General features: G+C 40.9%; 1 protein-coding gene across 3 annotated transcripts; it reads right to left on the bottom strand.

The window, feature by feature from the left end:
- Nucleotides 1–2091: 2091 nt before the first annotated feature.
- On the bottom strand, nt 2092–107030 carry PLEKHG1 (pleckstrin homology and RhoGEF domain containing G1). Of its 3 annotated transcripts, none has more exons than XM_053382166.1 (19): nt 106747–107030; nt 77504–77578; nt 42910–43448; nt 31796–31896; nt 28055–28124; nt 23147–23193; nt 22523–22673; nt 20935–21066; nt 18928–19110; nt 18679–18774; nt 16560–16646; nt 15949–15982; nt 14598–14693; nt 14044–14082; nt 13565–13587; nt 9175–9360; nt 8072–8188; nt 5790–7479; nt 2092–5057 (listed from the first exon to the last, which is right to left on the bottom strand). In XM_053382166.1, exons 2-19 carry the CDS (start codon nt 77550–77552, stop codon nt 4006–4008), a joined length of 4692 nt encoding a protein of 1563 aa, XP_053238141.1. In that variant the 5' UTR covers nt 77553–77578; nt 106747–107030; the 3' UTR covers nt 2092–4005. The 3 variants fall into 3 exon arrangements, with proteins under 3 accessions (XP_053238141.1, XP_053238139.1, XP_053238140.1); XM_053382164.1 differs by lacking the exon at nt 106747–107030 and adding an exon at nt 106497–106620; XM_053382165.1 differs by lacking the exons at nt 77504–77578; nt 106747–107030 and adding an exon at nt 48629–48853.
- Between the last annotated feature and the right edge of the window lie 16672 nt (nt 107031–123702).

Raw genomic sequence — 123702 nt, 5'->3', positions numbered from 1 at the left:
AATAGGATACCCAGAGTTTTGAAGAAGCCCTTTGGCAAGGAGCGGAAATGGTTCTTTCTTAATAAAAGCTCACAAAAGCATCTGCCCATGTTTCTACAGCTTTTATTGGTGCCTCAGTGCCAGTGGTCCCAAGTCAGGGGTGCATCTTGTCATCCCAAACCACAGTGTCCTACTGCTACATGGATACTATGTTCATTTTTCTACTCTGGGAGAACCTGTGCTACTCCTAGCCTATGAACCAGAGTGATGATATAACACTACACTAGGTCTTCAGGACCCCAGGGATTGCTAATACAGTATCTGGTGTCTGAACAAATGAACAACAAATCACAGCTCTCACTTCACTTATTGACTAAAAATACTGAGGGCCAGAAGCAACCTACTAAGCTGGCTCATTTCACAGCAATTGCTTAGAAGGATACCTGTATATTTTGCTTCATATTTCATCCCCCTCTTCCTGGAGGGCTAAAGATTTACCCTTTCCCCCCAAATAAAAGCTCACAAATCCAGGCCCTCTGCCCAGGGTGCCAATGAAGGCCTTCACAGGCACCATGGCACCCACAGGCTTTAGCTGGTTGACCCCCGTAATACATTATACTAGAACACACGCTTTGTTTTGGATCTGTATCTTATATTAATATATTCACCAATGCTGGCCCTTCCCAGCTGATTCAGTGAATGATAAAAGCCAAGCAAAGGAGGCAGTGGCAAAAGTTGCAAAGGGGTGAATCGCCTTGGTACACTGCACAGTGTGAAACATTTAATTAACAAAACAGACTACATTTTCTTTTTCAATTTTGCTGCAAATAGTATTTATTTCCCCCCATGGCAGCTATTACTTACATATTTTCAGGTTTGGCATGCTTTAAACTCAGCTTTTAAGCATAACAAAATGAGAAAAAGCTTTACTGAAGAATATTCTACATGTACATACATTTTTTACATCTTCCTTTAAAAAAGACTCCTTACATGAAAAAAGTGCAATGTAGAGGTTGTCTCTAACCAGTAGAATAAAATGCTAACAAATGATTTGCAGAAATTAGGAAATACGCAGTGTGAATCCATCCAGAATGACTTCATTGTGAACCCTGTCCAGTAGAATCATGCTGACACTATCAACAAATAGTACAGAAATACATTAAAACCAGAGTATTTTACAAACAATGTTACATGGTTAAAAATTATAAACCTTTCAAATGTTCTTTACAAAAAGTTGCAAAAGAGAGGTATGACTCTTCAAAAGAAAAGAGAAATCCACCTTTAAACTAAAAAAAATGTGATGAGTGCTATGACCTATCTAATTTGCAGCACATGTCATATTGACTCTTCTGCTGCATCCTTAATTCTCTGGCTCTATTGTTCCAGTTTTAGTAATGGCTGCCATTTCCCTACTGTGCCCTCACATTACACTTTTGTGCTACCCACTGCCATGAATGAAGTAATGTGCTCAGGAGAGTTCAGACGGTAAAATGGACCCACTAACCTACAATGTGGGTGGTGGTCTTGAAGAAGACCCTCAAATGAACTCGCCTTTTGTGTACCAAGAAACAGCTGCTTTTGATTCCATTCACATTTGTATTGTCCTGAGGCTGCAGAAAATTTATATATTTCATTTGCTCTGCTCATTTGAGAAGGCTGTGCAACAAAGTGAATTTAACCTTCTGTGTTACAATATGAAGGAATATATAGTAGTGTCTTCAGGAAAAAAAGATGCATGGTATTTCCAACTGTTCATTTACCAAGTTCAAACCAGGTTAACAATGGCATTCTTTTGCTATTTTGGCTACATAAGTTTTGCATGAGGAACTGTAGTATTTATAAAATCTAGATCTGCTCTTTTGTTGGGAGTACTTTTCTTTCTAACTGGTATTTTTGGAAAAATGGCAACTGAAGATGTTAGACAGCGTAAGTCAAGCTCCCTACAAAGCATGAACTAGATACAAGGTTGGCAGCTCATTTGAGAATTGAAAACCAGTATTGCCCTTGTTTTTATGGAAACGTTTTCCAGGGCTCAACTACTTGTGAATTCAGCTGTTTGCTTTTCTGCCAGCAAAGCAAAAAGTACCCCAAACATATTATTGCTTGTTCCTAACAAAGCTATGTGTTCTATTGAGCATATATCTCATTATTTTATCAGATTAACAAAATTCCTCTGTCGTTACAAAGGAACCTAAATGTGCCTATTGTTAATGCACTCAAATTAATTTCTTTTACTATTATTTACATTATTTTACATTTTTATTAAATAAAAATTGAAGTTTGCTAATTTAATATATACTTGCATTAGTCATAATCTATTTTACTAGACATAGCTTGAATTGCAGTCAGCTCTTCTATGTAACTGGGACAGCCTGGTATAAGAAATTTTGAGATCGTGGTAAACCAGAAATAAAATCCCAACATTCTTGAAGTAGTATTTCAAAAATTAAAAAGCATTTGTTGCATGAAGTTCAGATAAATTCAGAAACCACAAAGCTTTCAATATCTATTTTTGTAGAATGGAATATACACTCATCACTTGTGGGATTTTGTCAAAAAATGCCTGTAAAAGCAACTTGTTGACATTCTAAAATGTATGAGGGCTACTGTGCCTTGTGCTAGAGCAAAGTGGAGTGCTTTTAAGTGGAAAAGAGAGAACTCCCATCCTTGGCAAAATGCATTTCAATTTCATTTATATCACTGTTATATGTCCTTCATCTGAAAACTGGTTAAACATTGTGTGTTTGTACACCGTATTTTTTTTCAAGTAAAAACACTACTGCTTCCAAGTTAAAGCTATGCAAAAAATAAGACGACAGAATACACAGCAGCATAAACAGTAAGAGTCAACTCTGTTCAGGTATTTGGTACCTGCTCGTACTAAATCTGTGAAGGGATTATTGAGAATGTACAGACATGGGTGCCTTTCATGTTCTCCCAGCCCATGTGTGATAAGCATCAGTCTAGAAGGTTGGGCTATGTGAGCATGGATGTGCAAGTGAACAGCTCCTGCCCCAGGAACAGCTATCAATCAGCTCTGTGGAGGGAGCCATACCTGCATACAGATGGACCTATTCAGATGGATGCCAAGACATGGCCAGCATGTGTGTCGGTATTTAGATGGCAATAACGGCTTGTGCTATCTCAGTGTTCCTTCGTATGTTTGGCATTTATGGGTACTAAACATCTGATTAGGGCTGCTTACTACTTTCATGTGATAAAAGGGAGACAAAAAGGAATGTAGTGTATTGAAATAAAAGGATACCAACTTAAACAAATGGGGGAGGGGGATTCCTTTAAGCTAAATGGGCCTGAACTATCTCTAGTTGTTCTCAGTAATGTATAGGTTTGAATTACTAGTGTCAGGAAATTGTTTCCAAAACAGGGAGTTCCAGCTCCCCTGCAGGCTTGAATTGGAGAAAGGTGCTTTGCTGCTTGATCCCACAGATTCCATTTTGGTCTGTACAACAAGTGCACATTTTATTTATCAAACCTACTTGGAAAAGTGGGCTGCGGAAACGTAAGGAGGGAATCTTAAAGCTATTGGAGTTATGTGACAATACAACAATAAGCTTCAGTCCAATCACAGTATTTCATACCTCACTTGATGAAAATATATGTGCAGTCCTTTAAGCAAGTAAACCTGAGAGTACTCTTTCTTTATCTTTCAATGATATTTCACTGCACATTTCACATAATATGCCAGTCCGCCCCCCCTGCTTTTCAGCATTAATGCCATTCCTAGAACAAAATCAGAATTCTGGCCTACATGACTGGCTCTCATAAAATCATTTCCATGATTTCAGCATAGGGGACACTGTTAAGAATGGATGCAAGGAAAAGCTAGCCAGAAATCTGCCTGCAACGTAAAGCCAGTCAATAACTTGACAGTGCAAAACTAGTCACTTTAAATTTCTCACTACATAACAGTTAAAATATACACACTACAATGTACACTACCAGTACAGGCAGCCCTATTATAACTTTGTTAGCATTAAGGCATAATGTTAGGAATAAAAAAAGAAATCAAGCAAAGCTGCTTGAGCTAAGACACTGAAATTTTTCCCTTAAGGACTGGACAATGTTCTGCTGATTAGGAGATGGTACCCTCCATAGGTAATCATTCAATTTATCTGAATCACTACATGTGGCCAGGAAAGAGTCTGGTGCCTTAGCAGGAGCCAGGGGCGTATTTTTGTCACTACAGGTTTCTGAAGCAGCGCAATGTACATTTATGTTTGGATCCGAGAGTTTTGTTTGGTTGTAGAAACTCTCTAAATCAGAGCCCTCATCTTCAGATTTTATTTCAACATAGTCGTCGTCATCCCCTTCTCCATCATCAGTGTCTTTGAAGTTAGAAAAATAGTTCTGGGTAGCAATTTGTGCATTTGAGAGCAAGTTTCTGTTTACTCTAAGAATTTTTTGAGAATCCTGCAGAATCATTTCGGAGCAATTCTCGAGGCTCTGCTTTGCTCCATCACATGCTGCAAGTCCTGGGGTGGTGCCTGGCACAGATTCTTTATAGTGTTCAGAGAGAAAGTTCCTGTCTGAATGCAGCTGCTTCTTGTCCGTTTCATGTGGATAATTTATTGAATCCCCAGACTTGCTGGCCACAATAGAGGAAGATGATTGTGACCTGCTATACATCTGTGACTTTGCATTGTTTTCCCGTCTTCCTAAAGAGTTAAAAACCTGACTGTGGTGCAAGTTCTCTTTGTTAGGCTGACTTATAATTGCGCTCCACCTTTGTGCAGGAATGTGCGGGCGAAGAGGAGTCTGAAGGGAAGGCACTGAGCAGGCCGCCGGCAACTGTCTCTGCTTTGCACTCATTTCTGAAGGGGAGCTTCTGGCCTTCAGGTGTGGGACTCCCGACCAGGGAGAGAAATCTGAGAGTTCCACATTACTGTATGTTGAGTGCAACCAGTCCTCTGCTCTGAAGCATTCCGCAGCTAACTGAGATGTTGACACTGGTGAGGAATACCTTATGTTTGATGGGTCTTGAGAACTGGTCTTTTGGGGTGAGGTTTCCCGAAAAACAATCTGATCGTAGAGCTGGGAATATTCAGCAATTCTGGCACCTAAAGAAAAGTGTGACAGAGGACACAATGGTCAAAACAAAGTTGCATCCATATTATAAAAAGGCTGTAACATGGGAGTTAAATTTATAGCATAGTAAGGACGCATCTTTTTAATAAGTCCTGTTCATTCTAATAGGTCCTACTGACAAGTAAGCATGCATAGGATTGTAGCCTTAGCTATATTTCCCATTTAGAGCCTTATTTGGATGTTATTACTACTATACATGGCGTTTCGAATCCCCCGCGATGGGGTGAGCTCCCATTGCTCGGTCCCTGCTCCTGCTAACCTAGCAATTCGAAAGCACAGTGCAAGTAGATAAGTAGGTACCACTCTAGCGGGAAGGTAAACGGCATTTCTGTGCACTGCTCTGGTTCGCCAGAAGCGGCTTAGTCATGCTGGCCACATGACCCGGAAGTTGTACGCCAGCTCCCTCGGCCAGTAAAGCGAAATGAGTGCTGCAACACCAGAGTCGTCCACGAGTGGACCTAATGGTCGGGGTCCCCTTTACCTTTACCCTTTACTACTATACAATCAAGATCACGGAGAGTGTGGGGTTGTATGTGCTGGCTGCCGCCATGCCCACACTTACACTGTCCACAAACTAGGGGTTTCTCTGTAAAGGGGGACATGCATGGGCTGCTAAGCTACATGTGTACACCTCCTCCAAAGGTACAGACATTCAAAGTATTCAATGTGAGAATGGTTTTAAAACAACAACATTGTCAGCATACCAATGGCAGGGCCTCCTTGTTTCTTCTCTTCCAAAATGGCTGCTAAGTCCTTGTGCCTTGATTTATGTTGCCGGCTCAGAAGTTGCTCTTGCTCTGGGCTTTTTACTTTCAAAAGCTGGTTTGCCTTCTTAATTTTTTGGCTGTACTGTCTTGCCATTGTGAAGACCCGGTTCTTTGTTTTATCCACAGCATCCAGTTCATTGTCAGTACTTTCTGCATTTGCACTGCACAGAATACTACTGGCAGTTTCATAAAGACTATCGACAAAAGCTCTCTCATTGGAGAGGGAAGATCTGTTGAGACTCATCAAGGAATTTGCTCTGCATGGTGTTTCCTTACATAGCGATGCTTCCTCCTCGAATCTGAGGTTGGCTTCACTCAACCTGGCAACTTTGTTGGGCAAATCTTTTGGGAAAACAGGTGTTTCCGGCAGTGAGAGAGGGGGGAGTGAATATCCCACATCTTTATTTAACTCACAAGTAGTTCTAGTAGGAGTGTTGTTGTCTATGTCATCTTTGCAGACAGGAAAAGCTGCAAGGACGTGGTCTCTCGTCTTTTCCTCATTCTTCTTGATGTAATTCTCCAAGTCATTCCAGATTTCATCCACTTCCTCAGATAACTTGTCCGCAGCAGATTTGTGAGAGTGTGAATCAGAGTTTGATGAGCTATCCACTAAGCTCAAATAATCATGATCTAATGGAACACAATGATAGGGATTTTCATCTTCACTGAAATGGAGGCTTTCTTCAGAAACAAATTGCCGCAGGTGGTCACAGCATGCAAAATCTGTTTCCAGACCCAGAAAACTCCTCTTTTTGGAACACTTAAGGCGATCACATTTGAAATTTGTCAGTGATTGCTCTGGGAGGACTATGGTATCATAGATATTTTCCTCACTGATCCTTAGATCATGAGAGCTTACAGGTGGAGTTCCTCTCCTGGGAGTAGTTTCATTTCTGCTGGTAGAAACAGAGGTCCTGCTTTGAGGTGCCTGTCTTTTATTGAAAGCAATGTCTTGGTCTTGAGCCTCATAGAGCGAGTCTCTAGCTGACCCTTGTGGAGCACGGTCAGACGCTTCCCTACGAGTGAGACCCATTAGTTTCAAATCTTCAAAACTTATATTGTCATAGACATGATCTATGTCATCAATAGTCAGTTCTTCTGAAGATTCCAGGTACACCTGCAGATTGTCCATGTCACTCCTGGAACTTTTTATTTCATTCCAAGTAGCATTCTGACCAAGGTCATTTTTTCTGTATCTTGAACCAGACGGAGAAGTTTTACTTTCCCCAGCACTGCTGGCCCGCCTCACAATTCTGTGAGAGTTAGAGTTAGAAATGTCCCTTTGATGAGCTAGCCCTACGTGCCAGCTGCAAGGGCGGCCTGAAGGCTCTCTCTCTTCACAGTCAATGGAAACCAAGTTGGATGTAGATTCTGATGGTACAAACATCTGATAATCATCTTCGTCCTCTGTGTTCTCTTGCGGGGGGCGTCTGCTTGGGAACAGGGCTTGCCGAATCTGGTGGTCTGTCCAGATGTTTCTCACCGCATCTGTTCTGCCCAAAATATTCGCCATAAATGAGCTGTTTTGTGGTGCAAACTGCCGAGATGGATGACCACCTCCACCGCAGGAAAATGAAAGCTTTGCGTTGACCTGGGAAGGTGCTTCATTTGCAGGCTCCTTTGCATTCTATGAAGTTTTGAAACAGAGCACACTATTAGTCTATGATCTAACTAACATGCAGAATCGTAAGTTGAGAGTCTCATTTCCTTGAGGGAAACTGGCTGGGTGCTACATTTTGGTGCTGGACAGAACCAAGACAAAAAGTGGGTGCGGACACCTCTTTTCCTTCTCTTTCTGTCTTTAATCCTCCCCCCTTCATCATCCATTCATCTCTCACACAAACCCCATGCACAAACACATACTCCATTCATCAACCATCCATTCTGCCTCTCATGTACCCTAGCCATTCACAAGCATTTGTCTGCAGGCCCCTCCAGATGGTTTAGAACACCCAAGAGCCTCTGGGTTCTGTAGGCTACAATCTTGAACAGACACACAAATGAGTAAGTCCCTTTGAACACAGTCAGTGGGATTTACTCTCAGGAAACCAGGGATAGCGGTGCACTGCATTATTTTCCTGGCTTTTTAAAAGCAAAATTTGAATGCTCCTCTCCTTAAAACCTCCTTTGAAATGCCTGCAAAAGAAGATATTTTATTTCATACCACTGAATACATTAAGTTGACAAATTATACAACCACTTTTCCATAAAGACTGTACCTGAATTTCACATTTACTGAGATTAACACTTCTTCGTTTCTCAAAATTTTCAGCAACTTGACTGTTTAACCTTTTGCGGCCTCCCTTTGGTTTCTGCTGGGAATTTTGTTGTGTGGTCTGCAGAAAACAGAAGGGTTACAGTATGACACATAATCCTCCACACAGAAAGGCCTTCACTCAAAGCCAAGTCTCAGAAATGTCAAATGTTCAACAAGATACTGCATTATTACAGTGGAAAGGACTCTCTGGTGGGGCCTCCTAAGCTGACAAGAGGTCAGCAAAAGGCAGTGCGCTAACACAAAATGTTTTTGACAAAGGACATATATTTTGCTTGTTGCAGGGTAGATGGTGGGCTCCAGGAAGAGTATTCTGGAAGACATTGCTTTCTGATTGATATGGTAGCTGTGATGCCATCACCCTGAAAGCATGAGGCTTCTACGTTTCACGAAGTTTTGGGTGGTGGCATTTTCCTCTCAAATAAATGTACAACTGCTAGGAACATATGCAAGTCTTGTTACAAGCTCAGAAAGGCTGCCTGAGCACAGACAGGGGAAAAAAGAATGGCCCTTGGCATCTAGAAATTTCCACAAAAAATGTAACGGATTATTGCTATTTTTCAAAATAATATTATTATTTTAAAATAATCGTGTAAAATATTTTGTACAAATATACACAAGTGGTGTATATTGTGTATAAATATACATATGCAATATTTTTTTTCAGTATGAGGAAGGCAGTGCAAAGGGAAGATGATGTCCCCTTTTCTCTCCCAGCATGAAAATTAATATACTCTCTCTCTCTCTTTCAGTGTATGCATTTCTAAATGTGTTTATCTAAACAAGTGATTTAAAAATGCTTTTTAAATAACAACAACAACAACAGAAAACTGTATCACAAAATTTGGGGAAATGAAAATCCAAATAATAATTACCGGTACATTCCGATTCACACACTTCCAATCTGGGAAGTGTGGATCAGGTAGGTTCGCATTGGAATTAACAGAAATAAATCCTTCAAGCACCAGTAATTCTCATCCTTTATGTACCCATATCTGACACACACCCTACTATTCATCTTTCCATTTCACAAAGAAAGTTGGCTACCTGTTCAGTCTCTTCCTCATCGTCAGCATCAGTCTGATCCATAACACCAGTGAGGGCGTTATCCTCTTGGTCGCTACTATAGGCCACTTCATTGGATTCCAGTCCTTTGTGATTCAGTGAAAACTTTTTCCTAGGACTGAGGAGGGCTTCAGCCTGAGATAGCAGGGTTCCTTCAATACTGATCCGCTTGAAAGGAAAATATATATTTATATGAAGCACCGGGTGCCATCCTTCTCATTTTAAAACTATAGCTAGATCAGCAGCTATTCTGATGTGGGTGTGTAGCACATTCACATATATATATATACATACACATATGCATCTACATAAAAATGCAAATATATGCATATATAAATGTGCACATACAAGCCACACATCATGTATTTGGTCTCTTTAAATAATCTCTCACATAGCTTTTATTTCTCAGTAGTAGACACACACCACCTTCTGTATGTGACTTAATATCAGAACACAGAGCAGTAAAAGGGAAGTGAAATGACCACGAGTTTAGTGCAGAAGTGGGGATATTGCTGCCTTCCAGAAGTTGTTGGGCTCCTGTTCCCATCAGCCACAGCCAATGGTCAAGAATGCTGGGAGCTGTAGTCCAGCAACATCTGGAGAACCATAGGTGGCCAATTTCTGGCTTAGAGGGAATCAAGAGAGTATGTGGTAGGCAGCACTACTTAGTCTCTTTGGTCTCTTTCCCCACCCTTTGTTATGTTCCAAAACTGCCCTACCATGACACCCAAAGGGCAGCAGAGCTGAGATACCATTGAGGGGGGCAAAACGGGAGACAGTCATGTTTGACGCATGGCACCTAATTGATCAAGTGATTGCATAGCTCTATTCATTTCAGTCCCCTTCATGGATCACTGCCTTGCCGTGGCGAAGGGGCTTGAATAACTCAGAGAAGCTATGAACTATGCCGAGCACTATGAACAGGTCATAGTGGAGAGTTTTGACCAAACGTGATCCACCTGGAGGAGGAACCGGCAAGACACTCCAGTATCCCTGCCAAGAAAACTCCATGGACAAAGACAACAGGCATATAAAAGTTATGACGCTGGAAGATGAGCTCCTCAGGTCGGAAGGCGTCCAACTGCTACTGGGGAAGAGCGGAGGACAAGTAGATCCAGAGCTGATGAAGCGGCTGGGCCAAAGCCGAAAGGACGCTCAGATGCGGATATGCATGGAAGCGAAAGGAAAGTCCAATGCTGTAAAGAAAAATATTGCATAGGAACCTGGAATGTAAGAACCATGAATCTGGGTAAGTTGGATGTGGTCAAAAATGAGATGGCAAGAATAAATATTGACATCCTGGGAATCAGTGAACTGAAATGGACGGGAATGGGCAAATTCAGTTCGGATGACTATCATATCTACTACTGTGGGCAAGAAACCCGTAAAAGAAATGGAGTGGCCCTCATAGTCAACAAAAGAATGGCGAAAGCTGTACTGGGATGCAATCTCAAAAATGATAGAATGATCTCGATACGAATCCAAGGCAGACCTTTTAACATCACAGTAATCCAAGTTTATGCACCAACTACTGGTGCTGAAGAAACTGAAATTGACCAATTCTATGAAGACTTACAAGACCTTATAGAAGTGACACCAAAGAAGGATGTTCTTCTCATTATAGGGGATTGGAATGCTAAAGTAGGGAATAAAGAGATAAAAGGAACAACTGGCAAGTTTGGTCTTGGAGATCAAAACGAAGCAGGGCAAAGGCTAATAGAGTTCTGTCAAGAGAACAAGCTGGTCATCACAAACACGCTTTTCCAACAACACAAGAGACGACTCTACACATGGACATCACCAGATGGGCAACATCGAAATCAGATTGATTATATTCTCTGCAGCCAAAGATGGAGAAGCTCTATACAGTCAGCAAAAACAAGACCTGGAGCTGACTGTGGCTCAGATCATCAGCTTCTTATAGCAAAATTCAAGCTTAAACTGAAGAAAGTAGGAAAAACCACTGGGCCGGTAAGATACAATCTAAACCAAATCCCTTATGAATACGCAGTGGAAGTGAGGAACAGGTTTAAGGATTTAGATTTGCTGGACAGAGTGCCTGAAGAACTATGGGTGGAGGCTCGCAACATTATACAGGAGGCAGCAACTAAAACCATCCCAATGAAAAAGAAATGCAAGAAAGCAAAGTGGCTGTCCAACGAGGCCTTACAAATAGCGGGGGAGAGAAGGCAAGCAAAATGCGAGGGAGATAGTGAAAGATACAGGAAATTGAATGCAGATTTCCAAAGAATAGCAAGGAGAGACGAGAAGGCCTTCTTAAACGAGCAATGCAAAGAAATAGAGGAAAACAACAGAATGGGAAGAACCAGAGATCTGCTCAAGAAAATTGGAAATGTGAAAGGAACATTTCGTACAAAGATTACCATAATAAAGGACAAAAGTGGTAAGGACCTAACAGAAGCAGAAGACATCAAGAAGAGGTGGCAAGAATACACAGAGGAATTATACCAGAAAGATATGGATGTCTCGTATACCCCAGGTAGTGTGATTGCTGACCTTGAGCCAGACATCCTGGAGAGTGAAGTCAAATGGGGCTTAGAAAGCACTGCAAATAACAAGGCCAGTGGAAGTGATGGTATTCCAGCTGAACTATTTAAAATTTTAAAAGATGATGCTGTTAAGGTGCTACACTCAATATGCCAGCAAGTTTGGAAAACTCAGCAGTGGCCAGAGGATTGGAGAAGATCAGTCTACATCCCAATCCCAAAGAAGGGCAGTGCCAAAGAATGCTCCAACTACCGCACAATTGCACTCATTTCACACGCTAGCAAGGTTATGCTTAAAATTCTACAAGGAAGGCTCAAGCAGTATGTGGACCGAGAACTCCCAGAAGTGCAAGCTGGATTTAGAAGAGGCAGAGGAACCAGAGACCAAATTGCAAACATGCGCTGGATTATGGAGAAAGCTAGAGAGTTCCAGAAAGACATCTACTTCTGCTTCATTGACTATGCAAAAGCCTTTGACTGTGTCGGCCACAGCAAACTATGGCAAGTTCTTAAAGAAATGGGAGTGCCTGATCACCTCATCTGTCTCCTGAGAAATCTCTATGTGGGACAAGAAGCTACAGTTAGAACTGGATATGGAACAACTGATTGGTTCAAAATTGGGAAAGGAGTACGACAAGGCTGTATAATGTCTCCCTGCTTATTTAACTTATATGCAGAATTCATCATGCGAAAGGCTGGGCTGGATGAATCCGAAGCCGGAATTAAGATTGCCGGAAGAAATATCAACAACCTCAGATATGCAGATGACACAACCTTGATGGCAGAAAGTGAGGAGGAATTAAAGAACCTTTTATTGAGGGTGAAAGAGGAGAGCGCAAAATATGGTCTGAAGCTCAACATCAAAAAACCGAAGATCATGGCCACTGGTCCCATCACCTCCTGGCAAATAGAAGGGGAAGAAATGGAGGCAGTGAGAGATTTTACTTTCTTGGGCTCCATGATCACTGCAGATGGTGACAGCAGTCACGAAATTAAAAGACGCCTGCTTCTTGGGAGAAAAGCAATGACAAACCTAGACAGCATCTTAAAAAGTAGAGACATCACCTTGCCAACAAAGGTCCGTATAGTTAAAGCTATGGTTTTCCCAGTAGTGATGTATGGAAGTGAGAGCTGGACCATAAAGAAGGCTGATCGCCAAAGAATTGATGCTTTTGAATTATGGTGCTGGAGGAGACTCTTGAGAGTCCCATGGACTGCAAGAAGATCAAACGTATCCATTCTTAAGGAAATCAGCCCTGAGTGCTCACTGGAAGGACAGATCGTGAAGCTGAGGCTCCAATACTTTGGCCACCTCATGAGAAGAGAAGACTCCCTGGAAAAGACCCTGATGTTGGGAAAGATGCAGGGCACAAGGAGAAGGGGACGACAGAGGATGAGATGGTTGGATGGTGTTCTTGAAGCTACCAGCATGAGTTTGATCAAACTGCGGGAGGCAGTGGAGGACAGAAGTGCCTGGCGTGCTCTGGTCCATGGGGTCACAAAGAGTCGGACACGACTAAACGACTAAACAACAACAACAACAATTCATTTCAGTGGTGACTGCACAGGAGATCTTCCAGGTGGATTGTTTGCATGTTATGTCTTGGAAAGGTGGGGGAATATTCAGATTTCCTGGCTCAGGTATAAAATGCTGTATGCCAACCCTGAGCTTATTGTTTGCACAACTGGAGGTAAAGAAGGGTAAGACCATGACAGCCACTAGGTGGCAGGCATGGATAACAATCGTAAGTGGAAAAAGGAAAACAAACTGTTCTGAAGTTATAAGAAGTATTCAGTACTTCAAATCTAACTTTTTAAAAAATCACTTTCAAGCTACTGGGGGTGGGGAGAATGATATGGCTTACCTTTTTCGTGTCTGGGTCCATTTCTGAAATTATTAGTGGGAAACAAAAAACAAAACAATCCTAAGTATCAGTAAAAAAATTATGTTCCACATTTGTGGAAAAGAAGTTTAAGTCTAAAACACCTGTTGACTTTAAAATGGAAATTATAAACCAAAGTACTGCGTTTAACATGGGCCCCATCAATAGATAAGGCAAGCATGCTTGAACATTTTTGTAATAAATTTCTCCCATGTGAAAAACTCGCCCTGCATTCAAAACTGAAAGGTTTGCCTGCTGGTTTTTGAAGGTTGCTATTTTTGTGTGTCAGATATTTAACAAATCTGACATTTCTTCCCTGACAAGAGTTTGAACATGACTCCTTCCCAGGACAACAGGGTTTGTTTGTTTTATTTACATAGACTTAATCGAACACTTAAAGGTGCCATATGATTTGTAATACTTAATGCATAATATCACATACAGGACACATTGTAACTCACCACTTGGCTTTATGATTTTATGGGCTCTGGACGAAGGTTCTGCGGGAAGAACACATGTGCTTTTGTTTAAAATGTTTATGCTGTCTCCTGATTTAAAATATAATATAAAAAAGTATCCTAAATAAACCCAACTACAACCAACAGCAGCCAAAAGAGAAACAGTAACACCCCAGAAAAACTTAGTGGACTGCCCTGGACTTCGGTTTTACACCAAATTATATGTGTTAAGTCAGTGCCAGGCAAAGAAGTTCTCAAAACAGGGCTTACACCAGGGGTGGAGAACATGTGGCCTCCAGATGTTGTTGAACTTCAACTCCCATCAGCTCCAGCCAGCATGGCCAATGGTCAGGAATGATGGGTGTTGTAGTTTGCTAACATCTGGAGGACCGCAGTTTCCCTACCTCTTCCATAGGGCTTGGTGCTGCTCTTGAAAAGGTACAGCACAACTCACCACATTTCTGATGGTGGGGGACCAGGAAGTACAATGACCTTTTTGGATGACTTGACTGTAAAAGAATGTTCCTATAGGAAACCACAACAAAATATTTTATTACCTGACTTCCTTCTCACCCTCTGTGGGGCGATTCCTTCTTTAGAATTACTCGATGCTTTCATTTCTCCTTCTGGGCTATAATGGAATCCTGGGTGATCTATAAAGAAATTAGAGAAACAATATGTGAGTATGACTTCATACATCAGGTGAGCTTTTGGAGAAGACTTTAAGATTGCAGCATTACATTTCTCAAGGCTTCGTCACAAACAAAACCTAGAATAGGACAATGTAGGGAGAAGCAGGCTTGGTTTTAAAGGCTGGAGCAGGCATAGGCAAACTTGGCTCTCCAGATGTTTTGGGACTACAACTCCCATCACCCCTGGCTAACAGGACCAGTGGTCAGGGATGATGGGAATTGCAGTCCAAAAACACCTGGAGGGCCGAGATTGCCTATGCCGGGGCTGGAGCCACCTATGAACAATTTGAGAATGCCCCCTCATTGTTCCCAAGGATACTTTTCAGTTTTATTTCATATTAGTGAAGGGCTTTGAGAGAGATGCTTGGGAAATGTCTTGGGTAGCAACATACAAGCTATGTAAATGTCTTTCACTCCACACACAATTTTGGAGACGACATTCTGCATGCATAATAGCAGTCCCTTGGAAGGGCGATATTAAAAATGAATTGAAAAGACAGCATAGTTCATCATTAATTATTGAATGTGCTCTTATTAAGAATCTCAAAACACAAGGTGATGTACGAGCTGGCAAAACTTTCATAAGCAGAAAACTTTGATCCTGTTTGTGGTTGCCAATCTTTTATTTAAGGGAAATAGAGAGTCACACTGAACAACACTGTTGCCAAAACCAGTTGTTGTTTAGTCATCTCAGTCGTGATCGACTCTCCGTGACCTCATGAACCAGAGCATGCCTTGGAAACTCTCACTTCCTTCTCAAAGCTTCTCCTTTTTTATGTCCATGGGGTTCTCTTGGCAAAATACTGGAGTGGTTTCCCAGTTCCTTCTCCAGGTGGATCACATTTAGTCTAAACTCTTGGCTATGACCTGTCTGTCTTGGGTGCCCTGCACGGCATAACTCATAGCTTCTCTGAGTTATTCAAGCCCCTTCGTCATGACAAGGCAGTGATCCATGTTAGAGATTTGAGTTTAGACACTGTGACACATGGAAGTTTGAGTTTGTGGCTAGTGTATCTACCTTACTGAAACAAATTGTACAAGAGGGAAAGTATCGAAAAGTCTCACCCACGTTCTTATTCAAAAGCTCTGAGCCAGAACCAGAAAACATTGTGACAGCTAAGATTAATGCATCCAGTTGTCTATTACGTATTTTCCCGAGTTTTTTAATTAACAAAAATTAAAATGCAAGTGAATAGTTATATGCAAATATACTTACAGATAGCATCCATTTCAAGAATTGCTTGCTTGGCCTGAAAAAATAAAAACAAATATTGTGCATAAACTATATAAACTTGCTTAACACCTCAGGTCAGCAATAGTCCCCCAGACTCTGGGTCCTTGGCTGGTGCACCACCACACCAAACCTTCTAAAACCTGAAAGGCAAAATTGGTTTCAAAACTGCCCTGATTCAAGTGAACTTGGTGGAATGCAATTCATGTGCTGTTATCATGATGTGGCTACCCAGATGCATCTATCACAGAAGACAAAAATACACATATTTTATTTTTAACATATCCACACTCTTAAAAAGGCACCAAGCAAAAAAGTTCCTTTTCTAACCAGGCCTTTGGTTGATTTACTAGACATCCTATGCCTTTTTAACAACAACAACAACAACAACAACAACAACAACAACAACAATAATAAAATGTGTGGGGGTGTTATTGGGTTGTTGTTTCTATTTTGATTATATATTTTGTGGTTTTGTATTTTGATTTTGCTCTGTGAACTGCCCTTAGACCTCCGTATATAGGGCAGTATATAAATTCAATCAATCAATCAATAGAAATACAAACAAACAAATAAGGCAGTTGTTAATATTTTACCTTAGCTGGGATTTTGGCAGGGTGGTTTTCAAGAATTAATCTCTTCAAGTGAAGAATCCAAAGGCGCTTATCTTGCTGTGATTTGGCCTGTTACAAGTTGCAAGAATGCAATGAGTTATAGCTAGACATGAAGGAGTGACGGTAGGTAGCACCAGACAATAAATTTAGCATAGTCAAGGGTTGAGCGTGAAGGAGGCTCTGACTTCCAGTGGATGGGACAGGGGAGAGATGGGGAATCTGTTGCCATCCCCATCATCTCTAGCCATGCTGCCTGAGAGTTCAGCAACATCTGAGAGAGTCATGCCTTGGCTCCACTACATCCTTCTATGGCCATCAGAATAAAATGCTTTTAGTATATTTCTGAATATTATTCTATGTCTGGTAGCTGACAACAATTTATAAAACCAAATTTAATTATTTAACACAATTGGCAACTAACATGAAAATGGTGAGACAGCAAAGCTGAACACCACAGGCTGTAATAGTGCCTTGTGTGTCTGCATGCCCTAGTTCCTTGTCTTTCTCCCTCTATGAGGTTATCATGCTGCTCCTGTGCAGATTAGTGGTTTGGGCAGGATAAGAATTACTTCTGCATAACCAGTATAACATGCTGTGTGGTGCAGGGCAGGCTGGGTTGCTTGTTCCTGAAGAGATCTGCTAGAATGGGAAGCAGGCACTGTTTCTATATATATCTGTATCTATTCACCCACAAAACTCATCCCATTAGTCATTTTATTTTCCAAGTCACAGTAATGTTCATTGACCTCACTATACTTTTCTAATAATAATAATAATAATAATAATAATAATAATAATAATAAATTTTATTTATATTCCGCCCTCCCCAGCCGAAGCCAGGCTCAGGGCGGCTAACAACACTAAAATAGTGCAACAATATAAAAACATTATAAAAATTAATTAAAATCAGAATTGATGGCAACCATAAACTAAAGTTTTGTAAAGATTGCCAAAGGAGGGAGTCAGGCTGCGCCCTGACCAAAGGCCTGGTGGAACAGCTCTGTCTTGCAGGCCCTGCGGAAAGATGTCAAGTCCTGCAGGGCCCTTGTCTCTTGTGACAGAGCGTTCCACCAGGTTGGAGCCACAGCCGAAAAAGCCCTGCCTCTAGTTGAGGCCAGCCTAACGTCTCTGTGGCCTGGGACCTTCAGGATGTTTTTATTTGAAGACCGTAAGTTCCTCTGTGTGGCATACCAGGAGAGGCGGTCCCGTAGGTACGAGGGTCCTAGGCCGTATAGGGCTTTGAAGGTTAAAACCAGCACCTTAAACCTGATCCTGTACTCCACCGGGAGGCAGTGCAGCTGGTATAGCACCGGATGAATGTGATCTCGCAGCGAAGACCCCATAAGGAGTCTCGCTGCGGCATTCTGCACCCGCTGGAGTTTCTGGGTCAGTCTCAAGGGCAGCCCCACGTAGAGCGAGTTACAATAATCCAGTCTGGAGGTGACCGTCGCGTGCCAATTCTAAAATTGACCTGTGGTTTCCTCCTCCAAGAATTAACCAAGATCAGAATTGAGGCATACTGTTCAAAATTCAGTGAAATAAAGGGTTTCCAAAATATTATTATCAGTTTCAGGCACACATGCATTTTCCAAATCCCTACTTGTCTAATTCTCAAAGTGCAAAGATGAAACAGAAGCTGAGGGCCAAACTAGATGTGCACTTAAGTAGGTAGAATGCAGTTACATCTTTTGTTTTTTCCTTCATTAATTGCAGGGGATAGGGAGTCCAAATCATAACATGGAGCCAACTGGATGGAAGATTATAAATGCATTCCTCTCTCCCAACCTTAGGAAAAATTCCCCATTGGTGCAACATTTTTAAGTGCATGTCCAATTTGCCCCTTAGGGTATTAAAAGCAGTTCCCGTTCCCACTGCATGAGTGCATTAATTTGGGATTGTATTGCTCTCCAAAAGGAAGGGGGGCAATTGGATAGAATGAGCTCATAGGAAATAGGGCCTGGTTTTCCTGCACCAACCTGGAAGTGGAATACTATCTACGTGGTACAAACTTTAGTTACAATACACAGGATACAAATCAAGAAAATTATTTCCTTAATAACATGTTTCAGAATGCATTCAGTATGTTATGGCTTTTGAATACCTGAACAGTATGTTGCATCTTGGGATTTTTGTAATGGAAGACACTAAAGCTCAGAGGCTCCTTTGGTATGACTTCCACTAGCATGAGATTGCCACACTGCAACAGAGAGAAAGGCTTGTCAGAGGAAGATCTTGTGCACAGAATGGGTATTTATATTTTGGACATTTTGAAATAGACCATTTCCTCTCCTTTGCAGCCCTTGGGCTGCTTGTTCCCTTAGCCTCCTCCTGCAAGCACAAACAGACCTACCAAGATATGAGCTTTGTAGGTGAAAGTCTCTTCCCTCTTCTTCGTAATGAGCAGCAGCTTGTCAAAGAGGAACAGAGTGCGCTCATTTTTGGCTCTCTGGATGCGGAATGTTCCTTCCAAAACCAACTCGCCGTAACTAGCAAGATCCGGTCCCTTCCAGTTAGTGAGTAAGCTTTGTATCTCCTGAAAAAAGGGAGGAGGGTGGGATAATGAAGCAAGCACATCAAAAACACAACGTTGGGAAATATCACATGGCAAGTGCTGTGTAATGAAGCCACTATCATGTTCCTCTTCTCTAGTCAACAGTGTGAAAAAGCATTGCTTCTACCTCAGGGATGACTAACCAAGGGCCACATTCTCTGTTGACCTACCTTCCAAGGGCCACACCCTAGCAGTGGGCATGGCCAAAGTGGGCATAACCATTTCACATTTGCTCTCCCTCATACAAGCATACGCACCACCACACATACAGGAAGAGCTCAGGGCAGCAGAAATGGCAGCAGGACCACCACAGGAATTGTGATGCAAAACTGGTCCTTAGACCAGGAGGCAGGCCTCCATGTGGTTTCAGAACCCTAATGCAGTTTATGACCATTTGCATGGATGTGTGTGGATCAGGTCCCCAGGCAGAGAGTTTCCCTCTCCTGTTCTACATGAACAGAAATACTACAGCTGTCTCACGGTACGTTGCGGCATACAGGCATTTGTCATATGATAGGCAAACAGAAATCTGTTTCTAAATGTCAGAGTTGGCAGATGTGTATTTTATGACACACAGCCAATTTGCACTGCACTGTTGTTTGATTATCTTACATGGTCCCCTAGAGATGATGTATGAGAGAAGGTTGGCACAAGGAGAGAGTTCTTAGCAAGCCATAAGGTTGGACATTAAGAGGGATAGATGGGCCATTATATGGAAAAGAATGGGAAGAAGGGGAGGGTATTTTATAATGGTGCAAGATGTGAGAAACAACTTATGTGATCAAAGGGTCTTTGAAGTACACAAGAAGTGGAAAGTACTAGCTACTTTTCCAGGCAGCCTGCAATTGTATACTTCCTGTTAACCTACTGTAAGTTTGCATATGGTTGCTCTTTGAATTCACATTAGTCCTTGCAGTATCTTTAGTTACATTATCAATGCACGCTGTATGCCTGAAACTCACAAAGCTTAACCACAGCAACTTAAATTATATTCATTAGAGTCTCAGATATCATAGAAGCTCACCCAAATTAAGAGTTGCATTGCTTATGTGAATGTTAACCTACTGTAAGTTTGCATATGGTTGCTCTTTGAATTCACATTAGTCCTTGCAGTATCTTTAGTTACATTATCAATGCACGCTGTATGCCTGAAACTCACAAAGCTTAACCACAGCAACTTAAATTATATTCATTAGAGTCTCAGATATCATAGAAGCTCACCCAAATTAAGAGTTGCATTGCTTATGTGAATGGATTCACCCATAGGATTTCTTCAAATAAGCAGAAGTCCAATATGATGTCTGAACCAATCCACAACTTGGAAATATGCATTTGTGAGATGTTTTGGGCAGTCATAAGCCATGTGAACAAGTTTTTAAGACTACAAATGAATCACTGACTGCAAAGAAACTGGGTGGGTGTACAAGCAAAACTTCATCTTCTGACAGAGAAGGAAGATTTACATTTGGGTTCTGATCTCTCCAAAGAAAGCTTGTAAGCACAATTGTGTCTTTTGTACATTCCACAGACACAGATTTCAGAAGAACCTCTCAAGCACACTTTGAAGGGACTTTCACATGTGACAGATAACACATCTCCCAATATTAATTGGGAGTTCCCATGGTTGAGTGTGATGCTTTAAAATATAGGAAGATCAAATTCAACATATGTTAAAAGATGTTGTTATTGTTAGCATGCACAGGAAAGCAAAACCATAGCCATTTAGAATGCTGGTGCCCAATCTATATAAACCAAAAACCAAATAGAAAGATAAAAACTACTAACATGGAAAACTTGTCAACCCACCTGCAGCCTGACAGCATGTTCATGTTTCCTCTTCATGTCGTTAATATGCCACGCCACTCTCTGCATCGTATCTATGGCTTCTAAAACCACATCATAACCTTCAGTGTCCTTGTCAAGGTGGTTTTCTATCTCCTAGTAAATAAGCCAATGAAGAGGGAACTATTTACAACTCATAGAGGTCTGCAAAAATGTTTTGATGGTAAACTATGGTTAATAATCTGACACTTAGCCCCTCCCAACTGCAGCTCACTTCTTTTGTCTCTACAGCAGAGTTCCCTGGTCTATAAAATATGCAGCACAGAACCCCTTACCCTGCATGCGAGAGATTTTCCTTCAGCCCCATTTTCCCACTGATAGCCACCTCCATTGTATATGTCTCTTTTCCCTTTTTCCAAACCCCTCTTGATTCCAGGATCCTGATAATGTAAAGGCACTGTGTTATACTGGGATGGAGACAGAAAAGTTGGATGAGACTGGCATATCCTCTGCTAACAGCAAGCACATACAATTTGTGACTGATCAAGGCCACCAGGTGGCATATCAGGTGTGTGACATTCTGGCCATTTTTGAAGTCTCCAGCAAGCTGCAAAAAATAGGCGGCTTGCTGAGCCTTTGATGGGCTGCCCTAAATGGCTAGTGGATTGTGTTTGATTTCATGAGCCATAAGTAATATAGGCATCCTTACAGCAACTGCATTACTCTGCTGCGTTATAGTAGCAGCTATCAAAGCAGAATTTATTAGCATTCAATAAGAGAAATGAGTCAGTCATTCAGTATGCTTTCTTGCCTCTACTTTTGGCTACAGAATCTCAGTTTGATAATTACATCCAAGCATTAGACTTAGGCAGACACTACAGATTAAAATTTCTGGACTCTGAAATGTAGTTACGGGTATAATCTCCTAATTGAAAGCACATGATAACCATTAAAAAGAAACCAGATTTCTGAAAATATTGTTAAAATCATGGGAAAGAAAGGAAGAGATATGTACTTTCTCTACCACCATGCATGCATGCAAAAAAAAGGGGGGGGGGCTTAGATGACTTCATACAGGCCCACCCTCCGCACCAGCTGCCCTTGTCTGGAATTGAAACTGCACTTTTAAACACACCAGCTAGTGCAAGAGCCCCAATAAGCACAGTATGTAAAGATGTACAGGACTGCACTGTACTCTTTTTATGAAAATATGTATAGGTCTGTACTGCATGTTTTCCGAAGAAGCTGCAGCATCAGAGAAGAAGCTGTTTGATGAGCACAGGAGGGGAGAAAGATGGAAAAAGGGGCAGGAAGAGTGGGAAATTCTAGATCTGCAGAAGCCTAGCATGTCAGGGTGAAGGCTAGGTTACAGTACTTCTTTCTGGCATATGAGCTTTCATCAGAAAGTTTGTGCTTGCTTGTGTTTTGACTGCAGCACAAAAGCCTAGCTACACATTATATTATTTGCAGGCCTCCTTCAAACTAGGCACTTTAATTTTGAATAAAGAGCAGCTGCAGGGCCCAATGTGAAACACACTGCTGATCTGGACTGCCCCCCATGCCAGGTTCCAGTTGACTATCTGAAGAGGAGGCACTTAAAATGACAACATACGTGCAAAAGAAGGTGATACTTGAGTATCCGCTGAACAGGTTTTAAGAGGTAAGATCCTAAAGGCAGAGAATGTTGTAAAGCTTCTTGTCTCTCTCTGAAAAACTTGGCCAGGGACTTGTTCCTCATGCATTCGGTAAGTACAGCCACTGACCTGTAAAACAAATCAATAAAGCTCTCAGAATTATTATTATTATTATTTTAATCCTATATTATACAGAATTCCACAGCTTTGGATGCATGATAGGTCCTACAAGTGACTGCCTGCTTAGGATCAACTTCAAGCATTATGCATTTCTTGTGCAAGATAAACAGGAGTGTTCTGTGAAGTTTACAAACTTGTGATTGCCATGCATGCACGCCACACAAGTAACAAGTCTTAGCATCCTACTTTCAAAATAACTGATTACCATGCAACATAATTAAAATAAGCATAAAATTACTTGTTTGCATTTTCTAATGGGCAAGGAAGCATTCATCCTCTTTGCCTTACTAATATAATCCACAAAGAGTAAAGCATACCGTTCGGATTAAATGTTAGTCTGAAGCATAATGGTCACATTCTCTATTCACCACCTTTCAAATGAAAAAAGGGAAAGAGCACACACAAAAATAAGGTACTCCTACCTTGGATAATTGGTGCAATACTGTGTATATATGTGGAACTCTTCACTCTGAATATAAGGAAAAGGGGGGAAGCTGATTTAGTATATTGATTTTATTACAGCTCCCTAGAAATTCTGAAACCAACACTTATTTGAAAGCAGTAAAAAAATCGCAACATATTACAAAAAAAAATACAGTGGTACCCCGCAAGACGAACGCCTCAGAAGACGAAAAACTCGCTAGACGAAGGAGTTTTTCGTTTTCTTAGCCACTTCGCAAGACGCATTTCCCTATGGGCTTGCTTCGCAAAACGAAGCTTGCCCCGCAAGCTCCGGGGATAGCGGGGAAGCGCAGCGCGTCTTCCCCGCTGTCCCCGGACCTCTTTTGAAGCAAGGGGCAGCGGGAAGAAGATCGCTTCTCCCCGTTGCCAGCCCCGCTGCCCCTTCCCTTGCTTTAAACAGGTCTGGGGACAGAGGGGAAGGCGCTTCAATGCATTCCTATGGGAAACCGTGCTTCGCAAGAAGAAAAACTCGCAAGAAGAAAAAACTTGTGGAACGAATTAATTTCGTCTTGCGAGGCACCACTGTATTAAAAAAATTACTCTTCCATATTGATAGGCATGTAATTCATTAGCTTTATTCCAGTCTGCATGTGAATTGGATTGGAAACTGATTTTTAAGTAAGTTTTTATTGTTGATGCTTTTATTATTTTTTAAATGAAATAAATGTGTGATCTAAAAAGAAGCAACAAAGCTGACTTGTGCCAAGTTTCCCTGCAGCCATTTCTTATTTGCTACAGGCAAGTATTGGTGCTATACAGAAGCTTATTTGAAAGTGTACATACAATGCCACCATTTGGGGTTTCCCCCCTGTATAATCTTCAGGAATAGGGAACAGGATTTACCATTCTGCACCTAATGCACTTTTCACATAGTTCCAAACACAAGGAGCAGCTCCTGAAGCCTCGAGAACAAAACAAAAAGAACAAAAAGAACAAAACAAAAACAGACTAATTCTGTAATTTCAGCAATTCGTAAGGTCTATTTCATGCAAACCATTTTGCTCTGCACCAACATGGGATGCGGATGGTGCTGTGGTCTAAACCACTGAGCCTCTTGGGCTGAGCCTCTTTTGCTTGCCAATCAGAAGGTCGGCGGTTTGAGTCCCCATGACCGGTTGAGCTCCCGTTGCTCGATCCCTGCTTCTGCCAACCTAGCAGTTCGAAAGCACATCAAACTTCAAGTAGATAAATAGGTACCGCTCCAGCGGGAAGGTAAACAGCATCTCCGTGCGCTGGTCTGATTTTGCCGGAAGTGGCTTAGTCATGTTGGCCACATGACCCAGAAAAACTGTCTGCGGACAAACGCTGGCTCCCTCGGGCTATAAAGCGATATGAGCGCCGTAACCCCAGAGTCATCTGCAACTGGACTTAACTGTCAGGGGTTCTTTACCTTTACCTTTACCTTCAACATACATTCACATGCAAGTTGTAACATGCAAATAAGATGACTGCAGTTACAGCTAGCCCATTGTCATCGTCACAGCTAAGGGAAAGGGCTGTCATAAATGCAATTTGCTTTACTCAGGAGCCTCCAGTTCACACCTTGTTTTGTTTAGGGCAGCAGATGCTTGAAGATGGTCACCTGTTGCTCAGTCTTGTCTTGATTAGGGGATGGTGATAAGGATTTCTGTAGTGTTTCACAGTTTGTGATAAGGTACATGATAAGTGTGTGGTAAAACATAAGCTATCTGCCTTTTTTCCTTTTAGGATTAGTAAAAACTCCTTATCCTGCTTAAAATGCAATCCAGTGACAATCCACCCAATAATTATGGCAGATTACAGCTGAGCCTCTGCTGATATTTTATCTTTTATTTAAGATGGGAAGATTTACAGCTATCTTCACTGGCATGAGACACAATAAGCTTGCATCACAGCCTATGTCATGCACATGCTTTTAAAAACAACTCCAGCTATAGCGGAAACCTTCACCTACAAATAAGTAGTAATCAAGTGAAACCACAATCTGCAACAGAGACGTTACAGTCTGTAATTCACTGGTGAAATCCAGTCACATTCTAGTTATCACATGTAATGGGGCAGGGGCTACCAATGGCTTCTCAAATGCAGAATTCAATATTAAAATTATACCCAAACTGTAAATAAGAATTTAAAAAGAAAGTATGAAAAAGCAGAAAATAGCAGTCTAGCTTACAATAACTGTGCTTAGATTTCATAGTTATTAAATCATAATGTTATGAGTTGGGGGGAGGATAGGCTGTATGTTGAGACCCTTCTAAGTTCCATCAAACCTGCACTTCTAGTTTGCATTACTATACAGATAATGTATTCCTGAACCTGTAGCAAGATCCTTTGATGTTCAACAAGAGCTCAGCAACATGGCCAGCAGAGAGCCATAAATACTGTAGACCATGAAAGTGTTAACATCATGCAGTACTTAAAACATAGAAATCTGTGTATATTTTATTTTTAGGCATATATATTTCCAGATGATTCTACTGTGTGAAGTTTAACATGACAAATAAAATCTCTCTTGTAAAAAAAATAAAAAAGAGGGGGTGAACGGGAGAGTGGAAGATGTGAAACAGATGCAGTCAGCTCACAACTGCCTTAAACTTTCCCCTTCTGATTACCAGCTGAAAGGACAAAACTGTCCTCTTATTTCTGAATCTAAAAGACATAAAGCCCATGGACCAGAGTCAAAAGTTTGGACATCTGCCTCTCTTAAAGCACAGTACTGTTAGTTCAAATGCCTCAGTCAACCACAGCTGATAAGAAGAATGAAAAAGGATGTTCCAATCACAAAGCCAAGAAAACTAACCATATCCACACTTGAAGAAAATAAGTACAATTCTTCTGAAATGCAATAATGTATTTGTCACTTGAAACCTGAAGCAAAATCCAGACTGAACTGGAAACATTTATGCTGCAGAGCTTCAAGTTTCAAAACTAAATGGCATTTGTCAGTATATTTGCAACACAGTAAGGAGAGCCCTGTCCAAGTCCCACCACCACCCAAGAAAGTAAACTTGGTATAATTCAAGACATAAAGTCTTGAATTATACCAAGACTGAATGCATGGGGGAAAGCAGACAGAGAGGAGAACTTCCAAGTTTCCTAGACTGTCCTTTCTAACCTAACCCGTGCTGACCTTCCTCAGGTGCCAGACTGAAACTCTTAGAGTTGTTGACCTCATTTCCTACTTTCTACTCCTACATCCTCACCAGCTGCATTTCTAAACTATGGCATGACTGAATCAGGTGGAGGAGGCAAGAAGAAAAGAAGTGTTAACTATGTGTTTCACAACTGATGTTGCAACATGGCAGCGTAAAGCAGGACCCCATAAGGACATTAAGTACAGGGTCTAAAATTACGTAGCTGCACCTTGGTCCTGATCAGACCTTGACCTGTTCAGCTTCAGCTAAGGATCACCCTATGTACCTACGGAGCATGTTCAGGAACCATAGAACTCATTTCACCCTAGATGGAATGGAATGCTATTACCATAATATATATATATATATATATATATAAAAGTTAAAGGACCCTAGACAAAGGTGACTATGGGGTTGTGGTACTCATCTCACTTTCAGGCCAAGGGAGCTAGCGTTTGTCCACAGACAGCTTTCTGGATCATGTGGCCAGCATGACTAAACCGCTTCTGGCACAATGGAATACCGTGACGGAAACCAAAGTGCACAGAAACACCATTTACCTTCCCACCAGAACAGTACCTAATTATCTACTTGCAGCGGTGTGCTTTCGAACTGCTAGGTTGGCAGGAGCTGGGAAAGAGTAATGGAAGCTCACTCCATCACAGGGATTCGAACCACTGACCTTCTGATTGGCATGCCCAAGAGACTCAGTGGTTTAGACCACGGCACCACCGACGTCCACAATATAAAACATGAGCAGTCAGGGTAAAAGAATAAATCCTACACCAAATACAAGAAACAGCTGAGAATAGATAGCACCATGTAGAATACTGGTGACTTCATCCACCATTCTCTGAAGCAGAATGTGGTTTCCAGTCCATGTGCCAGGTTGCAAAGCTGGCACATTGGATAATCAGATATGAATTATAGGAGCTGGATAATTACGTGCAGTCTTTGCAAAAAAAAAAGTGTTAACAGAATCACCCAGGCAACTCATTACTCATACCATGGGATACCATATATGCAGTAACAGAAATGTACAAGCAGTCCACATGTCTTGAGAGAAATTCCCACTCACCATTGCCACTTCAAAGGTTGTGGGGAAGAGGGGCATTAGAAATAGTCCTTTATATGGGAACCTAATTTCTTCCTGTTTACTGAAAAAGGTTTCTTATACCAGAGTTTCATAATAAATGTGAGATTATGTCACACACTACAATAATTTGAATTACTAACAAATACGGCATGCAACTATGGATTTTTTTTTAAAAAAAATCCTTTTGACAAATGTGTTCTCAGTCTATTTTATGACAGTTCTAGAGGAAAATATTTAAAATATTAAAGATGATAAATACAGCTTTAGCCCAAAGAGATGAGTCACATTTGCTTTTCTTCCTTTAAATGTAATAATATACAGGAATTTAGCAAAAGCTGTAATGATCTGAGACACAGATGTACAATTGTACAGCTCTTAATCATTTCAATAAGTCTGTCCTGGTAGTGATCTGTGAGGAAAAAGGAAATGGTCTCAAAATGTTTTCATAGTTCTTGATCTGTTCAGAAATATTTAGGGAGGGAAGGAAATAATATATTTTAATGTCCATAAAAAAATATTTCTTTTAACTTTGAAAAACTTTACTACACAGCTAACTCAGTTGCAGACATTTGGGAACTGACTGAATCATCCTGAGTTTTATATTCAAAGAGGCTGTAATATGCTATAGCTCAGATCAATATCACCTTAATATTACTCACCTTAGAAACAAAACATTCTGCTATAGCTACAGGATCATTTTCACAGTTTTCCAAATCTTGCAGAAGTTCACTAGTTGACACAAAGAAAGAAAGAAAGAAAAATTGCATTTTAAAAATAAAAATATGGAGAACCACACACTAATATATACCACCTACAATCAAAATAAGCATTGCACTTGACATAATATTTGAAATAAAGTAGCCTGGTTAATATTATGACTTGCTATAGGGCTAAGTCCTCATTAGTTATTTGGGTTACTAATATTCTAACACTTCCTTTATTCTTACCCTATCAATAAATTATGCAGCATTTGCCTTCGTTTGCCCAACATGCCTTCACCATTTTGCTTGTACTCTTGCCTCTACCACCAGTTCTGTCTTTCATTAAAAGACAGCCAGTTCTTTTCTGTACTGACTACGAGAAAGTGGGAGCATGGAACTTGCACACCTCCGCAGCGGCGGAGGAAGCCGCTGCGGAGCCTGAGGCGGCGCGCCCATGGGGGCAGGGCAAGCCACCCACAGGGGTGGGGTGAGGGTGGGGCACACTGCGGGGCCTCCGGAATCTGCCTGCCTCCTCCCACTCAGCCACACTACAGCTGGGGGGTGGGTAGGCAGCGGGCCAACCATTTGGGCAGCACAGAGCCAGCGGGTGCCCAAGCCACTGCATCTCTCCCAGGAGAGATGTGTGGCTCGGGCGCACTGCAGGCCCCACGGTGAGTGCTGCCTGGCATTTTGTCACCCCCCCTCAGTGGTGACACCCGGGGTGACCCGCACCCACCGCACCCCCTTCCTCCGCCCCTGCACCTCCATAGTGTGGCTCTTTTACAAACATCACCATGCACCTTTCTGCATCTCTGTCGCTCTCTTTCACACAGAGAGAGTATTGTGTAGCTTAAAAAACCTTGAATGGGAGGGGCAACACAAACATGCAGAAGAGCATGAAGAGCAGCACTAGGGAGGCCTTCCATGCACAAGCACAGTGATCCATGCATGTAACACCCATAGTGCTGCTGTATATTATGGGGCCACATGCCTATCTCTCTCTCTCCTATTGAGGAAGGATTCTCTCTCTAGCCACTTTGGTTGCTACTCCCTTCTCAATTATGTACAAAAACCCTTGAATCACAACGAGGAGAAAAAACATAAGTCATTGCACTGCTTACACAACTTAGGAAAGGTGGAAGAGAGACAGCAAAGTATAAAATGGTTTCCTGCACCAGGCCATAGGCTCAAACAACCCTGCCCTGTTGTGCTTATAAACAGGCTCTCACGTGCGAGCTGTTCTTTTAACTTTTGACACGCTGGTAGCCAAATAGATTTTGACATTAATTGTTGCTGTAAGTGGATGCATGCTTATTTTTAAACAAAACTGAGTGGATAATTAGCAGGGTAAGTTTATAAGCTTTACAGCAGATTTAGAGGCACCAAAGATAATCAGGATTGCCACAGTCTCATTAGTCAGCTGTTGGGGAGGAAATATCAAAAGCATCCATCAGTAACTGAACTTACAGTTACAAACCTGATTCTTTGCATTTGACTTAGCAGGCCCTTTGAGATCAGTGAGGTTGTTGCTACGGAGCAGGCATAGGCTTGCAACATCCAGTACAGACTAACACAGTGCGCACAGTTGTGCTTTATCTCCACCCCAACTGTTTTGATTTGACTGTGGAAGAAAGAAGCATATGTCTCTGTCTATCATATTTAGCCTAACCTTCGGCTTGTGATCCTAACCATGGTTACTCAGAAATACATTCCACCAACCCCCAGGTAACTGTGAAAACAACCCAGGTGTTATTGTATGCAGGTTGCATACAATGGGCAAGTTGCTGTATATTGGCTAGGAGATGAATGGCAGATTTATCCCTGTGAGACAGGGAATGGCAAGCATTCACACAGCTACACAGCAGCTTATGACGGGGAGTGCTGCTTTCGGTTGTGAAAATAATGTCAACCAGCAACTCCAGTGAGGAACCTACCTCACAGTATGTTCTTTACAAGAGGAGGAAAATGGGCATTAGCTTAAAAGGTCAGTACAGTTGTGCCAAGGGGCATCTTGGCTAGTTATCCTTGATCATCTCATTTGAGTGGGTTCCTGGCATCCCTTCACACTTTGTTTCATTGGCTATGTTCTCGTTCCCACATTTCTTTATTTTAAGTCATGGCCTATTTAATCCCTGTGCTTGGTGCCCACAGCTCTGTACTTCCTGTTCCTGCTTACAATTACCCTTTCCTGAAAGAGTTGCATAGTATTGGGGAGGGGGGCTGTTTGTAAAAATATCCTTGCATCTCAGTAGGATCAAGACATTACAGAATAGTAAAGGGAGGGAATCCCTCCTTTTCTCCCGGGTCCAGGCAGAATGTTAAATTTTACAAATGAAGAATAGCAAGTGGCTTCAAAGAATTAATAATCCAAAGCTGACTGTCATTTTTCAAATGCCCTGACAAGTCTGTGCTGTGCCTAGTGAACTTCAGGCTGCCAAAAACTGAAAAAGAGAGAGAAATGCAGTAAAAAGTCTAGCAGCCAAAACCACTTAGAGGGCCATTCTTTTACACGTCTTTATCTTTTGATTTAAATTTCATGTTTGTATGCATTGCCTGGCATTACTTAGCAAAGGCTTTTCTTGACAAGAAGCCAATAGGTCAAAGTAGAGAAATCGTTCAGTATTGCATGTCTGCAGAAATGACTACGTAAAATGTTTTTAAAAGGGGCATACATTTAAAAAGAAGGGGCAGAACCCTATGCCGGCCAACTCTTGATGCAAGATAACAGTTATCTATGCCAGCAGCACTTTACACTAAAGCCCATATTAGATCTTTGACCCTGTAGTCCATCACTCTTTAATTACATAAGCTAAATATGAACATGGAGCACTATTGCAATACAAAGCTACATCGTCAGATGTTTAATCTCTGGACTAACATTCATCTGCAAAAGCTAATTAGAGGTAGTTAGAAGGTAATTAGAAAAAAGAAATGGAAGGGTTCTTCTTACCTTCAATGAAAATAAGCAGTGCAGGAAAATGCAAATAAATAAATAAAATAAAACCCCAACAACACCCAAAAGTATGAAGAGGACCTCTCTGACTGAAGCAAAAGCTTCCTGCCTAAAGAACTGGTACAGAAACTCACCAGCAGGTATTGACAGATTGGTCTTCCCTTGCTCAGGGCTGCTGCCTGTAAATTGTTTGGGGCTGCTGCCCAAGTGAGGGAAGGTTGCCTTCAACTGACCTTCATTTATGGGGGTTGGAAGCTGAGAGGACTGTTATGCAGTGGTTCCACTCCTCCTTCCTAGGCCATGTCCAGAAAGTGGTGTTGGAGGATGAGAGTCTGGACCCCTGTAGGGTGCCTCAGGGCTCCATCTTCTCCCTCATGCTTTTCAACATCTATACAAAGCCACTGAGAGATATCTTCAGGGGATTTGGGCTGGGTGTTCACCAGTATGCGGATGATACCCAGCTCTACCTCTCTTTTAAAACATGCCTCAATCCCTACCCATTCATATGCAGGGCTTATTCCAATGGCACTTGTTCCAATGGCAGTTGGGAAGTCCTGTAAATGTCTTGTGCTAGCATTTGTTTTCACAGCACAGATACCTTTGGGGGGACTTTGGCCTGAAGCACCAACCACCCCTATTTTAGTATTACTTTAATATTTAATCTGTTGGGGGGAGTGCACGAATGAACAAAAGCTTGGATTTGTGGTCCCCAGATATGTTTTCATTTAAGTCCAATATTTACTCACCTGTTGAAATGGTAGATATCTTTTATGTTTCCAAACAAAGCTGATCGTTCCTCCATCCCCAAAGAGAGCTTGGATTGGTCAGTGATACAATCAAGGTAATCCTATGAAATAAATGAAAAGGGTTGTCTTAAACATGTCTGCTCTTTTCTTCCTCAGTAAATGGAACTATCTTTAATTGTGGAAGAGGAGTCTGCTCCAGATCAATTTCACTTTATATTACACTAATCCCTTCAGTAGCGCCACACTGAACAGTCCTTCCATTATGGAAAATAACAATACTTATCTGTTCACCAATACCAAAGGAATAAACCCAAAGACTGAATGCTTTGCTGTTCAGACTGTGCATGTTTTTAAAGCTGCAACGTATTCAGATTTCACCCACAGTGACAGCTTAATTATCTCCATTAATTACTCAATAAGGTCAATGACATCTTCCTATATTAAGCAGGGTTTCTTTTAAAAACAACATAAAGTATCATCACTATAGCACATGGACTTCATACAGATAAGAGGAGACCTGGAAAAGTATTACCATATTTCGGAGCTATTGAAAAAGCACTTTTAAAACTCTCAAACACAATGCAATATAAACGTCCTGGTTCCCAGTTTATAAAGAACAAGGTCTCTCTTCTTCTGCAGCCCCCACCTGGTATACTAATGAGAAACTGCATGTGCTCGGGAACATATTGCAGAGAAGATTCATCTGCATGCTATTTAGTTGTGGAGATTACATTTTAGGTCACACAAGCAAGAGAGCTATAAACTAATTGGGGAAGATTTACTTTAAAACAGTGATTTGCAGGTTACCAGACAGGCCCTTCCAGAACTGCAGTACCAAGAGTGGTTTAACCAATGCTTTTTTTCTAAAAAAATGTTTAGGGGTACTCTCATTTTCCTACTCATAATGAAATACTGCTCCTCAATGAGACCAAACTTAGATTCACAAAATGTTTAGGGGTATGCATACCCCTGTGTCCCCCCAGAAAGAAGCACTGGGTTTAACAATCAGTCCCTCTTCACGAGGATCTCTGGGAATGACAACTCTAAGAGAGGAATAAGGGTCTCCTAACTGCTCTCAGGACCCATACCCACTACAGCTCCCATAATTATTTGGGGGGAGCCATGATTGTTTAAAGTGGCATCATATTGTTTTAAATCTATGGTGGTAGTGGGGTTTTAGTGTGGAAACTGACTCCATTGAAAAATACTGCTTCGGGAGACTTTGAGTGCCAAAGCTCTCTCATTGGTGTTAGAACTTGAAGTCGTTCTGATATTATGATAATCAAATACCTGTGTGAACTAGCATTAAAACTACTATTTAACACAACAACAAAAGGCCTAGTGTGCTTCCATAACATTTATAAAGAAACTCTGCAGGAGAAAGGAAAACAATAGACTAAGAGTGAGAACAGCTGGAACCATGTTAACAAAACCCTGACATGATCCTGAGCCTGAGGGTTTAGACAACGTGTGGTGGCATTTTACCAATGGCAACACAACATTCCATAGCACCGAATTCAAGGGATTCTGGGAAATGTCAGCTACACCATGAGGATCTTGTTATATAGTAACTGAATTCCAAAACCCACATGAGAGAATCAGATAAAAACAAAGGGAAAACTTATTTGAGAAAAATCACTGGGCATGTTCACAATAGGTTTACTTTTCTAAATAATTTGATCGTTTAAACAAACAAGCAAAACAAAATATTGTAGCACCAAGAACAGCACATAAAGATGAACATGAGTTCTTAACTAGTTCTGTCCACATATAAGCAGGTTTTGACTTCAGGCACCAAAGAGCATCACCTAACCAAAATGCAATTTTATATCTACACACTGGGGGCTTTACAACAAGGAAGCTCCATGACATTAAACATTCTGGCATACATGATCTACACCTCTACATTCCTTTCCACCCAGCCTCCATTAACTTATGACCTCATCATTAAATCTGTTCTCTTAAAATATGTTTGTGCATTAAGTCATTATAACAATGTCTCGGGGGCTTCCCAAAACTGTGTGTGACCTTTTGTTTTCACTCACAGTCTCCCTCGGAGCAGAGACTTAAGAGGCTTCATGAAGCAGAAAGGATTGCTCCACACACACACACACACTGCAACCTGGGTCAAAAGGGTGGAAAAAATGAGTACAAAACAGGAAAAGCTCATTCCCAGTTGTAATTTCTAACACATATTTATGTTCAATAGAATGAGATGTAACAAACTGAGCCTGCCCTAACAAGAACTACAGACCCACAGTAACCAGCTTTTAAAAAGTGACAAAAACGTATATAGAAACCTTACTACTTTAAAGTGGTTCATAATTTGCTTTTGTAAGAGCAAATGTTGTTTGATGTGAAAAAGAACAAAAGCGGAGGTAGTGAATGAGGTCCATCCAAGTGATGTTTTCCTATCATTTCTGTCCCTTGGCGATGCTGGTGAATGTTAATGTGAGTTAGAGTCCAACAATAGTGGGAGGGCACTACTTTGACTAAACCACACTAAAATATCATGAGAATACAGATACCTATATTGCAATGATACATAATGAAACACACAATATATTGTAATACATAATATCTGTATTGCCAAAGTACCTGATGATTGCTTTATAAGCAGGCTAGTCAAGTTATCTGTTGGATATTTGGCACAACCATCAATAGTTTTGGACAAGTATTTGTAAGTGAAATTACTGAACTAGGCTACCTACATTCTGATTCCTGCCCCCCAGACTTCTGACATCTTGTTAGCCACAAGATAATGTCACCATATAACACTACAAAACAATCTTCAGAGAGCTATAAAAGCTTTACATTGCGCAATAAACACTGGGCAGGAAATGGATTAAAAAAAACTGCATCAAAAGGCTTAATGGAGAGTGTGTTATTTCTTCTAACAGAACTTCAATATCCCCTTTCCTCAGTCTGCAGTTCACATCACACGATACAGAGCTACTCATGAGGCCCTCTGGATGTTTCCCTACCAAACAGCTGATTAGAAGGGTTCCCTGTGCATCTTTCAGGTACGTCTGGGGAACAGGATTAAATAGTACACCTGTGCACAGGTCCACACATCTGTGTGCTTTGCAGAGAGATGCAACTTATACTCTATTGGCAGGGAAAACTTATTTAGCCCAAGGGCCATAGTCCCTTCTGGGCCTTTTCTCTGGCTAGATTCAATTCTAACCCTTCTAACCTCCTTTGGGGTAGGTTTGCAGGTATGGTAGAAGGAAATAGGATCTGCCCATGTGATGCCCACCTGGTAGAAACTCATGGCCCTTAAATGTAAAATGTATGATGATCTCCGCCAACAATTTTTAGACCATCTATGTATTCAAACATGGAAACCAGAGACAGAGGTTATATGCTTCTTATTACAGGGGAGAGACCAGGAGCTCACCAAGACAGTAGCTAAGTTCCTCTATTTGATTTTCTGTTGCCGAAGTACGCTATAGGGTCCTGCCCTTGCTGGAGATCCACAATGGTGAAATAGATTGCTCACCTCTTCTTCCCTTTGGCAAATGACTGTACTGTTGAAATGATGACAAGATCGCACTGGCCTATTTATTTTGAATGTTTGTATGTGATGCCAATAAAGGTTTGATGACGACATTCCCTTCTGGACAACTTGCTGAGGGCCACATGTCAGTGGTAGGCAGGTCCAGGGCAGAGGCAAAAGGTAGAGAATTTAATGTAAATGTTACCTTCGTACAGTAGGCTAGTTTCTACCCACCCACCCCTCTCCATTCTCTATCCAAGTAAGCAAACGGTTCATCAGAGTTCATGGACAAATTCCAGCCAAGCAAAAGCACTTAAGGAGTATATAATGCAGAGGTGGTGAGCAATGTGCATGGAAGGGTCTACAAGTCATAAGCACTTTTTCTGCTGGCAGGGGCTGAAAAAAAGTTGTTGGAAAACTCTTAGCAGGCAGTAGGTTGTGAGGGTTGTGATAAGAGTGTGGCAAGAGAAGGAACAAGTCAATTTTCACATGATCCTGAAGTGTAATACAGCAGATGGAACCAAAACAACAACAACCCAGTCCCCAGAGACGCATCGTTGCATCATGTTATGCCTGGTCATTTAATAGCTCTGTAAACTCAACCTGGAAACAGAAATGTCATTTAGAAATAAACTTGATCTCTCAGTGAGTCTCTGAAGGAAAATGATCAAAGCTATGCAACAAAGATTCTGGGGTTTTTTCTGTTTAAGAATTCTTTGACCCTTTAAGGTCAACCAAAACTACAGCGGCAAACAATGTCACAGCAGCTGCAAGCATATGAAGCCATAATAAAAAGGCTGGAAACTCCCTAATCGCATAGCTGGCAACCGTCATAATGGAATGGTCTATGAATCTTTATTAAAGCTATCAGAGCCAAGTCTTATTGTCTCCCTGAAATTACAGCAAAACATTCACTGTTGTTTCTGGAGAAGAAAAAGGAGACATGTTATCTTTTTTGTTTTATTTATTTTGGGGGGGAAGCATAGGTGTTTTGCCCTTTTTTCTGTGTCTAAGCATCACTAGTTTTGAAATGGGTATTCCTTAGTTTCTTAGATTGTCAAATATGCTCACTGGGTTAGGGACCTCTGTTCTATAGCCAAAGCAGCATGATAAACATAGGAATGTCTGAGTTCATAGGTGTAAGCCCCAGATGTAGGAAAGGTTTGGGCATACACTGTGGGGAAGCATAATATAAGGCATACAGAAAAAGAATCAATGTGAGAAAAGGACTGTGGCTTTCCCATGCTATTTTCTCAGCCATTTAATAGCGAGGACATCAGATCATTTACTATTCATAGCACTGAGAAGAAAGCCTGTTAAAAGATTACTGTGTCTCGCACATCAACAAAGCTGTATCAACAAAGACACTTCAGCCACAGACACAGAATATGGGAATTAACTAGATTATTAACACATTTATCACTTGCTATATAAACAGTGCTTACCTGAATTGAGAAACAGGTTTAGCAAGAGGCAATAGATGGGCAATTTTGATCACTTTCTCAGAAACAGAAACAAAAACAATTCTTTGTTTTTCAATACTTATGCATATATAAAATAGTCCAAGAATGGGCTTGGTTTAAGCATTTTTGGAAGACTATAGATTAAAAGCCTTTCCTGCTCCGTGAAAAAATATGCAGGGTTACAAAAGATCAGGTTTTATTTCTATACAGCTAGCTCTTTCCTCGGTTTCAAATTTAAATAAAGCATGTTATAAGACCAAAAGCAGACCATTTCCTAGTGAGATACTAATGTCAGGAGGCAGGGAACTGAAGCAACACATACTTGCAAATAAAGTGTTCTCCTAGGCTAGTTTTGCTAGAAAAAAACCTTAAAATAATGCTTATCACTACAGATATTTTTGAAATGGTTCTGCAGTCACACCAATATAAATCAGTAGCCATGATCAGGACAGCTTAATCGGGTTCAAATCAAATACACTTGAAATAACCAAACTAACAAATTGAATTTCAATAGGGATAAATGTAAGTTTCTACACATAGGCAGGAAGAACCAGCTGCACAAATATAAGATGGGGTACACCTGGCTTGTCAGTAGTACAGTCATACCTCATGATGCATCTGCTTCAGGCTGCATGTTTTCGTCTCACGTCCTGCAGCAACCCAGAAGTACTGGAATGGGTTACTTCTGGGTTTCACCGTTCGCGCATGCGCAGAAGCGCCAAATTGCACCACACACCTGCGCAGACGTGGCGCTTTGAGTTGTGGGCTTTTCACGTTACGGACGGGCTCTGGGATGGATCCACTGTACATGTGAAAAGGATCTAGGGGTCTTATTTGACCACAAGTTTAAAATGCATCAACAGTGTGTTGCAGCAGCAAACAAAAGCTACTTAATGCTATTCCAGGCTGCAATCGGATCCCAGCCGCAAAACGAGGTACAACTGTATTAATGACCCTTTCAATCATAAAAAGACAGAACAGTACTGAATCGCTTCCACCTACTTTCCAAGGTGATTTAGTAAATTTAAGGAGGTGATGGGAATCCACAAAACCAATTCATCTAGAATACACAACAACCCTTAATGTCACACTTGTCATTGGCCTCATTATTACATGTTACTCTAACAAGAAATATAGCTCTGCATGTTGCAAAACTATGCTATCCCATCTATAAAATCTATTAAGCCATAGTGTACTTCCTACAGAGAAGAAAAACCATGCTTCTTGACCCAGTCCAGACTTCCCTATCCACTTGAAAGGTTCAAAACGTAACCATAACAATGTCAGGTACCTCAGGAATTATATGTGGGGGAAAGGATAAGATCTCTTGAATTTAACCCATGGTGATACTCTTTGGAAAGCATTCCTGCCAAGGTATCCTACTGTGGGTGAACCTCAGTCCATGGCAAGCTGGGGAGCTACACTAGCCAAGAGCAATACATGTTGGAAGTCAGATTTTGTATTTTGCAATGGTAATTCATAAGCAGGTCTCCATGATGTATTCGAGACCCTTCTAGGGACATCCTGCACAGGCTTATCAATAAGAAATCAGTTGTGCAAAATGGCTAGTTGACAATTATACAAGCAGCAACCTGCTTACAATAAGATAAAATAATTAGAACACTACTGCCACCAAACTTACACTCTGTTTATTTATGTTTCTCTAAAGCAGCATCATTTAGTTTTGTTACAGGAATAATTTTTTGTTTGGGGGGGGTGGCTAACTAGTTGTCCTGTATATTGCATTTAACATTCTCTTCCCTTCCTTCCTAATAAAAGAACCAGAGACTTCCAAAAGCTGAAAGAGATTAACTCTCACCCTTTTTATCTATTTTTATTTGCATACACAATAGTGCTTGCTAGTCAGCCAACCAACCGTTTGGTTGAGTGATCCATTCATTGCTAACAAGAGCAGCAAGTACAATAGTGTTAATCTTCTGGGGCAATTCTATAGCTCAATACAGTTAGGAGTGCCAGCAAACTGTCTTTTCCACTCAGCAGGTGTATAAAAAAAGATTAAGGGAGGATCTGTAGAGCATTCATTTGTATTACTGAAGAATTACGTACCAATTTGTGTTGTGGCATCCCACCCAGCTGCTAAAATCAGCTTTGAGCTATTACAGGCAACTTTGAAATATTCTCCAATGGTCAGGATTAAGAAACTGGCATAGTTACTTTTGACTATTGGTGTACATCCGGGGTGTGTTTGTGTGTGACAAAGATCCAGTTTTGCTGAGTTTCTGCCACCCGAGGCAGAAACAGAAAAACACCGAAGATCTGGAATGATGCAGCCATCTCCTTCCCAGTGGTGCTTGACCTGGAGCAAAACTCCAAGCGCATCCTCTGCCCAGACCAGCAACCTATTCACATCAACATAATCACAGCTACAGAAGAAGACTGAGCAGTAACATTTCATTGGAACACAGCTTGTAATGATGTCTAAGAATCATATGCTCATCAATGTTAATCATCACTAACACTTCAAGGGCATACAGCCAATGCAGGATTAAACCCTGTTCTCCTGCCCATTGGCTGACATCACTGTGCGGAAACAACATGGTAGGCCAAGGTTGACTGACAGGCTGGTGTTTCCTCACTCCTTCACTAGCAGGTTATGCCCCAATCAGTCACTGCTACTCTGCATTGCAGAGGGTGTCCTGTGGGGAGTCTGCTATATATAAAGCCCTGCATGAGCAAGGATTACCCTATGAGTATAGCAGGGTCCTTGCTGAAGACCCTCACCCTCTAACATGTGGAAGGTGGCTTGGTTGGGTGGCAGAGACACCTCAGAGTGTCCTGGGGGCCAATGAATACATTCACTCTCTCCCTCATCATAGCACCCCTTTAATGCTTGAATATGGGAGAAATTGCTAACCTGGGGCTCTCCCAAACGTTGTTGGGATCCAGCTCCCATCAGCCCCAGCCAGGATGGTTAGGAACACAGGGAGCTGCCAGAAGCTTCTAAGATTAGCCACCCCTAAGCCATGAGCTCACCAAATTTTGAAACCAGGTTTTGAAACAGTTCAAAATCTCGGTTAAGAATGAATGGGGTTTGTCTTAATTTTTCTAAGCTGTCTTAAAAACAACACCACACAATTCATGGAGCACAGGGCAAATGAAACACCTGAGCCTAGCAGTGCTAGAGGATATACCTATCAATCTGTGTTTGCTTCTCTGTCCTACAGATTTCATACAACCTTGTCAGCAAATATTTTTTAAGGCTCAACTGCCCTCGAAAAACAGTAATGCCTACCTCTGCATATGTTGTAATGGGCCTGTGGCTTCGAAGGGCATAATTATTCAAGTGTGCACCTAGTCTTTCAAGCTGTGTATACGTTCAAAGAGAAAATGTGAGCTGGCAGACAGGATTCCGTGGCCACAATAGCAGTCCTTCCTTTTCCAGGTGATATGAAATACTTTAATCACACCACGGAGAATGCCATCTTACTTCTAATTAGCTACTAGATGATTATACCACTTGTCATACTGCTAAGCATGTTCATGACTGCCTTCCCAGGAGGCCAAAGAAAAGTTAAAGCCTCTAACATTTTAGCTGCTTCTGACAAAGTCAAGCCGATTGCCACAGGGCAGACACTGCCCTGCATTTTTGCTTGCTCTAGAGACTACTTTCTGGGATAAAGCATGCTGCATGGACAAAGTAAATTCCTAAGAACGATAATTGACCCCAAATATGAGGCAGCATACAAAAAAAGGGAGCAGAGTTGTACTCTTTTAGAAAGGCAGAGGGAAGAAAGCCCCAAGACAAGAGGAAGCATGTAGTGAAACCGCCGTTAATACTGGCAACCATGTAAGGCACTACCCACATGCCACATTTACTAAAACTCCTCAGCAGGGGCTCAGCTAACAGCTAGAAAGCAAGAACAGTCAGTGCAATGTTTTTTTCAGACATGGCCTTTTAAAAGCCACGTGGTGTCTTCAACATCAGTAACTGAGGAACGTTTCAAAAATCTCAACACATGTACAAAAGCCTGAGACACTATATTCTTCTCAGTCTCTATCTAAGCATGCTTATTGCTACTCCAATTCTCAACTACTCCTCAAAAATAAGAAGGGGCAGAAAAGGGATACCACTAAAAGGTGTATTTAATTCTCATGGAGATCTGTAATAAACCAGGTCTAAAATTATGACTCTTCCTTTATGCCAAATATGTTCCTACCTTCCATTAGAATCTCAAGAAAATATAGTTTTAGAGTGAATTGAGAGTCACTACTAAGTAGACAGCTAGCGAGAAATGCATCTACCATCACATAAATTAATCTTAGCAGGAAGCACTAAAATTGTGGGAGGAATTGGTGATATCGTTTAGGACACAGAAGGTCACCCATTCAAGCTTCACGTGCCTCTTTCCTTTTGCAGCCTCTCCACTGTTTAAAAAGAGACAGAATGGGGACTGAAAGGTTAAAGTGGGAAGGAGAGAGCAAAGCCAAATTGTGAGCCCTGAAGCATACAGACCCCCTGTAATTCAAACATGTCTAAGCTGCCCTAAGCCTTGATGAACTGCTGCAGGATGTTTTGTCTCCTGCATGCTGCAACACTGCCAGAAGGGCATCAAAACCAGCAGAATTTCCCATAATTTGGATAAAGCTGCGTCTTCCAGCCTCCCTCTCCACTGGCAGAGAAACATTGTACCCCTTCCCAAGGCTACTCGGGAAGGAAATGTAAGATTGCAGCTTAAACCAAATATAGCATTATTTTAAAAAAAGAAATTCTCCAATATCCAGCACTGCAGGTCACCAATGTTATCTCTTAACATGTGCTCATGTTTCCAACTGAAAAACTGGCAGTTATTTTATGCTCTATAAGTTAGTAAACACTGTTTTTACTGTGAAAATAAGAAGATTTGAAAACTGGGTTAGCAGCTGTATTGAAATTTCTAAACCCTATTCAGATCTATGCAGGACAGGTATGTTGGACATAAGAATTGCTTGCTTTAGCAGTTTTATTCATTCTTGTTTAAGAACCTTTAAAATGACTTCCGTATAGATGGTTTTTACTATAAACCAGCAGTTAAAGAACCTAATGCAACTGTGCAGGAAAAGACTTGTTTCTGGGGATTAATTTTTTTTTAAGAAAACATGCCTTTGTATATCAAACCTTGATAATCTTTTTTGCCTTGCTGTCTGCTTTTTTGTGTCATCATCAGACTAGTATTTTCTTTTCCGGATTAGTGATGTACTTAACAGAGAGAATTGCCCGAAGCTACACATTATAAGATTTCCAGATTATGTGTTTGTCTCTATGATTTGTGTCTGCACTGGACAGGAGGCCAAAGAATCATAACTGACAAAGCAATAAATAAAAAATAGTTCACCTAGGAGCATGGATAGGGGAACATTTGGAAGAGCTGGTCACACATTCAAGAATTCCACATTATACCAAAAAGAACATTCAAATTCCACATTTGTTTGATCATAGAGAAAACTGGATGTGATAAGTGTGGTATTAATACTCAGCAGAGGCAGGAAGTTTCCAGTCACTGGTGGCGTTCCATCTCCCTTGGCCACTCAAGGTTTACAATTTCCTTCTGACTGGAGGCCCACTGCTGCACCTAAAAGTAGGAGCACCTTTCACTAGCTCCACATAATGAGGAAAACATGGTGTGTGCGCACATCCCAGCATCTTTGCTGGGGGTGATGATAGAAGAAAACATCTCTGAATACCAAGTACCATTTTAGAGGAACAGTAGAGATTCATAGGAAATTACTGGATACCAGATTCATGAGAGATTCTATGAACATTGGAACAGGAGCAGTTTATAAACCCTGATGACAAAGAGAAATGGGTTGGGGGCAAAACTGTCCAAGAGGTTTTGAAAACATGGTACAGTCAATGCTAGAAAATATCTAGCAAACAATGAATGATTTTGTAAAACCCTACTACAGGAGCTACTACCAGCAATTCATATTGCCTGTCCAGGAAGACGCCTCTACAAATAGAATTATGCTGCTGCCCCAATATCATAACTGACAAGAGCATTTATTCACCCACAGAAAGCTGACTGAGCTGCCCACCACAACATACCAATTCAGTGCAAGACTTGCAATAAAGCCACATGCTCTTGGTATTGTTTGCAAGAGGATTTATTTTGCACATTGTCCATCCCATTAGGGTTTAAGAGTGATCCACTTACCTTCATAATACTTTTTAAATCCTGCACATACGTCCTCTCTGTCTCCAGGATTTCTTGGACCACTCTGTCAACGTACAGGAGCTTTGGGCTTGGAGGCTCAGCGATCAAGGACATGACACAGTTTCTGCTACTTTCCTTAGATTCAGCTCTCCGTGGCATACTTGGCCTTCTCCCAAGACTTCCGTCAGAGGTCTGCTCCTTTGGAGGGTTGTTTTTTTTCAGCTCCTTGCTGGAAAATCGCTGGGCCGGGCTCAGCTCTAGCTTTATGGCCCCTGCTTCCTTATCCTGGTTGAATAAGCCCAGGTGATTGTTTGAAACTAGCGTTGTTCTGCTGCCAAAGGAACAGTGGCTATCCCTGGAGGATGCAGAAGATGAGGTGGAGCTGAAGCTGACAGGACGGTCACTGTCTGACAGTTCCATGGTCTTAATCCCACAGTAGTGGAAGTGTCCGTCTTCTCTGTGCAGGCTCTCCCCTGTTGTCTTGGGGGTCGTGCCTACCATCACAGGAGGCAGCACGGCAAGAGGCAAATGGTAGCCATCTTTAAGGGGAGGAAAAAGAAACAATGCCTTTGTTAAATAAAGCGTCATTATCATTGAGTATCCTCCCCAAAAAGGGAGACGTCCAACCTGCTTACCTTTGACAGCTGTTTGAAATCATCACTCACAGTCCCAATTTGCTATAATAAACCAGCTTCCCTACAGTCTCTCCCTAGACACTTCCTTCAGGCCTATATAAACAGCCATTTGACTGATTACTTGTACTGAGAAATCATACCTTACAGCAGGCATGTCCAAATTCCATTTCACAGGCCGAATGCGGCCCGCTGGTCGGTTAATCAGGCCCCTGTGGCAGTTTATTTCCTGGGGTAAAATCCTAAAAAACCCCTCAAGAACTTCAACCCTAAAATAAAGCTCAACAACTTCAGTCCTAATAAAAACTCAACAACAACTTCAATCCTAAAAAAAGGTTAACAACTTTGGTCAGCCCTCACAGCTCTTCACTTCATCAAATCTGGCCCTCTTTGAAAAAAGTTTGGATACCACTGCCTTATAGGTAAGGGAAGCTTCAATAAGTTAGCAAATAAGCTAGTGAAACATCTGGTGGGCTAGTAACGATTGTAAACTGGTTTGTAAAATTTCCTTGTATGTTTTCCACTGTACTCTTTTCCTCTCTCTTTCCTTCTTGATACTGTATGCAGACAGGAGAGCTTTCAGATTCAAGTTTTATCTTTATATATGGGAATGAGATTATATTCCACCCCTCTTGTTTGGAGAAGGAACACTCAAATTAGTCAGCTGAAGATCTCTTGGCATACTATTTACTGGACATATCTTCTATTTCACATGTGTAAGTAATTGCTTAACCTGTTCACAGCGACATTACAAATTCATTAGGTTTTCATACTTTAATTTAAAAGGGGAGGGAGAAGAATAAGAATATATGTACTTAAATAATAAATCTGTGAAGACTTTAAGGTGCGGACAACACTTTCTCATTTTTTACTGCAACGGAGTAAGCAAAAATCCTGATCCACCATGCTGGAGTGGGTTTGGAGGAATTGGGAAGACACTACCACCGAAATGAAGTGTTTTCAGAGAAGGGATGAGCCAGCACAGGATCTGCCCATATGCCGTCAAGCAACAGAATTGATCTGAGTCCCTTTGCTGCACTAGACTGGGAGCTGGAACAGCAGAACAGTCTCTGTTCTCCACACTCTGCCCTAGCTGGTACTAGCAGTGAAGCTGTGGCTATGATGCTCCATTAAGCCTCACCATCGCACTCTTACACAGCTCTCTCTCTCTCTCTGTGCCCAAGAAATAATACAAATATTATGTTTTTTGTGATTAGAACTAAAATTATTACAAAAATTAGTATATGCAGCTTCAGTGAAAAAGGAGTAATTTTCCTTGGTTTCTGATAAAGAAATATGTATATGTGTTATCAGCATTAAAAACACCCCGAAAACCAGAATAAAAATACACTGCAGATTTAGACTGGCTGGAAACCTGGATAAATAAGATAACTGGGAAAGTCTTCCGTTAATTTATCACAAAGACGTATAACTTAAAATCTGTGACAAAGGACACCTGATTAGCTGCCTTAGCTGAGGCAGAAAGAGTTCCTGTTTCTTTCAATCACTTTGTAGTCCTTCTTCCTTTTTCACTGATACGCTGTCTCACTTACAGATAACCTGAATGAACTAGTAAGTCATGTTTACTTTGTCAACACCACACAGTTCAGTAATATAAACTATAGAAAAAGAAGCAAAGAATCCTCAGGAGGGGCCACATTTAAGGCAATACAAGCAAAAAGGAAGATATTGTGCAATGTGAGATCTTGATCGTTTTTACAACCACTTAGCTTTAATTAAGTTGTAATGTGCTCTGCTCTTAAAAGCCTTCAAGTTAGAGGACCTTGACCCAGGGTTTAGGACAGGAATGGAGAACCTGAGACCTGCAGGTGTTGCTGGACTCCAGGTCTCATCAGCTAGCATGGCAAATGGTCAAGGATGGTGGAAGGTGTACTATATTGCAACATCTGGATAGCCACAGGTTCCCTATCACTGGTTTAAGAGCATGAAAGCTCTGCAGCCAAATTCATGGGATCTGAATATTACAAAGCTGTGTCTGAAAAATTTAAAACTAACAGGTATTGAGGAGATGTCCATCAAACTTGCAGATGACACCAAACTGGGAGGGGTAACCGATGCTGCATTAAAGATGACCTTAACAGATTGGAGAACTGGGTCAAAACTAACAAAATGAATTTCAATAAGGACAAATGTAAGGTTCTACACTTAGGCTGCACAAATATAATGGGGGACACATGGCTTGCCAGTAGTACATGTGAACAGGATCTAGGGGTCTTAGTAGACCACAAGCTTAATATCGCACCAGTGCGGTGCAGCAGTGGGGGAAAGCTATTCTAGGCTGCATCAACAGAAATATTGTGTCCCAATCAAGGGAAGCAATAATACCGCTCTATTTTGCCTTCGTCAGGCCACACCTGGAGTACTGTGTCCAGTTCTGGGCACCACAATTTAAGGATATTGACAAGCTGGAATGTGTGCAGAGCAGGGCAACCAAGATGATAAAGAGGCTGGAAACCAAGCCTGATGAGGAACAGCTGAGGGAATAGGGTGTGTTTAGCCTGGAAAAGAGGAGACTGGGAGAAAATATGATAGCCATCTTTAAATATCTAAAGTGCTGTCACATAGAGGATGGAGCAAGCTCTGGAGGGTAGGTCCTGAATCAATGGATTCAAGTTACAAGAAATGAGATTCCGACTAAACACCAGGAAGAACTTTCTGACAGCAAGAGATGTTCAACAGACTCCAATGAGAGGTGTTGACTCTCCTTCCTAGGAGTTTTTAAGCAGAGGTTGGGTGGCTATTGGTCATGCATGATCCAGTTGAGATCCCTGCATTGCAGGGGGCTGGACAAGATGATTCTCAAGGTCATAGTAGCGAAGGAAACTTGCTTATGCCAGGCCAGACCATTTAGTCAAGTAGCTCAGTGCTGTGATTGGCAGCATCTTTCCAATGCCACAGGCAGAAGTCCATCACCTGCAATCCAACCATTTAACTGGAGATGCTAGGGATTTAGCCTGGGGCCTTCTGCATACTGCAATGGCCCTTTTTTTTGTTCTATCTTAGAGGCCTGTAAGTAGGGGAGACCTGGCCCAAGGAAAGCAGTAAGTGACACTGAAATTTTTAGTTCAGGTGGATATCCAGGTCTGCTGCTGAATGGTAATGCATAGAGGCAACACTTGTTACAAAAAATAAAGTTACGATTATAAATATATGTGGGTCTTTAAGGAGATCTAGAATTCTAATAAACGTTAGACCAAAAGAACAGGATGCTGCATTTTATGATCTATGAGATCTCTTTAAATATGGTAATCCTATGGTATATACCTCTGCAGAAAGCATACTTCAGTGGAAATACCCAAGGTGCTTGACACGTGGTTGTTGCAGAAAATGGCTGTCTGTGTCAAGCAAATTGTCCTACTTTATAAGATTTGGTTAGGCTTAATATTTCATTTCCCCAAATTCTGCCACCCTGCTCCATATCACTGGCTGCCAGTTGTAGAGGCAAGGAAGTATTGGGGTAAATCTGGCAAAATTATACTGGAGTGGAGGTGGGTAACAAGATGACTGCATTTTGGGCAACAGTTTTTTTCAAACATTAAATCCATTTTCACCCTTTTACTGTGCACTGGGGGTGGGGGGTGGGGAAGAATGCCAGCTCTATATGCTTTCATAGATCTACAACTGACAGGGCTTTGGTTTGGTTTGTGCAAGCTAAGCAATGGAAAGAGGGCTAATTGCAGGTTTATCAACACTCACAGATAAATGTGTTTCAGCAACATGATCCCTTTCTTGCCCATACCTTTCCACAAATGTAGTTAAGCTCCCCACCCTGTCTAGCCTACTGCCTGTGAAGGCACATACCGCTGATATGCCAACAAGAGACTTTAAACACAAACAAATGCACAGAGTGAACTAGAGAGACAGTGATACAATATCAGGCTGGGAAATGCACTCACAGGTAACTTTAGTACTAGAAACTGTATGTTGCAATATCAAATATGAAAAAATAAGTTTCCCATGGTTAATAATCTAATATTAACTTACATGAGGTTTTGATATCAAGCATGCCACATTCAGGTTTTTGCCATTCATTATGCATTTTAGGAGATGCTGATGCTTTCGATGGTTATGCTTACAGCAATCACTGAAAAGCGCTCTTATTTCTGACAATTTCAAAGGTCAAAATAATGTAGCTTGATAAATCTAGCAGTGCCACATTTGAAACTTCACACCCATTTGCATTCCTTATACTAATTGCTGAAACTACATGCGAACATCTGCATCCCACATTAAAGCACACGATTCATGCTGTTGCCTCCCTGAAACACTTAATTTTAAAATTATTATCCACATAATCAGCATTACACCATTAAATAATTATCATTCATTGCACATGAAATCAAATGTTAATCTGAGCTATTTCCATTCTTAATAATTTAATTAGGGAGCTTTTAAGCAATTAAGGTCATGCTGCTGCACAACACAAGAGTAAAAAAGGTTGCTTGTAAAAAGTTGTAATCAAATTTTATTTGAAAGGTAAGGACGACATGCTCCAGAGCTTGACCACCTTACAGTGCGCACACACTCACAGGTGCTGTTACTGTCACAGAAACTTCCCACACAGATACGGCACTCTGTCCTGAACATAGATGACCTCAAACACCACTTTGCATAGGCAGCATGGGCAGTTTAGCTGCAATGTAATAAAAAACAAACAAACCACAATCATCTTCAACAGTCTTCTAACAGGGCCACTAAAACTGTATTCATTACAGCATACAAAGCAAATTCAGCACACTACACAAATATTCAACAACCCATTCAAGAATTGCAAAACCTGCAGCCAGTGATGGGCTCCTTTCAAATGCCCCCAAATGCCCATAGGAAACTACAAACTCACCCACCAGTTTGCCTTTTGTTTCCCAAGCTCAAATAAGCTACCTGGCTCTATCACACAGTCTTCTGTCATAGCATACAACATGTTTGAGTCCCCAAGCACTGTTCCAAAGGAAAGTCCTCTGCGACGGTATCTCACCACTGTGGAATGTCTTCAATGCTCCTTACGCAGTAAACGGGCAAGCTCCCCTCTCTCTCCCTTATGCTCCCTCGCACAACTTGCAACCTACCTGTGTAATAGAAGATAAATGCTTTCTCCAACTCCGGCAGTTCCTCCAAATCACCTCGCTTCATCACCAAGGTAAAATGAGATGGTCTCGCTAGCCTATTCAGCTCCTTTGGTAGAAATACTGCCTGAGTCAGCTTTCGGCTATCGAAACCCTAATGCACAAAAGGCTCCACAGGAACCTGATTCACAACTTTCTCATTGCCCACACCAAATGCAGTCGTTGGCATCGCTAAGAGCCTTAAATGAAACATGACATCATTCAATTCAGGAACAGGACAATAGACACCACTGTGGGTAACTTTAAATGCACACTTCACTGAGCAACATGCCACTAACTAGTCTCTTTCGGTGGGGGAGGGAGCAGCTCCCAACATTCTGAGTGCTTTCCTTCAACTAGTGATTAACTCTATACAACACTGAGAAAAATGCAAAGAAAATATGAGCTGGGACAGATAAAATCATAAATGTCCTGTTAGTGCAGGAGAATAATAGTTTTAAAAGTACAGAAATAGGTAAATTGATACCCCTGAATTGCACCAACATGTGAAGACAGTTTTGGCATATTAAAAATGGCTGATGCTGCCCTGAAAATTTAACAGCAATATTTTGGCCTTTAACTTTTTATCTGCCCTCCCCCACCACTGCAAAAAATAGAAATCAAAGATTTTCTTTAAATTAAAAGGATGCATTCTTGCTTAAAAAAAATTAAATATAGGACAGAGAGGAGTTTGCATACACATATACCCGATGAAGCATTTACATTTTTAAAGAATATAAAAACATGAACAGAAAACACTATAAATATTTTTAGTATTTTGTTTTTTTAAAAAAATAATTCAAACTGTAATATGCAGCCATACAACAAAATAACACCAATGCCAGGTAATGGTATCAGTAACGGTATCAGGGCACTTATTATGTCCAGTCCAGTTCTGCACTTCACGTTATACCTGGATCAGGTACTTCTAAAATGTTAGTAATATCAAAACTACCAGGCCACAATTTCACAAATTTTAGTCTGTCTAATAATTGCACCGCATACAGATGGAGCACACATCTTGAATGTAAAAGGTCTCCAAAGATCTCATCAAACCATCATGGGTTGTATAGTTTCTGGTACAGTGGTACCTCAGGTTACAGACGCTTCAGGTTACAGACTCCACTAACCCAGAAATAGTACCTCGGGTTAAGAACTTTGCTTCAGGATGAGAACAGAAATCGCGCAGCAGTGGTGCGGCAGCAGCGGGAGGCCCCATTAGCTAAAGTGGTCTTCAGGTTAAGAACAGTTTCAGGTTAAGAACGGACCTCCAGAATGAATTAAGTACTTAACCTGAGGTACCACTGTACACCTATGGGAGATAGCAGTCAAATCCAACAATGCATATTCTTGCTAGTTAGTAAGTTTTGGAACTAACAACCACAGAGGTGTATTGCGGATAGGCAGAGACTCAGACCATAGAAATATAATTGGCAGAGGGCTCTTTATGAAGTCATTTCCCCTCCTCTCTGGAGTGGGAAGAAACAAAGAAGTATTTCATGTTCCCCCCTTCCTTCCTTTGACCAGCAATGAGGGCAGACATGCCCTCTGCTTGCTCCAGCTCAGGCACATGCCTAAGACTGTTTCTACTGTAAATATAAGTATTTTACCTGCATATAGCCTCTCCTATATATTAAAACCCATCCCACAAAACCAACTATCACATTTAGATTTCATAATATGCTCGACCTTGGTCTGACCCAGCAATGTTTTTTTTTTGTTTTTTTAATGTTTTTCAAGCAAAAGTGCATACTCAAACAGCACTACATACATATTGTCTATGCCTTAAGTACTGAGAGAATGTATGTCATACTGGTTTGTAAATTAAAAACCCTATTATCTTGCCTTAGCTATGTCAGCCCTTGGTGACAAGGCTGCATCCACCTTTGCTGCCTTCTACTTTATTCCCCCCACCCACCAGCAGCTGATTGGGGCCTTCTCTAGTCTCCTATGAGGCTCTCCTCTCTGTCTGAAGGACATAGGGGAGAGTTAGCATTCCTTGCTTCCTGTTCCACAGTAGCAAGATAACTTCCATCATCCAACCCCAGTTTCTACAACACCCCTCCCCAATTCTCCTTCATCCACCTCACCTGTCTGAGCCTGCCAATTCATGCCTGATCCTGATAGAGCCTCATGACTGATGACATCACTTCAGGTTTAGGCGATTGACCTTAAAAACTCTCAAGCTGATACAAGATATGAATCAGAGAAATTGAAAACATTTCAAACAATGCACAATGGTCACATAAGGGACGTTGTCTCAAACTGTTCTGTGGACATCTTTCTGCAAGGTACGTGTCAGGGCTCAGGTGTGCTCATTCAGCAGGTCTAAACCGTGCAAACAACTCTGTCACTATGCTGATCTCCATTACCATGTGGTACACTGTGGACCAGAGGTTTAGCACACTGAGTATCGGTTCATGTAGTTTTGTTTTTACATTAAAAGCTTAACTGGCAGCATGTGGAATTCCCACATAGACATGGTTTATTGCAACATTGAAATAAAGTTTTCTTTTTAATCTACAGTAAAGTTACCTTTACTACTATCCAATGTAACGACCTCTGAAAATTCATAGAATTGCCAGAGCAAGAAATGGAAGATGTGGACATTTACAAAAGGATATCCTATAAAGAGAATATTATTTTGTCCAAATGGAATATCAATTTTGTTTATTGCTGCAAGTCTATTATTATTATTATTATTATTATTATTATTATTATTATTATTATTATTTTAAAAAGCTGTCTGTTTGAAATGTTCAGAAATGTATGGTTCTGAGTGCCCCTTTGCCATAAAAATTAACCATGCTTTCAAAAACATATACATTTCCTAAATGCAAATCAACTATAAATGACCGAGGGGGATATTGTGGTCTCAATTTAATGATTTGCAAGCATTAAGTTTCCTACTTCAGGAATCTTAACAAACCATAAATGAACTGCAGTCAACTCAGGATCTTCTAGAGGACATTCTGACTTCTTCCCCAAAGTGCAGGGCAATGTATTAATAACCCTCTGCAATGCAGTGCAATGATTATTTAAACCTGTACATCATACTGCAGAGATTTCTATATAAAACAAAAGCTTTTATCTTGCTGATACGCTAAAAACACAAGTTTTGTATACACATTGTATATACATTGATTCCAGTTTGCAGAAAATGCTTTCTTTCTTACTTTTAAAAGTTTAATAAGATGTTTGACAGAATACTGTTTGAAAATCCCCACCCACCCAACCTTATAGCCAAAATGATTCCAGTTGTGATCTGCAATTTTTCCACTATATTCCAAAGCACTATGGAGGCAAATACATTATCCTTCTAGTAGTAGACTGACAACATCACTGCTAATTCTAGGAGTGCAATATATTCCCACCAATAAGATCTATTTCTAGTTTGTTCTTTGTCAGTCAGCTTATTTTCTTTCTCAGGATCATAACACAGAAATGCTAGAAAGGTTTATTTACACAATGCTTTTGTTATTTTTGTAAACTCTAAATTATGGTTCTGTTCATCAAAATGGATTTTTCCTCCTCTGCAACTTACAGCGAGAGAGGAAGGGCTCCCTCCAGACTTCCTGAAATAGACTTCCTCACTCACCCCTTGCTCAAAAGCTTCCTTCTGTGGAATTCAGTTTCCCCAAACCACCATCATTGGGTTCCATTTATTACCCTACTATTCTTTGAAGTCTGCACAGCTATCACTTCTGCAGCTGAAGAGATAAGCTTTTTTATTTAAATTTTAAAATTTGTACCAAAGACTAGTTTCTCTCTTCAACAGCTAAACTAGGGGTCAGCAAACTTTTTCAGCAGATGGCCAGTCCACTGTCCCTCAGACCTTGTGGGGCGCTGGACTATATTTTTTGCCCCACAAATAACCCAGAGATGCATTTTAAATAAAAGCACACATTCTACTCATGTAAAAACACGCTGATTGCCGAACCGTCCGTGGGCCGGATTTAGAAGGTGATTAGGCCAGATCCAGCCCCCGGGCCTTAGTTTGCCTACCCATGAGCTAAGCATTTAAATGGCCAGTCACCTAGACTTTGCTATTCTTACTTTCCCATTCAATTAACTGCACTTCGGAGATAACTGTACATGAAGACAAAGCAATTGACTTAGCCTCTTCCAAAGAAGATTACTCCACAACTTTATGACAGTTCAAGTCCAGCTTTAGCCTGCCCCTGAATTCAAAACACAGAGACATGTCTTTCTTCCCACAAGTTATCCTTGCATCAGAGTGAATTCAAAGGCTGGTGTGGGGTGCTCTATTCATGCTGGGCAGGGTAGACAGAACTCTCTTGGCCACCTTGTGCAATGCTTTAGAGACATTCGGAAGCACCAAGGTTGATCCTTGCTGCTTGAATGCTGACGAACTTCATAAGTTTGTATGTGTTAAACTGAGCATCAACTTTCCAGCTAGAAAGCAAAGGTAATGTACAACACATGTGCAGTTGGCATTCATGACTACAGGGGTGTTTTGCAGGCATATGAACAAAAGTGGGGGAGAACCTTGCATTCAACAGCTAACTTCCACCCCTGAGGGTTTTTAGAAAATGGTGATAAATACTAAACCAATTCTGACTTGAGGTGAAGGATCACTAATTGTCTCAAAACAAAGCAAAACCCAGATGAAGTGAAACTAACTCCTTCCCTGAATCCCCTTCTCAGCACATTCTGGAATAATAAAAGGATGTGAAGGGTTTGTGGCAACCACCAGTAATGCCCAGTTTCCAATGACAACCAAAACTGGTTGACTCCTTTGGATTAGTTTGCACTTTTAATTAACAGCTGGGCTTGAAGCCTTGCCTCCAGCCTAATTCCTTACCTTACAAGCTTTTCGACCCACTAGCACTTAGGTCAACTCCATTTTCAAAGTATTCCCCACTCCCCGAGAGAAGATTTGGAAAAGATGTTGACTTGTTATGTTTTTGTAGAATACACCCTCCTTCCACTCACATTACTAATGCTCCTCCAGGTAGTCCAAACACAGATGATGGATGAGCATATGGAAAGAAGGGTAAAGATTTTCCTAATCCTGCACAGATATGGATTTGGAATATGGTAACATTGCTGGAACTTATGTATCTTAGGAAACAGAAAAATTGGACAATTAAATTTCTAGAACAAGGGTCTCAACAAACAATGTTTGAGAATGACAAGTTCCTGGATAATATATATGTTTATAAGTTATTTACAATGCTTTATTAATTGATCAGATAAAATATATTATTTATATATTAGGATACTATTTTTCTAAGGTTTGAAATAAAGTAAGGTACGCCTAGGTATTTGTAGGTGGTGTACTCTGTGCTATGATTTTTTGATCTGCTAAAAATGAAGACGTCACATTTTTTGGAATGATTTGGGGAAATCTAGCTCACCAGTTTATCCTTTGCCCATATAACTAATATCAGCATATTTCACATCAGTGGGGAGCAAAAGCTAGCAAGAGAAAGAATTATCTAGGTATATGCTATAGGGAACACTGGGATTGACTGCTATAGCACTTTCCGTCTTTCTTGCGGGTTTTCCACGGGCATCTGGTTGGCTAATACAGGATAGGAAAGCTAAACTAGATGGACCTTTGCTCTGATCCAGCCAAGCTTCTTACATTATTAGGAATCTAGAGACTAAGAACAGAACACTGACTCCCCAAAGCTTTCTCCCAAGAAAATTGGTGGACTCCTAGTTAAATCAGGGGTGGGGAAACCTCCAACTCATGGGACAAAATTGACCTGCAAGGCAATTTCCTAAAAACACACCCACCAGCTGTCACTGGTGATGCCAACTGATAGGTGGGAAGGCAGCATTTAATCCTGCACTGGCGATGGGCACTGCTTCCAGCAGGGAAAAGGATCATGCAGCCAAGGCAGCCATATTTAATCCTTGCTCATCAGCTGGGAAGTGAGGCTTAAATCCCTTAGCAGAAATGCTGTTTGAGGCAGCACACACTTCTTCTTTAAGTCAATGGGCTGGCAGCAGTGGAGCAAGGAAGAGGAGTCCCCCAACCCCGTCACTGACACTGACTGCCCATTTGGTTAAAGAAGTGCAAGCTGTTTCAAACAGCACTGTGTTAAACAAGTGAATGCCTATAAAATCTACAATGAACTAGTTGTCAAGTTCGAACGGACTTAAATATAACTGTCGTATTTACTGTCTTAGGCATAAAGCAGCTAACTGTGCGAAAATAGTTTAAGGGGCATTGGCGAAGTTGCCATTTTTAAATGCAACTGCCCTAAACGTTCATGAATACATTCAAGTGGCACAGGGCTTTGCTGCATTCTTTGCTGATCTTTCCCTACCCCATGGGTCGGCACAATAAAGGCTTCCACACAAAAGTTTCCAACACAAATGAGTAACAGCAAAACACTGACCACACAGAAAGGTCAAGCTGCTCTCATTACGTGTGCACAGCAGGGCCACAGCATGGTAAGCATCAGAAATTTCCCCGCAGATATAAAACACTACACTTTTTCACTTTACATTGTTGATTCTATTTTTTTTGTAACTGAAGGGTGCATAATTAGGAACTTTCAGAGTATATTCATCTATTAGCATGAGTTACATTCAGGAGCAACAGACACAAAGCTTCCTTCCCCCTTATCTGAGGTAATGGACTATCCTGGATTAACTCAATAAACCAGAAATTTACCTCTGTTTTGCAATTTGTAACTAATTTATGAACTGATCAGTACTGAGGTTCAATCTTGCATTGCAAGCATGTTCTCAAAAGCCTTTCCTTCTTGTCTCAAACTTAACACTGAGAGGGTTAGTGGTGGCACAGAAATGTCATCTGTGATAGTGAAGTCAGAAATGGAGCTTGTAATGAGGGATGACTACTCCACATTTATGCACAAATTTGGGTTTCTGCTACCCTGATGTCCACCTTATATACCGCACCAGTTTTCATGTCAAATAAATGAATAGTTTTGCAAAAAAAAGAGAGGGATTTTTCAATTCATAATATACTGTGTGTTATGTTGATGCTACTCCTTCCAAATGACATTTCTGACCTTTAGCTGCTATGGAAACAAGTCGCCTATATAGGCCTACTCTTTCATTATGCAATGATCCATTTTCAAAAGAAAAAAGGGGGTGTCCCAGGCTATCTGTTTGGCAAAAGACACTGAATGTTGAACACTGTTCGTTCTGTCGTAAAGACTTCTAAATGTAAGCGTGATGAACAGTACAAAAACAATGTATAATTTGCTGTACAATAAGGAGGCAGGAAAAACCCTACCTTTGCACACAGGATGCAAAGTGGGGTAATTCAGGCTACGCACAGCAGGAATCTACCATTTTCAGCTGACTGCAATAGGTAGACTAGACCAGGGGTGTCCAACTTCCAAGAGACTGCGATCTACTGGCAGTGATCTACCCATTTGATTGATTGACCAAAGTTGTTGAGCTTTTTTGGGGGGGACTAGACCATTCCTAATATTTTCAATTACTGTTTAGCCTTGCACAATGGAACATGAAATCAGAATAAAATTGCTTTTAAAAATGCAAAATACCATATCCAGATTGGATCTCACAATATTTATGTTCTTTCTGAGTGAAGTAGTGTGTTCAGGGAGGGGTCAGTACCCTCTCACTTTAAGATTAGAGCAAGGCACCAAAATCTTTTCTTCTTTTTTTAAATTATATTTTATTAGTTTTCCATACATTTATACCACATTAACAATTTGCATTAAACTTTTCGGTTTTTGACTTCCTTCGGCTTCTTTGCCAATCATTCAAATTCTAATTTCTTTAAATACACATTTCCAAATTTTAGTATTGCCTTTATACCTACCCCCCTCTTATATTTTGCTTTTTTACAATATTTCTTATTTCTTATTCTGTTACAGAGCTTCTTTAAATGCCACTAACATTATTCTGTTATCACTTATACATTCCCAGTATTCTGCTAATTTTCTCCAGTCCTCGATGAATTTTTGATCTCGTTGATATCTAATCTTCCCAGTCAGTTTATCAAGTTCTGCATAGTCCATCAGCTTCGTTCTCCATTCCTCCAACGTTGGTATTTGTTCTTGTTTCCATTTCTGGGCCAGTAGTATTCTTGCCGCTGTCACTGCATATTGGAAAATTTTGTAGTCCTTTCTATTTATTTCATTGCCAACAATTCCTAAGTGAAAAGCCTCTGGTTTCTTAACAAATGTATATTTCAACATTTTTTTCAGCTCATTATATATTATCTCCCAGAAGCTTTTCACTTTCTTGCATTCCCACCACATATGAAAAAATGTACCATCTTTTTCTTTACATTTCCAACACTTCTTACATGTTTTGTACATTTTTGCAAGATTTACTGGTGTAATATACCATCTATATATCATTTTCATAACATTTTCCTGTAATGCAGTACATGCAGTAAATTTAATACTTTCATTCCATAGTTTTATCCAATCGTTAAATTGTATATTATGTCCAATATCTCTGGCCCATTTTATCATAACTGATTTAACTTCTTCATCCTTTGTATGCCATTCCAACAATATCTTATACATTTTGGATAGGATTTTATATTCATTATTTATTATTTCTATTTTGGTGCCCAAATAGAAATAATAAATAATGGGCATCAAAATCTTTTCTTAAACTTAGCTGCCAAATGCAGAACATTTAACTGATCAGTTTCTATAAGTAAAGTCCTACAAGAAAGACTCTATGACTTTAAAAATATATAGCAGAGAGCACAGGCACCAGGATACATGAACAAGAATGTGGCACCTCTGGAAAGGACAAATGAAAGCTAAGGGCCTGCTACCAATGGAGGAATGCTGCATTAGGCCACTAGGATCATAGGAGTAAACCAGTCAGTGAAATCAACAGGGACGCAATCACATAAATTGTGAGCAATTTGCGGGAAAGCATAGAACTGAAGCAGCTAAAGAAAATACAGTGGATGCTCGGGTTGCGAACGTGATCCATGCAGGAGGCACGTTCGCAACCTGCAGCGTTCACAACCCGCAGTGCCACGTCTGCGCATGCACGGGTGGCGTTTCAGTGCTTCTGCGCATGCACAAAGAGTGATTTAGCGCTTCTGCACATGCGCCGAAACCCGGAAGTAACCCATTCTGGTACTTCTGGGTTCGGTGTGATGCGCAACCCGAAAACGTGCAACCTGAAGTGTCTGTAACCCGAGGTATGACTGTATAGTTGTGCCACATTATGATCATCATACAAAGACTGCTGGAAGTGGTGTCTTGTGTGACCGTATCATAACACATCGTTCTGGCATGAGGAGTTTTCACACTGGTATCAGCCTCCTTCTAGAAGTAGTAATGCTAATTCTGGTTACATCACTGAAGAAATGAGATAATTGCAACTTCTCAACTTTTAAAAGGAAACAAAAAGCCAGTAACTCTCAGCCTGTGCAGACATTTCATTGCTGAACAATGCGGCACATTCACTGCTGAATGAACCCCAGAGCATGGCGAGTCTCTGGGAGGCCACTAGACTGGTTATTATTGCACTAAGCATAACCCTCTCATAAGAGCTATTAGCTGGCATGCTTGGTGGAAAATCAGTGTTTCTCTGGAAGCAGCTGTTAACCACTACCACCCCACTTCAATTCTCCTTTTTATTTAAAAGGATAAGGAATGACTAGGCTTGGCATACTCCAAGTTTTCCATGCAAATTTTTATCTTTTAGAACTCTCTATGCAAATGATATATACAAAATATCTGGGCCAGAATCCAAAGAGTTACTTACTATGAAATAGTTTTGCCCACCCACTCCCCAACTCATGCCATATAACAAACTGTTCTTTAAAGTACCCTATGTTTCTAAAGCAGTTTGTCATGCCATATACTTAAGCTTAGGAAACACAAATCTAGGGCCAGCTGGATGTTTGGAACTGCTTATACAGTCTCTTTGGGTCCCAGACCTGCCAAAATTCAACTTTTTTGCTTTGGTACTAGGTAAAGGTTATGGTTTTTTTAAAAAATTATAATGCAAGAGTGGTGAGCAGAATGAACATGTGCATTAAGGACAGAATCATTTATACAGCAGACTTCAGCTTTGCATTATTTCCAGCAGCAGTTCACAAGGAGTCTAGCTGTTGTACATTTATTTTTAAAAGAGCTTGCCTCTTTGGCAGTGAAATAAGCCAGCTAAGCAGTGACTGCATATAGACAATGCAGCTACAAAGCCACAGATCAAGTTCAGTAAAGCCTGTAACTGTATCCAATTGTTACATTTAATTATACAAACTAATGAGGGAATACATACATTGTATGTATATTGCTTTAACTGTTCAGCACAACAAATAAACACAAAGTGTGGAGTATCCACAGCAAGAGAGATTTTGACCAGATGTGTATGTAAAAGGTATATATGTAGCAGAGATCATGCTAAAGCAAGAGCCCTCTCTTAATTTTTGAACCTTCTGCCTTGCACTGCAGTCCCACCTGTTCAGGAGGGACCCCATATCCTCTGGAAAGAGTTATTGGGGGGGCGTACAGGGGAGGAAGGGAAAAACCAGGTTGGCAAGCTGCCTTGCACTCACACAAGCCATGGAGACAACTCACTAATTAATTAACAATAGAGTTTGGAATGCAGCATTCAAAATCTTCTTGTAACCTTGCATCTAGCGAGGAATGCTTTGTCTGGAAGCAAAAAATGGCATCCTATTATAGTTGCAAGGATTGTGGAAAGCACCAGACAAAAGGATTATGGCTTAATTTGTAATTCCAGAGCCCTTGGCTTTGGTCAGAATTTATTAGCAGAACAAACTGTCATTGAATGTGTGCTCCATCTGCTTCTTGTTACCTTCATTCATGAGACTGCCATCTAAAAATGATAATTTTAGAGTAATTTTTTCCATATACATACAAAGCTTGATAAAAATTCAAATGTCTCTTTAATATGATTGGTAAAGGACATTAACCCTAATGGGACATTGTAAACGTAAGTAGTTTTGTGATACCAAACTCATTATTACCACCACCAGTGTAAATGCTTTCCCTAAAACCTTAAATGATATAAATTATAAACATCTGCATTTCCTTTACATATGACATCTCCTTTTTATAGGGCACTAAGCGTGCCAAAATGGGGGCAACAAGCAAAGTCATCATTTTGACATTAGCCATTCTGACCTCAAGATGACAGTCAGGATCTAAGACCCTGATGCTGATGCAGAACAAAGTGTGAAAAGGGTTCACCTCTGCCTGTCCTGAGACAACTGCACTGAGAAGTACAGTGGAGGAAAGTATCATGGTGGCAGGCTCAGGGGGGTTTTTGGGGGGGGGCAATTGCCCTTCATTCCTCTTTACCAAGTTCATCAGGTAAAGGAAGAGGAAAATGGACACCTATCCTCACTAAGCAGGAGGTAAGAGGTGGCTTCTCTCTTTTGGAAGGCCGGGCAGATTGAACATGCGTCTCTTGAAATTGACTGAGGGTGGTTGGAGGAGCTGAATGAGGTTTGAATGTTTTTAGCTAAGTTAGTTGAAGGCAAACTGATTTGGAAGGTTGGGAGTTTCAGAAAGCTCAGATCTCTCTCTGACTCGAACTCAAGTTTGTGACCTTGGGCAAGTCACTTGCCATTCAGCCTCAGTAGTCTGCCTTCTGCAGACCAGGTAGTGCAGTAGCAAATGTGGGATCAAAGGGAGCAATTGAATGTTGAGCCCCCACCTCTGCCTTGCACTCAGATTGTAGTCTTGGGCTATTCCATTCAATGCCACAAGCCAAAGAGCAGTGATACCACCCCGAAAATATTTTACATAGCTTTCAACTAAAAGGAATTGTCATTATGAGATGGCTGCATTTATCCCCAAGGATATCTAACTCCTTTGGAAGAAACTTCCAAGATATTATGTGAGGACTGAAATGCTTATTTCTGGACATTTATCAGGTTACTTTCCTAAGCTTTGGTCACCCCAAACCCCTTATCTATTTTCTTAGATTGTTGACTCTATAACACACACACACACACACACACACACACACACACACACAATAAAAGCAAAAGCAAAGCTGCTGCAGTGTGTTTATAACCTTTTTGAATCTATAAATATTACAAGCAATAGGACATTGTTTTCATTTATTTACATCCTAATCCATGCAAGTTAAATGGGACTTGTTTCCAAGGAAGCAAGCCCGGGACTGGAGGCTTTAGGAAATCACAAGAAAGCAGGCTATGAAAAGGCACAAAAGCTGAAGCTCACAAAACACAGTTATATTCATTTTTGAGCAAAATCCCTTCAAACGTGCTTAAGACACACAGTTATAAGAATGCAACACAGTACGTGTAAAGATGCATAAGAGGAGAAAACAGACACAGAGGAGAGTTAACAAGAATCAAAGGAAGTACAAGAAAAGAATTGCTTACCCTACAGATGCTTCCTCTGCAACAAACAAGCTCATTTTTCACAGGGCTGGATGGGTAAGCCTACCCACACTCCATTAAATCAATTGTTCATTCTGCAAATTGGCTTAAGGCTGCTCTTGGGCATTTTATACATAGAGATGCAGCTGCCTAGAAATGCATCTGCAAAGTGAGGCATAAACAAACACCACCACATTCACATACCAATGAGAGAGAGAGAGAGAAAGAGAGCGCACACCCACAGGATCGCTAATGAATTCTCCGAAAGAACCAGCCTAAATGGCTATTCACTGAAAGGTGTTCAACACAAGATTAACAAGTGGCTAAGAGCCACCCTCTGGTTTTGATTTTTAAAGCTGCAGTTTTTTGATACCACTGCTGGCAACCAGCCATCACTGCAGGCCTCAAAAAGTAGTGGAAAGCTTAAAAGGGGGAAAGAGCCTGCCGGGAAAATTCTTCTGAGCCTGCAGCTCTGCAGCACTCTCGTTCTTTACAATAAGGAAGAGCAAGAACCCTCATCCCATCGCCAGTCTTTCAATGCAAACTCTAAAAAGGAAATGTAAGGAGGTCTATGTGACGAATCACTTAGCCCAGCTCTAATATAGTAAATATTATGACCTGAGTATTCTTGCAAGGTTTGAACATGTGGGCTACTCTTAAAAATAAAACCACACACACACACACACACACACACAAATATCAAATATGCTCTCGCCAGCAGCAACATGGGTAAAACAGGGGAAGAGATTGAAGATAATAAAGCTAAAGAAACAGATTTTCTCAGGCATTTCTTCTGACTGTTTCAGGAACTGACGAAGGGGAAGTTCCATAATCAAAGATCAACAGCATCAACCATCAAAGAAATATTTATATTTTACATACATTGCAATTTATGGACAACCACTTGTTTCAGTCTGACATTAACCACAGTCCTTTATATACACAATGTAAATAAGGTATGCTGGGCTAATAAAACGAGTCCCCTTTCCCTTAACAAGGAAAGACACAAACCTAATAAATATATGGTTTTACAATATAAATCACAGTGGAACAGCTTTCCTTTCATATGTTTTACAGTCATGCATTTCATTGCTTAGCTCTGTCTATATTTTAGAATACTCAGCTTTATTCTTCTTGGAAAAATTATCTGTGTAATTTCCCTATTAACTTTTATCTTAACGGCTGTCACACTGAAAGAATTCTGTAGAAGGTTTTAGGAAATGTGAGTTTAGGTTAGTTTCCAACATATTAAATTGCTGTGATTTAATGTTCTATATGTCTTGCGAGTCAAAGAAAAACCAAAAGAAAAAATCCTGTAAAACACTAATGTCTTGTGTATAGATGAAATCTAAAGTTCAGCACTGAGACTTGAAGAAAGTTTCCAAGTTTCAGTAAACTGGTCCTAAGACAAGTTTATTTGAAAGTTCTTTTGCTTGTTACATTTGCTGGAAAAGTGGGGAGATAAATAGTTGACTTTAGGTGGCAAAAAAACAAAGTCAATGGTAACTTTTTAGAGAGTGTTAGACTAAGTCAGCCTTGCCTAGCCTGGTGCTCTCCAAATGTTGCTGGCCATACTGTCTGGGGCTGAGGGAACTTTTAGTCTAAAACATTTTGTTTGATGACTGCTGCCCATGTCACAATCTCAGAATTCCAAATCTGCCCAGGGTGCCCAAAAAACCAGAGAGTATATTTCCACAACCTGGTTTAGTCCATAGGAGCCAACTCCTATGGGCTGAGGTCCCATTGCCCTCCATAAAATATTTGAGGGGGCTGCGCCCCTAAGTTGATGGGCATTGCCATTCAAATGGTGTGTGTGTGTGTGTGTGTGTGTGTGTGCTGCATCTTGTGATCAATTATACCTGGGCCCCCCAATATTTTATTGAAGTTGGCACAACTGTATAGAGAGGAATGTTGTTGTTGTTTAGTCGTGTCCGACTCTTCGTGACCCCCTGGACCAGAGCACGCCAGGCACTCCTGTCTTCCACTGCCTCCCGCAGTTTGGTCAAACTCATGCTGGTAGCTTCAAGAACCCTATCCAACCATCTCGTCCTCTGTCGTCCATTTCTCCTTGTGTCCTCCATCTTTCCCAACATCAGGGTCTTTTCCAGGGAGTCTTCTCTTCTCATGAGGTGGCCAAAGTATTGGAGTCTCAGCTTCACGATCTGTCCTTCCAGTGAGCACTCAGGGCTGATTTCCTTAAGAATGGATAGGTTTGATCTTCCATGGGACTCTCAAGGGTCTCCTCCAGCACCATAATTCAAAAGCATCAATTCTTCGGCGATCAGCCTTCTTTATGGTCCAGCTCTCACTTCCATACATCACTACTTGGAAAACCATAGCTTTAACTATACGGACCTTTGTTGGCAAGGTGATGTCTCTGCTTTTCAAGATGCTGTCTAGGTTTGTCATTGCTTTTCTCCCAAGAAGCAGGCGTCTTTTAATTTCGTGACTGCTGTCACCATCTGCAGTGATCATGGAGCCCAAGAAAGTAAAATCTCTCACTGCCTCCATTTCTTCCCCTTCTATTTGCCAGGAGGTGATGGGACCAGTGGAATAGGATTCTCTAAAATTATACCCTCAAACCTGAGTTTTAACCAAGCTTAGCAAGTGTCACAATAGTGTACTTAAACCAGGAAGAGAAGGGTGGGATGCTATTTTCTATAATCACAAAATAAACCTTTTGTATTCAAACTAAATAAGCCACCAGTGTTTAGGCTAAACATATTTGATAGAATTATTACAAAAGTAACCCAAAGAGAGAGAAATGTTTGGATATTACATTCAGGGCTATTTTGTTGAGAAAGAAAAAAAGTGATGACTTTAGATAAGAATCATGTGGATGTCCCAGCACAATCCTGTGCTGGAATGTTAAGACCATCACATTTTTCTTTCCTCAGTTCTCAAATATATTCAGTAATTATTTTAACCTGAACTTTGTGTGGCCTTAAATGTAAAAAGCAAGCACACAGAACAGCTCTACTCAGTGCTATTTGGGTGGTATAATAAATAGGCATGATACTTGAAAATATCAACTAATTTCAAGCTGAGGTCAGGAGGAAGCTCCTTGGCAAATAAAAATATATTGCATCATTACATGCTACATTGTGATGAAAGATTAATGACAAATCCAGTCCATGAGGGATTGTTGTTTGAGGAGTGACACCAGACAATTAAAAATACTCAATTAAGAGATTAAAATGACTGATCCCATTTTGATTCATACCATAGATTCAGGTTCTTTAGTCTGAACAGGTAGAACACAACACACTGCCATTCAGCTATCACTTTAGCTGATTTAAAACTGGTGTTTACTTATTCTTTCAAATTTTCAATCCATTACCTAAACTGATGGACAAATGTATTATAAGAACGCAACAAAGGCAAATAGTCTACCTTCATACTTTCTTATACTGTTCAGAGTAATCTTTGTCCAATCTTGTGAATGCAAGATGCAATTAGAATTAAAATAAATCAGATGTAAAAGCCATTACCAGCAAAATTCCTCAATGACTTGTCACAGGAGCCTTTCTTAAACCTTGACGTGACCTCAAAAAAGATGCTTGGTCTTGATGACAGCACCATTTCCTTAACACGAGAAGGCTTTTGGGAGCCTTCACAGTGATCCTAAGCGCATGACTATCACCAACAAGGACTACCAACAAAATATAAGTCTTACCGTTACTTGTTGCAGGGGTGGGAACATGTAATTTTCCAGATGTTGATGAACAACTCCCACCAGCTCCTACTCTCGGTCATGTTGGCTGAAGCTGCTGAGAGCTAGTATATAACACCTGGAGGCCCACAAGTTTCCCATCCCTAGACTATTGAATGGCCATGTTCAGCCAGTCATATCTCAGCTCATTCAGATAAGATGTACAGGAACCTCTTGACCCTGTATGCTGCCCACTGATCATGAATGAGTACTAGGCATGATGGCTATGCTGTGCCTCCATGGTTGGAGGTGGTTTGTTTCTGAATGCCAGTTTCTGGAAACCACGCGAGGGGAGAGTGCTCTTGTGCACTGGTTGGCCACTGTGAGAACAGGATGCAGGACAAGATGGACCACTGACCTAATCCAGCAGGCTCTTATGTTCTTAGGGAGTCTTAGATGTACCTTCTTCAGGGTTGTTGTGAGAACAAAATGGGGGAAGGGGCGAACTGTGTTCATCACTTTGAGCTCCTTGGAAGAAAAATGGGGAGGGGGGGTATGTTTTACATAGGACTAAGTAAAATTTCTTCATTGAGGCTTTAGAATATCCATTTAACTTTTAGATATAAGATTTCAAAGGCACTAGGATGCGATGCACAATGTCTGAGTTTTAAAGGAGCCAGAACTCTTGCAATATCTATTACAACTGAAACCAATACCCTAAATGAAAATTTGTAACAATTGTATTTCCCAAGGCTGAAATATAAAGCAGCAAATAATTTTGCTTTTTGGCAGATGGCTAAAATACCTCTAGCTCTGAATCTTTGAACTGGAATTCTAGTTTATTCCATGTATCAAAGTCAGTCCGCCAAACACAATAATTAAATGCCTCCAGAATAAAGGAAACTTGCCAGAATTTGCAAGTTCAATTGAAAAATAAGCATCAACTTGCATAGTCAAGATGCAGCAAGAGAAGTTGAACTTTATACCTCAAGTTATAGATGAAAGCAGATGCTAATATTTTTGTTTGTGCTATCTCCATAGGAACTAAAAGTAACAAAAGATGAAGATTTCCAAAGGACAGTTATCAGGTTTGATTTAGTACCTCCAGTTCTCACGTACTAATACTTCCCTTGAGTCACAAATATTGAAATAACGTGAAAAGAGAAGCAACAAAGACCCATCTTGAAGCCCCCTAGTCATCTCTAATTTGAAATATGACTTCCCTCTTGGGCTGGTCCCAATCTTTTAGATAAAAGTTGGATCATAGCAGTTAATGCCAACTTAAACACAGACACATAGTTATGTCCAGGGGATCTGGACTGAGGGATCTAGCCTTCAATAATACTGGTCTCATGGGGAGAATCCCATTCACCTCCCAGTCTCAGGAAGCTGGCTATGCCTGATCTATGTGTGTTGTTGTTTAGTCATGTCCGATTCTTCGTGACCCCATGGACCAGAGCACGCCAGGCACTCCTGTCTTCCACTGCCTCCCGCAGTTTGGTCAAACTCATGCTGGTAGCTTCGAGAACACTATCCAACCATCTCGTCCTCTGTCGTCCCCTTCTCCTTGTACCCTCCATCTTTCCCAACATCAGGGTCTTTTCCAGGGGGTCTTCTCTTCTCATGAGGTGGCCAAAGTATTGGAGCCTCAGTTTCATGATCTGTCCTTCCAGTGAGCACTCAGGGCTGATTTCCTTAAGAATGGATACGTTTGATCTTCTTGCAGTCCATGGGACTCTCAAGAGTCTCCTCCAGCACCATAATTCAAAAGCATCAATTCTTCTATGTGTATGCAGCTGTTAAGGCACACCTCTGCATTATTTAGGATGAATGCATTGTTGGGCCCAGTATCATATACCCCCCAAAACATTCCTCAGATGAAAATAGGGACATTTCTCACTCCTCTCCCAAACTGTCTCTCCTTGACCCCTCATTTTTTGTCCCTCAACCAGAGCATTTCTACCACCACTACATCAATGGGCCTTGGCACCAACACCCTTCATGATCCTGAAAACCCCTGAACCCTAATTTTATTATATTCATTGGTAGATTTGCCAAAAGAAAAACACAAACCAATAAATAAATTTTAGAAAGGGGCGAGTTTTTTTCTGGGGGTATGCAGCGGTATGCATACCCCTAAATATTTTGTGAATCTAAGTTTTGCCTCATATTTCAATATGAGTAGGGAAATGAGAGTACCCCTAAACATTTTTTAAGAAAAGAAAGCAGTGTGTGTGTGTGTGTGTGTGTGTGTATGTAAAGTCTCTTCCTTTCTTCATGCTCAGGGTGTCCCTGCCCTCTGCCAGCTTCTCAGAGCCGGTGCGTCACAGCCACTACTGCTGCCATCGCTCAGAACAAGCACCAGCTCATTCTCTACCCCGAGCTCAGGGGGGGAAATAGGGACATTTTGGGATCAGATCAGAAGCTGGGATGGCTTTCATACTTCCAGGACTTTCCCTGGAAAATAGGGGCATTTGGAGGGTATGAGTAACATGGCATCAAGGAAAGTTGTCATGTTATTGGCAACCAAATATATGTACCTCCATGCAAATGTGTGCAAAAGAGGATGGGGGGGGGAGAATACAAATCTTAGGTGCTCTCTATATACAGCACCTCCCATACAGTTTTTCTGCTGTAAGACCCAGTTCACACCTTACTGCAAAAAGAGAGCTTCAAATGAATATGAACTAGTTAATACTATGGGTACAGGATCTGACTTCTGCATTATTTTATGATTCTATGTCTTACAGCAACCCAACTGGTATGCCACCATCTAATTTATTTCCCTCATTCTCCCTTAAGTGGGATGAGAACTGAGCTGCAAATATAGTTGGCAGAAAAAGAATTCTGCTCATCCCAATAGTAAACTGCACCAATGGAATACATATTCCTTACACACACAAACCCAAAGCCCAAGTAAAAGGACTACAATTAGCTGTTGTGGTTTTCAAAAAAAGCTAGTAAATTGTAAGTCTTACAATTGTCAATTACTTCAAGAAAACACTGGATATACCTTGAAGCTTTTTTGGGAGGAGGGGGAAATCCAGCGTGGAGATTTTCTGAGGTTCCCACCTCTATGGTTTGCTATACCAGCTTGCCAGTTCACCTTAAATTTGAAAGTTAACGTAATAGCGACTATACCTCCAAGCCTGATTTGCTGAAGAAATAACTGTTTAGTTGTTTGACCAATCTCACAGAAAGAACATATGCTTTTCTATTAATATTTTATTGCTTATAAAACATCAAAGCTGGCTGCCTCCCTACTTTGTCAGCAAGCAACAATTTCCCCCTTTTAAGCTAATTCAAACCACAGGGAGCCAATTAAAAAAAGTGAAGCTTAACACAACTATTTCCTTCTAGTAATCTCTCTAAATTTAGGGTTTATCAGGCCTTATGGGGTCTTCTTTCCAGAGCAATTGGCATTTATTCATTTAACTACCGTGTGTATAGCTAAGGGAATGAAACAAGTTCAAATGTTACCACTTGACTTCAAATTGAGAAAGACAGAATTTATTTAAAACACACTTGAGATTTCTTCTGAACAGTTTTTCTTTTAATACAAGGAAATATGTTACAACATTCCTTCTTCCTTTGTCAAAAAGGGGCTAAATTAGTATTTTGGCGGTCACCGAAGGCTTTTTCCAGTAATATTAAATTTCGCCATGTTACAGGATATGGACACTAAAAGGCTACTGAAGGCTAATGTTGCTGTTATTTTAAAAGAATCCTCAGTTGTTGTTTTTTAAGGCAATTATGTGCTTCAATGAGGTAATACAAAAACAACATTTCCCCATTGTTTTGTTTTCGTTTTTCAGTGAAAAAGAAGTTGGGAAGGGGGAAACAGAAGCATATACAGTCGTACCTTGGAAGTTGAACAGAATACGTTCCGGAAGTCCGTTCGACTTCCAAAACGTTTGAAAACCAAAGCATGGCTTCTGATTGGCTGCAGGAAGCTCCTGCAGGAAGCTCCTGCAGCCAATCGGAAGCCCCGCCGGATGTTTGGCTCCCAAAAATAGTTCGCAAACCAGAACAGTCACTTCAGGGTTTGCAATGTTCAGGAGCCAAAACGTTCGGGAACTAAGCTGTTGGCCTTCCAAGGTACGAATGTATTAAATTCTTAGTAAATCCGGTGAAGTTTCAACTTCTGTTTTTTATTTATCTGATGTTTTTAAAACAAAAAGCACTTTTATCTGTCCTGACCACGCAAAATGAACTCGGTAATCTCAGCAAAGGAATGCAAACACCAGCAATGCACAAGATGAACTGCAAGTCCTGTGTTAAAGCTATCCAAAGCTTCAAAATTTACATGCAATTGCATACTGAAAAACTGCATGCAATTGCAAAATGCATAGAATTATTATTATTATTATTATTTTGCATTATGTGAGGAATGTAGATCTGCCTCTTTGCCGAGACACTTTCATCTGTGCTTTAATTTTAATTTAGTAGTTTGTGCAGAGAAAGGAGATACAATTGAATACACAATAGCAAAGCGCTTTTTGGCCTGAGGGCAGAAGCTTCCATACCCCTGGGCTAAAGGTTAAAAGATTCTGATAAACCTTCCTAAAATAAGCCAATCACAATCAGAGAACAAAGTACTGTGTTGCATGAACACAAATGTTTATTTGAGCAGCTAACAACCCTTTTTATATAATTCTTTTCCATTTTGTTTGCATTACATTTTCGACTCAGAAATAAAGCAGAATGGAAAATAAAGAAACCCTACAAACATATATATAAAACTTGGCAAAGAGGAAAGTGGGACATCCAACAATTTAAAAATTGTTCTCTATGGTAGAATTGACTAGATGTCAAAATAAACTGTTTTTAAAAACACCTTCATGTGGTAGCAATTTTATCCAGCAAAAATCCTTACTTGAAGCAAAGAATTCCAAACAACAGAGCTGCATAACAAATTTCCAAATCACCCATGATGTGCAACAGGTGAAAACACATGAGCTGTGTTATTTAGATTTGTTTAAGGGAACCTATAAAATGCTTAGCCTCCAATAATTTGTTCAATATCAGATCTAGTTGGTTATCTTTAGAATAACAATTGGCAGCTAACTGCAATACAGTGGACGCTCAGGTTGCCAATGTGATCCATGCGGGAGGCACATTCACAACCCACAGCACCACGTCTGTGCACATGTGGGTTGCGATTCGGTGTTTCTGCGCATGCGTGACCGCCGAAACCCGGAAGTAACCCGTTGCGGTACTTCCAGGTTTCAGCACATCCGTAACCTGAAAAAACGCAACCTGAAGTGTCTGTAATCCAAGGTTTGACTGTAATGAAACTCTCAGGGCTGCATCGCGCATTACAAAATTTGTTCGTAGAAGGCTGTTTAATGAAGAGAACAATGCTATTGTTGGTATTTCACAGATTGATGCTCACAGCTTCCCTCCCCATGTCCACAACAAAAACAAACAAGCCATCAGCATATGTAGTAATCAGATTATCACATCATTTACAGACTACTCAGACAATATTTTTTTCAGAGGTGCCTTCTGCCTAGGAATTCTGTAAACATGTGAGGAGAGTCAGAATCTACAACACGTGGAAGCTTTCATCAGTGACAGCTATTTTTAGCCACCTATATACAAATCCAAATTGCTGCTGAGAAGGGTAAACAACATAGTAAATTCATGGCTATTTTTAGAAAAAGGTATTTAGCCCTGCACTTTGACATATGTATCATCTGACATATATTTAGTACCTTTCACTAGCAATAATCCATTCGCCCAACCCGTGTGCTGGCATTGATATCAGCATGTGACACCAGAGTGATTTAAGGATTCATGCCTCCTACCAAAAAACATTATCATCTATAAATGACAGGCAAGCACCCAATACAACTGGTACATAAAACTCCAAATATATTAATGTACTCTAGATTGCAGTAAGTATCTGTGAACAAGCCCCTTTAAAAACTCTTTCCTTATTTAATTTTTATACTGGACAGTTCAGTTGGTTAGAACATGGTGCCAGTAACACCAAGGTCGCAGGTTCGATTCCCATGTGGGACAGCTGCACATTCCTGCATTGCAAAGAACTAGATGATCCTCAGGGTCAATTCCAGCACTACAATTCTTTGATTCTTACAATAAGTACAAAGGGATCTGCTTAGCAGGTGAGAGAGTGGATTTTCATACAGCTATTTAAAATAAAAAATCGTATTATGTTTGAGGCCAAAAATAAAGCAAATCAGGCAACTTCTCTCAATACTTAACCACCAAAAGCACTTCAGTCTAGCACAGGGAGGGATTTTAACTGAGCTCAAGATAAGGAAGGAAGGGTTAACTTTCATGGAAAACTCACGCAAATAGGCTTGTGTCTGAATACATCCCCAACTTCTGAGCACAATTAGCGGCTGTGGAATACTGCTTGTGCCAGACTGCTGGAAAGGCGAAATGGATATCCAGGGGGAGGGAAGAGGGGAAGGAGTATCCTGGAAAAAGGCATGGATGACTGAAACTTTCTACAGGAGACCTCTCCACAATGCAACATTTTGTTATAGATCCCAAATGTGCTTATATATTACACACTATGATTTATGGTGTATGTTGTTTGGGATTTCTAAGAAATATTTCAGAACACTGAATATTTCAGTCCCACCATCCATCCAACAGAGATGATATAATACACACACATTTTGTGTGTGTGTGTGTGTGTGTTATAAAGTCACACACACCTTAAAACTCACAGGCCATTCAAATTTTACAGGCATGATTAAAAGGAGTATTAGATCACAGCTGACTGGAATGCTGAACTCCAGCTGGACACCAGCCAACCGGGACTCATGGTAACCATTGTGTTTTTAAAGATCCATTTTAAAAGAGTCATTAATATTCTCCTCAGGACTTCAAATGCATGGCAAGTAATCCAACTTGGCAACAAACCTATGGAAGATGGTGTTACTTTCTACTTTCAGCCAACTCACTTTCTTGAGCAGATTTGAAGGGTTAAGGCCCAACACTTGCTTTCATGCATCAGGGCATAATCAGCAAGACTTCATGATGTAAACCCAGGTAAATATTTGTTTTGTATTCTATTTATAAATACTTTAATTACAAATTGGTTTAATGTAGGGTGCACCAAACACTATATAATTTTGATATTCCTTCAACTGTAGCACATTCAAAGACAGCTGAACCCCAAAATACCTGCCACAAGGTTTTCACATTCAACTTGTTTATCACAGTCTTTTTTACTTTCACAAATACTCTAAGCGGTGTTGGAAACTGAGATATGAAAGCTAGGAGCTAAATGGCACCTTAAGCATAGGTTATGGGCGCAACACTGGAATGTCTAGGCCCACTTTTTTATAACAAGGATACAAAGCAGAAAATGAATGAACTGCAGCTAAAATCTTATATTCATTTTTCACATGGTCTAGTCCTCATCTGAAGACTGCAAAAAAACCCAAAGCCATGCTTCCCCTGCCCGCCCCACTAATATTCTTAAAAGAGGGTCTCTTCTCCAGTCTTCAGAGAGTGGCTGGAAGTGGGGAGGCAGAAAAAGGTCCTCCTTTTCTTCCACTCTGCAGTTTTAATCTGAAACCTTAGGTGCAGTACTGTGTCCAGAGCTCAGAAATGGCTCTCGCTAATGAAATTCCTTGTCGCAAAACCCGCCTAGAACAATGGGAGTTTCAAACACTGGCTTTAAGATAGCAGCCCAAATGCCTCTTCTTAAGCAATGTATATGGATTAGCTTGAAAAATGACCTCTTTACAATTACCGTATAGTGGGAGTAATTTCTACAAGCAGACCAAAGGAGGGGTAACAGCACCAAAGCCAATACTTTTCAGATTTGAAAAAAATAACAACTTGCAATGCTTATGACTGCCTCATGAGTTGTTCTTCAGTGTAGTTTGTAAATTTATCCAGGGAAGGAACCCTCTCTCCCTGCCCAGTTCCCTCCCAGCTGATCATTTACCTGCCCTGGAAGTAATAGCAACAATAGTAATAAATTTCTGGAGGCCTCTCTCCCTGATATCTGGACTCTGGAAACATTATGACAGTGTTCCAAGAGTGAGAGGCCATTATGCACTCACTTCAACAAAACCAAGTTTTACATCAGCTGTATAAGATGCTCGAGCAGTGTTTCCCAAACTTGGGTCTCCCGCTGTTTCTGAACCACAACTCCCATCATCCCTAGCCAGCAGGACCAGTGGTCATGGATGATGGGAACTGTAGTCCAAAGACAACTGGAGACCCAAGTTTGAACTCTGAGCTTCAACTCTGGACAACCTGGAGGGAAAGAGACGCCCAAATTTAGAGAATAGTTGTTAAATATGTCTGTCTCTCTGCCGGCAACATTCATATTTAAAACTTGACAGATTCTGGCCCGTGTTATTTAACATCTTCTGCATTGAACGGGAAGAATAATTGAAGGTGTTCATTGTCATCTATATGCAGGTGACGTGTAGCACTTTTAAACTTTTCAACCTAATACAAAGGAAGCTGTTGAGGTTCTGAACTGAAACCTGGAGATATTAATGAGCTGGATGAGCACTAAGAAACTGAAGATGAATCCACACAAGACACACATGCTCCTGATCAGGAGGGATATGGCTTTGGGACAAGAATTCTGCCTGGTTTGAATGAGCATGCACACACATAAACACATCTTGAAAAATCAGGTTTGCAGTTTGAAAGTGTTCCTAGACTCAGTTTTCTATCTGGATGACCTGGTGGCAAAAGTGGCCAGTTCCAAGAGAGTCAGACCTGGCTACAATTAAGAAGAAAAAGAGCCTGAGTTAAATCAAGATCAGATTAGTGCAATGTGCTCTAAATGGGGCAACTTTAGAAAAACCTTTAGAAGACACACTTGATCCAGAATGCAGCAGCAAGCTCATCTATAGGACCATGTTACACCTGCAACCTCTATGCCCGCTGCCATTTCTTCCAGACACAACTTTGGCAATTACCTTCAGATAGCTGAATGATTACCCATACCACCCTGCTTGTTCCCTAATATCTGGAGAGGTCCTTTTGTGCCATGTAGCTGTTTTAATGGCTGCATCCATATTGTGGGACATTTTGCTCCATAAAGTGTGGATGTCCCCTCTCAGGCTGTCTTTTGGCAGTAGGGAAAGACATTATCATTTAGATATGCGTTTACTCAAGTATCTGCTATAAATAATCATGGTTTATCAATGCCTTTTATTATATTTTAGGATATTGTTGATTCTGAATTACAGTAAGCCACTCTAGTGGGATAGAATTTCTATGGGGGTATCACAAGAGGACTCTGGTGCACCAAGGAGATCAAAATGGAATATATAAGCCATACCTGAGCTACAATTTTTAACAGCGTGTTATGATCAAAAGTGGAGGAGGGGTTCTCCCCCTCCCAGAGTGACTTAGAAACTTTTTTTGTATTCAGAGGATGGCATGGAGGGTTGTAGTAATATTACTCATGACAAAGGATCCTGCTGAGCAGGGAAGATTAGCTACTCCGGTGGTCCAGAGTGTCCCATTACAACCCACTCAGGGGAGGAAATGGAAATATGTTAGATGCTGTGTGACAACTTAATCTACTACTCCTTACAGTGTACAGACATCTGGCTCAGCCTGTATAGACATAATTCAACAGAAGCAATAGAGAAGGCAGAAGTTATCATCAAACACACACATTTACTATCCTCTGCATTGTCATTTGAATTATTATTAGTTTAAAATGTGACCTCTTAAGTTTTTATCTACACAAGAATTTTATTCTCCATTTGCAGCAATCTCTTTGTGTTATAAATTATCATGAACCAAGCCTTTTTATTTGGATACACACACAAAGGAAGATAAAAAAAGGAATACAGAGTCTGGACAAATTTGTCTCCTACAGCTGTCCAGGAAGAGATGCTAAAAATGATGGTTTATCCAGATGCCCTGCAAAATCTAGGGGAAGCAGGCTTCAAAATAATGTAAAAAACTTATCTGGCTCACCAGGAGAATACAAATGCCTTGTTAGGTTACTACAGCCCACAAACTAGCCAGCTGTGAAGGAAACAGCCTGGTGACAAACCATACCAGGAAAGCAGGTCAGGATTTCCTGCTGTAATAGAGCCTGCTACTCAAAGAGAAGCTAAAACGAGCGTCAAGCTGCAAAAAGGTTTTCTTGTAAAAGCTATGTCATAAATTGATAATAAGTAGCAGCCTAGAATTGGATTTCCATTCCACAGCATTTTCGATTTTGTGCCAACCTTATACTACCCAAATTACCTTGGTAATCAAATTTTCCATAACCTTTGCACTACAGGTGCAAACATACAGCTTTAGCTTCTGAGTGGCAAGTAATTCCTTCCTAAACCCAAGGTTTTTGTATGCAGCCCACAAGCTTCCGTTGAAATGCTGATAAATTCATGGACATTTTAAAAGGCTCTAGCCCTCACAGATTTGAATATATGAAGGTCAAGTTTCTAATATGAGGATTAATGCCAACCAGGATGCTTGTGACATATTTAAACAGATGTTATTTCAGATTGCTCCAATTCTCATTCATACACAAAGTCACCAACAATTTTAAAAAGGAAAATATCACTGAATAGAAACACTGGAACTACGTTAGGAACAATCTGGGCTAACGATCTGCATAACAATCTACTCTTGCAGTTCTAACACACTTCTCTGTTTCACTATGGACTATCATAGTAGTTGTTCAGTAGAGAGTGGGTTTCAAGGCTGTGATTAAGAAACACACAAATAAATTGTTTAATGTATTTGTATCTCTCAATAATGTTTCCATATATTCTTCATGTGTGCACACAAAACAAAACAAAACAAAACAAAATACAACACCATTGCTTTGGTGAAAGAAAATAGACCAGAACATTCATAGGTAATTTTTGTTGACCAAAAGGGCTTGGTGGGAGAGAAGATGAAGAAACTACCTGCCAATTTTTAGTAAAGTAATCACAAGACTCTATTTTCTTTCATTCACTTTTGTTTACATGCGTATGCAGTGGCAGCTGGTAGCATTTTGACATGGTAGAGCTGCAATGCTTAACCTTGCTTTGTTTAAACTTTAGGAATGTGTGCCAGTACACATGTGCTAAGTGCTACTGTCTTCTCCTTGCTAAATAATAATAATAATAATTCACCCTAATGTCCCAAAGCAAGTTACAACATTAAAAGACAATTGGAGCTACACTTCTATGCACAGCTACGTGGGAAGAAGCTGGCTGAGGCTGATGGGACATTGAAACCCCAAAGAAGTTCATTAAATCCTACAACCTGTAGCAGCACACAAGATAAGCAAACCAACGCTGTGGAAAATACTGGCTGCTTTCAGGCTAATCCTTAGCAACTAGTGAAATTACAATATTCAGCAGGCAAGGGAACTAATTGGATATTGATGAGTTTCTGTGCTGAAATATTAAATATCAACACATGTCATTGAAGCAACTTGCATTGCAAGAGAAAGAAGCTTCACTGCTCATTTTTCTAGAGAGTACAAAAAATAGCTTTTAGAGACTCTTCCCTCATCATAACAGCATCCTCTTCTATTTCTGAAGCACTGTCCGGAGTTCTAAGCTATAACTTCACATGAAGGACAAAGTCCACAGGGCAATAAAAATCTGAAACACAATTAATTCCTTGTTTGACTATCTTCAGAAAAGAAAAAGTGATAGCAGCACAGAACCCCAAACAGATGACTGACATTACCAGATAACAATTAGTTAGGTTAATGGGTAACACTTTGTCGGGCTCCTACAAATGTCAATACAGCACATCAATAGCTATAAAACACCCAAGGGAATGGTTAATATCACTCTAAGGCAAACTGCCTTATTGAGGAAAAAGATGGACTGGCTGATCAAGTCATTACTACCAGTCATGGTTAGCAGTAGTAATTCTTCTGAACACTGGTTGTGGAAACCACAGAAGGAAAGAGTGTTCCTTTACTCAGATCCTGCTTGTGGGTTTCCCATAGGCTTCTGGTGGGCCACTGTGAGAACAGGATGCAGGACTAGTTGGGCCATTAGCCTGACCCAGCAGGCTCTTCTTACGTTCTAATTATCTTACCATCCCCCCAAATTAGAAAGCAAAACAACAAACTCCAGATTAATGTGGAAAATGCAGAGCTTAGGCCTTACTTTGCTTTGGCTATTTATTGTGTTCAGTTTTACAAAACATGGATCTGAAGTGAATGTTGAAGTATCACTACTTGATGTATCATCAAGTGACTTTATTACTGTTCAGGCTGCAATCCTGTAGCCACTATAGAAGTCAATAGGACTTACTTCCAAGTTAATACATACAAGATTACGCAGTCAGTTTAATTTTGCTGTGCAAGTGGACTTACACAGTTGTACCTTGGCTGACGAACACCTTGTGACTTGAACATTTTGGCTCCCGAATGCCGCAAACCCAGAAGTGAGTGTTCCGGTTTGCGAACATTCTTTGGAACCCGAACATCCGACACAGCTTCCGCAGTTTCCTTCAGCCAATCGGAAGCCGCGCCTTGGTTTCCGAACGTTTTAGAAGTTGAATGGACTTCTGTAATGGATTCCATTTGACTTCCAAGGTACCACTGTACTTACCAAACATTGGCTATTACACATAAAAACTTACCAAGTCACCAAATACCACACACACACACACCATAAAGTAACACACACCATACAGGAACCTAACATTGTTTGAATCATCTCTCTCACTTTCCCTCACCACAAACTAACTTTTCAGAAATGAAACATTTTTACATAATCATGCTTAAAATAAGCAGGGAAGGAGAGAAACACTACATTTGAGAAGATAGTTTCACCAAAAAAGGATTGATATTATATTTCCTACAATATGTATTCTGAGAAAATGAAAGAACAAGTTTTCTTAAGAGAAAAACAATACCGACCTTCATTCCTGGATAAGGTTTCTTTACCCTCTGGTGTTTTATCTGGCATCTCAGCCGAGACCAATTCAGTGAAACCTGAGGGACATAAAGAAAGAAAACTGTTCTCATACCAAAGCCAGCAGGGGAAAACTTTTCTATAAGTTCAGGATACTGTTACAAGCTAATTCACACACATCCTATAAAACACTTCATCAAAAGGGCAAACAAAGCTAACAAATTAATATATGTGAGCACAAAGAATTCGCTGACCCTATCATGTGTCGTTGAGCTTGAGTAAAGTACCAACAGTTTGCGGAAACATTTCCTTTAAAGCAGGAACCTGAGGCCTCCAGACATTGTCTGACTACAACTCCCATCATCCCTGACCTGTCCCAGCACCAGCTGTTGGCCACATTGGGCACCCACCCAGGGCCTGACCACTTGCCCTGCTGGCTGGGAATGGTGGGAGTTGGAGTCCCAAGAACAACAGGAGCTCCACAGATTAGTCATCCTTGTTTAAGGAATACACAGGCCCATATAATTGAAAAAGGGGTTTTTTGGGGGGGGTGAGTTAACTTAAAAATTCAACTGAGAAGTCCTACTAGTGAACACTAGCCAGTGAATCAAAGATGAATGAAAATATCTGGCAACCCCTTAGGGCAGGCATAGGCAAACTCCAGCCCTCCAGATGTTTGGGACTACAATTCCCACCATCCCTGACCACTGGTCCTGTTGGCTAGGGATGATGGGAATTGTAGTCCCAAACATCAGGAGGACTGGAGTTTGCCTATGCCTGCTTTAGGGCCTTCAAGTCAAAACAGTAAAAGCATTTTTGAAAAATAAAGCACACACCTCTCCATTCTCTGTCCAGCTAAGTAAGTCCCACCAAGTTCAATAGGAATTGTTCTTGTTTGCACAGCATCGACCTCAAGACATCCAGAGGAATGCCAAGCAGAATAATTTAATCCCAGCCATTTCCCCACTATTTGCTTCACTGTGAAAATATATTATAACCTCACTTTATCAGATATCAGGGTGATGTACAAAATAAGGCCCAAAATAGTAATAAGACCATAGATACAACCATAAAACAGAAGCAAATGTCAGTGCATATCCCTCAGGATCAATTTAACATAATTCTCTCTGGCCACACCACTTAACATTTTGGCAACCACGTTCTGCATTAGCTGAAGCTTCTGGATCTATATCAGGATCTGCTGCCCCTGTGGATCCTGTGCCTGAGGTGGTCACCTCACCTTGTCTCATGTGTGGGCCAGCCCTGCTTCTGGGTCATCTTCAAGGGTGGTCCCACTTACAATGCATTGCAACAACCCAATTCAGAACATGGACTGCCATGGCCAGTCTATCCCTGTCTAGGAACCACCTGAAGCTGGTAAAAGGCACTCTGAGCCACCAAGGCCACCTGGTCCTCAAGCAGCATGGCTGGAGCACCTCCAAGTTATGCACCTCCTCTCTCAGAGACAGTGAAACCTGAGACAAAAGAACCACCTGCTCACTGAGTCTCAAACTTAATGGGATTCAACTTCAGCTCTCTGGTCCTCATACCGCCCATACAACTGGAACCCAAACACAGTCAATTTAAGGGGGGAGCAGGGTGCTACACTATTAAAAATTACCTTTCTCTCTGTTCCACTGATAAGATTCCTTCTGTAAGTAGACAGTCACCAGTAAGAGTTTTGCCTCTGGTACAAGGACATAATTGGTGTCTTCAAGCTAATAACGAAACCTCACCCCAGCCCCAACCAACCAGAAATACTTCATAAATTCAATTACTTAAAATGGATTAATATTTGTTTCGTCAACCAAACCGCAGAGGAAGGTTTCTATTTCCACACATTTCTGGGAATAAGCCCTACAGAACAAAATGAGACACATAGCATTGTACGGTAAGTGATCATTTTGGATTTTTAGCTGTAGAATGGGAAAAGCCGAATGAGTATGTTGGGTTTGTGTTTTTTTAACTTAAGTGGCCTATTAAGTATCATGAAACCTTAGAACATCATCTTCACCCTTGCCAACTTCCATGACTAATTTTAGAGAGATGTGAAAACAATGTCAAGTAGCAATTTGCTCAAACTTCAATTAATCTTTCTTTGCTAACAGTACACTACTTGGCCATGAAAGCATCATGTTACAAGAAGCACTCAGTCACAACAGAACTGAAGTGATTTATTAAAAACCTTCTCTGCTTGTATGCTACCACAAGAATGAGCTGTGCTAGTTAATATCGTATTGGCTAGACACACTTTGGGGCTGCATTGTTGCATTACTTTTGCTGGTTATAATGCTAGCACTTCTGTCCTGATTTCTAATGTTCCTTTTGCACTGCAGGTTGTGTAATTGAACTGTGGCTTTTTGAATGATATACTGCTTTGCTGTGCTAAATTTTAAAGGGCAGAAAATATAAATATTAAAACAATAACAGTGGAATGTGAATTGCTTATTTCCCCCCAACTATTGTGGTTCTTAAGCCTAAGGTCCCAAAAGTCTATGGGGGGGGGGACACATGCAAGAGAATGAACTTGAAGATGAATGAGAAATCATTAGAAGTTCAACGCTGATACAGACTTAATTTGCATTTTGTTCACCCAACAATTATGGAAATGGCTTCTACAGGGCCAGCACACCTATGAGGCGGAGTGAAGCAGACGTCTTAGGCAGTGATTTTTTCTAGAAAAATAGGTGCCGTTATTCACCATGAAGTTGTTACAGTAAGTGCCACACTGTATAACAACAGCAAAAAGAGGTGCCTGTACTGCATACCATTGAGTACCCCCTGAAAAAAACTGACAGTGGCAGAATTCCCTGAGATGGCACCACTGCAAGCACCCTGCCTGCCCCACCACAGCTAGAGTCACAATGCAGGCATCAGCACTGATTTCCACTGAATTTTTACGAGATCTTGCCAAAATTTCATGAGACCGTGTCGGAATCTGCCATTAGAGCTGCTTTGTGCCGCTACTACACAACTTAGGGAAGAGAGGCTTTGGTGAAGGCGGCGTGGCACAGGAGCGCCACCATGTCAGGGCAGCACCTCTCATTTCACCTCAAGTGTCAAAATGGGATGCACTGGCCCTGGACTTCTAGGTGTAGTTCAAAGATCACTCAACTAATTCAGTGAACTCTGTTAAACCAAACTACTTCATTCCAAGCACTTCACAGAAATATCAAAACTGTGTTTTCATGATTACATATGCTAAGGCATCATATTCTTAACAACTCTTAACTTGATTTGACTCGATGGACTGGTCCATTACCATGAACACACAAATAATTAGTAGGGACCATGATTAGCATATAATGACGGAGACACTGGTATTTTATACTGAAAGTACTTTGTTATATGGTTCGTTATATTCTCAGTCTAAATGGGATCTGCCCTGTCTAAATATACATCTCTAATATCCCTATATTTTCTTCAGGCTAAACTACCAAATACAATAGCTATTGTGTGTAACACAGGATATGCTTCCCCCTGCCCCCGTCTACTGATAATTGAGAACGGATACATATACAAAGATGAACAAATATCCAAATCAAATCTGAGTTCATCACATCACATGCTGATTTGTAGAGCGGTTATCAACAAGCTGCCTATGAAGTCACATAGCCTTTGTCACTAGAGGGAGTCCTGATCACACAGCATGTTCGGTAAGGCAAAACAAAAGGAATGAAAGGATGAGAAAACTGCCAGAAAAAAAGACTGCAGGCACCTTTGAATGTTTCTACAGATTTCATCGTAAGAAATGTCTAAACAAAACATGCCTGTTGAACACACACTGAGACACACACACACTCCCATCAACCAGCATGGCTAAAAGTCAGGCGGGATGGGAGTTCTTGCCCAGGAACACCTGCAGGGCCACAGGTGAGTGACACCTGCTGCAAGGGCTGCAGAGACAGGGCAAAACAAACCATTACGTAGCAGACAAGTACAATACATCAGTCTTTTGGTAGCTTTTTCTTTTTTTATAAGCAGATAATGGATTCTACAAAACATAATGGGAAGAGTTCTAAACTCTTTCCCCTGGGGGTCACTCTGATCGATAGGAGGAAAAGATATTCCACAACAGATAATGGGTGTAATGAATAAAACAGTTTCCAAGGTAAGTGCATGAAAAATAATTATGTGGGCAGTCCAAATGCATAAGATTTGAATGTTTAGCCAGCCTGACCCATTCCAGTGGCTGTTTCAATTTAAGGTCTCACATTAAATGCAATTGAGCTTACTGAGAGATGCTGATACACGGAAAAACACTCACTCTGAAGACAATTTAAGACCTGCAACACACAAACAACTGAACTTTACACAAGGGCAAAATTTTACAACTATAATTTGTATTGGCAAGGAGAGAACGAGGAAATGGGGTAATGTTTGGCTTGGCATTCCTTATGGTTATGCATGAGCAAAAGTCTATTTAAACCTTGCGAGCAAATCATTGTAACATTGCAATGTGGCAATGCTGCTGACTCATTAATTCTACCTAACAACCTAAGGCAGTTAACACTTTTGTTATCCCAATGAAGTCAGCATAAATAGCCTTTTAATAATCTTCCAAGGTTACTTAATGTGCTACCAAACAATGTATACTCAGTACAACCTATTTTCTTTGAACCAAAGCAGAAAGTTTAATTTCAGTTTGCCAAACTTATAGCATTCAGTCCAGGAGCAGATCTGCAGGTGGAAATATGAAATGCATCCTGGAAGATTATGCTGTGAACAACCCAGAAATTGAAACCAGTAAGTTACTTAGGCCCTCCAGATGTTTTTAGACCCCAATTTCCATCATCCCCCAACCACTGACCATGCTGACTAGAGCAGATGGGGATTGGAGTCCAACAACATTTGGAGGACCAAAACACCCCTACACCCTGCACAATACAGCCTCATATTGTTAAATAAGAAAGTGGAGGTAAAGCTCAATGGTTCAGTTTGATCTCACCACAATTCCCAGCTCTGCCTGTGTCAGTAAGAAGGTATTTCAAGAAACAATGCCCTCAGCTATTCTCTGCGGTATAATTGCGCAGATACTGATAAAATGAAAGCAAATCAAACAAGGCCTGACAGACACAGACTTTTGTTACTGGTGCGCATCCACATTATACAAAGAATAGAATGAGTCATGCCTATTGGGCAAAAAGAGTTTAGGGGATAGATGCCAGAAAGGTCACAGTGCCCTACACCAGCTTATTCAAAATAGTACGAAGACTGCTGTGCACCTTCACTGGCTGGCACATGTCAGCTTTCGAACCAAATCGTTACAAGGAACAGTCCTCTTAGAGGAGAAACACTACAGGTTTCTGGTTAAAAAAAGGACTGAAGAACACATACAAACAGCCAGCTACTTAGAAATGCCAGTTTATTTGCATATACACAAATTCACTTAAACATAAGCATGAGTGCACCTTCGTGAGTACACTGCATGAATACACTGTCTGTCTGGCAGCCAACCACCTGCCCAACCTTTCTTTACCAGATCTGAATATATATTTTAAATGGCAAAGCAGGCAGCATTTTAAGTGGCCAATTTAGAACCAGCTTGTTTTTTCTAAACATTTTAAAGAAAAATAGTGACCCAAAAATTGAGGTTGGACAGCACAGCAAGAGTCAACTGCCAAAAAACATTTTAGGCTGGTATCAACACGGCCAGTTCGAAGCCAGCTCATCAGTACTGAGTACATTTGTCACCTACAGACAATTAGGAAAGGCAACCAGGCACTTTCATGAATCATTTGAAATGGACTGTTGCATTTATGTCTATTAGCCAGTCTTCCTTTAGCGGTAAATTCTAAAGCCCCACATGCTGCAAATTCTGTAAACCCTTCCTCATTACCAAAAAATGATACATTTTTAAAGGACCTGTATTGTACTTAGGCCTTTGCCAGCACATGGGCACTCCAAGATTTTTTTCTTCTCAAGTGCTATACAAAAACACAGGGCAAATGTAGTCTAGTAAAAGTTCTTTGACTGTAATACTTCTAACCATGTCTAACTGAACAAAGCTACATATAATGCAGCAATGGGCTATGAACACATTATGTAATGGAATACTGTATTAATAAACAATCCATGTACTCCTGCCAGCGCACTTCAGGGTAGGTCCCCTTTAAAGATGATGACTCATGTGTACAGCTAAAACTAGGTCATCAGGAACAGCAGTCTTGAGCCAAGGAACCAGTTGGGTGAGGGGAACACCACACATACACAGACACACACTATAACCAAAGAGGTGGGAACACATCATGTTGCCAGGAAGCACAAATAAGGAAAGGCCTCACTTCATTCAGAATTTCTCACAGACTAGTGAATAGCAAAAGAACCCAGTTATATTTCTAGCAACATGCATAATATGAATATAATGTAGTTGTCCATTTCCCGATGTCTTATCTATATTATGATGGTGATGTTTTTACTTGTGCAGACATTTTATAACTTTGCAGGTCTAGAGAGAGAAAAACCATCTGTTGACTCCGCAAGACTTTGCCAGAGCCCAGGCTTCCATCCATACCAACATGCTTTAGAGGGAAGATAGCAAAATAGACTGTCGTAACGTACAGAGTTCAGTCTCCACTGCAACTGTGGCTTGCGGATGCCTTTCTGCTGAATCTGCAGATTGCTAAGAGCCACAGTGATGAACTATAATGTGGAAGGTAGTCATTCAGCCAAAAGCAGTCATTTTCCCAAGCTTATCCTATGTAGAAGTCTTTAATCATCTGCTAAGATAAAAGCAAGAGCCATTTCCTAAACTTGGCAAGCAAAAAAATGTGAACATGCTCATTTCAAACCCATTAAATGCAACAATTATAATATTTCAAATTTTCATTTTTTAAAGGCAAACTAAACAAAGGTTTTGCTATCTTTCAGTTCACATATTAAAATTATTTAACAAATATTTTGCACTCCTTGTGGTACAAGTGAGCTCGGGGGCATATTTTTATAGGCATAACTTGCATATGGAGCATCTACATATGCTTTTCAAAGTTCCCAGTGCAAGGTCATGATGTTGTATTGAAGTTCACATCAAGTTTGATGAAATTCACTAAATACTTCAGAGGGGGCCAATTAGAATATGCAAAGCATGAGACTCTTAATCTCAGGGTCGTGGGTTCAAGCCCCACATTGGGCAAAAGATTCCTGCATTGCAGGGGGTTGGACTAGATGACCCTGATGGTCCCTTCCAACTCTACAATTCGGTGATTCTATATCCCTCCTAAGATGTATAAGAAAATATGGCCCAAGGCCTTTGGTGGCACAATGCAGGCAGAGGCAGAGCTAGCTGCTCCAGCACCCTCAGGGATGGCACTCGGGGTGGATCACCCCAACCGCCCCCACCTTTCTCCGCTACTGAACACAGGTATGAGCATATATCCTGGCCATGGCATTTGTCATTTTCCATGCAACTGTGAATGGTTGTTGTATTTACTATGTGCATGAGCACCAGCTGATTCACAACAGCTGTCAGCTTAGAAATTTGTGGTCACCAATCTTCAAAGTCCAGTTAGGTACCACAGCTCTCTGCTGCAACCATGTCTCTAGAACACTTTGGTGTAGCTTTCCACACAAATGGTCAACAGATGTAACATGTCTCAGGAATAAAACCACTCTTGACTTTTGTACTCTACAGTACTTTCTGCTAAAGAGATTCCTAGTCAGATTAACAACCATCTCTTCTACAGGTCAGAAAATTCCACACACACTCTTCAGAGGTGCAATAGAGGTGAATCATTTACCATGAGATACATGTTTAGAGGATTCTTACAGGTGTTATAGTGCCACAGTCTCCTCTGCCCAGTATTTAATAGCAGTTTTCGAAACCGACACTTAAAATAAGTAAAAAATGAAGTTTGAATTTTCTGTGGAAATTCCACCGTTGCTGGCGCAATCTTAAAAGCAAAACAAAGCCTAAACAAACAACAGCTTTAGCAATAGTGACATTCCTTTGATTAGGCTGAATGCTCAACTCCTTCAAAATAAAAACTATTAGAAAAATATTTATTTTTACAAAGGGTCAAAGGAAAAATATAATTTTTCCAGAGAGAAGCCAGATGTTTAGTTTCTCCTCCTCCAAAAGCGATACTTTTGCTGATAAATAGCATTTAGTCACTGTTTTTAAAAAGGTTCATGTTTCATTTCCTCTACTTTAAAGATCCAGATCACAACATTTAAGCCAAGTATTCCATGCATGTTGAAATCTTTCCATGTACTTTTGTAGGAGAAACAGAGACAAGAAGCATTTTCCTAGTACAAGTATAGATGTTAAGGCATTCAGATATAAAATACTGCTGCTCAAGAAGTCATTATTAATTTCAGTAGCTAGTAGTTCTACCTGGTTGGTACTTGTTTACATCAGCAGCCTAGTATATGCTTTGGTATACTTGTACAGGTTCTAGGTTACCCCACTCATCTCAGTAGAGTAGCAGCTCTGCTTATTCTATTCTAATGAACAACAAAGACCTTGGAAGTGAGGGGGACTTTGTGGGTGCACATCTAAGACCCTGCAAAGGGTTTGGTAAAGATGCCAATAATTGCCTGTGATTTGGAGTTGTGCGTACCCTGTTTTTGTGAAAAGGTGTCCCAGAAAATGCAGCAGAAAAACATTAAGAGAGCTAGAAGATAAACATGAAACTTCTGGGTCTTGTGGGTGCTGAAAGATGATAGATCTTAAAGGGGAAGAGGAAGAGACATTTTCTGCAGAAAAAAAGAATACCTCCTTGGTTCTCCTAAGTCTGTATTTCAATTTGTAGCACACATGCTTTTCAGTGGGCAATGCAATGCAAGTTTAAATCACTTTCAATACATCCATATCTCACAGTGAAGCTTAGCCTATATGGTTTTTATATAAGCTTCAAGAACAGAACAGTATATGATTTTAAAGTCAATCAGTTCTTGTTTAAGCACTTGTGGATCCAGTCACCAATTTGAGGATTTAAAAATGCACACTCAGGTCATATCCACACCAAAGATTTAAAGCACCAAAGAAGCATGGGAACTGTTGTTAAGGAGGCTGGGAATTGTATCTCTCTGAGGGGTAAACTACATTTCCCAGGATTCTTTGGGGGAAGCCATGTACTTTAAATCTCTGGTGTGGCTGTGACCTCACACTCAAAACATGAATGCACAAGAAATATTCAGATCTGCATGACAATTCAAACCACTCCATGAATATTTGTGGATATCCAAAGATGCAGGAAGGCAGCATCATGGAAATGAAAAAAGTTTCACATAACATCCATCCATATATATATATATATATAGAGAGAGAGAGAGAGAGAGAGAGAGAGTGTGTCTAGTAGCACCTTAGAGGCCAACTAAGTTTGTTCTTGGTATGAGCTTTTGTGTGTAGACAATTTATTTATTTTATATCTATATTTCTACTGTGTCAGACCAACTCGGCTACCTACCTGAACCTATCCCTAGATCAGGTGGAGAGTTAGGAGAAAGCGCTGTTAAAAGATTAATCCTGTCCTACAGAAATTTGCTTTTAAAAAGCTTCATACATTTAACTGAACTCAAATGCAAAAAGCACTTCTTAAGGCACACAAAATGCTGCTACTGCTAATAGAGAGCAGGCAGTTACTGACTCAAACTACGAAAAGCAGTTTACACTGTTTCTATACATACATGAAACTGCTACGTTCAAAGGAGGCAGGAAAACTTGTAAGATCCAAAACTTGAAGGAAGTTCATTTTGAAAGCTATATTGTGTACATGAATATAAACACACAATAGGCAAAAATAAAAGTGTACTTGACTCATCACAATGAACACAATGGAATGTTAGATACCCTTATCCAGCTAGATCTCAATTTTGCTGGTTTAACCTGCACTGTTTGGCTGGCACCATAAACAATATTTAGATATAACTTCATGCTTCCCAACAGATGCCACTTTCCATTTGATTATTTTCAGTTAAGGAAGTGCAAAGAAGATTATAAAAATCAATAAAGAACTTATGCAAGTTTACACATAAGGCAAGCAAGTCATGCTCAGTGCACATCTAGACAAATTTACAAATACAGTATCCCTTATGTTGTGGATTAGGCTGCAATCCTTACCCCGCTTTCCAGTGAATAAGTAAGATTTAAGTCTGAGCAGACATTGCTAGAACTCTGCATCAAAGGCTTTTGAAGAAGAAGAGAAGAGAAGAGAAGAGAAGAGAAGAGAAGAGAAGAGAAGAGAAGAGAAGAGAAGAGAAGAGAAGAGGAGTACACTTACTGCACAGAACTACAACTCAAAAATGCAGACTATGCAACTGTAACTTCAGAAGATGCTTTCAGTGATACACACGATACAATATGCAATTTTGTGACTAGCTTGAGGGAAATGGGGATGGGGCTAAGTAATTAATTTATGTCTGTAGCCATATCTGTAACTGTTATAACAAAGCAAACATATGCCTCCATTTCACCTTTGCTATGGTGAGGGGGATACTGAAGACAGTTTCACCAGCATACAGGATACTTAACACAAAACAACAGATGTGCAATAATCACAAATGTCCATTCATTTCCTTTATGTCAGCAAATACAAGCAGTCGCTAATTAAGAATCTCTATCTATTGGATACAAAAGGAAGTTTACACATTTCCCTGGTCATTTTGAAATAGAAAATGTAGACAATAGAAAATGTCACAGGAAGAGAGCAATCTGCTTCCCTGCAACTACCATGTCTTAGCAAAGTTATCTTTTTCCTTAAAACTGTTTTACACTGACTCAAGAAAGAACAACTACAATAAAACACTAACTGCAAAAATGTAAGATTAGAACAGTTAGGAGCTGTACAATTACGTCTTGCCTTCCTAGAACTATGTGGGGTTCCCAGAAGGTCTCCCACACAGACAATGGCAGGATTCCAGATCTGCTTAGCTTTAACAAGGTGACTGCATTGCATGTTCTCAGACCATGGCAAGAGATCCAATTTCAGCTCAGGGGTTGGAATTATAAACTCCTGAAAAGAGCAGGTGGCTGTTGGATGCTGTGGACCATAGTTGGAGGCCTCCTCAGAGAGGCTCCAAGTTCCACTGTGGTTGCTGATCTGCTTCGTGTCCTAAGGTCAAAAAGTGGGTGTTCCAGGAGAATGGCAGGGAGAATTAGGGGATGCTTTGGATCTGCTGAATCCATAGGCCCTTCATCCCCCAAACATGCTTATGGAATAGGCGATGGGGGGCTATGCCAGCCTTGGAGCTGGTGTGGCTATTTTGCTTGCCACTGGAACAAAAAATTAAAATCAACCCAACATTTAAAAGAGGAACCAGCAACAAAAAGGTAAGGGGCTAGAAAAAGCCGCATATAGACAACAATTCTGTCCTGGCCCCAGCAGGGCTTTGGAATTGACAGCCCATTGAGTTAGACTCCTTTCCGTTCCCCAACCTCTGAAGGACTGTTCTATCCAAAACTTCAATAATTTCCCACAGAAATAAAGTGAGACTTAAGGTGTTGGCCTTTCTGTTTGTACTCAGCAGCTGGCTGCGATCCAGATATTTGGCATGTCCTGTGGTCTATTTTGCCTTTTCTTTTTCTTTTAACTAGTATGTCAGGCTATGGCATGTCAAGCTATGCCCTACTACAAAAGCCTATTGAACTAATAGTTTTTTAAAAACAACAACAACAAAAAAACAGTGAGCACTTCAGTTTAGGAATCCAACAGCTTATGAAGTTCTGGCCCATTTTGGGCCAGTGCAGCCAATGGTCTCATTCATACTTTTTTTTTATTATAAAGATATTTATTAGGATTTTCAAAGTTAATACAGCAAGAAAAAGTCAAAAAGTCAAGAATCAAAAAGAAAAAGAAAAAAAGAAAAAAAGATACCAAAAAGTAGAAAAATACAAAAAAGTTAAAAACACATAAAGTTCACAATAGATATTTTTCATTAACATATTTCCCCGACCTCCTCATACCTCCCCTTTTTGTATTCCAGTTCAATTATTGGTTCAGCAAATCCTTATCAAAAATTCTTAACCTAATTCCACACCCTTCCCCCCCCTAACCTTATTTTCCTTTAATTTGGTTCATTTTAAAAAAACTAATTTTACCTTATCCAAACTTAAACATCAATACTTATACATCAATACACATTCTTAAACCATTCTTTCTAAAGTCGACCCAAATTCCCTTCCACGAATTTCCCAAATTTCATACACATTACAAAAACAAAATAAAAACAAAACACATTATAATTATGTACCCTTTGGATTCTCAACCCCCCCCCCCTTTTACCGGTTTCAGTCCCCAACAACTATCCATCAGTCTTAATCTAATATTAGCCTGGAGATCTCACATCCGAGGCTCTTAATTCTCTCTCAATTCCTCTCTGCTGGTTTTTTTGATAGTCCTTAAAATTAGACACCAAATCTTGGAGAAGCTCTGGCCCTTCAGGATCCATGTTTCTTCCCACCAGTCCTCCATGCTTAAAAGTGGAGCCCAAATCTTGTTTCTTACTCCTTTCAAGTCCAAATGTCCCCGAGGCTCCAACCTCCACTTTAAGCAGATTTATAATCCTTAGGTCTTCAGATCTCCACATAAGGAGATCTCTCCTTTTTTCAATCTCCAATTCAGGCCAGATTTTCCACATCAAATTCTTATTTTCCTTCATTGCCATCATGTCAATCCTCAAGTCCTCCTTCATCATCTGGAAAATTACAGCTCCTCCTTCCTTTTCTTCAGGGTCAACATATGTCTCCTTCTCCAAATTCTCAAAGTTGTCAAGTTTCTCTTTCTGTTCAGTTGAATAAACTTCCTGATTTGAATCCTTATCAGGTTCAATGATATTGTTTACAGTTAAGTCCAGAGTTGAAACATTTGTAGCCAAAACATCAATTTGGCCTTGTAACTTCCCCAAGAGAACAAAAACTCTGTCCAATTCAGCCTGAATTCTCTCTCCTCCAGCCATTCTTGTAATGTCCCAAAGCCCCCTCTAGAGGGATTTTGGTTTCTTAATGTTCATTCCAATTCAAATCCAAGAGTCCAGTTAGTTTATATCAGTTCTTCCTTGTTTTCAACAAATTGTAACAAAAATTGTAACAGATATAACCAGCAGAAGCAACAGAAACAAAGTTCTCTTTTTCCGTCTTGACAGCTAATTTGACAGCTGTCAAACTCTTTAGTACCTCATCAACAGGCTCTCTCGTGGAACACTCCCGGGTCCGGGAGGGTGACACTTCAGCTCCCAAAATTAGCTCTTTATCCTCCAGCAAGATTTCTTATACTGCCAAACCGTGAAATTAAAGTCTTTTACCCAAGAAAGAGAAAAGAAGTTCTCTCAACCTTAGTTAGCAGGTCTTTGCTTCAACTTGTTTACAAGACGGGGAGGCAGACTTCCTTTTTACACGTTCCCCGATCGTGCCTAATTCTTAAAAAAAATTTCCTTTACGATACCAATTTCCATAGTACTCACGGGTTGTTACTTTTAGAGTCCAATTGTTCAAAAGAAGAAGTCAGCGCTCTCCGACCATGGCAATGCGGCTTCACTCCACAGGAGAAGCAGTCGACTCTCAGCACCACGCCGCTCACCCCGTCCCCCATTCCGAAGACTTTAAAAAGGCTCCTTCGCAGGTCGGGGGGGCGCAAATGGTGCCCGCCGAGTCACCAGGTTCACAGGCTTCACCGCCTGTGATTTTTAAGGGTCCCCGCATCGCCGCAGCGGCCAGACCCGATCCTGCGGAGCTGATTCCCTCCGGAGCTCAGAGGGAATCCGGCATTAGTCGATGGCGCTAACCCGGAAGTCGCAATGGTCTCATTCATACTGACCTTCTCAGAATATACACACTGTATATACACACCATAGCTAGATTTTTAATAATCCGTTTTCTACTTCTAAACCACTTAGGGAGCCATTTTGGCAAGCAAGTGCTTTACTAATTAGAAGAATGAAATCAGAAAGGCTTAATTGACCACAGTTTCCCATTTCTCCAAACCAGGAATCTATAACCACAGCTTCAGAGCAAACCATGATCTTAAGCCACCGTTTGAAATTTTAAGATTCTAGCTTGTTTCAAAGTTGGTCACCATACATGTAGTCATCTTGTTCAGCAGAAATGGGAAACCACAATTTATTTCTTGTATTATTGAAGTGCACCATGAAGAGAACAGCAAAGGGTTTGGGTGCATGGGCAAAAGGTTTGATGTTTATCTCAGTTTAACAAGCCATGGATACAAGAATCCGATTGCTTCTGTCAGCATCAATTGCTGACAATTGCTTCTATCAGAAGATAGTTGGAATGACCCAACATTAGGAACCCCAAAACTGAGTAGTGTTTGCCGCTGTGGAGCTATGTATTATTTTCCAAAGCAAATATTTACTTGCATAGGCAGTCATGATTTCTTTCTTCCATATTTGGTACAAGAAAAATATAATTTTTAAAACCCACCAGAATTCTAGTTTGGCACGTGTTCTAACAGGATTTTGACTGAATAATTGTGCCTAATATTGTAGCTATACTCATAATTACAATTCAAATTAAAACCACTGAAAGATCTGTAACAACCACAGAGAAAAATCCATTTTACTCAAAACACAACTGATTTTTGATTTACTTCCACAGGAAGAAGCCAGATTTATTTATTTATTTTTAAAAAGGGCAATTTAAGGTTGGTAGTAAATGCTTTGCCACAAGCACTCTTTAACACTTCCAGCTATTTTGGGGGGGGGGTGCTTTTCAGCAGCAAGCTACTGGTTTTCAAGCATATTATTAATTCAGTTATGCAGAGATGCCCATCACTTACCAAAAAACAGGAAAAGCCTATTTTTATATAAATATTTCATTTTGAGAACCCACGTGTCTGTTTTGTCCAATATATGCATTTTAATAAATGCTATACCTAATTTATCGAAGCTTTTACAACTCAGTCAATAGGGATGAGGCAACTAGTGTTGCCCCCGAAATCAACAGAAGAGAAATTTATTATTGCAGGCAACTCTCAGTTTACGTGGGTGTTACATTCTAAGGCATCCACATTTAAGTGAAATCACATATATTCGAAACACTATTGAAAAAGTCTGCAAACACCCTGTTCTGCCCTTGCCCCACCCCTTTTTGTGGCATTTTCAGGCTACTTCCAGGTTTGGCGTGATGCATGTGTGTGCAGTCACACACATATCAGACACCCCTAAAATAGTTGCTGCCTGTACAAGTCTGTGTCTGGTATAAAGTTGTGACATCAATCGGGATGTAGCTTTGAAATGAAGGAGTACTGGATATGGTGAAAGTGTGCAACTCCACTGTCCACTCATATCTGTTAGGAGTGGTCTAAGGCTCCTTAAGGCACAGCGCACGCGCACACACACACTCACCATCAACCCAAACATTATGGGACTCCCTACTAAGTTGTCTGTTAAACCTGAGATTACTAATTTCAAGCTCCACACAGGAATTATATTTAAAGATTATATTTAGCTCTAAAGTGTGGCTGTTAAACACAGGATTCCCCCATGTCTACTGCTCTGGAATTTTGTATAAGGGGTAGTCTATAAATAAAAGTAAGTAAGTAAGTAAGTAAGTAAATAAATAAATAAATGTGGAAAGCACAGTTCCCATCAGCCATAACCATTCCGTAATTAAAATACATTTCCTGACAAAATACAAATATTGGTTTGGATCCAGAGAAGGGCTCCTTTCATTTCTACAAGAAGTTGTGACTCAGTAGAAGCTGCTACTCATGTATGGGGGAAAAGAAGCTGAGTTTTTACCAATTCCCGCTTCCCCAGCAGTCCCCAGCACCACCTCCCATGCTCTTACAAAGGGTCCTTCAATCTTCTGGAGAAGATTTTCAGAGATTTGCAGGGGAATCAGCAAAAACGACTTCCTTGTCCCTTTCTGAGGTCCAGCGCCGAGGGCCTTCTGGCGGTTCCCTCGCTGCGAGAAGCCAAGTTTCAGGGAACCAGGCAGAGGGCCTTCTCAGAAGTGGCACCCGCCCTGTGGAACACCCTCCCACCAGATGTCAAAGAGAAAAATAACTACCAAACTTTTAGAAGACATCTAAAGGCAGCCCTGTTTAGGGAAGCTTTTAAAGTTTAATAGGTTATTGTATTTTAATGTTTTGTTGGAAGCCACCCAGAGTGGCTGGGGGGACCCAGCCAGATGGGCGGGGTATAAATAATATATATTATTATTATTATTATTATTATTATTATTATTATTATTTCTGTGAGCTGAACTTTGCTCATGTGAACTGCGGACCCATAATGCTTAAGGGTACGCAGCAGCAACCTTAGATGGTAAAGTACGGTAAAATACTGTCAAATAATTAGCATAAAAACAACAAGTTGTAAATTTATTTAATTTACACCACACAGTAGTAAAATAAAGTGGTTGGAGAGATGTGGATATTATTAAGTGTATTATTTCTGCAGAACTCCTAGCTAAAAGGTTTCAGAACTTCCTTGAAATGTGTGATTAATTACAATGATAATCCTTCTCATCCAAAGGATAGTACGACTGCACTAATTCTCACCAGATGTAAGTTATGGAAGGCATTAATTTAACTGCTGCGCCACCAAAAATCTGGGAATGAAAATGCTTATAAGTAAGGCTGTAAACATAGTTGAATTCTCACTTTCATTATTAAAACCATTATGACAGACTTAAAAAGAACCCGCAACGCCATCATATATTTTAGTTCTCAACACATTTTTAAGGCATGAGAAGGCCTAATGGCAAATAAGTTACAGCCAGGGTTCGAAATTAGCAGGGTGCCAGACACATTTTGCACCTAAAGATTCTCCATTTGTGAAAAGTCCAAAAGTCTGGGTGCCATTTTTTTGCACCTGGCTGACACTCAAGAATTACTGAAATGAATGTGCTTTGAAGCCTTGAAGTATATGTTAAGGATAGACAATATGATAAGGAATTTAACAATAAAGAGTACAGTGTTTTGAAAACTGAAGTATGATACCAATATTTTTTATTATAAATACAAAATTAAATATGTATTAACAATTTATGGGAGGGGGAAATGTGTCTCTAATGTAAATTGCATATTAATTCATGCTTATCAAAATAGTAAATAAAAAGTGATGACCCCCCCACACACAAATGGTGGCTAGACATTCTGTTTTGGCGCCTACAACCCAGATCCCAGGAGCTACTTGGTTCCTAGCTTTTCTGTCCCAGTTTCTAACACTGGTTACAGCTTCTGCTGAAGAACAGGTTCCAACTGTAAGAACAGCTAATAAGAGGGAAAGAGGCAATTTATGCCCATATGTCTTCCACTGGAATAGCTGTAAGAAGGTCATATGAAGGACAGATTAAGATGGAATGTAGGTGCTCCCCTAGAAATGCTGCTATACAGTGGTACCTCGGGTTACAGACACTTCAGGTTACAGATGCTTCAGGTTACAGACTCCGCTAACCCAGAAATAGTACCTTGGGTTAAGAACTTTGCTTCAGGATGAGAACAGAAATAGTGTGGTGGCGGTGCGGCAGAAGCGGGAGGCCCCATTAGCTAAAGTGGTGCTTCAGGTTAAGAACAGTTTCAGGTTAAGAATGGACCTCCGGAACAAATTAAGTTCTTAATCAGAGGTACCACTGTAATCCAAGAGAGGATTATACATCTACCATCACAACTACACTTAGGCCTGGTTTGGAAGTGACACCAAACAATGGTTTAAGTCACTGCTATGGATATGAGCAGCAACAAGTCTCAGCAGTTCTAAGGATACTGGAAGCGTCTACCTTTAAACTAAAGTTTCTCATTATGTCCAAGCTGGAGGAACTCTGGTAAAAGCTATGCTTTGTTAAAAAGCCAGAAGCTCAAGCCACTGATCCTGGCTTATTTCACAGGTGTGCTGAATGAGGAGTACATGAAGCACATAATACTAAACCATGGCTTAGATTTATATCTGAAAAAGGACCGCTCTATTCAGGGGAAGGAGCTTCTACAAATTTATTTCTGAGCAAACGTGTAGAACAATGGGCTTTAAACAACGGGGTAGTAGGACAAATCTGGCAATGACAACATTGTCTTCTTCTTGTAGGAAAAAAGTGAGCTTTGACAGAAAAACATGTGAGAGCAAGATCTAGGGGTTCTGATATAAAACTATTTGGCAATTGGCATTGACATCTCAAGCTCCTTGACAACTGTGAACCTAACTGAACACAGTTTGAAGATACCTATACAAATGGTGCGTGATATCCTACCAACTAAAGAAGATATATAATTTGGTTACAGATGCTTGTTGAAGACATGGGGAACATGGTGCCAACTTAATTCATCTCTTCCAATAATGCAAAAACATTAAGAAATTTTTGAATATAATCTGGTTCCAATTATGGAATGAAAGATCCCAGAAGACCCTTTGATGAACTATTTGGAGAGGATTGTCAAAAATAAGATATTGAAATACTTTATTAAAATTAGCAATAATATATATAGTCCATTGTGGGAGCTATGTATGCTATTTTTTTTAGCTTTTTTAGTTGGAGAGGCAGAAGAGAGATCTGGAGCTAATGGCAGATCACTATATTTCCAACCCATTAAAACAAAAGAGGTTTCCCCCTTCCTTAATTAGGCAAATCCTCTAATATGCAGTTACTTACCCCATATGGATTTGCATGCATATGTGCAGGTTAAGTCAGTTTGTGGCTCATGGGATTTAATACCGAGGAGAAGGGGGACTCTGGTAAATATGAATTTGATTTGTCCCTGAGCCACAGTGTTTGTCACTTGGCTCTGACTGATTCTAGTACCAAAAAAAAGTAGATCCAAAGCCTGAACATGCCCAACCTAATGCATTGAGATGGTTATTTCCTGCATTTAGCTGTTTCCTAGGGCCACAATATCTACAGGAAGCATCAGTACTTGAACTAGGATCACAAGAGAGATGTAGATATAGAGGTCCTCATTAGTCACAAAGGGCTGCCTTTAAAAGAAAGGCTTCACATGCGTTTTGAACCCCATATACCACATTGCCAAAATAACATAGTTTCTTTCAAAGGCAGCAACTTTTAAGAAACAAGACTCTAGTGTGTCCCCCCCCCAGTCTTCCAAGTCACTTTTCAAGGTAAGGCCCTGGATAAAGAAAAAACGTTTTTAGTAGAACACTAAAAGGTGTGTTCATATACTTGGAGTGGAAACTTTGTGCATCCAGCTGCAATTGATTTCCTGCATGGCAAAATACTGCAGGCATTTTACTAGATGGGAACATTACAAAGGCTTCCTACACATCACTAGGTTTTCAAACCAGTAAGGTATTCCCACATGGCCATTCCTTTGTCAGAATAAACAGCCTCTACTGATCTTTCACCGTATGTGGTTTGCTTCTTCCCAAACCATAAAAAAGTGGTTTCAAAACACCCAATGACATGAAATATTCTCCTCTTTTGAAGGAAACAGTAAATTACAGTATTTAGGTATTTCTTCTTTCCTCTCACCAGAAAGCTATACAACACCTAGCAACAACACATCCTTTCATGCTTCTTTAAAAAAAAGACCTAGCCAAAACCATCAACGCTACAGCAAAAGCAAGCCATGGGAGAATTTCAATGAAACACACTATTAAGACTTTCTGGAGTATTTATACTTCTAATCTCATACATGGGGGGAAAACTCTCTGTACATGTATATAGTGAAGAAGGACAATTCTCCAGGAAAGAAAGAGAGCATAAGGTGAACCCAGCACCAATGGTGCCCATGCCTCTGGGAAGTACACAAGCAAGTTATCTATGCACAGTCCTCCGTCCTTTTTAGCAATAAGCAGGAAAACTTTCTGAGACCTTTAGAAATTCCCTTCTCCAAGGTGCCTCCTTGAATGGAATGGGCCATCTGTGCCTCAGCTTTTCTCTATGAACTTTGCTACCAGTGAGAATGTAGCATACTCACTCACAGTATTTAATTCACATTTACAATTTGGAATTTATAGCTATATACTTTCACAAAAGGCATTAGTCAATCTGAAAGCACAGGAACTGGCGGTGTGTATTATCTGGGAGCTGAAGATCAATACTAGAATTTAAAGTGGAAGAGAAGCCCAATACCAGTGTCTAGATGTCTTTTTTTAAAAAAAGAACTTATAAACAAAAAATAAATTTAAACACAAGAGACAGAGCTGTTTAAAATATAAGTTGGCAAATGGTTATCTGGTAACGTCCAAGTAGTCAATGCAGAACTTTTGGCATCTCATGCTTCACTCGCAAAGTACCAGAGATGTGAAAAAATAAATTCTACTGTTAAACATGTGGCAATTCAAATCTTTTATTTCTTGGCTGCTAGCAATCATGTTACTTCCTAAAGAAAAGGGTGTTCAAAAGGTTCAGCAGCCCAGTTCCCAAGCTGACCCAGAGTTAAAGGCCCCACTGAAAAGAACGGGGCTTACAACAGTGGGATGTGTTCATGACGCCAACAGCAAGTTCAAGTTGAAGCACAAGGCAGAGTTCACACTAACGCATCCTCAATCAAAGGCATATGTTGCACTCCTCCTATTGTGGCAATGAGGGCCAAAACTGTGGACTGTACATTTCATGTTTGCCAAAAGGAATGTACATTTTTTAAAAACTTCATCAGAAGTCATTCAATCCCAGACTGCCATAATTTCCTCCCTTCATGACCTAAAAAGTAATCAAGCCAAGACCTCCCAAAAAACCATCCTTTGTTTTCTGAATCCTAGCCAATTTACAATATCTTCCTGAATCCGAAACCTCTCCTAACAGATGTGATGTCAGTGTATCAAATCAGCATTCCAATCTAGTTTCTGGCTATAGTATACCAATATAAAACTGTTTCAACATTTGGTTTCGATTGAACAATTGAAGCAAGCCTGTAATGAGCTCTGAAGTACAACATCGTCTCCCCGTTTACCAATAAAATATGGATTCACTGAAGCTTTTGTCATGAATTAAAATTGGCAAAAAGGGACATATCCAAAAGATACAGCTACATTCATTTGCAATAAGAATTACTTGAAAACGGCAGCTATTAATGGTATAGCTATCAACGGTTTCCATTAATGACTTTTTCCCTGCAGCAAACCAGAGAAGCATTGCTCAAAAGGCAAAGTATATTGCTTTTGCTTACAACGGGACACTAGGATTTCCCAGGTTAGGGGTGGGTAGAAGCACTTTGTGGTGATTCTACCTTACTTGGGTGGTCATTTCCAGCTTGAAGGCACTTCTGGATCCATTGCTGTTACTTGAAGCTCAGGTGGCACCTTGGTGGCCCAGAGTGCTTTCCATTAGCTTTGGCTGGTGGCCCAGTTGCGCCCCTATCTGGATAGGGATAGCATAACTTCTGTTGTCTATCCTGTGGTAACCTCTAGGTTAGATTACTGCAATGCATTGTATGTGGGGGCTGCCTCTGAAGATGGTTCAGAAACTTCAGCTGGTGTAGAATTCAGTGGCCAGGTTGCGATGATTTGAGCATGTGGTGGCAATCCTGGCCCAATTGCACTGGCTGCCAATTAGTTTCTGGGCCCAATTCAAAGTGCTGTGTTTGATCTATAAAGCCTCAACCTGCTCACAGCTGTAGTACTCCAAGGACTACAACTCTCCATAGGAACCACCTCAAGACCCTGTGATCATCATCCAACACTCTTCTACGTGTGCCTCCTCCACGAGAGGTCTGGAGGGCAGCAACATGAGAGCAGGCTTTCTGTGCTGGTTCTCCACTTGTGGAAGGCTTTTCCAAGGGAGGTCTGCCTGGCATCTTCATTACATATATTTAGGCACCAGGCAAAAAATGTCCTCCGTTGGACCTAGTGGCTGCTTGAGTTTGGACTCACTATAAAAGTCAGCTTCAAAGGTCATGATTCCACAAAAACCATAATTCTTGCCCAATTCCATTTTTGGAAAGCATTCAGGAAACTTCCACAAGGCCCAATAAAACTTAGCAGGTTGTACATACTGAAAACCACTTCTGCATGTAGGGAGATGTCATGCATTTTTAGTTTTATTTAGCACTTTCAGGTCAGGGCTTCTCAGATAAAAGCAGGGTTCCTCCATGCTAAGCAAAAGAAAATAGTAAAGCCAACTTTCTTCCAGCAGTGTCTGGCTGAGATTCTCTGGAAGCATCATTAAAATAAACAGAACCATGTGCAACAGCCATGTATTAAATTACTTTATATATATGTCTTGTTGACTTCAAAGCAGTCTGCACAACAGAAAAATACAATTATGAGTGTAAAGATGCTAGCAATATTGACAGATAACCAACCTATCCATCTCAGAACCTGCGTTTTTCATATGCCTTCAAAGGTAAGTGATCAGAATTAAACTTTTAACTTAATAGTTCTAAAATACTATGTGATTCTCCTGAAGATTCAAAGTTAATCTCCTGCCTGAAGTCAGAGGCTTCAAATGGATATGGCAGGCCTGCAACCTATGTGAGGGTTATGTTCTGGGGATGGCACCTGAAGCCAAAATTGTATACAGTCAAAAGCCATTGGGCTCAATGGAGAGTGGGATTTCCAAAGTCATTTTTCCTGAGACCCTGCCCCCTTTTTATTTTTTATTTTATTGCCATACACATCAAGTTAAATGCACATAAGTTATGGGCTTACTTAGGGTTGCCATACGTCCAGAATTTCCCGGACATATCTGGAATACTGCAGTTGGAAGCAGAAGTTGTAAAAATGACCAGGAAAATCTGGACATATGACAAGCCATGTTGCCAATGTTGTTTTTGGTGCATTTTCTTAGCGATAGTTCAAAAACTTCTCTCTTTTTTGTGAATTTGCAACTTTTCTGTCCAGATTTTCACGGTTTGAAATATGGCAACCCTCTCTTACTGCATACACATTCAGAAAAGGTGCGTGGTGTGGCCTTCCAAGGACTGTACCACCAGAATCTGAATTGTGGAATCACTTGTGCTTGACTATTTCATCACATAAATAGCAAGCAATGTACAGTAAACTAACACATCTGAAGAAGGTAAACTAGAACTTGTTTCCTAGTATGCTACTTTTGCAAGGAATATTCATTCATATATTCCCAATCATACTCCGATGTGGCATCAATCCAGATGGATTGTACAGTTTTCCTTTCCCGACTGTATCAAAATCAGGCCACAGGGACAATACACATAACCACGTTTTAGGGTTATATTTGGCTTATCGTGCTTCTTTGGTGAATTATGATTAAAGGAGCCATCCTATCATTAAATCAGCATTCACGCTTAAGGTAGTGCACCATGACAGCTGCCTCGCTGCCTTCACATTTCAAATCTCAGCTGGCAACAAGGGAGTTACTCAAAATAAACTCAGACTGTGGTTGTATGAATTGGCTCCTAAAATTAAGACAAAGATTAAATTTTCCATGCAGACTTCCAGCTTTCAAAATCTGTTTAGACATCCATAAGAACAAATATTTGTGCTATGTGTAGATGCTGGTGTAGTATATGAATATATATAATTCAAACACAGAGAGACACATACAATGTAAAAAAATATTCTAGTACTTCTTTACCAGTCAAGCTAACTGAACATATGGTGCCATATTAATTTAGGACTACTGGGTGTCAGGGGAAAAAATTAAAATGTAAATTGTAAAGTTTAAAGGCAGCCCTATACTTCGCCTTTCCAAACACAATTACTTATATATCCCATAGCTGCTATTTCCAGATTTAGCTTTACTACAAGCAAACAGGATTCCATTATAAATTTAGCTAGAGGCCAGGACCACAAGCATTTGTGGAAATTTGAACCACAAGCCTTAATCAGTAAAGGCTGTTCACTCTGAAAAAGGAAGGAAGGCATTAGATGAAGACTTCTTCTACCACTGCTATTTTATTCTAAAATGTTATATTTTCAATTATTATTTTGATCACATTTATAAATATATATTTCTATTCATTAATATTATAAAAACTGAGCAAAACAGCATTCATGGGAAGAGCTGAGTAGAGCAGCTAGGCCTCTATTGCTACTGAAAGACATCAGTTTGAATCTTAACTTTCATTAATGGAACAGAGTTCATAGCTGAGGAATGGGGCATTCTTGCTTCCAATTCCAATTTGCCTCTGTAGTGCCTTGTGTTTTCACCAAAAAATAATCCTGGGATTGGGAGAGTGCTGGGAATGGAACGGAAGCTGCAGGCAGAGGGATAACTGTGAGTAGTCAATGGAAAAGCAACTAGCACTCCAATCCTTTGCAAATATTGAGTTGAGCTGGTGTCCGTCTGTCTCAGGAAACAATGGAGGACTGCACCTTTGAGGGTGAAGTCACAGCGCCTGTGGTGGCTGTCGAGTCCAACATGGGAGAGACATGTTTTGTTGCAGCTGAGGCAGATGAAGGTGTCTGGTTGTGCTGATGCAGGTGTACCACGGCGTTTCTTCTTTCTGGCTTCCTCCCAGTGGTCATTCCTCTTCTGGTCACTGCTGTCTCCAGGCACTGAGGTCATCTGCCCCCCATTTGGTGGCGTTAATGTTGCCAGCCTTCATGTCACATTTGGCGACATCTTTGTAACAAACAGTTGGTCTGCCAACAGGCCTGGTACCTGAAGCCAGATCCCCATAGAGTACTGTTGATGGTTTTAGTCTAACACTATTTTAACTGAGCTTTATTTTATTTCTTGGTTCTACTTTTTACCCTCTATAGTTTCAACTATAGGTAAAGGTAAAGGTACCCCTGCCCGTACGGGCCAGTCTTGACAGACTCTAGGGTTGTGCGCTCATCTCACTCTATAGGCCGGGAGCCAGCGCTGTCCACAGACACTTCCGGGTCACGTGGCCAGCGTGACGAAGCTACCCTGGCGAGGCAGAGCCGCACACGGAAACGCCGTTTACCTTCCCGCTAGTAAGCGGTCCCTATTTATCTACTTGCACCCCGGGGTGCTTTCGAACTGCTAGGTTGGCAGGCGCTGGGACCGAGCAACGGGAGCGCACCCCACCGCGGGGATTCGAACCGCCGACCATGCGATCGGCAAGTCCTAGGAGCTGAGGTTTTACCCACAGCGCCACCCGCGTTCAACTATACTTTTTGTTAAATGGCAGAATAGAAATGCTGTAAATAATACCTCTGGTACCTCTGGTTACAAACTTAATATATTCCGGACATCCACTCTTAACCTGAAGCACCACTTTATCTAATGGGGCCTCCTGCTGCCGCTGCGCCGCTGGCACACAATTTCTGTTCTCATCCTGAGGTAAAGTTCTTAACCCAAGGTACTACTTCCGGGTTCGTGGAGTCTGTAACCCAAAGTGTTTGTAACCCGAGATACCACTGCATTCAAAATGAGCTGAAACCCAGGAATGAGGGTTTATTGGTCTCCAGTTCCACATTTTACAACTTCTGCTTCACAGATAGGATTATTTACTATGCAATCCTGTACATGTCTATTTGGAAGTAAACTCCATTGAACTTAATGGGGCTTACTCCCAGGTTAGTGAGTTTAGGATTACAGCTTTAGCCTCCAACAAAAGCACCTCAGCCAACTAAACTGAAATCTGTTGGCATCACTCCATCATCACCTCGATTCTTTAGTCTTTCCAGCTTCTGACTGTTGGGCTTAGAGTTTACATTTTTTTTCTACAAATGTATGTATACTTTGTCATCTCATATGTATCTATATGACTGTGTTAAGTGCCTCAACTGTCATCCAACAGACGTTCTGATTGTGCTGTTTGTATACAAGACCATCACTAGGAATTATTTATACCATTTTGCTATGAGGAGTGAGTGGGAAGAGACAATGTTATCCATTGGCTACAGTCAGTAGCCTGAGAGACTTAGATTATAATCACACCTTTGCTATGAGCTCACTAGGAGATAGCATGAAAAGTATCATGTGTCACACAATAGCCTTGAATGTTAATGCAAGGAAACCAGATGTCATGCCTCTGACATAATATCCAAAGGGTAAATTACTTTTGTTCTATGTGATTCAGAAAAATATTTTTAGAAAAACGCAGCTTAAAAGGACATATCTAACACTTGACAATTAATAGCATTTTTCCAAATTGCTCATCATCTTCTTAGTACCACTTAGAAGAATAGAATTTTTTCAGATAAAAACAAGCCATATAAGTTAATCTAGTTCAGATATCAAAGCCAAACCATTATTGTTCATCATAAAGAAACTTTGTACCTGTGTACTCTCCTCCTCCCAACTTCCCCCTGTACACTCCAATTCTGTCTGTCATTTCCTGATTCACATAACTATAGTTTGCTGTTGTGTCTGAAACAAGCAAACTATGGTTACTGCAGTCCACAGCGGAACTCTAAATCATAACTGGAATCCCAGATCAAGCTGTACTTTGCTGCTATATCTTATTTTCAGTTTGGTATGGGCAACCAGTAGCCCTCCAGGTGTTGCTAGACTATGATTATGAGCCAACACTGAGATAGCGGTTTGTCTAAGGCTGCAGAGTGAGTTCATAAGGTGACATTTGTACCAAGGGTCAACCACCTTCCTGCTTGCCCACTTAAATACTGACCTGCACTTGCTCAGCACAATAGCACATCATCTCCACACTAAGATGCATAGCTGTCATGCATGTAGGCACCATGTCTCACACAATGCCTTGCATGTACCGCCCCTCCTATAAGCATTCACCAGAAGGACAAAAGGTGGGTGTGTTCATGACTCCCATTTTCCATGCTTCAGCATGGCATCCCAAATCACCTGTAGCTCTATATGAGACAGAATAGCACTAACACCTACATGTATTGCAGTTCTGTGAGAATGAGAGAGGTAACACTTGTAAAGTGCACCATGTTTCAGGAACTGCTATATAAAACTATCAGTGTTGAAATGCAGCAGAATTCAAGGGAAGACAGCACCAATGGTCTTCCTTTGCTCTCTTGGTATAACTCTTACTAAGAATTGACTTCACTTAAAAACACAATGGCTTTGATCCAATGCAATGCAAAGTAAATATCCTATTAGTGCAAGGATGTCCACTTCTGCGGGGGGATTTTCTTGCCTCTCCACCCCCCATGCACCCTCTAAATCTGTTCTGGGCTTCCCCTCTAACTTCCAGAGCAGATTTAGGGAGGGAGAAGATGGGGGGGGGGGATCCTGTTGCACAAGAAGTTACCCTTGCACTGTTGGGATGCTTGCTTACCACTGCATTGATACATGTTAAAATTTCTTCTTTTTTAAACCTCTCCTCTCCTAGCTCCCAATGAGCATATCATCCCCACTGCAGTTTGAAACTCAGAAATTCAACATAATCTGCTTTTCTCATCTGTGAAGCTCTAGGATAAAAAAAAAGCTATTTCGATTCCGCATCTTCATTTAGTGTTTAAAAGCTCAAGAGCTTGTCTCATTAAAAAGTTTGCAGTCCTAGTGAACACGTGACCTAGTAGAAACTGAACCAAGAGAGCCAGTTGTGAAGGTGGAAGACCTAGTTAAATAAGCTAGTGACTGATAAACCACTTCATTAACTTCCCGTACTTTTTCAGATGAGCAATAACACCAAGTTTAGATGCAGTTTTAGAGCAACAACAAATATCGCAACCAAGATGTCACTTTTATGGAGTCAAAGATGACTATTTGTAATATGCTACTGATTTCATCATCAAAAGAAAGCGCCGTCCCAAATTAACTGTCCATAGCTCACATCGCATAGCAAGTCTTGTGAAAAAGTATATGAGTTCTGTGTAGAACACATACCACATAAAACAGATTTTTAAGAAAAAGAAAAAACAGGAGCAATTGTTACAAGAGGAAGAAAACAGCTTATGCAGTCTAGACAAATTAATGGGTGTTGTTCATCAGAAGATATAATAACCAACTGAGTAGAGTTTATTCCAACAATCCTCTAGTGTGTATGGAGAAATCCCTTAACTAGAAGTGAAACACTTTTATTGAGAAGTTTCCACTGGCTGCATGCTTAACAGAAAGAAATCAGAGAATCTGTCTACATGCCACCTGGAATAGCAGTTACTTTCAAGAAGAGGGCTAGCATTGTTTTAAGTAGCAGCGAGTCTTTCTCCTCAGATGTCAGAAATCCAACAAAGCTGCAAACCACCAGGTATTTATTCCCCCATGCCACCTGAGCATATAACCATATATTTTAAAAAGGCTCATTCCAATAAGAACAAAGAGAAAGGGAGGTGTTATCAAAAATAAAACATTTGCCCAGAGATCTGACTCTACAAACATCCAGTGTTCTTTCTCTTCACAGCTACTTCATATGGAACATTCAACATACAGATGTGTCTGGGTGAGATGTGCACAGCCATGTAAGCAGTCATAGGTCAGGAATGCACACCTGTCTATTTAGCCATGCACGCTCACTTCAGACACCCAGTGTAGCTAAGTGTAAGCTTCGCAATGGATGGATACAAGACGGACAAAAACCAAACAAACCCCACATTATTCAGAACATAACTGTATACACAAGCTACCTCTAGTGCCAGAGATGCAGGTTTAAAATAAATTTACACACACAGCCCAATGCCAATGCAATTCCATGCAGGGAAAATATGTATGCTGTAATGGGAGAGCATCTCTCTCTCTCTCTCTCTCTCTCTCTCTCTCTCTCTCTCTCTCACACACACACACACACACACACACACAGAGAGAGAATTACAAGAGCTTTAAAAACACTCCTCCTTTGCTGCTGTACAGTGTCTGTTGCCAAGTCTTTTCAGGTAACAACAGATAAGGATACTATGGGCACTTTCTGAACTACCCCAGCTTTTTGTTTCTGCCTGCAACCTGAGAGCACTTTACATGGGCGTGTGCAGATTGACTTTTACCGTTCACCTCTTTAGCGGGATGTACTGTTTCCAAGCTGATAAGCCACAGGGTTCCTGGGAACCTAAAGGAAGGAATGATGCTGTTGCTGTCGGGGGAAAGAGAAGAGAGAAGAGGGTGGAGGGAACGGAGGCTTCTACAGTAGAGAACAGCCCAGGAGAGAAGGGGGAACCTCAGGTATATACAGAAAGAGGGGCTTCCCCAGTCGCCCCCCCATCAGCTATACTCTTCCAGTAAATCCATGTTCGGCCCCCTTCTCCAACAGAGCCCCCCTCCAGGCTCTCCTCCCCTTTCAAAGCAGCCGAGGGAACAATACAGAGTCTCCGCAAGTCAGGAAACAATGGGGCGATCATGATATAGCATACCTCGCGCGCAGGGCATTTAACCAAAAAGAGAGGGGTGGGCGAACGAGGGAGAATCAGGTGGCGCCAGAAGATCCGCGCGCGACCTTCCACTGCTACCCCCCGCCCGCCGGTTGGTGGTTTCGGCGATAAAGAGATTTAAAGGGAAGGAGGCAGGGAGCCCGAAGAAGAAGGAAAGCTCGCCAGACTCTCTCGCCCACTCCGAGAAGTCCGGGGCGTGGAGAGGGGAGCGAAACAAAGCGGCGGCTCTTACTGGAGTGGCGGGCGGCAGCTCCGAGCAGGCGCGAGGGTCGCCCCGACTCTGCCGCTTCGGAGCCCGGCTAGCCGAGGCTGCTAAATCCAGGCGCAGCAGGAGGGAAAGCGTCTCCCGCTCCTTAATTCATTCGGAGGCGCCGAGCGGCTCGTCCCACCTCAGCGCGCTGCTCCGGCGACTGCTGAGGAACCCGAGTGGGCGCGCTTTAGAGGCGGGCGGCAGTAACTGCAGCAGCAGCAGTAGCAGCAGCCTCAGCCTCCTTTCCTCCCCGACTGCCTCCTCCCTCTCTCGCGTAGGAAGCAAGTCGGAGTTCCTCGCCAGGCCGCTAGGAAAACTCCTCTCCGGCGTCCCTCCGGCGCTCGCCTTCGAGGGCTCGGCCCCTCCTCGCGGAGGGAGGCCTGGCTTCTCCTGGAGCTGCAGCTGGAGTTTCCCTCGAGGGAGGAGGGAGGGCGCGGAGTTCACCACTTGGCTGTGGAGCGAAGCCGACGAGGAGAGGGAAGCACAGGCTCCGCAGAAATTAAAACAAAAACAAAATCGCCACTGTTAATACGCGCAGCGAGCCCTTGTTTTAGCCCGACAACTTTTGCTTCCATATTTCTTTCCAGAGGCATTTCTTTTCTTTAAACATCCATCCCCAACCCAGTCACACTAGCGTTTCAGTCCTCCCATTGAACGCAATGTAACTCGCTTCCGGAATTACTCTGTTAGCCTTTGCCCGTCTCAGCAGCTCTTTTTCAAGTAAAGTTGTTAGTTTTTCTCCCCACTTACTCATTAGAGTTTCTCCGTGTAACAGACAGAAATTATTCAACAGGTGTAGTTTCCCAGCCAGATGGATGGGGAAACTAGATCAGCTGAATAATTTCTGGCTGGTAAGCGGATGCTGAAGAGCACTGCCCAAAGATAAATCCCAATCGTTTTTTATAAGGGCAAAATCCTGCTATCCCATCTATTTATTCAGGGGTGGGAAGTTTGGCCAGAGGGCAAGATTCTCTTCTGGACAACTTTCTGGAGGGCCACATCCCAGGTGGTGGCAGAGCAATGAATATAAGTCTTACCTTCATTTATTATTTTGATTTATGAAAGTATATATACCACCCTGTTGTAATACAAACAGAATTGCCTAGAGTCTTGGATGTTTTAATAAAAAGCTTATGATGAGGATATGGTTAACATATGAGCACAAATTTTAAATCTACTGTATATTAATCAAATTCATCTCTTCATTTAGTAGTATAAATTGAATTCTTTACTAACATCAGTTTATCTCATGCAACTACTATGAATTAGTTGAAGTTCATTCATGTTTCACGGAGTGCATATTTAGTGGTGGCTGATGCCCATTGGTGGGGCCAAAGGCAGGGGATCCAACAACAGATAAAAATAGGGCCAATGATAGGTGGAGCCAAATAATTCTAGCTTTGTCTCCATCCTTCTCTTTGCTGAGTCAGTAGAGCATGAGACTCTTAATCTCAGGGTTGTAGGTTTGAGTACCATGTTGGGCAAAAGAGTTCTGCAATGCAGGGGGTTGGACTAGATAACCCTCGAGGTCCCTTCTAACCCTACAATTCCATGATTCCATGGTTCTATGAACACTGAACCTAAGAAGGGGAGTGACAGGCAGTGCTACCACCCTCTAGACTGGTTGCAAGTGGGAAAGTGGGGGCTGGCTGAGTGTAGACTGAGGATAGGGTTAGTCCCAGTGGAGCTGGTCTGTTGGAGCTAGTGGGGAACTGCTGTGACTGTCAGTTGTTTTAATTCAGTATGTGCAGGTATTGTCTACTGATGGCAGCTTTTGTGATTTATTAATCGTGCCTTTTCACATTAGCAAATACGGTTCTTTTCCTCCTGGCTAACAGTACAATCTTGCTCCATGAACACTTACAAGCATGTTGGAAGCACTTATGCCCACTCAGTTTCATTGACTTAACTGGGTGCCTATTTATGTAATTCTTATTACACAAGGTTAATCACCATGCTTGCTGCTTGTGTTAAGTCCTTTATGCTTTTTAAGCTCACAATGTAAAGACTTTCCCCTTAGATCTTGTGGCCTTATAGCTTTGATTTTTATTAGACTGGTCACATGCCACATAGCCCTAGATGCTTAAAAAAACAACAACCATGAAGATAAGCTGAGGCCCAAATTCCAACTCTACACATCTTATAAAGAAATAGGAACATTGTCGGTTTTTGTGGTTGATTCCCTCACATGACTGTATGAAGATTTCTCTGTCCTTTTAGTTGTGAGGGTTCATTAATACTAGAGTGCATTCCACTTTATTATAATGGAAGCCACTTGAGGAGGTAGGGTGGAGCATGCCTCTAAAAGGCAGACTTACAGCAAAAGAGCCACACAGGTTCATTGTTCAAAGCCGTGCAAAAGTACTTGAGGTGGATGCAGATCAGGGTGAGCTAGCCTAGGCATGAAATGTAGCTTGAGCAGAGTCCTGGGGTCCAGAGAGAGAGACCTGGTCGGCTTCATTTGGCCCCTGGCCTGAGGTTTCCTAACTCATAGGAACCTCACATACTTAAGTCTCTGAAGCTAAATGTTTACTGATACAGCAAAATATGAATATATTCTGAAACCACAACAGCTCAAATATAGAAATGTATTTTCTTTTTATGCCCCAGACCTTAAGGGCATTCCCACAAAGCAATTTTACAATAAAAATGATATGAACAAAACTATTGAAAATGCTACATTCCCTGACTCCTAACTGGCATTCAGCTGTCCTGCTGCAGTCACAGACATACAGGGGCTGCCTTATGATGAATGGTTAACTGATGGATGGATGAACTATATTTCCCACAGAGCTAAATGCATGGTCTGATTGTTACAACTGCTGTTTGTGATTTTAAAATTGTAGATCTTTGGCTTTTTTTATGTTGATGATGATGGCCGAAAGACAAGGGGACCAAGTGCTTCCATACACTATTGAGATCCTTCCGTGCCAAGGGTGTAATGTCACCTTAATTCTAGCCTTAACTCCCTACCTTTGTGACTCAGCAGATTACATGATAATTGGGAGGAGGCTCTATAAGACTCACTTTTTCCCTCCTAAAAAATAAGGGGAAATGTGTGTGCGTCTTATGGAGCGAATGCAGGCTGCGCAGCTATCCCAGAAGCCAGAACAGCAAGAGGGATTGCTGCTTTCACTGTGCAGCGATCCCACTTGCTGTTCTGGCTTCTGAGATTCAGAATATATTTTTTCTTGTTTTCCTCCTCCAAAAACTAGGTGCGTCTTTTGGTCTGGTGCGTATTATAGAGCGAAAAATACGGTACTTCCTCCTGTTCTCTGTACCTAAAGGCTTCTAAGAAAGAGCAGAAATACCTGCATCTAGTATCACCAATCTTGATATATGGGGAAATGAAAAACTTATAATACCTCATGTTTCCTGAGGTGGTGGTGGTTATTGTTATTATTATCATGATTAGCACTTTAGAAAATGGAAATCTTATCCAAATGAGGTGAACAAAAGGAGCACAAACTCTCTCTCTCTCTCTCACACACACACACACACACACACACACACAAAAGTGCAAGCAGAAAATAAGAGATGAAAACAAACAATGTGAGGTGCATATTACTAAAAATAAATAAACACTCAACAATTCAAAAATAATTAAAAAGAAGAAGTGAGGAACTAGTTACAAAAGTGGCTTGTTGGGTGATTGTTGGGTGACAAGACAACTAAAGGTGTAAGTTAACGCAAGCCCTGCTAGGAATGGTTCTGCTCAGCAGGTCCCACTCGGATCTCCCAAGTCCTGAGTGAAGCTGATTCTTGCCAAAAGCAGGAGTTGCATTTGCAAGTCAGCTGATCGGCAGTGGCTGCATACTCTGCTTCCTTGGTTTGAAATCAGACATCTTCTATCTTTTATTTTCATTCTGCATGTTAGCCACGTCAATGTGATTCAGACTCTACATCAAAGAAATTGTCTGCCTTTTACTAAAACATACTAAGTAGCCCTTTGAGGACGTGGCTTACAGGCCAACTTTACCAATTAAGCACTGTCCAAAGGTCTTGTTTACAAATCAGCAGCATTGAAACTGATGGAAGAGCTCACTAATGAGCTCAGGCCATCATTATGTTTGGGCCACATCCATTAATCTAAGCTTTTTATTGAATGCTTTTCTTAAAGCATATAAACTACATTGTTAATTTAGGTTGGAGGTAATGACCACACACGCCCCCTCCCCTTCTGATAGTACTGCTGAAAGTGAACTTTTGATGTTGCTTCAGCTCCAGGAGCATAGTGGCCTGGATCAGTTGGTGGTGAAGAACTGCAATAGTTTGCAGGTCTACTCATAAGTCAGTCTCATTGAGTTCAATGGGGCTAACTCCCAGGTACATATGTATTCAAGTGCAGCCTATTATTTCCAGGATGAGGAAGGGCAGTATGTGTTGGGGATGTGTTGTAGCTGATACACACCACCGTAGGCTCTACTGCCTTTCCCTGGGGTAACATGATCTTTAGCACTGAATCGGACCAAACGTCAATAGAGTTTTTCGCAGCTTGCCATTTTTTCAGATTTACCGCTAAAGAGCGGATTTTCAGAGAAAAAGCAGTGGGACAAAGGCAAAACCACTGGGACTCATATCTAGAAAGTGCCAGTCAAGCAGAAAACCACTTGGACCTGTGCTTTCTAGATACAGGACAAGCAGAAGTGTGGAAGAGCCCTTATTAGTGCTAGAGCATTAGTGCTGCATACATCTCCTGCTAAGCCTAGGAAAGGCTCCAGCCTGAAACTCTGGACAGCCTGTGTTAGTCAGTGTAGAAACAATTCTGAGCTAGAAAGATCAACGATATGACTTGGGACATGGCAGCTTATTATACTCCTAGTTAACTCTTTTAAGGCAAAAAGACAAGTTTCAGTGGACTCCGTTTCCAGTTAAGTGTGCTTTGGCATCTATTAATCTTATGGACAGTGTATGCTGTAGCGATGAAGGTTTAACTCTAAATGGAAAAGTTCATTAATTTGGCTCCAGAAAAGGTATTCACTTATCCAAAATCTTAATGATACCCATCAAATTCTTCTGCAGGTTTGCTCAGTCTGCTGAATTATTCAGTGAATATTCAGGCTACCTCCCTGTATTTACAGAGTTGCAGCATAGACAACACCATTACTAATCAACCTGTGCAACATGCTGTGTTCCTAGCACACGAGCTAATGGTTTCATTTCTCACATTGGCTACTTGGCATGTGGAGGTACCTTTATTTTCTCTGTTGGATTGATGGTCAAGCAGGTTTGTGAAGCCACCGTTCTCATTCATTGTATACTGGTAATATCTGAACCATTGACTAGAAATATAGACATAGATACAGATTTAGATACACAGCGTTTAGTACTTATGCTATAATAACTTGGAAGGCAAACAGGTGCACATAGCTTACAATTTATGTTTACATGCAACTTGACAAACTCAAAGTACTTTGCTTCTAGAAATAAGGTGGGAGGGGCCCTAGCACATGCTTTATATGCAGAAGTTCCCAGATTAAATCCATTAGATGTAAAGACCTGTCATAGACACTAGAACAGGGGTCTGCAACCTTTAAGACAAAAAGAGCCACTTGGACCCGTTTCCGAAGGAAAAAAACCTGGGAGCCGCAAAACCGGGAAGGTGACGTTGGGACGGTGCGTGACTAACGCACGCACCGCCCCCATGCGACGTCACAGCCAGTACAGCGCCCGCCACAGTGGGGAGTGTCGGGGCGCACAATGCGCCTCCTCCCCTCGCTAGTATCCGCCCCGGAGCCGCGGCAAAGGTGTAAAAGAGCCACATGCGGCTCCGGAGCCGCGGGTTGCAGACCCCTGCACTAGAACATTGCTGCCTGTAACTTGGCTTGATGGACAAATAGTCCAAATAAGTGGAGGAGTGGATTTAATTGTAGAGTGCATGCATGCATAAAAACCCAGGTTACATTCCTGTTTCTTTTCACTTAAATTTAGGTAGCAGGATGCAGTGGCGTAGCGTGGGGGGTGCAGGGGGGGCTGGCCACACCGGGCGCAACATCTGGGGGGGCACGCTCGCACTCGCAGCTCTCTGCCCCTACCTGGCTCACTCGGGTTAGGGGGCGCAAATTACATGCCTTGCCCCGGGTGCTGACAACCCACGCTACGCCACTGGCAGGATGGGAAGAAAAAGACAGTGCCTGGAACTTTAGGGACAAACAAGCAGACAAGGAGAGTGAGGACTCAAACTCAGTGTTTTACATATATCCCATGTTCAACCCCCCACATTGATAGGTGGGCCTGAAACACTTGAGAGCTACTGCCACACAGACAGTGTTGAGCTACATGGAAGAGTATAGGGCAGCCTCCCAGTTCCTTATCAATAGAAATAACTCCAAGTATTCAGGTTTCTATCATGTACTGAATGGTTGGCAGCAATATGCCAATGAAAAGATTGGAACCATGAAGAATGGGCCCGGTTCCATGAGATTAGAATGGCTCCAGAGCAAAGGTGAACTTTCTTAGGCTGTGTAATGACTTCCTGGAGGAAGTCCAGTGTTGCACCTCCTTCTTAATCTTACAAAAGCAGTGCTCTCCTATTTGCTTGTTTTGAAATTATTATTATTATTGCTTGTTATGAGGCTTATATTACAATAAAGCTCACCGATCTGGGAAAAACTTTGACGCTAGAGCAGGGATGGGGACCTTGGCTTTCCAGATGTTGTTGAGCTACAACTCCCATCAACCCCAGCCAGGGTGGTCAATTCTGATAGCTGAGGAGGACCCCAAAATGCACCCCCTCCCCACCATGAGCATAAGGGGTGAGGGAAGATGTACATGAGGAAGAAGGGGGGAACATTGGGATCTGCTAGCCTCGTGAATCCTGCTACCTGAGGTGGTCACCTCATCTCATGGGTGGCCCTGAATAACAATTTACATCAGGACCTGCTGCCCCTGCAGAGGCTGCCACCTGAAGTGGTTGCTTCATGTTACCTCATGGATGGGCTGGCCCTGTGGTCAATGGTGGGAGATGATGAAAGTTGTATCCTGACAGGATTGCAGGTTTCCCAACCCCTGGGCTAGATATACTATGGTTGGGTCTCATGCTCTGATTATTTCCCCCCTGATATTTTGTTTTTCTTAATTGTTGCTTACCACATGAATCGAGTATTATTTTTAATGTGTAAGATTGTCACCTGAAGTTTTATAGAGAGGCGAGAGAAAATGGATAAAATTAAACCTTTGCAATGTGCTTCTCACATAGGTCCCACACAGAAGAAGGCCTGGCACATCTGGGCATGCTTGTGCAAAGAGTATTGTCCCACTGCTGGCTTTCTTGCTTTCTTCTCTGCTCTGCAGGATCCAGTTTAGGCTGAATTCCCATTGGCACATGAGCTGGAGGGATTTAATTTCCTGAATGAGTACACTCAGTTGGAGTGCAGGTAGGGTTTTTATCTTTTCTTTTCTTTTTATACAAATCATTACTCCAGCCCTTGCTAACCTGGTGCCCTCTGGGTGCTTTGTACTACAGGTCCCATCACTGCTATAGCCTTTCCCATCATAGAACTAAACTGGTGGGATAAGCTTTTCTTAAAAAGTACAGTTGCACTATCAAGGCCTGACAACTAAGTAATAGGCTTAGCTGCCTGCTCATCCCTGCTATTGTTATCCAGCTGGTGCTGGCTGATTTTCCTTTTAATGTAAAGTTCACTTCTGAAAAGAATGATGCATTGCTTTTTAAGGAGGCCGTTCAACACATTGTCTAGACTAGGATAGCCAACCTGGTGCCCTCCAGATGTTGTTTAAGTGCATCTCCGATCATTGGCCCTGCTGGCTGGGGCTGAAGGGAGTTGGAGTTCAGCAACATCTAGAGGGAACCACATGGCCTATCCTGGGAAGTTTTGTTATACATGGTAAATGTAGCTTGGCTAGAGTCAGAGAATTGGTTTTACATTTTTAAAAGCAGAGGGCTTTTGCTATAAAACTTCTGAGGATCTTTGATTACCAGCTGGTAATACTTAAAGCAAGTACCGTATTTTTCGCTCTATAACACGCACCCGACCATAACACGCACGTAATTTTTAGAGGAGGAAAATCCGTAGGCATGCCACCCGTAGGCATTCCCTCCATAACACGCACAGACATTTCCCCTTACTTTTTAGGAGGAAAAAAGTGAGTGTTATGGTGCAAAAAATACGGTAAGTAAGTAAGAAAGAAAGAAAACAAGATCCAGCTAGCAAGATGTCAAGGCTCCCGCCTGTTTCCTTTTCCTTAGATAACAAGGCCAATAGCGCCAGGTCGGACTTTTTCCAATACACAGTTATTCTCAAAAGGCAACTCTGCTGAAGTGGTGCTTCACTTCAGGTTACCTGACTCTAACAGCTGGGTTTTTATAAGCTGCTGTGTTGTCCAATGTGACACTGGGTATAAAGGTGGTGACCTTGGTGAAACACTGAAATGTATCCTACCGGTCTACCCAGTTATTACAAAATGCTATACTTCTATGTTGAAGTGATTGTCCTAGCAACAGATATCTGTGGCACATACACACAGTGGGTTTATGATGTTGAAAAGGTGGAAGACATGGTGGGAGACATAGTGGCTGCAGCAAGGGTTGGGTGAGAGCGTGGGGGGGTGAAGAGCCTCGGGGGCCAGGAAACAGCGCTTCACTGCTCTGAAGCCCTTTTCTCTGGTTTGCATACCTGTAAGATCTGTTGGGTTGGTGAGTCCCAGTGACCGGGCCTTTTCTAGGGTGGGCACATACCCCCAAATACCCTCCCCAGGGAAATATGTTGCACACATAGTCAAGAATTTTTATAGTCAAACTGGGCTTCTGCTATGAGAAGGCAACTTTGCAAACCAGCCTTCTCACCTCTGCGATCACTCCCCATTCATTTCCCTTTCCTCTTTCCATTTCAGGGCCATATGCATGCATAGTTATCCTCCTGTAGGCGTGTTGTATACATATGCATACCTCACCTACATAAGTGATGAGGGAACTCTCCCTCTGAAGCTTGGAAATAGTGAAAATTAGGATAATCAGATAAGAGCCAGAGAGAAAAAGTAAAATTAACGTATGTTATTGAGCCATGTGCTGCCTCAGAAGCAAGTTTTTTTTGTTGAGAAATGTTTTCCCCTTGAATATTATAGACACAACCCAAGAAAGGAGCTTTTTATAGAAATTAAAACAATAATGCTTAAGTTAACAGTGTAAGGCAGTGTTTCTCAAACTTGGGTCTCCAGTTGCTTTTGGACTATAATTCCCATCATCCATGACCACTGGTCCTGCCAGCTGGGGATGATGGGAGTTGTAATCCAAAAACACCTGGAGGCCCAAGTTTGGGAAGTTACACATTTGTACAGCCTTCAGCTATGTGAACATAATAGGAACAGACATGGGCATAGCTAGGATTTATGTTGGGGGGGGCAAAACCTCAGTTAGTTAAGTAATTTTATTGGTTTACTTGATTTAGGGAGGGCAGCTGCCCACCCCCCAACCCCCGCTTGACTACAACCATGGGAACATAGGAAGCTGCCTTATACTGAGTCAGACACTGACTGGCTCTTCTTTCAGATAGGAAACATTCATCTTGGTCCCACCTGGTGATGGCAGGGATTGAACCTGGGAGCTTCTGCATGCAAAACAGATTCTCTACCACTAAGCTACTGCCCTTCCCCAAAATTGGAAATGTGTCCACCCGGCTAAATGTGTCAGGAATTGGAACTAGCTAATGAACCTGAAGTGCGAGTAGAGCCACAATCCTTTAGGATTGTCTGCTTCATTGAATTCAGGTGGCCTTGTTTTCAAGCAAACACACATAGGCTCCACTGCTGTAATCCTATGTGCACACTTATATTCTCTCCAACGACAAACTTTGTGGTTCCATGCGAAGCAGTGAGGGTTTCCTCACAGCCAAAACCCTTCTGTAGGAAAGGAACACTAGCTATATGCTCCGAAAGTGATGAAGGCAAGAGGAGTGGGGAACTTGGTCAGGAAGGAGGCCCTGTCAACAAAGATAAAAAGACGGAACTTCTGCATAAATGTGGATAAGTTGCCTGCACGTTTGGCCACACACTGAATGTAACATTTGAACAGTGCCTTTGCATGAATGACTAACTGCCCACCAGTTATTCATCTATAATTCTGGCACAACCCAAACAAAGTAAACTGCTTTTCAGCACAATTTTCTGCAGAGGTTTACTTGAATGTAAGCCTTGCAGAGTCAATGGGGTTTTCCCCCAAGGAGGTATGTGTGGGACTGCAGCTTTTAAATCCCCTTTTAAATAATAAAGCTAATTAAATCCCCTTTTAAATAATAAAGCTTTTAAAATAGATTTCAAGGATGTACTTCAGGCTGCAATCCTATAGTCACTTACGTGGAAGTAAGTTTCAGTGAAAATGGGACTTCCTTCTCTGCGCAGACATGTACAGGATGGTACTGAGGTTAGTCTGACTCACTGAAACCAGAGGGACTTTAAAAAAACTACTTTGCATAGAAACAGACCAGGTTAAATAGTACACTTTAAAGGAATAAAAATGCAAGCTCCCCACAATGACCTTTCTCCATAGGTAACTGATTACTCACATAGTGGTTTTGGACAATTATCCTAATGGTACGGTAGTTTATGTGGTAATTGAAAGGGAACACCTGAATGTATATAACTATAGTCTTCTCTTGGTTGCCTTAACGATTAAGAGAAAACAATATGAAATTGTGCTTTTGTAATGCAAGCTATGCCTTTCAACGTTGCAGTATAATTAACCTAATTGGTTTAAACTACCATGTGCATAATGAGAAATAACCATAGTAAAAAGTAATAAACTGAATCAATCCCTTGCCTCAATTTACTGACTTCTCAGGAGACACATGCAGTCATGGACTTGGTATTCTTGATTTTTCAAGCATAATTTTCTGGTTAGGAATGAAAGTATCCTTAAAGGCCTATACCTAGCGGCCTGGGAATAAGTTCCATTTTCATTCAGGCTTTCTTCCTAGTAGACATTTATAGGATTGTTCTATTAAAGATGAAATAGCCCAAAGCTGTTAAAAAAAAAAAATTAAACCCAGTGCTTTGAGATCCTTGAACAGTTACACATTTTCAAACAGCCAAGAACCAAGGAGTAATACTCTATTTTTCCTTCTCAAACTAGAAATCTTTGTGTTGTTGTTGTTGCTGTTGTTTTAAAACAACAACGTTTTATTGCTTTTAAATATATGCCAACTGTAATCAACCATGGAATAAAAAAAATTGACCAGCTGTAATGTAGTATCTGATATAATACCCAAGATCTCAAACACTGCTTTTTGTCTCTGATTTCTCCTATTTTTTGTTTTTTTAAAAATAATATTTTATTAAGTTTTACAAGAAAAAAACAATACAAAAGAAAAACAATACATATTAAAACACCAACAAATACCAACAATTAAAACACAACAAATAGAAAAAGAAAAAGAAAAAAATATATAGCAAACCAGGAAAAAGGAAAAAGATATTAAAAAATTTAACAAAAAAAGAAAAGAAAAAAGAGAAGAACCTCTTTTCAGATTCTTATCATTCATTGCCTTATTTTCCTGACTTCCACCCGCCTCCCTTTCTTGTATTCCACTTTAAAATTGATCAGCAAATTCATTCTTATTAGTTTTATCCTTAAGTGATTTCCCTCACGTATTATACTTTCCCGATTTTCATCCAATGTCTATCCCTTCTTTCATACTCTTGTTTCCCTTATTTACTAGAACCCCTTCATTTCATTTCAATGTCATCAGCATTCAAAGATTTTACAGTGTTTTTGTAAGTAGGTTTTAAACTTCTTCCAATCCTCCTCCACCCGCTCTTCTCCTTGATCTCGTATTCTGCCGGTCATTTCTGCCATTTCCATGTAGTCCATTACTTGCATCTGCCATTCTTCCAAGGTGGGTAGATCTTGTGTCTTCCAATGCTTTGCAATAAGTATTCTTGCTGCTGCTGTAGCGTACATAAAGAAAGTCCTATCCTTCTTTGACACCAATTGGCCGACCATGCCCAGGAGAAAGGCCTCTGGTTTCTTCAGGAAGGTATACTTAAATACCTTTTTCATTTCATTATAAATCATCTCCCAGAAGGCCTTGATCCTTGGGCATGTCCACCAAAGGTGAAAAAATGTACCTTCAGTTTCTTTACATTTCCAACATTTATTATCGGGCAAATGATAAATTTTTGAAAGCTTGACTGGGGTCATGTACCACCTGTACATCATTTTCATAATATTCTCTCTTAAGGCATTACATGCCGTAAATTTAATTCCAGTGGTCCATAACTGTTCCCAGTCAGCAAACATAATATTATGTCCGACATCTTGTGCCCTTTTTATCATAGCAGATTTTACCGTTTCATCCTCAGTATTCCATTTCAACAGCAAGTTATACATTCTTGACAGTATCTTAGCATTGGGTTCTAACAGTTCTGTTTCTAATTTTGATTTTTCCACCTGGAAGCCAATTTTTTTATCCAAGTTATAGGCCTCTCTTACTTGAAAGTAATGTAACCAATCTCGCACCTTATCTTTAAGTTTCTCATAACTCTGCAGTTTCAATTTATCACCCTCCTGCTCCAAAATTTCCCAATATTTTGGCCAGTTAGTCTCCATGTTAAGTCTTTTCAGGGCCTTTGCTTCCATAGGCGATAACCACCTTGGAGTTTTATTCTCCAATAGATCTTTATATTTAATCCAGACATTAAATAATGCTTTTCTGACAATATGATTTTTGAATGCCTTGTGTGCTTTAACCTTACCATACCACAAGTATGCATGCCACCCAAATACATTGTCATACCCTTCCAAATCTAGAATATCCGTGTTCTCAAGAAGTAGCCATTCTTTCAGCCAGCAAAAAGCTGCTGCTTCATAGTACAACTTTAAGTCCGGCAGGGCAAATCCCCCTCTATCTTTTGTGTCCGTAAGTATCTTAAATTTTATTCTGGGCTTTTTGCCCTGCCAGACAAATCTAGAAATATCTCTTTGCCACCTCTTGAAACAGTCCAACTTGTCTATGATCTGCAACGATTGAAACAAAAACAACATTCTCGGCAATACATTCATCTTAATAACTGCAATTCGGCCCAGTAAGGAAAGCTTCAAATTTGACCAAATTTCAAGATCTTTTTTCACTTCTGACCAACACTTCTCATAATTATCTTTAAACAAGTTAACATTTTTAGAAGTCATATTCACCCCCAGGTATTTTACTTTCTTTACCAATAATAAATCTGTCTCCTTCTGAAACTTCTCTTTCTCAATTGGCGTAAATTTTCCCCCCAAAACCTTAGTTTTTTAACTTATTCAGTTTAAAGCCTGCTACCTGACCAAATTCCTGGATCAATTCCAAGGCCCTTTTAGTGCTAAAAACTGGCTCCTGCAATGTCAGAACTAGGTCATCTGCAAAAGCTTTAAGTTTATATTGTTTATCTCCGACCTGGATACCTTGGATCTGTTGGTCCCTTCTAATCATATTCAGCAAAACCTCCAGGACCGAAATAAAAAGCAATGGGGAAATTGGGCAGCCTTGTCGTGTCGCTTTCTCAATTTTAACCTCTTCTGTCACCACATTATTAACTATTAATTTAGCCTTTTGTTCTGAATAAATCGCACCTATACCGTTTTCAAATTTCCCCCCCACTCCCATCCCCTGAAGATTCTTCTTCATAAAACTCCAAGAAATGTTGTCAAAAGCTTTCTCTGCATCTATAAATATCAAAACTGCTTTTGAATTAATATTCACTTGTAGCTTTTCCAAGATATTAATTATATTCCTCATATTGTCTGATAGATGTCTACCGGGGAGAAAGCCAGCTTGGTCTTTGTGTATCATCTCTGCTAGTACTTTTTTCAATCTCTTCGCTAAAATATCAGAAAAAATTTTGTAATCCACATTAAGCAGGGATATGGGGCGGTAGTTTTTAAGTTGTGTCTTTTCAGACTCATTTTTCGGTATAAGTGTGATGAAGGCTTCTTTCCACGACTCTGGCACTTTTTCCCCCTCCAAAATTTCATTACAAACCTCCTTTAACGGTTGAATTAAATAGTCTTTCATAGTTCTGTAATATTTGGAGGTTAACCCATCTGGCCCTGGAGACTTGCCCAATTGCATATTCTGAATGGCACCTTCCACCTCTTGTTCAGATATTTTGTAATTCAATAATAGTTTATTTTCTTGTGAAATTTTTTGTAATCCATTGATTTCCAAAAATTGGTCAATCTTGGTCTCATTCTGTGGCCCTTGTGCATACAATTGTTTAAAATATCTCTGGAAGCAGCTTTTGATTTCCTGTGGATTCTGTATATTCTTGCCATCCACTTCAAGGTTTGTAACAGTATTTAGTTTTTGTCTCTTCTTCAACTGCCATGCTAGCAGCTTTCCACATTTATTAGCTGATTCGAAAGTTTTTTGTCTCATCTGTTTGATCTTCCATTCTATGTCCTGATTTATCATTTTCATATATTGTACTTGATATAACTTAATTTCGCTCAGGATCTCCTGTGACTTTGGTTTAGTTCTAAGCTTCTTCTCTCCTTCTCTAATTTTCTCCAAAATCTTTTCTTTTTTCTCCTCTTGAGTTCTCCTTTTTATTGCATTCTGTTGAATCAAAAATCCTCTCATTACAGCTTTTTGTGAGTTTGTGAGATACTTTCAGAAAATAAGTACTGTTGAAACAATTTGAAACAAATTGCTACTGTGCTCCCCTAGAGGAACATTGTGTTATAACTGGGGACTTTCCACTGCAGCTGTTATTTTCTATTGCAAAAACAAGCTTGAAACTTTGAGATGACCTTGGTTCTCAGAGGCAAAGTAATGGATCAAGACAAACCGCAAGATAAACTCCAGGAAAAATCAACAAGGATTAAAACTAGACAACAGCAGCAATTGCAGCAACAGCAGCAATTGCAACAACGAAGACCATCACTGGCAGCCCTACCTGCCCCACTAGCCCCAGAAAGGGAAGAAACAAAAGGAACAGGAACAGACTCTGCAACATTAGACAAAATACTTGCAGCTTTACAAAATCTGACAGTCAAAATTGACGTAAATACTACAACTGTAAATGACCTGGGGCAGAAAGTAAATTCTAATACTCAGGCTATCGATAGGTTGCTGCAGGAATCTAAAGAGACAAAAAAGACTGCAGAGGAAGCGAAGGAGAGGGTATTGGCGGTAGAAGAAAGGATACCACCAATTAACAAACAGCTTGAGGACTATAGGTCACAATTTTCTATGATTGAACTTAAGGAAAAACAGGCTAATTTGAGAGTCAGAGCGGTGCCAGAATCAGAAGAAGGGGATTTGAGTGAATTTCTTACACAGGAATTTGAGGACTTCTGGGACCTTGATCCAGGAAAACAAGAATTTAAGATAGTGAGTGCTTTCCGACTTGGAAGAGTCAGAAGGAAAAACAGAGTGAGAGACTGTTTGATTGCTTTTAGGTCAAAAGAAGAGAGAGACAAAATATTGAGTCTCCACTACCAGAAAGCACTGGAAATAGAGGGTTCAAGAATTGAAATTTTTAAAGACATCCCCAAACATCTATTGGATCGCAGGGCTAACTACGGAGACCTAGTGGGCCTGTTAAGAAGAAACAGTATTTTATTCAGGTGGGAATTTCCTCAGGGTCTGTCGTTCACATTCAGAGGGAAAAAAGTAAAGATAAGATCAGAGGAAGATAAAGTGAGATTCCTGAGAGACCACGAGGAAGATCTGCAAAAAGAGATCGAAACAAAAGAATTGAAAGCATCGAGATCGGGAGCACCAGACCCAGGAAGAGACCCCTTGGGATTGGATAAACCAGAGAAAGAGACACTGCCGTCAGAACAGGAACAGCTTCAGGGAGCAGTCGGAGGGATTGCAAAATAATCACAACATGTCTCTGCAGATATTAACTTGGAATATTGGGGTCTAAATTCCCCGGACAAGAGGAAAAGAGTCTTTCATTTATTGAAAAAGGAACAATTGGACTTGATTTGTTTGCAAGAAACCCATGTAACCAGACTTCACAGGAAAGTATTGATAAATAAAAGGTTAGGCCAAGAATTTATTTCATCAGACAAAGTTAAAAAGAGAGGGGTTGTGATCTATGCAAAAGAAAAACTATCACCAAAATTTATCTTCAAAGATGAACAGGGACGATTTGTGGCAATTGAAATACAATTTCAAGGAGAGAGACTTCTGATAGTAGGAGTTTATGCGCAAAATGAGGGGAAATCGGAATTTTATAAGAAACTGCATGAGACGTTGGATTTTATGGACTATAACATCATTTTGATGGGAGATATGAACGGCGTAGTGTCGACAAACATGGATAAATCTGAAAGACAGGTAGTGACAAAAGATGGAAGACTACCGAAAACCTTTTTTGAAATGACAGACAATATGGACTTAATTGACACTTGGAGAACTAAGAACCCCCTATGTAGAGAGGGGACTTTCTTCTCTGAAGCTAAAATGACTTGGACAAGAATTGACCAAATCTGGATAACCAGAGGAATGACTCCTAAGATTCGAAAAGTGGAAATTTGCCCTAAAACTTGCTCCGACCATAACCCTGTGAAAATGGAAATGAAACTAACACAGATTGGTTCCTTCAGATGGAGGATGAATGACACCTTGTTTAGAGATCCAGGAATCACCAAGAAGGCCCAAAAAATTATGAAAGATTATTTTGAAATAAATTTGAAGACTACAGTGGAAAAAAGAGTAATCTGGGACGCAAGCAAAGCTGATTTCTCCTATTTTTTGTTGCTGATCTCAACCTAGGGATTGGGATTGCTAGAGAGCATCATAGCACAAGGTATATACTGAATGGGTGGAAGACAAAAATAAATTTACAATGCTGTTGTCTTTCAGAAAGGAAGTCGCCAGGCAATTTTTGTGTGTAACATTGTTGCAGACTGGGAGCAGTTTTGAATCATAGCCAAGAGGGGTGTTACTAGATTGTTGTTTTTATTTTGGTTATGTACTTTGTGGTTTTATA

This window comes from Podarcis raffonei, chromosome 3, assembly GCF_027172205.1.
Source record: "Podarcis raffonei isolate rPodRaf1 chromosome 3, rPodRaf1.pri, whole genome shotgun sequence".
In the NCBI taxonomy this organism is placed as follows: domain Eukaryota; kingdom Metazoa; phylum Chordata; class Lepidosauria; order Squamata; family Lacertidae; genus Podarcis; species Podarcis raffonei.
This window is presented reverse-complemented; position numbering and strand designations above follow the sequence as displayed.

Excerpts from the sequence above, each read along its gene's own strand:
- PLEKHG1 (XM_053382164.1), bottom strand. Across the intron at positions 18,775-18,927 it reads CCTACAAAGCTCATATCTTG|TGTGGCAATCTCATGCTAGT; the intron begins GTAGGTCTGTTT and ends TCTCTGTTGCAG. Across the intron at positions 9,361-13,564 it reads TGGACCCAGACACGAAAAAG|CGGATCAGTATTGAAGGAAC; the intron begins GTAAGCCATATC and ends TTTCCTTTCAAG.